This window comes from Pungitius pungitius, chromosome 4 (genome assembly GCF_949316345.1).
Source record: "Pungitius pungitius chromosome 4, fPunPun2.1, whole genome shotgun sequence".
Lineage (NCBI taxonomy): Eukaryota > Metazoa > Chordata > Actinopteri > Perciformes > Gasterosteidae > Pungitius > Pungitius pungitius.
In genome coordinates this window covers 8,610,051-8,726,603 of record NC_084903.1, presented here as the reverse complement: position 1 = coordinate 8,726,603, position 116,553 = coordinate 8,610,051, and the positions used below count along the sequence as shown (strand labels likewise).

At 43.6% G+C, this 116,553-nt stretch overlaps 7 protein-coding genes across 14 annotated transcripts; 3 read left to right on the top strand and 4 right to left on the bottom strand.

Moving 5' to 3' along the window:
* Positions 1–2,484: 2,484 nt before the first annotated feature.
* Positions 2,485–9,828, top strand: marchf7 (membrane-associated ring finger (C3HC4) 7). Of its 3 annotated transcripts, none has more exons than XM_037484826.2 (11): positions 2,485–2,561; positions 4,225–4,441; positions 5,389–5,535; positions 5,663–5,834; positions 6,233–6,403; positions 6,500–7,655; positions 8,039–8,208; positions 8,289–8,392; positions 8,575–8,679; positions 9,153–9,201; positions 9,339–9,828. In XM_037484826.2, exons 2-11 carry the CDS (start codon positions 4,235–4,237, stop codon positions 9,428–9,430), a joined length of 2,373 nt encoding a protein of 790 aa, XP_037340723.2. In that variant the 5' UTR covers positions 2,485–2,561; positions 4,225–4,234; the 3' UTR covers positions 9,431–9,828. The 3 variants fall into 3 exon arrangements, with proteins under 3 accessions (XP_037340723.2, XP_062417699.1, XP_037340732.2); XM_037484835.2 differs by lacking the exon at positions 2,485–2,561 and adding an exon at positions 2,628–3,484; XM_062561715.1 differs by lacking the exons at positions 2,485–2,561; positions 9,153–9,201 and adding an exon at positions 2,612–3,484.
* Positions 9,829–10,497: 669 nt separating this feature from the next.
* Positions 10,498–29,499, bottom strand: ly75 (lymphocyte antigen 75). The gene is made up of 35 exons (XM_037484813.2): positions 29,157–29,499; positions 28,103–28,471; positions 27,145–27,318; positions 26,763–26,924; positions 25,991–26,110; positions 24,733–24,870; positions 24,149–24,352; positions 23,887–24,047; positions 23,590–23,697; positions 21,771–21,859; positions 21,513–21,682; positions 20,994–21,187; positions 20,643–20,785; positions 20,424–20,502; positions 20,032–20,103; positions 19,699–19,822; positions 19,433–19,468; positions 19,177–19,346; positions 18,200–18,267; positions 18,047–18,123; positions 17,401–17,537; positions 16,933–17,041; positions 16,613–16,773; positions 16,169–16,298; positions 15,826–16,046; positions 15,569–15,731; positions 14,921–15,085; positions 14,687–14,809; positions 13,792–13,977; positions 13,473–13,696; positions 13,176–13,383; positions 12,822–12,983; positions 12,605–12,721; positions 11,977–12,159; positions 10,498–11,744 (listed from the first exon to the last, which is right to left on the bottom strand). The coding sequence occupies exons 1-35, from the start codon at positions 29,251–29,253 to the stop codon at positions 11,569–11,571; spliced, it is 5,220 nt and encodes a 1,739-aa protein (XP_037340710.2). The 5' UTR covers positions 29,254–29,499; the 3' UTR covers positions 10,498–11,568.
* A 156-nt stretch (positions 29,500–29,655) lies between these two features.
* On the bottom strand, positions 29,656–49,319 carry pla2r1 (phospholipase A2 receptor 1). 2 transcript variants are annotated; one of them, XM_062561714.1, is made up of 30 exons: positions 48,720–49,319; positions 47,300–47,680; positions 46,990–47,163; positions 46,470–46,634; positions 46,106–46,219; positions 45,239–45,382; positions 44,762–44,956; positions 44,484–44,647; positions 44,128–44,238; positions 42,834–42,946; positions 42,574–42,743; positions 42,279–42,487; positions 41,850–41,995; positions 40,915–40,999; positions 40,696–40,831; positions 40,564–40,599; positions 40,248–40,408; positions 39,206–39,270; positions 38,737–38,843; positions 38,508–38,644; positions 37,169–37,286; positions 36,851–36,990; positions 36,636–36,777; positions 35,488–35,723; positions 33,976–34,150; positions 33,701–33,835; positions 33,388–33,510; positions 33,125–33,301; positions 32,710–32,745; positions 29,656–31,835 (listed from the first exon to the last, which is right to left on the bottom strand). In XM_062561714.1, exons 1-30 carry the CDS (start codon positions 48,862–48,864, stop codon positions 31,618–31,620), a joined length of 4,458 nt encoding a protein of 1,485 aa, XP_062417698.1. In that variant the 5' UTR covers positions 48,865–49,319; the 3' UTR covers positions 29,656–31,617. The 2 variants fall into 2 exon arrangements, with proteins under 2 accessions (XP_062417698.1, XP_037345542.2); XM_037489645.2 differs by having other exon boundaries at positions 29,658–31,835; positions 38,737–38,840.
* Positions 49,320–49,913: 594 nt separating this feature from the next.
* itgb6 (integrin, beta 6) lies at positions 49,914–61,169 on the bottom strand. 2 transcript variants are annotated; one of them, XM_037489657.2, is made up of 16 exons: positions 60,972–61,169; positions 59,158–59,227; positions 58,447–58,526; positions 58,074–58,272; positions 57,732–57,978; positions 57,477–57,642; positions 57,169–57,330; positions 56,952–57,047; positions 56,605–56,694; positions 55,363–55,497; positions 53,695–54,112; positions 53,375–53,597; positions 52,880–52,968; positions 51,384–51,500; positions 51,129–51,295; positions 49,914–50,627 (listed from the first exon to the last, which is right to left on the bottom strand). In XM_037489657.2, exons 2-16 carry the CDS (start codon positions 59,210–59,212, stop codon positions 50,529–50,531), a joined length of 2,343 nt encoding a protein of 780 aa, XP_037345554.2. In that variant the 5' UTR covers positions 59,213–59,227; positions 60,972–61,169; the 3' UTR covers positions 49,914–50,528. The 2 variants fall into 2 exon arrangements, 1 of the variants encoding a protein (XP_037345554.2); XR_005121605.2 differs by lacking the exons at positions 49,914–50,627; positions 60,972–61,169 and having other exon boundaries at positions 51,263–51,295; positions 51,384–51,578; positions 59,158–59,336.
* Positions 61,170–65,649: 4,480 nt separating this feature from the next.
* Positions 65,650–80,216, bottom strand: rbms1a (RNA binding motif, single stranded interacting protein 1a). Of its 3 annotated transcripts, none has more exons than XM_037449353.2 (14): positions 79,532–80,216; positions 76,192–76,352; positions 74,594–74,652; positions 73,679–73,770; positions 72,446–72,603; positions 71,751–71,830; positions 71,540–71,640; positions 71,172–71,221; positions 70,995–71,085; positions 69,413–69,463; positions 68,531–68,632; positions 68,183–68,251; positions 67,865–67,939; positions 65,650–67,695 (listed from the first exon to the last, which is right to left on the bottom strand). In XM_037449353.2, exons 1-13 carry the CDS (start codon positions 79,580–79,582, stop codon positions 67,871–67,873), a joined length of 1,134 nt encoding a protein of 377 aa, XP_037305250.2. In that variant the 5' UTR covers positions 79,583–80,216; the 3' UTR covers positions 65,650–67,695; positions 67,865–67,870. The 3 variants fall into 3 exon arrangements, with proteins under 3 accessions (XP_037305250.2, XP_037305242.2, XP_037305257.2); XM_037449345.2 differs by having other exon boundaries at positions 65,650–67,702; positions 79,532–80,214; XM_037449360.2 differs by having other exon boundaries at positions 65,650–67,702; positions 76,192–76,334; positions 79,532–80,212.
* Positions 80,217–83,923: 3,707 nt separating this feature from the next.
* psmd14 (proteasome 26S subunit, non-ATPase 14) lies at positions 83,924–88,633 on the top strand. The gene is made up of 11 exons (XM_037455512.2): positions 83,924–84,061; positions 84,930–84,985; positions 85,169–85,240; positions 85,343–85,462; positions 86,174–86,244; positions 86,427–86,577; positions 86,665–86,772; positions 86,904–86,978; positions 87,060–87,185; positions 88,215–88,277; positions 88,461–88,633. Exons 2-11 carry the CDS (start codon positions 84,938–84,940, stop codon positions 88,557–88,559), a joined length of 933 nt encoding a protein of 310 aa, XP_037311409.1. The 5' UTR covers positions 83,924–84,061; positions 84,930–84,937; the 3' UTR covers positions 88,560–88,633.
* Positions 88,634–101,760: 13,127 nt separating this feature from the next.
* On the top strand, positions 101,761–116,477 carry LOC119197765 (fibronectin). 2 transcript variants are annotated; one of them, XM_062561711.1, is made up of 39 exons: positions 101,761–102,058; positions 102,209–102,337; positions 102,548–102,685; positions 102,886–103,017; positions 103,237–103,374; positions 103,457–103,603; positions 103,709–103,891; positions 104,052–104,234; positions 104,540–104,716; positions 104,816–104,971; positions 105,074–105,202; positions 105,311–105,454; positions 106,711–106,832; positions 107,644–107,812; positions 107,893–108,069; positions 108,308–108,436; positions 108,517–108,606; positions 108,689–108,883; positions 109,522–109,800; positions 109,912–110,175; positions 110,270–110,364; positions 110,457–110,625; positions 110,775–110,861; positions 111,049–111,240; positions 111,838–112,116; positions 112,319–112,510; positions 112,618–112,707; positions 113,115–113,381; positions 113,523–113,639; positions 113,731–113,892; positions 113,990–114,145; positions 114,243–114,359; positions 114,571–114,840; positions 114,930–115,117; positions 115,202–115,289; positions 115,385–115,564; positions 115,654–115,743; positions 115,923–116,111; positions 116,278–116,477. In XM_062561711.1, the coding sequence occupies exons 1-39, from the start codon at positions 101,917–101,919 to the stop codon at positions 116,460–116,462; spliced, it is 6,336 nt and encodes a 2,111-aa protein (XP_062417695.1). In that variant the 5' UTR covers positions 101,761–101,916; the 3' UTR covers positions 116,463–116,477. The 2 variants fall into 2 exon arrangements, with proteins under 2 accessions (XP_062417695.1, XP_062417696.1); XM_062561712.1 differs by lacking the exon at positions 111,838–112,116 and having other exon boundaries at positions 101,762–102,058.
* The last annotated feature ends 76 nt before the right edge of the window (positions 116,478–116,553 follow it).

Below are 116,553 nucleotides of genomic sequence, written 5' to 3'. Positions count from 1 at the left end.
ATGCGAGTTAAAGTGTACACATGGAATAATCACGGATTTACTGTGATGACGGGATCTGACAGGCCTTTCCAAAACAATTATTCAAATCAATCTAATTAAACCTGTTGAAATTCGCTTTAATTGCATCCCCGACAAAACAAGCACCAAGTTCTGGCATGAAAATAACAGTGCAGCTCAATCGCCTCCTCCGATGAAGTGACCGGGTGAGGGGGGAGCGTGAGCTGCAGCGCCGCTCCGTGGTTCACGCTTCTCTCTGCTTTTCTGATGACGTCAGCCCTAGATTGCACCGTGCTTGAATTGCACTCTTAGGGCGCGCGTGTGTGTGCGTGCGTCGGTGTGCTACCTTTTATTTATTTTTTGCTAAAGATGGCCCACGTTCTGATCATTTCGAAGTCAAGGGGCATCTTCGTCAACAGTAAATATACAAACAAACCTTGTCCTGGTTTGGAATGTCAGGCATATCCTTACCTCTATCCATCCATCAGACATCTATATCTAACAGTTCAAGAATGGCAGAAATGGCTTTAAAAAAAACGTATATAAAAAACAGTTAACACATGCAGGATACAAATAAATGATTAAAATTCACAACTTGTATTAAAGAATGGGCTGTGCATCTTATTGAATCGAGTTTAAATGCAGTATGTGAGATTATTGATGCAATTTGCTGTTTTTGCTGCCTGAATTATTGAAGCATATGTTCACACTTATCCTCTTATAAGAATGGAGACAATAGGGTTTTTATATATTCTTATTTAGCCTGCATTTAATCTGCCTCCACCCCGATAATGAAGCTGAGCTCTGATGATGTTATCACTCTGCTATCCTTTGTCTTCAGAAGGAGATGCCTAATTATTAGGAGTGTTTTCTGTATTCATGCCACTCAGAAAAAAACATTTATTTGACATTTGCTCAGCAGCGCTGAAAAACATGTAAGTAGCTGTAAGGCACATTTTTCACTTATTAATTTTGACTTGAATTTCCAGCGTCCCCCTTAGGGCAGTCATTTTCAAAATGTCACAATGCCATGATGCACATCAGATGCATCACATGCCCCAGTTTAGTCCACATCATGAGTGCTGTGTCGAAGATATTATATGCAGAAGAAAGAAAATGACTTCAATCATATTAAACTTTCAAGCAAACAACTGCTATTTCAAACTGCTCCAATTTAGATGTAATGGAGTTACTCAACATTTTAACAAATAAAATAATGGCAGATAAAAGAAACAATGCAACCTCTCTTCTCATAACACAATACTATATTCCTTTTGAATCCCTTTCTCAAAATGTTTGTCTTTGCTACTCATCACATAAGGAAGTTAACAAGTTTGAGGTTTATTTAGCAAATGGGCTGTAATCATATACATCATGTGAAACTATTATGTGAGTAAGTCATACCAGGAAGTACAATGACTTTCCTTAAGCAAACATTCATAAAGCAAAAACATCCCTTTCAGAATTTTCTTATTTTATTACATTTGAGTTGTATTACTGTCGCAGATATTTAAGCAGGATTGAATTAAGTTTTTTATTTGATAAACTGTTGTGAGGTTTAGCAAGCTTCCTATTTCATCAGACTATTTTTGTAATTAGTTACTAGATGCCAAATTAATTGTGTGGAGTCTAAAGTGCAATGTTTATCATTAAAGACATGCAAACAAAGTAGAGCTTCACCCTGTTTTGACAAATTACCAGTAACTGATTTATTTCTAATAATTTAAGATTAGGAATAAGCAACACGTATTTGCTTCTGAGTGCACAGTGGCTTCAACTTAAAGCCATTAAGTAGTGAGGCTTTTTTAGGATTGCACACAAAAAATCTTTGATAAGCATCTGGTCGGCCATTGTTTTCTTTTGAAAGCTTGCTTTGAACAAAGACAGAATAAATAACAATCGAAGCAAAAATGTATTAGCAGGGTAGTTGATGATGGCAACATTTCTAAGCAAGAATGTGATCTTATCCAAGCCTTACGGAGACGCTGTTTGTCTTGGATTGCCTGTGATTTTTATGAGGTGTCAAATTCAAAGCCTGAGGTTCAGTTTTTATCAATATAATGAATATGTCTATTTTTCTTGGAAAACATTAAAATATTTCCCTTCCATAAAAAAATGTATTAAAGACATTAGTGAATCACACGCACGGTGATAATGAACCATAAGCAGAAGTGGTGGCTGGTGGAAAATGTTCTTGGTAGGACATTCAAATCAATTTCAGCACAACATCCCAGATTAATTCCATGCAAAACAATCAAGGCATCAAAAAAACATTAATACTTTCCAGTCAAAGTATGTAACAATCTTGTCAATCTTGTTATATATATATATATATATATATAAATCAGTACATAACAAATATCTCTTTATACATTACATATTTGAGAAACACAGATATTGGATATTGGGACGACGCCCCATTGCCCTCTATTGGCCAGCCGCCACTAATAAGGTGCCTTATAAACCACTCCCTCCGGGTCAATGCGAGTCACATGACCGTCTGTGTCAGTCAACACAGAATCCACCGCTACTGTTGTGCTAAAGCGAGCAGGCTTGAGTCGAAGGTAAGGATGTTTACTCCGGCAGCGCGTTGTTTTGAGAATGTAAATACTTAAAATAACGTCACTTTGTGTTGGAAACAGTTTGTCCGAAACGAGCCTCTGCTGGCGTTTAATGTAACTACAGCGATCCCAATACGGTAAAACGTAAAATGTCAGGAATTGTTAACGCCAGCGCACAAATGACAAGCTAAGCAGCTAGCTGGAAGCTAGCCTTGGCTGAGATGTCGGCTGCTGTACTTCACAAACCGTTCTGCCGACAACCGTTTATGTAACAGTTGCATATGACGTGCAAGTCGGCCAATAAAGAACGCAAGTGTAATGCTAACGTTAATGGGCAATTGACAGGTATTCGAGTATTGATGTTCGTCTAACGTTAGCTGGTTAGCTAGCTTGCTAACATGCTAACGTTAGCACCGACCTTTTGTTTGTAGTTTGATTGAGACGGGATTCAGAGCAGCTAACAAATTTAACATTTTAAAGTGGAAGACATCCAACGTTGGGTAATTTTTTACTAGCATCAACGACTCAAGAAGTTACCGAGGTCTAATTTAAAGTCAATGACTAACGTTAACTAGACATTAAATGAACGTTACTTTTATGGTTTCTATCTGCTATGACTTCTAGGTTAGTCACAGGTCTCGTGATCCAGCATTTGTGGGTAATTTGAACGAACACCACAGCAATTAATCATTACAACGTAAATGTTCCCTTAATTGGACGTGTTGATTGAATGCTGGGGTTCCTGATGCTGTTGCATTGTTTTGCCCTCGTTAACCTGAATGCATTGGACAACATACGTGGAAGCACCTTTCTGTTTGAGCGAATCCAATCCAACCGCACCACAAACTACAGCCTCATCCTCCATCATCATCGTCGTCATCAGTAGAAAGCTGCACCAAAAACTCCGGAAACCGATACAACATAACGTAAACAGACTAATAACTTATAAAAGTTATATAATAAAAGTTCATCATCTGGCCTTATACTGTGGCCTGATAGGCTGCCGGTTTGCAGAGCTATCTTTGACCACAGGTGCTGTGACTAATGTCCATGGATCCATATCACTACCAGGAGGTAACTCATACTGTACCACCCCGCCCCATGTGAGACATTCTCAACCCCTCTTTTCAGGTCCTCTGGTGCCTGTATACTTTACTTACAGTATGGGTTGCTTTAAAAACATTAATAAAAAAATGACACTCTTCCTTACTGTGCATTAGGTGCTCTATTTAGTTATGCAGCTTAATTATAAATTATCTAGGTGGCGCATGGATTAGTGTGGTCCACTGGGAACCGGCTGCTCCATGTGCCATGTTGAAGTGTCCCTGAGCAAGACCCCTAATCGCTCCCCAGGCAAAATGTAATGCATGTCTTATGAATGCAATGTAAGTCGCTTTCGATAAAAGCGTCAGTTAAATGACATGTAATGTAAACGCGAGCTGTCGTGTTCATGTGACTGTTCATAGTCCCAAAGATGGGCACTGTGACTTTGATACCAAGTAATGACCACGTGCACTCAATGAATCCGACCTGCTCACACACACTGCCTGATCAAACCTTTTTTTATGCCATTTGGTGGTTTTCTGAGTTCCTAGCAGTCTTACAGGTTGCTGCAGGCTCATTTCCGCTATTGTGCAATCATATTTCTTCGATTTCTCATCTTCAGTTAATCCGTGATGGACTCCAGGTCTCGCAGGATTCCTTCCTGTCTGGCCAGCTCAAGGACGTCCTACACATCCAGCCCAACAGTCTCGTCGCCGTCACTGGGATCCAGCAGGTTGTACAGTAGGGACACCACGTTGAATAATGACCGCTTTCCAACGCTGAATAACGACCGCCTTCCAAGGGCGTCATCGGCTTACAAGTCAGAGCTGGACCCCCAGGTAAGCAGACTGTGCAGCATTCTGGCCGATTGTACAGAAAGGGCCTATGGGTATGATCCCAGTATAGCACTGTTTCAAACACACATTTCAGACCCCTTCTAAACATTTGCATGCAGTGCATTTAATTCAGATGGGCCACATCACTCTCTTGGTTTACTGTTGTAGCCTTGGAGTCCTGACTAAGGGGCTTCTAGTTTAACTTTAGATTCAAATTTCATGCATATCAGGAAGCATTTGTTTTTCTGGCGTTTATCTTTTATTGTAGATGAAAACCAGCTTAGCCTGGTATGCAAAGGTCATATGCTGACAGTGTTGGATAACACAGTCTTGCTCCACAATAACAACCAACACTTAAGTTCACATCATAACTGTGCTTGTTTTTATTCCACTTGAGGCTCTTTCTGGTATATTCCAGAGAGAGGGGCTGTTCAAGTAAATGTTACGGGTTCCCTTTCACACGTATAGTGTAGTTGCTAGCCACGCATATCAGTGGTGCCACAGCCGACACTTTAGAGGTCTTTTTATAGGGCAGCCTAGATTCCTTGGCGCATGCTGTGTGTATTTCAGTCCTGTTGCTCGTCCAATGCCCGCCTCTAAAGATCGTGTTGCCGCTGGCATGGACCCTGTCCACTTCCTGCTCGTACCAGAGGAGTCCAGGCTACGTTAACCGATCGTTTAGCGTGGTTTAATGGTTGTGTATTCTGCAGTAAGCACCAATTTATCATTCTCAACATGGTCGAGAGACAAATCTAAGTGTACGAAAGGCAAACGTGTGTGAACTTGGTGTTCTACCGTTCCAGGCTACCAACGGCATCCTGTGGCGGTTTTGCAATAAACAATTATGTTGTTTCTCCCCAAAACACACCAACTCAAGCTTGTGCAATCGTTTCACTACATATCTGCCCCAACTGATGCTCCTGGTTTTTACCCTCGCTCCCTTTTTGAAGAGCTATCGTCTCCTGAGCTCGTCCAGAGACTATGGCGGTTCCGGCTGTCGCTCTAGCAACTGGAAGTTGCCGTCCTCCCTGACGTCCTCCAGCAGAGCTTATGATCGCCCGTGGGCCGAGTCGTCTCTCAGCAGCAGGAGCAAACTGGTACTGGAGCTGAACAGTGTCACCTTTCTGTAGCAGGCAAAATGCAGCTGTGGTCAAATGTACCTTCAGATTAGAGAAATATTTTCAGAATGTCATTTGATTTCTGCCTCTTTCTCTATTTTCCCAGACTGATACAGAGGGGAGGTTGGGAATGCGCTCTGGTCTGTTGAACGTCAGTGATGATGGCGAGTCTAAAAGAGCCAAGCTGTCGTACAGCAACCGAGCACTGTACTCGAGAACCACAAGCTGCTCCTGTACAGGATCCGCCTATTCCACATCTGGGCTCAGGAGTGGCAGAGGTACTCAAAAGCACGATGGATGTTGATGTTGTTGACAAGGCTGTGGAAACGTGGGAGGCTAATTAGCACTGGCTTGCATTACACTAACAGTTTTAAACCAACATCTAAATAACAAAACCCATTGTAACAGTTCTTAATGGAACCTCTGAGCAGAAGTTAATAGCTGCCATTAATGGTCACTGTGCAGCAAGAATTTCATTTTGGTGTTAAAGAAAGTACCCACTTTTGAAGAAGTGGGCTTTTTAATATTATTTTTTTGGAAGGTCTGGAGCAGTCGCTTGAGTCCAGTTGTAGGTTGCACCAGCTACTTAGAAATCCATTAATTGTAAAACCCTTGTAGGATTATTGATAATTACAAGCAAACCTCTTAACCGCGTGGCTACACTTTTTCTTAACAGTTACGGGGGAAAAACAGAGCGACACTTGTTCCTGCCGTTTACTCTCGCGGCCGTCGTCTTCATCCTCAAATCCGCTTTCGGCGAGGAGAGAGCTGGAGACGAAGAACGAGTCCATTCTCTCAGGTTTGGGAGAAAGAAGGGTCAGGACTCCTGGATCTGCTTCCTCTTTGTGTAGGCCTCTTTTGTGACGTACGCTACCTACCCATGATGCATTGTTGCGTCTAAAGCCAATCTCTCACCAACTGCCTGTCTCTTCCCTCGTTTCAGATCAGAGCAACAGGGTGACTTCAACCTATGCACAGGGTGCTCGGCCTAAAGAGTCCACCTACTATCCCTCCTTTTCTTCCTCTTTGTCATCGTCCTCCGCCGCCAGAGAAAGCTCCCTGAATCGCCACCTCTCATCTCCCCCCTCCCACTGCCTTTCTCCCCCCGTGCGCGACTACAGCAACAGGAGCGCATCCCGCTTCCTGAGCGGTTCATCCACCACCCACCCATCTCTGGGACAGACGAGGAACGTCGCCGCCTCCTCCTCCTCCTCCTCCTCCTCAAGTATCGCTTCCTCTTACGGCTCGCACACCTCCAGGTACGCCGTGCCGCTGCCAAGACCGGAGACGGCTCTCCCGCCTAGACCGGCGCCCGAAGGCCGAGAGTTAGAGGGCCGCAGCTCCACTCGAAGCCTTTTGTCCCGCCTCTTCTCGCGGCGCTCCAGCCAAGACTCTTCCAGTGGGTCTTCCAGCGTGCGCTCCCTCGACGACGACAGCCCGTCAACCGGCGGCGAGTCCTTGGACGGCGACGACGGCCCCGGTGTGGAGTCCGGCACCGAGGCGACCTCGGGGGGCCGCGGGAGTCGAAGAGCGGACCTGGCGCCAATCAAGGAGAACAACGAGGGCTACCGCGGCGGCCTGACCGAGGAGAGCACGCCATCGTGGAGAGAGCCTGGCGTCGGCAGTAGTAGTAACGACGGCAGCAGAAGAGGAAGCGGCAGCTACTCCTGGCTGTCCTCCTCCCTCCGTTGCCACTGCCCTCCCCTCCTCTCTCGCCTCAGAAGACACACTCGGGACGACAGCGCGCAGCCCGCCGAAGGCTCAGAAGAAGGCCGCCCGCAGCGTTTCCTGAGAAGGTGGGATGACCTTGAGCATAAAGCTACGCAGGAAGATGATGATGATGATGAGGAGGAAGAAGATGAAGCCGAAGGAGCTGTTGGTCTTGAGGTCTTTGGCATGGGTCGTCCACGCAGAGAGGAGGATGAGACGTTGCCTGAACTCCAAGACACCTCAGCCGCATTTTCGCCACGCGGCAGAGCCGGCGTCTTGGGTCCACTGGGTCCACTGGGTCCACTGGGTGCACTGGGTGCTGCTGAGAGCCGGGCGGACAAACCCGTTTCCAGTACGGATCAGGAGAAGCTGCGCAAGCTCAAGGAGAGGTGATTGGCTCCCACATGAGATTTATTCTTGTCTTCATGAAAATGATAATGAACTCTTTTTACTGTTATTTTCTTGTTAGGCCTCTTTAATATAAATGTATTTGCACTTATTATTGAATTATATTGAAGTTGCAGGGAGATTTGGTCATAAAATACATTTCATCTTTTTTTTGTTGCCTTAATTATATCTTTACTAAATGGACGTTTGCTTCAGACTCCTTGCACTGAAAGTACATTACTACTGGACGCCCCAAAAAAGGACCTCATTATTTCAGTTTTTTGCTACGTAAAGTAATTTAGGTGCATGTTTTTTAATGCAACATGGAATAAGAGCAAGGTACTATTAAACTTGGCCGTAAACCCCATGCTTTTCCCCACTGAAGACTCCTGCTGGAGGATTCTGACGAGGAAGAAGGCGACCTGTGCCGAATCTGCCAGATGGGGCGGGAATCTGCTTCCAACCCCCTGATTCAGCCGTGCCGCTGCACGGGCAGCCTGCTGTACGTCCACCAGGACTGCATCAAGAGGTGGCTTCGCTCCAAAATCAGCTCTGGTAAATGCTGACCTTCACTCAGGCTGCAGCTGACACCAAAGCGAGTCCGCTTTGTGCTAACCCCCAACCTTTTCTGTCAGGCACAAACCTTGAGGCCATCACAACATGTGAACTCTGCAAGGAGAAACTGCGGTTGAACATAGACAACTTTGACATCCAGGAGTTATACAGGACCCACGTGCAAGTGAGTCCCCGCTTTACTTCCTATAGATATAGTAAGCGTAACGGCACGCAAGTCTCAAGTAATCAAAAGCAAAAAAATGAGACTTTTGTGAAAATCGGTTGAGAGACTATTACTTGGAAATAAATAGTGGGCCACGACCCAGAAAATCCATTCAACTAAAGCGTTTTCTTCTTTCTTCTCAGTCGGAATACAATGAGTTCATCAGCAGCGGCCTTTATCTGGTGGTGCTGCTGCATTTCTGTGAGCAGAGGTTCTCCGATGTACTGGGTGCAGTCGATGCTGCCGGGGTGAGTGTACACACACACACACACACACACCCCATGTTGCTAAATCAGCCGAACACATGATAGGCAGAAAAAGGCGTTTCTGAGTCGGTCTGTCAGGCTTCATTTGAGTGTTCAGTCAGTAGCGGCACCAGAGAATTTATTTTCATTTTCTACTTTAACAAGCCTGACGCACACAGATCAGTAGCACCCCCCATGCTAGTTACTATGTCATTTAGTATTAACACAACGCAACATGTTTTGCTGAGGGATGTTTATGTACAGGGTCACAAGCTTGTAAACACACGTCAGCATTAAGTTTCAAACAAACAGCAGAAACGCGCCTGTCGGCGTATATTCTATCACATCTTTCCTACACATTGAACCACTGACAATGAATTTTGAAATGATTGCCACAATTTGAAAACGTTTAAATAATGTACTGTGCACGCATACAAATCTTGAAAAGGGAAAAACTGCTTCCTCCTCTCACCCAGTTATTCAACCTGGTGAGCATTCTTCATGAACACATGGACGATCTTGAAAGTATGTTTCTCAACCCTATCTCTTCCATTCTTTTTGATCTGCTGCAAGCATGCTATAATTGTCATGTATAAAGCTGCAGCATATTCTTGTATTTCTCGCAAGGCCGCAGAGTTTGACTTACTATGTCTGGGTTGTAGTTCCCCACGAGGAAAGTGACGAGGAGATACAAGACAACAGACCATCCATTGACTTCTCCGACCTGGACGACGATCTCGAAGAAGACTACTAATTGTGGATGGAGGGTAAAGAAAAGTGGGTCACTCCATGCCATATGCTAGCTCCACCAGTGTTCACACATGCATCGCAACATAGTCATGTTCATCAAATGCAATGGCAGGGATGTGCAAACTCTGAAATGAACTGGAGCCTAAATATTTTGGTTGGTACTACTGTATTTGAGAGTGCACTTTATTCAATTATAACTAAATAAAAGATGCAAGTATTTTTAAACCACAAGTGCTTTAATGTTTAAATGGAAAGGCAAGAATTGAAATGCTGTAGGACAACAATCAATTTGTTCTTGACGGTGATGAATGGAAAGAACTTCACTCATTCATCTGTTTGAAATGCTTTGTTTGTACAAATCTAGTTTAATGTGTTTTTGAAATAAACTGATTGCAAACTGCCTATTCTGTCATGTCCTTTCTGCTATTTATCATTTGCATGTACTGTATGTGCACAGTTTAGTTAAGGAGGCTTTTCTAGCTTGGTTTGCTGCGAGAGTTTCTGTCAGGAAGTATTCAGCGGTGAAGCAACCCAATCTGATCAATCTGCCTCCAAACAAGGTGGGATACCCTGAAGTATCATACAGCCTTGTGCACATTGGTGAATTTAGATGCTGCTAATTGTAATTTATCAAGTGAGAGCCAGGGCCGTACTATGCAGTCTACGGTCACTTAAGCCTGACCAGTTGCATCTGCTATCAGTGAATGAAGAATATTCCTTGTGACGTGTGAGGGTTCTTAAGAACAGCCGTGCGGTTAACGTTTCAAACATAACTTGTGTAAAAAGAGGCGTTGAATGGCACATTCATATCTCCATAAGAGCTCTCTGTAGAATGCAGAGGAAAGCTGACCAACTTGTAAAAAGGACAACTAGACTAAACTCCAAGTTGGACGGCAACGTTATTGCTGAAGTAGAAAAGTCAAAAGGTGTTGATAAGAGTGCAAGTCATCACAATACTCATGCAGTTTGTTGCGTGGATTGCGAGAAGTCGTGGACAGACTCCCACGTACACACTGGACCAATTACGTTACCAAACTGGAGTACATGAGTGAAAAATAACAGCAGGGCTTTGAAGGCAGAACATTTTATTGGAAGGAAACTACCCGATTTGAGCCCATCTGCTTAGGAGTGGTGGTGAAATCAGTTTTTTTTTTTTTTAAACAAACATTTTGGTTTACATACTGATATGGATGAGTTAACAATCCGGGCTGAGGGCAGTCCGACAAAGTTAAAGGAAAGCTCAGTTCAAACAACTGAGCATCTTTGGTTCATTCTCAGTTATAAAACATATTTACAAAAGCATTTGCAGCAAACAGCCAGTGCAATTTGAACATCTAAAAAAAAACTCTCCAAACCTCATTGTGCTAAAATACAGTAGGAACAGTGGCCCTGTGACATATTAAAGTGCGTTCTTGCTCAGTAGTTAAGTGCATAGGAAAGTTGGATCTACATACACCGACACTTTATACAAACAAAAAAAGATGAGGCAAGGACAGTATCCAACACTTTGAAATCAAGCAGCAACTGCACTGAAAATAACCCACTGGTTTAAACTAGTTTGAAGTACAATTTAAAAAAAACTATTTTTCTGTCCTACTAAAATCGCAACATAACGCTATTAAATAGAGAGAGAGATCTTACTCTATTTTCAGGTGGACAAGTCTCAATTAATTGGAACAATTTGAGTAGAAAATAAAATAGTGGTGACACATACAGAAGAAACCAAGGAGTGCACCATCTGTTCCTGATAGTTTGGAGTCACTCATACATCAGTGCAACCTAAGCCGTTTTAAAGCAGAAAGGGAGGAAATCAACTTTTACAAAAAAATAAAAATAATTAAAAACTTTCCCAATGAGGCCAATGATCAATATTTCCCAGAGAGCATCAGTCCCAGTATTTACATTAGGTATAACACAGGAATCTTAATTAACTCAATCTAAAATAACCCAAATCATGATACTGAAATGGCCGATTTTCATAATTCAATATTTACACTTTGAACACAACTGAAGAAAGTCTGCAGGCTTAAGCGGCATAAATAAATAATTTAAGAACAGGAAAGGCTGCATCTGCTCCTGCCAAAAAGAACTAAAGATGCACTCAAGACTCCCCCAGTACCTCCTGAGGCTTTCTACTTCGGCTCAGTCAGCTCCTGTTACTATGCTGGTGGCGTCGGCATCATCGTAGGTCCTCTTGTAGCGAACGGTGGAGGAGAAGCGGCCTCCTCTCTTCTTATAGAGGATGAAAGCCACGGCTCCAACGAGAGCGATGACGACCACGATGAAGAGACCCAACGCCACGGGAGAGCCTCCAGACTCTGAGGACACAGGAGGGGAGGGACAGAGAGTTGAGTTGAATTATGTGCCGGACCTTTCCAGACCCGGGTGCAGCAACCTTCAGACAGAACCCAGCCTAGCACTGCCTCTCTCTAGCCTTTTAGGCTAAGCTACGCTAACCGACAATCTTCTCATCCAACTCTAGATAAGAAAGCAAATAAGCAGATTTCCCCAAATGTTCCCCCCCCAAAAAAATGCAGTTGTGATACTCACTTGCTTCAGTTTGGCAGACAACACGACTGTAGCTTGCCTTGCAGCTGACAAGCTTCCAGACTCCATCATCTCCTGCCATCATGACGGCACAGTGGGGAGCAGACTTGGTCCTTGTAACCAAGGCCTCATGCCCCCAGTTGGAGAAAACCAGAGCCGAGCCGTCCTGCCAGGATACAGGTTTACCTGAGGGGGAGAGCGAGAAGACGGTCAGAGGGGGAAAAGACTGCCCGGCAACAAGTGTCATAAATAATGGGTGGAGAATGAATACTAGATTTAGCAAACAGATTAATTAATTTGTTTTTCTAGAGTACCAGTCAAAGGTTTGGACAAAAATTATGACTTGTACTGTGTATATTTGTTGGTTTTCTTCAAATGTAAAAAAAAAAAAGGGGTCAACCTCCACAAATCAACCATAACTCCCAAATGCATTGATGGGTCTATTCTCAGAACATGGGGCTTAAACCTAGTTAATATTTAACTAGGTCATAACACATTTAATACAAACAGGTCTCTATTGTCAATCAAAACTGCCAACACATAAAATTCAGTAACATTCCTGAATGTAAATCAACAACATATTTTAACTTCCTAACCAATGTACTACTGGCCTGCTTCCGCTACAAATTACCTTCAGTATCGACCTCCATGTCAAGCCATACACGACTGGTGATGAGAGGGTGATCAAACATGTACTTTGACACAAAGTCGTTCTCCTCTTTGGTTTTTAAGGTCAGGACTTTTGCATCTGTCGGGCAGAAAGAAAAACCAAAAGGCAAAGGGTTGGACTACAGTTGTCTCCGGGGAGGGGGACACTAACTCTTCACACAGCGAGCTTTTGAACTCACCCATGCTCTGACAGAGGCTCCTGGCCTGCTCCATGCTGTGCACGCTGAAGTTGTAGAAGCTCATGTCGAAGGCGTAGCACTGGTCCTGATGCTGCACCCAGTGAGACACACCGTTGCTCCTGGGGCAGTGATTGGCCTCTGGGGCCTCCTGCATTTTGGCTTCTGATTCATAACAACACACACACACACACACACACACACACACACACACACACACACACACACACACACACACACACACACACACACACACACACACACACACACACACACACACACACACACACACTGTGGACGACGCACAACGCCAAAGGCTTTTTAAAAGACAATTTAAGGAGCACATCGACGTCTTACTCTGGGAAGTGGTGGTGATGGCGGTGGTGTAGCAGATGGCTCCGTCTAATAACTTATTGCAGCTGGCCCTCAGCCAGTCTCCAGCGGGGGTTACATACACACAGCTGGCCTCTTGTTCGTTTGAGCTGGAGCTTTCCCGTGAGTCAGTGATGGTGGCTTTGTAGTTAAATGTTGTTCCATCGGACCACTCAAAGACCGAGTCACTAACCTGCAAACAGAGAGAGAGACTTTTTGAGCAAAGGTAGAAACTCGGACGAGGTGCACTTGTCCATGAAACATTTTCTCTCCAATTCTCACATCCTGGTGCGACAGGCCGATCCAGAGGGGGAAGCCGTCCGTCCGGGCGATGAGCTTCACATGCGTGTTGTGCTGGATGTCATGGATGCTCGCCAGGTGGCCTCCACCCTGACCACACGCTTCCAGAGCCTGCTGCCAAGTCAGTTTTTGGGTCGCCACCTTGTAACTTATGTTACCGTAGAGTTGGATATCCGTGGTTGACATGTTGAACCCCTGTTTTGGTTCTTTGGAGAGGCAGAGTATTAAACATGAGGTCATTAATAAGAACTATCACCAGGATGTCACAGAAATGTGAATTTACAAAGTGCGATACACCCACCGTTGTCCAGTTTGCACGTCACGATGCTCCTTTGTTTGAACTGTGCAAATAGCTGCTGGTTCGAGATGATCATCCAGGTGCCCGAGGCGGTGAGACCAGCCATGAACATGCTGTTTACGTCTGGTCTGCCATTGGCCCAGTTGGAGTATTGGACATTTGTGCCATCGTACCACTTCATTAGGTTATCTAGAGCAGAACAGAATTATTATCAGGACGTTGCATACTTACCGGACTATAAGGCGCACTGGATTATAAGACGCACCTTCAATGAATCGCCTATTTTAGAACTATTTTCCTATATAGGGCGCACCGGATTATAAGGCGCATAGAATAGAAGATACTGCAGTAAAACGTTTGACTGGGGTTGCGTTATGCATCCACTAGATCGGGCTGTGCTAAATCAAACGTTATTAAGCGTTCACTCCCATGGTAACGTTGTTCAAACGTTAATGTGGATATTAACAATATCTCTGAACCTCCAACTTTCGTTCTTGATTAATTAAAACATTCTTGGCAAATGCTTTCGTGCATCTTACACCGAGAGACAGCGCTGTAACAGACGGTGGCGCCTCGTGGCGGACCGTCATCTCGATCCCGAGATCCAACTACGAGCTTTCTAACTACAGCAGCTTTAATATACGTTGTTGGAGCCGGAATTACCGCGGCTGCTGGCACCAGACTTTCCCTCCAATGGATCCTCCTTAACCAGTATGGATCAACCAATTGATCCATATATACAGCGCTCCGGATTATAAGGCGCACTGTCGTTTTATGAGAAGAAAAAATGATTTTAAAATGATTTTAAGTGCGGCTTATGGTCGCGAAAATACGGTACATATAGAACCAGTATCGGTGTCAGTCACCACCAGGGTTAAAAGTGGACATGAGTATGTACCGTTGTTATCTTTGAACAGCCCCAGCCACACAAATTGGACCAGGTTTTGAAACGGTTTGAGCTGCTGCTTAATAAACTCGTTCTCCTCTGCATTTCGGATGGTGAGGATGTCTGCATTTGCATCTGAAACACAAATGCATCATCATCATTAACAACTGAAGCAGCCGCAGTGTGCTGTAGAAGGAGAGCAAGCCTACGCAATACAACATGCGCCCTGGGTTGTGAAGCTCTTACGTAGTGTCTTGCAGGTATCCAGAATCTGCCCCTGGTCAAACGGATCCCACCTGGAGGAAACCAGCTGGAAGGAATAGCAGTTGTTCTTGAAGGGGATCCAGTTTGGACCATTAATCTTGTGGGGGCACTTGACCGCAACTTTCTCCGGTGTGGTGATGATCTCCTCTGTAATGCATACATTTACATTTTGCATATACACATTAAAAAACAAAAATCATGTACAAACACAGGGAAGAATTGATTGTGTTGTGGCTGCATTTGGGATGTCTGCAAGGATTTTCAATGGTTTCAATTTTGGCAAAAGACACATTTCAAAGATGAAATGAATAAAGAACAATGGCGACTACAAGTCAATTAGCAAGTCTGAACCGCTGTAATATTTCAATCAAACATAAAAATGAATAAATTCTTTAAAACCCGTTAAAAATCCACAACTTGTGCTTTGTTTTTTGAAAGCCAGGCCAAACAGGGAAGCCATCGCCCCATCTTCTATGTTTACAATATCCCTCTACAACAGTGTAGACTGTAGTTACTGCTGCCCGAGAGGAATTATCAGCAGTGATGTACATTACACACATCACTGTAAGCACTATAGGCCGTGGTGTGTGAGACCAGGGCCTGCAGACGAGGAGACACAGCCCTTCGTACCATGTGGTTTGTGGCAGATAGCACCTCCCAGCTCCTCTTCACACTCTGTGGTTTTCCAGAAGCCGTCGATGTCCAGGTAGACGCAGGAGCCACCGGTGACATCAAAAGACCAGCGGCTGAATACAGTGTGACTGTGGTCCGTCCAGCGGTAGTGGATCCCATCCTGTGCACACAACACCGAAAAAGGAAATATTTCAAGAAGTGTCTCGTAAAAGTAGCGGACTGGAGGAACGGCGGCCCGTCCTCGGCGCACTTACGTCTTCGCTGAAGAGGCCGATCCACATGGGCTTGCCTGCGTTGCTCACGCGCACAGTGAGGGTTGCTTGCAGGAAGGTGTCGGCCACGCTCGCCAGGTCCATGTTGTTGTTCCTGCACTGCTCCAAGGCCTCGAACCAGGTGAGATTTCTGTCCAGCAGCAGGATGGTGTGGTTGTTGACCATGAAGCTCTCCTTTGGGACGTGGGACTCCACAGGTTTATCTGAAATGAGTAAACCTTGTGTTTTAAGAACATCCTTTCATGAGAGAGGTATTGATCTGGGCACTTTTTGCCTTTTATTAGAGAGACTGCACTAGTGTTCAGTGCTGGAGGGGGTGATCTACCTGCATAGTGTTGGCAAAAGGCCACATTCTGATATTGTGTGCAGGAGGAATAGTCCCAGGTACCCAGCATGGCAGAATTTGGGTTATTGATCAGAAACACACACAAATCCATACTGTCCTCATCCCATGTCTGTCAGGCAAGAAAAAAGATACAGGAATTACTTGGTGAATTCAAATGTAGTTAAGCCTTAACCCCCCTCCCCCCATCTCTAGGAGCTACCACCAGCTAATGCTAACAGTAAAGAGCAGGCTGTAGAGATCTGGTAACCTCACTTTTTTGTAACTCCACACCCAAAGATATCATTGTAGAACTTCAGACCAAAATACATCACTCAATGAATTGATTAGATTTTGGAGCCCCAAAAAGTCTTATTATAACTTGTTTCACACACGCTGTATTTCTCTCAAAGACCTGCAAACAGATTAACGTGTCAGTGGACTTACGTTGACTTTAATGTCCCTGTGCATGCCCAGCACCAAGGGGTTAATATTGACGTAGTCAACTGGGGACTGGTCCACCCATTCCGGGTTGCCCTGGTTGATTTTCAGACCGATCCATATCCTGTCCATGTTTCTCATTTGCGGCAAAAGGGTGGTGAGGAAGTCTGAAACGGACGATTAAGGTGAGGCAAGGATTTGTGATCAGCTCATTTACAAACATTATCAAAGATAGAAAGAGCTATTTAGCAAAATAGTTCAGGGTCACATTGGGCTCGTTGACCGTGCTCGTCTTGTTTATCAAGCATAAAGCGAGAAGTATTCACCTTGCTCCGCCTGGTCGGATACAGTGACCAGGGTTCCTCTCACAGATTTGCAGAGACTATTGGCGTACTTGAATGACACAGACTTCTGGCTGTGCATCAATGTGTAGCACTAAAAAAAAGAAAAAAAACCACAATGTGGTCCACGTGAATAATACTCGACACTTGTGATAAGTCCAGTTTACCCTCGTCCTTGATGCATCTCAAGAAGTTAGATTAAGGTTTAAATAAACATACACAAAGAGATATAGAACGGGCAGAAGCCTCGCAATCAAGTACTAATCCATCTAGATAACAAATGGTCTGCATGTGCAACCAACCTATGAGAGGAGTGTTTGGTATTCAAGAACCTCAGTGAATTGTTATTACACCATTATTGCCAAAACTTGACAGAAATTCTGTCTGATGTGATTCCTTGGTTAAAAATGTCACGCAGTCTGTAAAAATGGAGCCGCTGTTGAGCAATCCGACCTTATTTCTGAAGGACAGAGCGTCGCTTCCACACGAGGATACTGCAGGCCGAGGCTCCAGAGGCTTTATCTCCACCGACGTGACGTTGTGTCTCTCGCACACAAAGGACAAAGGCAGACGGCAACTCTGCTCATGCTCTGCAAGTTAACACGAGGTGGGTGAGTGAAGGAGACCATAAGCATGACAGCAAATTAAATCAAGTGGAACGTCTTTTCTTGCTCACTGAAACGATTGAAGTCGGATCAGTTCTAGTGAATATCACCGTACTGTTGTACGCTGCTCTGGACATTTACAATAACATTTAAATATTTTAAACAGAGTGCTTCATAACTTTAAAGCCCTTGAAAACAGGGTTTAAACATCTGGAGAATTTATCTAGAAGGTTAAATATTCATCAGCATTGGGTTCTCACATAGAAGATAATTAAGAGCAAGGGTTTTCTGGGCTATTAGGCCTTTGATTTTGGCGATTCACCAGGTCAAGAAAAACAAATAAGACATCCGACTTTCTATATTTAAATAGGGAGGATCATTTCAAAGTTTTCTGATAAAACTAAATCGGTTATTAAACTGATTTGAGCTGAAGTTGTTTTTTTTAATCTACACAACACTAAAGAATGTAAAGAAACATTACGACGTTTGCCCACCGGGAAAGGAGTTTTCAGGGCTGATGGAGGTGCATCGGCCCAGGAGAATCGAATGGTAAAAGTACATCTGGTTGTACCTAGAACATGTATCATTTCAGTCAACATCCTACTGTACAACATGAACTGTGCATGTGTGGAAGTTCCCTGGCTTACGTCATGGGGAATATCCGGCCAGGCTCTCTCAGATCCACCCACCAGCTTTGCGAGGGAGATCCCGACATCTGTTCAAAACAAGCAAGCGAAAGTACCACGTATAAAAAGAGAATCCTATAAATCGACTTTATTAGAGTACATGAAATACTTTACAGAGAGGAAAATCAAAGAAAATGATCAAGCAAAAATCATTACAGACGTCAAGGAGGCTAAATTATGGAACTATTATAAGGAACAAATTGAATCCCTTTTATGTTAATACTCGAGTAGTTGTAGTGGATGCAGCTCTCCAGAGATTGCATACAGCACTTCCATAAAGTTGGAGGACTCAAGTACGCTGAAAATGTCATTAAGCTTATTATGAGTTAGTTTGGGGCCAGACCACGTTGCTACTTTATTTTGAATGCTTCCAGCTGTTTTATCCTCAAATATTGTCAGCGTCCCATGACCAGATAATAATGGAAACAATTCCCCAGTGAGATGCCCATGGGAAGAACAAAAAGGGGTAATCGCAAAATTAAAGAACAGGAAGAAACGTTTGCAAACTTTTTAACTGCATGTGTATTCAAGAAGTGCTTTCGTTGATTTTACTTTTACATTCACACGGATTCAACTAACCCACTGTCTTTGAGCATTGATTGTGTGAGAATAGCTAAGTAAATGTAACCAGGCATGGCAGGTCCATAGGATGGGGACCCACAAAAGACCGTCCCCTTGGCCTCGTGACCCCTTTTAAACTATTTAGTAAGTCATCAAAGAAACCTTCAAGTCTGATCTGACATGGATGGGTACATTGGGGGAGAACCTTCAAAATATGCTGAAATATTCTAGTCTCGGCAGGATTCTCAACCATTAGAAGACTTTTAGCACAGTTGATGTTTGTAAAACAGATGCCATAAAAACAGCAAATCATGTCGATAACATTCACTGCTCTGTATTTGAACAATTTGAACAAAATGTTTTTCTTTGTCTCTTACTTCTTTGAGGTGCTGGTGGATCTTTGTGACAGCGGTCGAGCTGATTGGTGTCGCCAGTCTGCTGCCATTCATGCTGCAAAAGAGCGTCGCCTCCTCAAAAGATAGCTTAGGTTCCTCGACAAACCAAAACTCTGCGTTGTCTATGAAGATAGAGCTTTCGTCGTGTCCATCTGCAAAGCACCAAATCATTCTAGTAAATGTTGAATCAAATGTTTCTTTTTTTGCAATTTCGAAACCAGAAAGATTTGTTCATTACCGGGATTGTACCATTCTGGCTTCTTTGGCGTCTTTCCTGTTGAAGCATGTGATGTTAACAAAGTGAGAGTGTAACCATCAAACAAAACAATCGACGCCTTCATATCGTCTTCAAACACATTTATGAATAAGCCCAAAACCTCACTCACATGCTGGGAAATCTTGTTATTATTTACCACTTTGTTATCATTAAACAGTACAAAATATATCTGGATAACAAAATAGCTTAACAATCCAAATCTGCAGCGCAGTCGATGGGGGTCTCACCGCGGGGCAGTTGGCAGACCCACTCCAGCCGGGCGTCACAGTGAAACGGCGTGGCGTAGAATGGTGTGGGAGGCAAGTCGTGCAGCAGAAACACAAACAGGTGTTTCAAGGTGCTCCTCGAAGTCTAAGAAGGACACAGATTGTTTGCAACAACGTCATTGTGAAGCAAATGTATGGGAACAGTCGTGTCATATAATATTCACATGTTAATCTGAGAAACAGTGTTCAGTATGGACTACGACATGCACATTTCAAAATGCATGGACATAGAAAAGGTACGAAAGAGAAGAGATTCTTCATTTGAAACATACAAGTTATGGAAATGGAGCTCACCTTGAATGCAGTGCAGTGCCTACCGTAGGCATCGTCCTCATGGAAATCTTGTTGTAAAATGTCCATAGAAACCTGAAATAAATTCAATCAAAAGACATTTACTAATGAATACAATACAGTGGAATAAGTATATTCAAGTCATACACATTGTCTTTAAAACTTTTATAAAAGTAATATAATCCAGCACTTCACATTTCACATTTTCATTCCATTATGATTTGTTCTGTGAATTTGTCAAAGTTCCTTTTCTTCACTTTCAAAATGTATGAATGGCAAAAGAATATATTTAGAAAAGTGCTGAATGACTTGCAGAGGATTACCTCATGAAAATAGGCCTCATGTGCTATGTCTTCCCACAAAGTGTCAGGGATTATGGTAAGGCTCATACTCACAGGCTGGCCGTTGCTCCACTGCCAGGAGCGATCAGCTGGGTTTCTTCTGTTCAGGCCAACCCAGAAGTACCGATTATCACTAGGAAAAGGGAACACCAGAGCGACCCAACCATCGGTTATGACACTTAATGAATCTTCTTTCAAAAAGGAACACATGGGAGAAGTGGCCATCTGCTGTTGGATACGACAGTCTAGAGCGCTGCGTTCATGTGCGTTTACCTAATGGTGTCTCTCAGGATGCTGTGCAGGGTCCTCATCTCATAATTGCTTGTGAAGCTGGGCAGGTTGGCTCCCAGAGCCAGACAGAACCTCTCAGCCTCCTCCCAGGAGCGCTTCCTGCTCAGCCTTTCCTCGTGAAACGCCTGGCCAGGCAAAACAACAATTTGCTACAGCTACTTAAAAATGTGATGGTGAAGCAATAGACTGAATTGAAAAAAGAAAGACAATTTCTGCATTTAGATGATGTCATTTAGAGTGAATGAAAAAGAACAGAAAAATCAGCAAATAGAAAGCCACGGTTTCTATTGGTACAATCATGCTAAACACACACACACACACACACACACACACCTTGTAGCAGTACACGCTGTTAACTCTGGACACCCATCCATCAGGACAGGTTGCGTTGGGGTTGGGCTCTGTCTCTGGAGGTGGAGGCGGGCCGAGGTCTGCTCTGCAAATGGTGCCGGCCTTAAAAGTGGTGCAGTTCCTCACCTCCCACTTGCCCGAGAGTTTGGAAATCACTGCACAGCTTCCATCTGGATCTGAAAAACACGTGTAAATGTAGCACGTAGAAGTTACTTCTGACGTGCAAAATGATTAGTACATTTATTAACTAGGTGAAAGACATGTGTTTTGTATCATTAATCATTTTCTGTCATTTAAAGCTTCAGCAGACATTCATATACAAACTGCTGTTGTCCTGCACAGCAAACAGTGAATGGAACATTTTATTTTATGCTGAGCCTACACACTGTGTAGAGAAGGCTTTTAGAGTGAAATGCAACAACACATCATGACACTGAACACGAGTCTATTGGGACATGGCTACTCCTTCCCCCGAGAGGAGCTGATGTCGTTTTTACTAACGTCGTTTGAACAAGCCCCAGTTGGTGTATGGAACGACACCGGAGGACCCGTCCTGGCTCACAAACTGGTACTCTCCCGTGTTATTGATGTCCTGCAGGCCCAGCCAGAAATACTGAGGTTCCGCATTGGTCTGCTCTCTAAGTAGACGACTGATGAAGGCCTGCTCGAACCTGTGAAGAGCAGTTAAATTTGAGAATACCGCAAAAGGATCCACGAGGGCAGGAACTGCTTTTTAAATCAAGCAGTTGTTCTACCTACCTGTTTTTTACGGTGATGTTGCATCGATCTTTGAAGAACACTTGATTGCTGTTCACTTGATAACAGGAGTTGCCGTGTCGCCTCCAACCCTGAGAGGTCGACAGTGAGGACACTTGATTTAAATTCAAATTACAAGCGGTCACACGTCACCTCCATGCTGAGCTTCCATACACTTCCAGTCCTTGCCAGTGGGACAGTGTTGGAGACACAAAGGTCAATATGAATTCAATATGAATATGAATATTTTTTTTTGCCGCTTTCACACATTTCTCCTTGCCTGGCCTTAACTGCTAATACAGCTACAGATCCGTGACTACTCTCGACTATTTCAAAATGTCACTGTCTATAGCAGACATACACTCACCGGCCACTTTATTAGGTACCCCATGCTAGTAACGGGTTGGACCCCCTTTTGCCTTCAGAACTGCCTCAATTCTTCGTGGCATAGATTCAACAAGGTGCTGGAAGCATTCCTCAGGGAGTTTGGTCCATATTGACATGATGGCATCACACAGTTGCCGCAGATTTGTCGGCTGCACATCCATGATGCGAATCTCCCGTTCCACCACATCCCAAAGATGCTCTATTGGATTGAGATCTGGTGATTGTGGAGGCCATTTGAGTACAGCAAACTCATTGTCATGTTCAAGAAACCAGTCTGAGATGATTCCAGCTTTATGACATGCCGCATTATCCTGCTGAAAGTAGCCATCAGAAGTTGGGTACATTGTGGTCATAAAGGGATGGACATGGTCAGCAACAATACTCAGGTAGGCTGTGGCGTTGCAACGATGCTCAATTGGTACCAAGGGGCCCAAAGAGTGCCAAGAAAATATTCCCCACACCATGACACCACCACCACCAGCCTGAACCGTTGATACAAGGCAGGATGGATCCATGCTTTCATGTTGTAGACGCCAAATTCTGACCCTACCATCCGAATGTCGCAGCAGAAATCGAGACTCATCAGACCAGGCAACGTTTTTCCAATCTTCTATTGTCCAATTTCCATGAGCTTGTGCAAATTGTAGCCTCAGTTTCCTGTTCTTAGCTGAAAGGAGTGGCACCCGGTGTGGTCTTCTGCTGCTGTAGCCCATCTGCCTCAAAGTTCGACGTACTGTGCGTTCAGAGATGCTCTTATGCCCACCTTGGTTGTAACGGGTGGTTATTTGAGTCACTGTTGCCCTTCTATCAGCTCCAACCAGTCTGGCCATTCTCCTCTGACCTCTGGCATCAACAAGGCATTTCCGCCCACAGAACTGCCGCTCACTGGATGTTTTTTCTTTTTCGGACCATTCTCTGTAAACCCTAGAGATGGTTGTGCGTGAAAATCCCAGTAGATTAGCAGTTTCTGAAATACTCAGACCAGCCCTTCTGGCACCAACAATCATGCCACGTTCAAAGTCACTCAAATCACCTTTCTTCCCCATACTGATGCTCGGTTTGAACTGCAGGAGATTGTCTTGACAATGTCTACATGCCTAAATGCACTGAGTTGCCGCCAGGTGATTGGCTGCTTAGAAATTAAGTGTTAACGAGCAGTTGGACAGGTGTACCTAATAAAGTGGCCAGTGAGTGTATGTGCACAGCTCAAGCACAAGAAATTCACATGTGGAAGGACCGATGTCACCTCCACGCAAACTGCATTATGACTGCATCCATGACTTATTGCATGTCAATAAAGAGGAGCAGCGTGTTTGTTTAAAAATGAACGTGCGGACAAAACGAACATTTACTGACCCGTAGTTTGCCAGACCTAAATTACATAAACCCGGCAGGCTTCAACACGGAAAATCTGGTCAAGTAGACAAATACTCACATCCTGAAAGCGGCATCCGGTCTGTGTTGCCGATTTGTTGGCCTCTCCTTTCGTCTGACACATGAAAGGTAGCTTCAGCGTGCAGTCGCCGACGCGCCAGCCGTGATGCTGCGGAGCACGGACACAGGTTTGTTTTTGTGGGCCTCGTGTAAACAAACTTGTGTAGCGGGTCGCGGGGGGACAAAAACGAAGCCATGGGAGGACACACCCGCCCCACACAAGTCTAAGACAAAAGAATGTGCTCCGTGGGGGTGGTTACAAAAAACACTGACACACACACACACACACCACACACACCTCTCCAGCGTAGAAGACACAGGTGCGGTTTACAGAGGGCTGGACGGGATGGTTTTGGTCCCAGTAGGTGAAGGTGACGGGGGCGTGGTCGATCCACTTGAAGACAGCGGGGTTCACGCCAAAACCCATCAGTCCGATCCACACGTCCAAAAAGTTGCTGTCTGATTGGCCATAATAAACCAAAGGACATCACTTTAGGGCACCGTTTGAATAAAATATATATATATTTTTTTTTTACTTTAAGGGCCTCTTTTTCATTTACCCGCATGGAAATGAGTACTGATCATCTCCATGGTGTCAACGGAGTGGAGGCTGGCCAGGGAGCCTGATGCTCCTCCCTCTAGGTTGCTACAGTACATATGGGCATTGTTGAAGTTTTTAGGGCTGTCATTCACCAACTTGTAGCACCAGCCGTTCCACGGGATCCAACCTTCTGCGCACACCGTTGTGTCATACACCAAAGATTCTGTGAAGAAGAACCGAGACAGGCAGCGGCCGGGAGGGGGAGTCAGCTCAGTTTCATCTTGAAATCCCACAAACACCAAAGAGAGAGAGGATGCAACTGTCTGAAGTGAAGTTATAAGCCGCTGCAAGCTTCTAGACCTGTAGTCTCGTTTTTAGCAAACAGCTACTACAAATTGTTGCCATGAAATTTGCTGCCAATATTCCACAGATTCTGATGGCCCTCCGACGCTCACGCCCAACTGGGAATAACTCTGCTGGTGACCACGTGGGCCCCGTGCACATCCTCACGAGATGCTGGCTTGGCTGTGGACTCTGAGTCTTATTCAAACTGAATCGAAGGGGAGAAGGCGGTGCAGACAGTGAGGGCAGCAGATAACCTACCAGTAGCTGCCTCGTGGGAGGCGTTAAAACTCTTCTTGCAGATGTACGCCAACTTTTGGTTGCAGTCCTCGGACTCATAGCTCTGTTTGGAGTTCAGGACTCCACAGTCCGACGCAAGAAGCCCGGCGTATGGCATTCCTGTCAAACACACATTTCCACACACATCAAATCCCACCCGGGCGGTGACAGCCATAGAAGAGGCGTGGCCATTCAGGTTACTTTCAAGCTTCCGCTTGAGTCACACAGTGCACTGAAATGAAATAGTTGTTGCAATAACGGCTCAATGCTGTGACACGTCGTAAATTATGGTCACCGCCAAGAGCTCATATCAGCAGAGGGCCAGATGGCTGCAGGATCCATGACATTCACGCTGCGGCTTAAGAACAACCTCTTCCCTTTTCAGAGGGGAAGAAAAAAAACAAACAAAAAAAAAACAGCTTTATAAAGCCTTCCATTCAGTACTATTAATGAGTTATTCAGCAACAGTGGCAACCCCAACGCCACACTGTGTCCAACAACCAGGCACAATGAGCTTCTATGCAACACTGGCCGCATTGTTTCTCTGACTGACACACAAGTGTCAGTTTATAGAAGGGCAGCGACCACCACAGCACTACGTACGTATCTGGTGCACTAAAGGAAGCGCGAGGGTTTCACACACAAATGTGTTGGTAGGACAGTTGAGTTCTGTCTCTTAAATTTGGTATAACCACTTTCAGATCAACATGTGTTTAAAGTACGAGAGGCTGTACTTTATCATCCAATAATGTTACAGTTTGAGGGTGTTGTTAGGCAACCCTTTAACTGTAACATAATTGACAATAAAGTACAGCTTTTTTATTATTTTTGGTTTTATAATACAGTTTCCAGCGACATAATAAATAGTAAGTAAATAGCTGCCTTTCAGCACAAAATAGTTGTAGCCACCAAACGTGAAACAAGAAAATAGTGTGGCTGTTGCTATGTAGGATGAAACATGTTTGATAACTGTCAAGCTTATAAAAGTTATTTTGAGTGCGCAGTGATATGGAACGCTGAGGGCAATGTAAACAGGTAGTTTACTACTACTACTGTACATGATCGCTCAATAATGCACATCCTGTGACTCACTCGCTGGATTTCATCTACCCGTGTTACAACGGTTGTTTACATTAATACTCTCAGAAATGGCACAAAGATTACAAGAAAAAAGAAGAAAGACAAGGGATGGAAAGAATTTGCATTGATTTAAAAATAAACAAAAAAACAATACAATAACCTGTTTCCCAGCGCAGGGTCATTAGCGGGGAACCATCTGACCACTGCCAGCCATGAGAAGCGTCCAACTGGTGAAGGCCAATCCACATCCTCTCAGGCATTCTGTCCAGGCCGTCCAACACTGCACGCAGCAACGCAAGAGCACAGGGGACAAGTCAGGTGTGCATTCAAAAAAAACAAGTCGTTAGAAGAAGTTACAAGTCGAAGATAACATCAGTAATAGAGATCATAAAAACAGCACGGATACACAATCAGTTGGCTTGGAAAGAGAGAGCGAGGACAGTAAAACCTAAACTGAAACAAAACACCACTTGAAGCCGTCATAACATGAAGCCGGTGCAACGCGGTTCTCTTGACTGTCTGACAGCACGAATTTCAGAGCGAAAGATGATTTGGATGCAAGCCATTCGAGGTTAGGAGATCATCAATGACCTAAAATACACAAATGTTTAAAAGAAAACCACTTTTATGGTGTTTATGACAAATACTCCAGCACCTCATGTAAAGAACAATAAGATCAAGCCAAAAAATGAACTGACAAACAAAAACATAACAACATCACAGGAAGTTTTCACTGTGCATACATCGAACGATTATTCTCTATATTATTATACTTTTCCTATTAAAACATTTAGATTTTAACCAATCATTTATGTTACGACTGTGTGCTTTGGGAAGCATTCATCTTATATCAAAGCATTTGACTTTAACAAGAAGGTGGAGTAGAAACGAGAACAGGGAAAGAAGGCGAAGGAGACGTCCATCGCTCTCACAGGTTTTGGAGTGGAGGTCTTCGGGCTTGGACACACTCAGCAGGTCGGCTCCTTGACTCCTACATGAATCCAGAGCTTCCTGCCAGGTCACCGCGACACTGGAGACAAACTCGTAGCAGGAGTCCCCTTCCGGCCCGGCAAAGAGAGTCTTGCAGCCCTCCTCTGCAAAGTCAAAGTGACGTAATGAGTGTGGATGTAATCTGACAGGATGTATTACAGAGACAAATATACATTAGAAGATATCCGGGCATGCCAGACCAATATAGATTCTCTCACTCCAACGGCAACATTTAAAAAAGGGCAGCACAACGTCTCCATTAGGAGTGGAGGAAAAGAGTAAAAATGATGTTTGTTTTTTAATGAAACAAATCAAAAAACATGCCAGGTGTTAGACAGTATCCGTCTTTCCTGTCTTGGTCGTAGTCCGACGTGGTGGCACACCACGACAGGGCAGTGAGGTCGGAATCCGGGAGGCACTCGTGATGCCAGCTGCCGTTGTATTTGAAGGGGAACTCGCAGGGAGAGCCGGCAGAGTTCCCACCGGTGGTGTGGACAACTGCACAGTGGAGAGAGGCCATCCAAAGAGATTTATTACAAGCTTGCAGTATTTGTGTCTTTTTAAAAAAAATTTAAAGAAACTTTTGACATGGGTGATCGTCGTTGTTTTTCTGCAAATGCAAAAAGGGAGGCAACCTTCCATCTAACAAAAGTCTACAGTGATACATTATTTCAATAGTCATCAGATTTCATATTTTATTTACTATTTCTGCAATAAAGATATAATTTGATGAAAAATCCCTGTCTGTTAATGCTTGTGTAATTCTTAAAGATAATAAGTTAAGACACCAGTTCTAATTATTGAAAAATCTGAAAATGGTTTTACACTGAAACTTTCCCTGTTTTCGTTCACGAATCATTTTGAAGGTAATACACAATAAATATATATGTATTAAAAACCAACAGCTCCAACGCATTTGTTAAGGTGCAGTTGTTTGATCACAACTGGTGAGCACCTACCAGAGAAACAAAAAGTAAAAGCAAGCTGTGGGCCCGTTCTAAGTTTGGACACATTTTCTCGTCAAATTGAAAGAGGAAGTGCATCCAAACGTTTGACAGGTGCTGCAAGGCCTTTACGGAGAACAAAGGAGTAAAGACCGGAATGAAGATAACTCTTGCGTCAGGTTCTGTTAAACAAAAACCTGTTTGACCACGTGACACAAAAGTCATAAGCAAAAGGCAACGCCTTTGTAAAAAAGTATTGCCAGTTTATCTTCCACCCAGAAAAATAACTGCACATTTCCGTTCAGTTCAGTTCAGTTAAGGCGGGAAAGCGCACTCACCGCGGTACGGCTGCTGGCAGATGTCGTCCCGGGAGGCTCCCCTCACCCACGTGTCGTGACCGTCCCGTTTGGTGGAAACCTTGCCCTCGCTGACCACCAGGCCCATCTGATAGACGGTGAACACGGTCCCGTCCATGCAGCGCCACCACAGCATGTTGGAGCCGCAGTCCTCCAGGGACAGGTTCTTGGAGCGGACGTTCAGCGCCAAGCAGAGGGACGTGTCCACGTGGAAGAGCCGGTGGCCCGAGCCCCACTTCCACAGCTGGGACCTGTGGCTGGGGTCGCAGTGGTCGAGGCTCAGGTTCGCCGGGGCTCCTGCGGTCAGACACATGCGCGTGCTCGAGTGCTGGATGGAGAACGCGTCCTCGTCTGTGGACAGGCGGAGAAAGCGGATTAAAACATGACTTCTAAACGGACAGCAACAGTGGCTAAGTTTTAGTTGGGTCATTTCCTCTTATTTATGGTCAAAACCCCGGATAAATATATGACACGAGCAATTTTAACGTTGAAATGAGGTCTGAACATAGACGTCATTTCAACGGCTACGAAGAGACGTTGAAAAGACTTTCGCCTTTAAACCATTTTACAACGTCTTTTCAACGTCGGCCATAGACGTCTATTCAACGCCATAATAAATAAATTGCTACAGGAAACCCCCCCAAAATAAAGCATATGAAGAAGAAAACAAACTTAATCAGGGGAAAAAAGTCGATGCATTTAAAAAGACTTTATGGACATAAAGGGAGACACAAACCAGCAACTGCATAATTACTAAGGAGGGGGGAGTGACATTTGCTCGAGCTGTCAGAATATGTTCAAGGCATCAGACTCCTTTGGGTGGGGTCCAAACTGCGACCTAACCCGCTTCACGCGAAGCTGTGTGTTTTTTTTGTGTGGGGGGTGTTTAAAGCCTGCTCGAGGCTATTGTCCTCCGAATCACGTCGCGCGCCCGTGTTATCGAGCCGAATCGAAACGAATCGAAACCGATTGCGTCGAAAAACTGGAGAGTGATTTGAGAAAAAAAGTGTCTGGTAACTTGATTCAGTTTACTTACCGAAACCCCCCGCGGCCGAGCAAGTTCCCAAGAAAACAGTTGTCCCCAAAACAGTCAACAAACAAAGGCAAAGTGTCGCTCCGGACGCGTTCAGCATGGTGACTGCAGAGTCCTTTTCGTTGGCTTCATAGAGGAAAAAGTCCCCCCGGAGTGTAGCAATGTGATTATAGGCCGATCGATAACTGAACTCCAGACCCGATGTGATCGGATAACTTACGTTACGATAACCCACTTCTCCCCAAACTGTCAGCTGTGTTATGCAGAGTCCCGCTCCGACCGCGCCGTCAAGCTGGCCGCAGACAACGCGGGAAGACTTCCGCTTGACCGGAGACGATAAAAGCGACGGACCTTTGTGATGCGTAGATGTGTCGTTATGTGTAACACACACGAGTGTCACGAGGGAAACCATGAAACACCATGTGTGAAAATTCATGATGGATGTGGATGAATCTGAATAAACATTTGTATCATGTTATCGCCTATTTTTGAATTAGCAAAAAAAAAAAAATTATATAATATAAATACTTTGATTTGCTAATTCAAAAATAGCCTATACGATATAAGGTCAAAATCAAGAGACTAAATGCAACTTTACTGAGTCAAATAACGGATGGGATTTTTGACATTGTGTCAGATGATTTTGACTTTGCATATGACCATTTGGTCTCATTATGTTGACTCGTTTTGTTCATGGCTAATCGCAGGCAACGCTTTTATTTTGAAGGCGGGATGTCTCGCTTTCCGCCTTTGTTTTTTCCCTCGGTGCCCTCCTCTGCACTCTCACATTTAAACGCGGATATTCTTTCCTATTATCGACCCGTCCACTCGCATTTGTGTGTGTGTTTTTGTGCTGCGGCTCCGGAGCAGTGATGACTCATATTGTACAGTAGCACTTGGTGTTTGTATCTGTCGTATCAGCTGGTAGGAATGAATAATCACGATGACTGTCAGATAGAACTAGAGACTCAATAGTCTTATGTTCTCCACTGAAGGGACACGCTGACATCTTCATTAAGACAAACGATTAAAGGGCCTTTTATTTGTACAATTACACATGCGGTCATAATAAAATTTTACTAAAAGGCCGACAAACTCAGTAATCGTTGACCATACTTGTGGTCTATCTGTGATTTCCTTTAAATCCCTGATGTTCATTCAGTGTAGAAAATACCACAAATAATATCCAAGGTGCAAAGAAAAAATACTTCATCGCTATATCAGTCCTGTCCGTCCTATGGCTCACAATGTCCACTATCCTAGTTAAAAACTAAACTAAAGAGCTATCCGGTTTCCACTCATGCTGGTGGTTCTTGTCATATAGATATCTTACTTGTCTTACTTACTTATCAAGCCATTGTGATGTTGATAAAGAATCCATTCTCTGACCTTTGATGTGCTCATTTGTAGTCACTACGATCATGCCTGTAGTATTCTGTTCATTAAAGACACAACATCACATACCCAAAACGAGTGGACTAAATCGTTACCAAGTGAACAAAACTTCTAGCCACCCGTATAGAGCTTGTGTGGCTAAAGATGCTGTATGGTAAGACAGAGTTACTTACTACTTGTTACTACTTGTAACTCTTACTACTTTGGCCCATTGCCACGCTGTGGAGACATGCTGCTGCTGTCCTTTACACTAACGAAAAGGGAAGCCATTGATGAAGTGAAAAGGGGAAGAGTTCCTTTTTTCATTGAGTGTAGTATTTCCTGCGGTCAGACTCATGATACTGGAATTCTTAGGCCTAACCACAATTTAATAAAACACAAAGAAAGTTGTGCAATCAGCAGACAAAGGGGAACAAGGGAATGAATTCAACACTGTCAGAAGTTTGAAACAAACAACTCTGCCCAAAATTTAGCTTGTGTACCTAAAAAAATAAAATACAAAATTCAAAACTAATACTGATAACAATGCTGCTGTGCAGCTCCAACAGCTCCTGAAATTCTGAATGAAATATACAAAATAACATCATATTACTATTTTGAGTTACTTTAGACCCCTGGAGCAGATCAAGACTTTTTTCACCTTTTTTAATATGGTGAAATAAAAAATTAACCAATTTACTTTTTCCAACTGTAATTGATTGAATACTAACATTTGGTTATAAAAACAGGCATCAAGTGCTTAGTTACTCTTTTAAACACATTTCAAATGATGTTGCACCCCCCCTTAAACAATCTCAGTGATGTGGACAATTCAAATGTGGGTTTTTCAGTGTCAACACAAAACATTATGTTTACAACCCTTTGTGGAGAGCATGAAAACTGTTGAGTGCAACCGGGAACTTCCAAGAACATTCTCAGATTACAAAAAGGGAAACGTCTGCCGTCATCGTCTCGCCGCTGTCCTGAGGAGTGGCAGCTTCACGCTGTCAGGCGGCGTTCATCCCCAGGGGCAAAGTGGCGAGAGGCGAATGGATAATGGGAGAATAATAGAGACCATAAAAGCTCAGAGCTACTCTCCCGAGTGAGCCTCCAGGTGTGTGATCAGCACATTGCCATCCGACTCCGTGGCCTGTGAGCTGGTCTGTCTGTAGTAAGCGCTGCCGAACGTAGGGAGCCGGCGGAAGCTTGAAGCGTTCCTCTTGTACACAAACCACATCGCTCCGGCCACCAGGGCGAAGATCAGCACGGCTACCAGCACCGCGGCGGGGATGACGCCGTGATGGAGACCTGAAATGCACAGCGTGATAGCTCAGCGGGTTGATCCTTGGAATTATACAGATAACTGTGAATGTATCCTTTACCCAAGTTCCAGTGGCAGTACCCCACTTCGAAAATATTCCACTACAAACGTAACAAATTCGACATCCATTTTAGAAGAGGAGTACAAAGTTGCATAAAATGGACACATTCAATTTATTTTTCACAGGTTGAAATAAAAAATGCTTATTTCTCCTGAAAGTTGTTCACAAATTTGTTAAATTCCGTGTAAGTGAGCACTACCTCTTTGCCAAGAAAGTCCATCCACCTATATCCACCATACCATAATGCAAATTAGACAGCATGGCTGTGCCGCAGAGACAAAAACAAAAGCCTCTCTGAAATGTGCATTCATGCTTCATCACCAACACAATGACACAGATGTCGCAAAAATCCAATGGAACCAGAAAATACCAATCTGTAGGACAATTTGTCTGGAATCCATAGTGCACACTAGAGTGTCCAATACATTTGTTTTTATGTATTTCTTCAAGGTAAAACTGTACATTTTAGAGTGGCCTTTTATTGAGACCGGGCCTGTGTGGTACTCTTACTGTTTAGGTAAGAGTCAGGTGGATGGATCTCCTCTATAAAAGAAGAGCTCCTGCTAACACAGATTTCTATTCATTCGTGCAGTAGATATTACTATTTAAGTGCATGGATAAAACTTTTCATATCAACCCTTTTAAAAAGTCAGTAAAAACCCCAAAAGTGTTGCGTTTACATATTCCTCTGTTTAGCGTATAGTTTTACATTACTGTAGAGTTTTTACGTGCATCACATTGTATTAGAATGATCACTGTATCTGTCCAAAGTGTAAATTATTTAAGCAAGTGCACTTTACCATTCAGGGGTTCCACTTCCACCTCAGCAACAACATCTGCAAAAGAACACATGCAGCTGAGATCAATATCAATGTTTTCACACAACGCTCCGTGAGCCAAGACGAGAACCCACACAGACATTCATTTTTAAAAGCTCGTCACTATGAAATGGAGGTTGTTTAACAATGCTGGAGGAAACCATCTCAAAATAATCTGCATGAACACCTCAATTTTAACATTTCATGTAAGTGATTGTTTCCATCTTCTTTTAGTCCACCTTTGTTTTCTGAAAGTACAAACTTGGTTTTAACGATTGATGACTGTTGGGATTTTCCAAACCCGCAATATCAGATTTATTGTTCACTTGGTGGCAGCAGAATCAAGCTCAATACAGGGAACCCAAGTTGTCGCCAGAAGGCCACCGGCTTAACTCACCTGAGGTGGTTTTGCAGACGAAGCCGAGCCGCTGGGCGCACTGCGACAGGTGCCACGCGCCGTCATTCACCCTGGTGGTCACACAAGAATCTGTGGTGAGCAGCCTGGGGTCCGGGGCGGGGTCGGGCCAGTTGATGTAGTCCATCGGTGAACCGTCCACCCAGGCCATGGAATCGGCTAAAAGCACAGGCAACCAGTTAACGGAGCGGGACGGCAGGGCGTCGTGATCCTCTGATGAGTACCGGCGAGGAGGAGGTTCTTACTGTCGGTGTTGAAGTACATCCCCAACCACACAGAGTGGTGAAGGAACCCCAACGACCACAGCTGCTCCAGAACAAAGCGATTCTCTGTCTCACTCTCAATGGTCAGCACATCCGAGGTGTTGACTAGGAAGGGACAGCAGCACAGCACAAACTCACAAATGGTGCCCATTTAAAGCAGTTGTCTGCCATTTTAGCCTGTAGGGGGAGTATGAATTCCATCCTGCCGCTTACACTGACTTATTTAAATTTTCCAAAAACAACAAATGAATTACTTGGTAATGAATACCCAAGAATGCATCTCATGAGTTCCTACCTTTCTGCCTACAGTGTTCTCTTGACTCTTCGAATGTAAGTTTTTGCACCACCGGCTCAAAGTTGTAACAGCCGTGGCTGAATTTCACCCACGTGGAGGGACACGCCACCTCGCTTGAGATGAACGGTTTATTGCCTGCGAGAGATAAAGAGATAAGAGGAAGCAAGACAAAGGGCAGAAGGCGCTTTGGCACGTCATGCGTGACAGAAACTCAGCAGCTAAAGAAGGCGAAATGTCGAGCGGGGACTTCCGAATCCCAGTGAAGTAGCACTGACTTGGTGGGGGAACATGACACAGGGCTCCTGGAAGCAGAGTTTCACAGTCAGCTCTCCGCCAGCCTCCGGTCACGTCCATGTACACACACTCTCCACCCACAAAGTCGTCATCGGCCGCGTCCCAGTGTGTGTAGACTGTGTCACTGCCATCTGACCACTGATAATTGATGCCACTCTGTGGGGAAGTCAACAGAGTGTTAGTGGAGAAGTTGCACTTGTGGAGGCTCCATGCCAAGGACAGTCAATGCTTTTTTACTGCTAGAATTGCAGATTCTGGTTCTTAAATGCATTTAGTGAAGGACTATTTCATGGGTTTCTTTTAATCTAGAAGCGTTGCAAAATGCAAAAACTCAAATGGAGAAATGATTCCTAAAACTCATTTTACTAAACTATGACAGAAATAATTCAGTTAAGTGTTAGTATTGGACAGGAATGGTTATGGAAATAATGAGTGCAAAAAAGGTTAAAATAACAAAAAGATTCATGAGACAGAAATAAACAGAAACAACATCAGGGTGGATGAAAAAATAAAACTGAGGTGGAGAGAGAGTCGTCTCTGTCACTTCCTCTGTTCATTTCTCTCTGTGACTAAGACTTTCCATGTGGGCTCAGTGATGCTTGAATCCAAATGTTAGGGCTGTGCTGGGAAAGCTTATGCCTGCGGATGGACTACCTCCATATGGGCAAAAAGGTCAGGAGAAGGAACTTAAGGCCCTTGAGGCATATAAAAAAATAATAATTTAAAGAATGTTTGAGCACCTTTTGTTGTACTTTCTTTTCACAACTCCTGGCATCATACAATATTAAGATTTAGCGCCAAGCTATGTTGCTTCTATTATAAGCTTTGTGTTTATCAATAACCACAACAAAAATGTAGATGCTTTGCATTTTTTCTATTTTAAAACAGGCAATTAAGTCGGGTCAGGTGGTGCATCATATGAAAGCAACATAAAACATACAAATTTGGATAAAAACGAGGGGCAAATACTCTTAGTTGCTTTTCTTGCTGGTTCCCTTGACAAAGACCCAATGTGACTATTCCATCAGAATATAAGCTCAAGTCTATGATATTTACAATGTGAAATAAACACCCCTTCTATAACTGAGTGCATTGCCAGGGGTAAAACTAGTGTTGGGAATAGACAAACTGCACCAAGTATGCAAGTCTAGTCTGCGTGGTGACGTTGGTCACCTACATCCACCTTTTCTGAGAATAAAACATTCACAAATAGAATATTTACTGATTCATTTTATAATGTCAAAATAAACTTTAACTTTGTTTTTTGTAAGGATAAAAAAAGGTAGCCAGCCTAGTTGTTTCGCAGTGTGTCAAGTAGCCTTATATTTCCCATACAGACACGAGAATGCCGTATCCATCACTATTACCACTAAAAAAAGCGACTAAGCAAAAGAGAAGCAGACAAACACACACACACTACCATCCCTCCAACTCTAATACAGACAGACACAGCGCAGAGATATAGAGTACATGTTGCGAGAGGGGATACATACGTCTTGACTATACAGTCCAATCCAGTGGGAGACTGCCAATCTATTGACAAGGACAGTAAGGAAAGCCTGGTGGTATGCATCGGTAACGCTCGCTAGGTCAGAATCATTCTCTATGCACATATGCATCGCCTCGTACCAGCTCATGTTGCCAGACACAACCTTGTAGCTACGGCTCCTGTACTCAATATTGTCAGGGAGAGGGTGGTGATAGGAGTGAGTGGGGGGTTTGGATATATCTGTAAACAAAAGAAAGAGAAGAAAGAAGAAGAAACTCTTTGTTAACAGTTTCCATTCCTGATGCTAATGCCACATTTCCTGGCTCCAGCATAATTGTTACGGACCGATATAAAAATGGGATCAATGATCTTATTTCAATTTTTGCAAGAAAGCGAATGAGCGCATTAGTACAATAAAAGCTATCAATTATCATGGAACAATGTAGAGTTACATGAAGGAAGATCCGGGTGTGCTCATTTAAATGTGACCTGGCACCATCAACGCTGTTATTATGTGGTTATAGTTTCAACGTGGCATATTCCCCATACATGTGGTCAGTGTGACCTCATGGGTCAGGATAACTTGCCATTGAAATGAAGCGCACAGTGTTTTGATTCCCCGAGCTTCCATGTGCTTTGTTGACACAGCCGGTCTGCTGGTTAGCTAATTGCCGCCGCTCTGCAGTGTGCTCATGAGGCGGTGATAGCTGATAGCAGAGTACCAACAACATGCCGTCCTTGGGAAAACGTACTGGCCGTTCCACTGTCCCCTCCCGACAACGCACCGTTAACATCTGTTAGCTTCTAGCCGTCTGCTCCAGAGATATATAGGTCTTTAAATATATCCATGGTCTGCTCTGCCTTCGCCATGTTGAGAGCCATGTGCAGGCAACCATAGGTTGGCCCTGCATTCCCTACAGGGCTCCTTATGTACATTTGTATTTACTTGTATTGTTAACGTGTTTTATCAGCAACATTTTCAGTTTTGTTAACGTTTCTGTCATCTGCGGCCCAATAAAACAGTCTGCGGTGAAGGTTTCTTTGACTCGCAGATAGAATAGGTCATGAGATGATAAAATGAAAAAAAACACATAACTAATGTCAGACAGGAAGTGACAGAATGAAAAGATAAAGAAACTGAAGGAATCTTACCTTGAGGTTTCTGACAAACAAAGCCATAACCACTCTCGCTGCACTTCTCATCGTACCACTTCCCTGTCAGGTGGAAGTTGTGGTTGTTGGATAGAACTGTGCACAACGGCTCATCGGTCAATTCACTGACCAAATCATCATCCTGGGGTTCATAAAGCACACATTAATACACTCGAACCCTTTCACAAATACCAAACCTTTTCACATACTCTTACAGTGAAGTAGCTCTTTGGTCCAATTGGAGACCAGTTGGTGTAGCTGACGGATTTCCCATTGGTCCATCTCATGGTGTCCTCATCCCGCAGACCAATCCACACACCTACAGAGCTGCCCTGGAGCAGCATTGTGATGTAGGCTGCAGGAATGTTGGCAGAAGAATGGGACAATTAGGAAGATATATGATTAGGCTCTAAATCCCTGAATATATATGTATAGAACACACCACGTGGCCCTTCTGTCTTACCTACCATCAGACGAGCATGTGTGGGGGTGTTAACGTATGAAATGAACCCTTTGTGGGTATTTGCCTCTACCTTGTTCAATCTCGTCCTCTACGGCAACCAGCGAGCCTGCGAAGGAGGAGCAGATGGACTGGGCATCGTTCCAACTCTTTCCCTCCAGTGGGCCAGCAGGTATGTGAAGCAGGAGACACTGCAAAAACACACAAACGTCCCACACAAAACGGGAATATCGCATTGTGAAATGAAAATCATGACTCCCCCATGACCAACAGGACGCTTGTTTGTTAGAATTCAAAGTAAGAAACGGAAATTCAAGAATGAATGTTGTGTGGAGTGTTCTTTCACAAACAAAGGAGTGTCCCTTAATATGATGAACATATTTATTTTCATCATGTTTGTAGAAATTGTATTACTGTTTACACTGCACTGTACAAATTGTATTACTTTGGTAACATTTGTATTCCTTCTGCGTATTTTTATGTATAATGTTTTTTACTGTTGTGTTACTGTTGGTGCCGTTCGGTAGTGCTGGTTGGCTACCAAACTAAATTTAATTATATCGCCACAATGACAAAAAAAACTCTTTATCTCTTTAAGTTGGTTTCAATCTGCAACCTCAACACTGAATGCCACCAAACCCTACACATTGCACCGTCCTCTGTAAAGCGTATGTATGTATATTTAGTTCCATATTTTTAGAGAGAAAAGGACAGACATTGCTACAAGGCTTTTTATTCTGCTCAATATGCAGAACAATGAGTGCATCTATTCCGGGTCACTGAGTCTCATCTGGTGATAAACAGTAATGAATGTCTGGTTACGATCATGTTACCAGCTGTATAACATATTGTTTTGATTGAAAAATTGTTTGGACGTTGAGAAGATTTCACATCTTTTATCTTAAAATATTGCATTTTATTCTTCTTAAACCACCTAGTCGTCCATCTAAAATAAACTTATATTATAAGTCAGGATGATTTCAAAGAATCAGCTGGTTGTATTCTTTGTGCCTGTTGACTTAGCATCACCAGCGGGGGGGTTGTTCTTTACTCAAGGAACAGCGAAAGGAAACACAAACATCCTGCTTTTACCCCAGAGGCAGCTGGGAATTTGGAGAAGTGAACTGATTTGTTGAAGAAAAGGGGATATAATTACTGTGTGTTACTGCAGTATATTGCCATTCGTTGTCCGTTCAAACACCAGCCTCCACTTTTGATACTTCTTCCCAATACAATAACAAATGCTTTTGCCATTGTGTAGTATTTCTGATCTGTGTTTGTCTCAAATGTTGATTACATACATCTATGATAGTTGTCCCTGTAAGACCCAGATGAGCTCCCCCTTGATGTGTGTGTGTGTGTGTGTGTGTGTGTGTGTGTGTGTGTGTGCGTATATCCAAGTGAGTCTGAACCTTGTGTCCAAAGTAGAGCCATTGCTCCGGACATCCTCCGATGTAGTGCGGCTCCCTGGGAGACTCCACCACAGACACCGTCTTTCTCTTGCATATGTAGCTGTGGTGATCGCTGCATTTACTCGCTGACCACTTCCCTGCAACACACCAGCAGACCTCTACACATTCTAGTAGTTCCAATAAACGTGCATCAGTGAGCGTGTGTGTGTGTGATTGCACATGTGTTTACCTGATGGAGAGGACATGGTGACACACACCTTTTCTCCTCTGAGGCCATTAGCAACACTCTTCTCTGCCCAGTTCTGAAAGTCTATTTCCGTCTTGTCGCTCCAACTGCTAACAAACACACATATGCGTCTTATGAAAGGACTTCACTGATGTCTTGATTAACTTGCCACACAAGCCTCTTTGTGCTTTGTTCTCCCTGAAACTTAGCAGAGACTGTGTTGTATGTTGGTAAAACAGTCCATTTTTGTTATACTCTTTTCATTCGGTAACACATGCGTGCTACAAAATATGGCACACTTTGTAATTTTTCACTGATCGTAACTGCAAACTGTGCGTGAGCGGCCCCTGGGTTGTCACCACGTGGACATTTCTTTACTCAAGCAAAGTTTCAACTGCTCTAATAGAATCAGTGGCAGCAACAGGAAATTATGAACAAACTCCAAAACACACACACACACACACACACACACCTGGCATCGTATTCAGTCCGCCCCATGGACAGGCCAATCCACCAGTCTGTCGGGCCCTCGGACAGCTGAGGAGACACAGTGAAAGGAACAGTGATGAATGAGCTAACTTCACTTTTGCCTGTCTGCTCCTTCGCCACCCAGTCCTCGCTGGGCCAGATTCTCGGCTTTGTCAGAGCCTCTTGGACATGAGCTTCTATTTAGCCGGCCTCCTTGACCCGTGGTTGGTCTTTTTCACCCCTTGTTTTGTTCCCTTCATCCCCTCACAACCCGTGACACCAAAAGAGACTTCTACGGTGTAGAAAGGAACAGCCTTTCTCTCGCTCCCTGTGTGTGGGGGCACTCAATCATGAAAGCACGAGGGGCGTTTAAACTTGGCGTATGTGCGTATGCAAACACTTGAGTTTGTGTGAGAGTGTGTCAATTGTGTGCAGCGTTGTTTATTCATTTGTTTGTTTTTCACTTTGAGTGTTTGAGCTGTTGGGCCATTCAAGATAGAGGAGATCAGGGATTTGGTACATTGCTTTGGCTGTATACTACTGCTGCTCACTGAAAAGAAACTAAAGGCCACTGGCTTTACTTTTGTCCTAGCATTTAGATGGTGAAACTTTGTGTGAAGTGAATAAGTAAACGGCTTAGTGAAATGGGGAGAGGTAGGAATGATTTAATAACAAAAAACTGCTGTGCCTGCACAGAGATAATACTGTTCATTTGGAACAAAGTCAAAATTGTTATATTTCCCTTGTTATTATTTTCTTGCATAAAGTAATTATTAGAATGACAATAAAAATTGTGTAGATGTTTGAAAAGGACACATGGATCTGAAAAAGATTGTGCTGAATGCCAAAGGGCGTGCCGTTCTAGATAATTCACTCTCATGTTTGGAATGAAATGCGGACGGAGAAATGAACGCTGTTGCGACAGTGCCGTATGATTCCACTTGATTATAGTGATTATTAAAAAGATGCAAACTCACAAAGACATCACAACCAATGGACGTTGACATTTTGTTAATAAAGGTTTATGAGCGGAGGCGACAACAAACCCGCTGCATGCGCTCCCTGACAAAGTGCAGCTCCTCTCTGGAGTGAATGGACAGCAGGTAAGCCCCCATCATCTGACAGGCCAGCGAGACGGCGTCCCAGTCAAAGGGCTGCTTCGCCAGCAGGTACTCGGCTCCGCGGTAAAAAACCCAGGGCTCGCTCTCTGTAGGACATCCCAACGGACATTTATATATATACAGTATATATATATATATAAATATCTTGCTTTCCATTATTTAGCTGCATAGTCCAAAATAATTTCACAGTGTCTATAAATCATGTCTTTCAATGTCTAAAGAAGTTGGTGAAAATACTTACGCTCCGTGTACCAGTAGGGTTTTTTCAGTTGGTCACCTGCAAACGAAACAGCCGGATGAGTAATGCAGCACTGGTGTGACAATGAGATGAGAAGTACGTATGTGTAGAGGGTGGTGAGATAAGGGCCGTCACCTCTGGACAGCTTGCAGATCCACTCGTGTTGTGTGTCACAGGGCCGCGGCATCATGGCGTTGGTCAGGTCGCTGTACACAGCACAGTCCCTCCGGTCATCCTCCTCGTTCTTATCCTCTACGAAGGACGTCACCACCTGCGCCAACGCACGAGGCAAGACCCTATTGGTTACAGCCGCTCAATGGCCTTTGGACACTTTGAGAACCTCCATGTACTTACGGGAGAACCATCAGACCACTCCCAGGCTCCGGGGTTTTCAGGATCTCTTTTATTTAAACCCACCCAGAACCAGCGGCCCTCTGTTCTGAAAAAGAGAAAAGAAAAACCCAATGCAACACAGGTGTTTTTTGTTTACATTTCAACATTTGAGATGTTACATGTGTGCTTCACGAGCCCAGTTTAGAAGCAGTATTTAAAGTTGTGTTAGTAAATCAAATGTTTATAATATGTTGTATTGTTAAATTCAGTTGTAGACTTGAACCACAAATTAGGCCATAATACCTTGTCTGTTTATGTGTTTTTACCACATCATTGTGTTCGGGATCATGCCTTGAAACTCACTGTAGATGGGTAACGTTATGTAAATCTGTACCCCTGTACTTGTGTATTATAAAATTGTGTAGATTTTCTTCACATTTGGCTGGAAATTATAGCAGAGGCACAGGTGTTCCCCAGGGTTTCATTCTCGGACCTGAGGACTTCTTATTTTCTTGTGTCCATCGAAGTCATATCTTATGTAATTGTTTTATTCGAGCCTTGATTATAAATATCATATCATAACCCTAAGCTTGTTGAAGGGGTTTATTATATAAAATACATTCAATATTTTTTAATCTATAAATCCAATGAAAAATGTACGAAAAGAGAAAATCTCTAATGTTTGAAACATTTATAGTCAAACAACCCAAACCTTACTTACTTATTTGATTCCACAAAATAATCTAATCATGCAGCATTTTGATATTCTTCTTTAATTGTGCCACGACTCATTAAGTTTCACTGGAGGCATTCAAAACAAATCCCAAACCCAATTGATGAACAAAAGCCAATGCATAAATCCTTTACCCGCTGCTCCATGCACATCACATTAACCTGATGCATTATCAGTTCCCATAACAACCCTGCACTGACGAGGCCCAGAGGGCTGTACCAACCCTTCAAACATGGTACTGAGGAGCTGCTTAACAAACACCTGCTCCTCATAGTGGTGGAAGCTGGCCAGCTGAGCCCCGAGGGCCTGGCAGAAGAAGTCTGCTTCCACCCAGGACCGCTTCATCAGGACTTTCTCATTGTGGAACACCTAGAAGAGCACCACAGTTATTTGTGTCTTATTCTGGCTTTCTTTTCCAATCATTTCGAAATATTATTGTCTGAAATAATAATAATAATGTATATATTCAGTATAAATGATTATGTATACATGGGACTGACAATGAACAGAAAAACGATTACCCTGCAGTAAATTCATTTTGGGTGAAGCTCATAGTGTTAATTTCCTTTAAAAAGATTTATTTTGAGATACATATTTGCAAACATAAGATAAGGGGGGGGGGGGCATCGAGAAAACAAGGGGATGATCCCACCTTAAAACAGTAGAGCATCCCAGAATGTGATTCCCACCCTGGAGGACAGGGGGCGGAGCTATCAATGTGGTGCTCTGGTGACTGGACATGGTTGTAGCTGCTGACGCTCTGCTTACACACTGACAAGGCCCTGTGCGACTTGCAGTCTTTCACTTCCCAGCGACCCAACGCACTGCGGCCGGACATGGCAACACAGCCACCTGAGCTGACTAAGCAGAGGAAAAGATTGAGCCGCTATTAGCTGACATCGGAGCAAAGCGCAATATACTTGTTATATAAGGATTTTCCATTTCACCTGGCTGGTGTTTGTTCCAGTTTGTGAAGGTAAGGGACTGTGAGGAGCTATTGGGAAGGAGCCAGATGTACTCTCCCCTCTTCTCCACGTCCATGAGGCCGATCCAGTAATACCTGCTGCTGTTGGTGCAGCTCTCACTCAGCAAACTGTTGACGAACGCCTGCTCAAACCTGCCCGCATGAGGAAGACCAGAGGTTGAAGAGCGAGGCTCCACTGTTGCCACAGATAAAACACAGACAACCATTAGCTGCCTAAAGCACCTGTTTTCCACTGTAAGGAGAGGAGCAGTGCAGTAATATCCCTTCCGAGCATCTTCATAACTCTGTTCATGGCTAGTCACAGTGTAGCAGGAGTGGCCATGTCGCTTCCAGCCCTGCAACAACAACACAACAAAAGTCAACTCATTACACAGCATGTCATCATGTTCTACTTCAAGCTGCAGCTTATTTTTACATTGCACAAGAAAAAAACATCATCAAATACTAACTTTGCAGAGGACCAGAAATAAGTAATGAGCATAAAAAGAAGAAATGCAAAAGAATGTTGAATGTTGCGGTCTGATTAAAATGCGTCGATTTTGATTGCACTCTAAAATGGTAATTTACTTTAAGTTAGCATTGAATTTAGTCAGCACTTCAACTTAAGTCTTTGAAAGCGGCACATTCCTAATCTGGAGTAAATGTTCTGTGCATATAGATGTGCATCTATATGCACATATATATGTGTCTGTGGGTGTATACTCGTCTGTGCGTTAGTCGTGTGGTGGGGGTGTTTTGACAAGTGGTGTCAATTAGCCTCCCCTCCGTAACCCCATCCCCCCCCCATCCTCAAAATTACCCAAACCTTTCTTTAAAACTAAAAAGTGTCTGAAGGATTTTTAACAATAAAATGTCAGTAAACATTTACAGCACAGACAATGAAGAGACTTAAGTAGAACGTGTTGTTTTGTTGCAGAGGCTGCTCCAACGTTTCCACTGATATTGTGCCTTCAAGGCCATTTTAGGCATTGTGTTGCAGGGCATGAAGTAGCTCGATGACTCAGGAGTCTGATATTCTTGTAAACAGAGTCAAGGAGCAACATGAATGCCAGACAATACGTCAGCAGTGGAGTGAATCAGCTCATTGTGCTTTCTGAAGGGTCAACTAGCGGAGAAGTTGAACTGCAGCAGGCGTGCAGCTCGGCCTGGTGGATGTCCTGATCTGTGTGGGGCTATTGTAATCCTAATCTGCTTGACAAAGTCAAAAATAAGTCACTTTAGACTTTCCTTTTCCTTCAGCAGAATGAAGTCAAACCGATAAAATGAAGATTTAGAGAGGCAACAAATCAATTTTTGTTATGGACTGGACTAAGGCAGTGCTTTTTGTTATTTAAGAAATAAACTGACATCCGGATGTAGAACAGCCTTAAACTACAATGGCTTCCTTCTTATCACAGGTAAATAAAAAACAGGAATGTTACGTAATCAAAAGGATGTGTTGTTTCCATGTTGCGCACCAGGTGTTGAGCACAAGCTCACCTCGATGAACGCATTGTATGTGTGCTCCTGTTCGTACCTCAGGACATTCCTCATCCACGGCTGCGGGCTGATGAGCCTGTTTCTGGCTCTCTCTCCTACACACAGCGGGCAGTCGCTCATCACACGGCGCAAAAAGCCAGTTACCTTCCTGTGGAAGAGGTCAAAGCCATAGTTTACACAAGACGGAACCCAAAACTTGTATACAAATACAAGCTGACTAGAGTAGATGAGTCATTCATTAATCTGCATTTATTTTGCTCATTGACTGATACATTTTCACCTGAGTCACATGAGAAATAGGTTTGCTTTGGCTTGTCGTCATTATAGTGAATTGAATATTTCTTAGTGTTGAACGCAAAAAAATAATTCTTCTTTGAAAGAACCACCTCCCACCTTCTTGTCAGCTTTAACACAGTGTGTTGCATCCGTCAGGTTGTGAGGAGGGTGATACTGGTGCCAGAAAGTGAGAGTTACTGGTGATCCATCCAACCACTCTACGGTCGGTGACAACGGCTGCTTCCAGAGACCGATCCACACCTCCCGACTCTCTCCAGACACTACAAAAACAAGAAGGCACAGACAGAAAAACATCACTTTGCATCCTCCCGTTTGTATCCCCAAAGTGTTAACATCAAAACGGTCCTATATCTGTGTTGCACGACACTTCTTACAGTTAGTCAGCAGCTTGAGCAGCATCTCCACCTCGGACAGAGAGTGGACGCTGGTGAGGTTTGCCCCCTGAGAGCGACAGGCAAAGGCAGCCTCCCCCCAGGTTCCCGCCGCCGTCTCTGACAGCAGCCGATAGCAGACACCATTATGTGGCCACCAGCCGTCAGCACACTCTGTGTGGACATACTGCCAGCTCTCTGTGGGAGGACGAGGAATTGGTAGAGGAGGAATCCCACCAGGACAGACAAGAAAAAATGAAACAGATTCAAAGAGGACACTGTTTTTGTCTAGTCGCCAACAGTGCAACAGAGAGAGGTCAAAAGTTGACTCCCCGGGGGGCAGTGCAGCTGTTGAGGCCAAAAGCTACAAGAGCTAACAAAGCCTGTTGCACGTTTTACATTTGGCCTCACAAGTCATCACTGCTTGAAGACATATAGACAAGACGTCAGCATGTCAGGCGAGTTGGCATATGCTCTCACCTAGTGGCTCTGCTCTCCGGGTGTCATTAGGCGTCTTCTTACAAATGTAGGGCCGAGCCGACTCACAGGACATACTCTGCCATATCCCCTCGTAGTTGTACACTCCACACTGTCTGTTGTCCTGCAGGGGGCTCGCAGGCAGAGCTGATGGGAACAAAGTGATGGGAGTCAAAGATGAGGGTGTTTTTTCCCCTCATCTTTACTTCCTCTTTGTCATTGATGATGTTAAAATGCTGCACGTCCAAAGGCAACCAACCCTTACATTGGCTGTGACAAAAAACAGAAATATGAAACTGTTGAACAACCTTTTAATAGTGTATACTTATACTTTATAAGTGTGTAAACCTCCTTTCAATGTTAAAACAACATCGGACAACCTTTGTTGCTTCACAAATACAAGCAATTAATCGCATAATGATTGAGATATATTTTGCATTACGCTATAAAGGGTGTACTGAAGTGCCAGCAGGGTACCATGCATTATAGCTACTATATGTGCAATCACAATGCTATGTATCACTGACTGCTAATAAGGATCTTCTGTTAAACACATTCAGAGCTAAAGGACTGAGGAATCTTAAAGGAGACATTTCTTATGGATTTAATAGTTAATCAGTTGCTCTTCGTTCTACAGCGTCACACGTCACAGAAGGAGCTGATGCGGTATCTCTGGTACGTTCATTCATGTCATGCACGCGTTTTACAATCCGTTTCGTTCAACTCCAGAGCAACCACTTTGTATGCAAACTGTGGAGTGCACCCAATTGTATGATCTCCACACAAAATAATGTTTTTTTCTCTATTCATTCATTAAAATCGCATTTTACAGACACCGTCTTCCTAGGGACTAATAATAATAATCAGTACCTGTGAGCAGGGCGACCAGTGAGAGAGGTGCTCCATCAGACCACTGCCACCCCCGTCCATCCTTCAGGTGGTTCAGCCCGATCCACACCATCGCACCAACACTTGAAAGACGATCTACCACAAGATGTTGTCCGAATTTTTAACAAAAGGTATCTGATGTCCATACAAACAAATAGCCGGTTAACCATGGGCTGGTCTCCACTGTGGGATGTCAAAGTAACCAACACAGCAGACAGAAGAGTTATGGAAGGATCTGTATTTTGTGTAGTTCCAGCGTAGCGGCTGTGGATGTAATTGAGTACTCGATGCATGTTTCATTCAACGACCTTTTGGTCCGTGCAGGTGTTTGCTACCAGATACCTACCTTTGATATACCTCTGCTCAGCCAGGCTGGTGACGCTGAGCAGATTCCCCCCTTGCGCCTGGCAGCTTAACAGCGCCTGACCCCAGGTCAAAATGGTGTTTAGGTTGAACTGGTAACACGCACGCAGCTCCTGGTTGGACTCCCAGAAATGGTCGCAACTGGAATCTACAAATAAAGTCACAAATTAAAAAAGACAGCAGGAGGCTGAAAAGGACACGAGAAACAGGTGTGGCATCATGAGTCAATGTGAGCAAAGAGCAAGAATGGCCTGATCGAATGATAGAATTGAAAAGACTCTGTGCAGATCAGTCAGGTCCTAATCTCACAGAACCATTTAATGACTTTGAGCATTGAGTTGTCGAAAGCGCTTAAAACAGCACCTACTTATAGAAATTTGTAGTTTGGCTTCCTTTGAGAAAAAGTACTTTGATTCTTGATGTTCTGGGGTAAATGTAATGAAAAAAACATATATAATGTATCCACCCAAGTTCATTTCTTACTGTGTGGCACTGTTCTTTACCTTGTACCGGACAGAAGCCCCATCTCTCGGCCTCGTCGTAGCGCGTGGTGGTGGCACACCACGGGAGGTGGTCCTCGCGCCCCTCAGTCGTGCACTCAGAGTACCATTTGTTGTTGTATTTAAAGGGCAAAGAGCAGGGCATGCCTTGTGCATTTCCCAACAACGTGTGTATATCTGCAAATACAACAAGCCTGGTGTGATTTCTGTGCAACGGATGTCTCTTGCAGCCAGGTCGCTAAGACGTCTTCTGTGTCAAATGTCATCAATCAGAAGATGACATGAAGACATGCACGGTCATTTGGGCGCTTACCTTCATAAGGATAAGAGCACGGCCCCTCTCTGGGTGTGTTGTACCTCTTCCACTCGTGGTAGGAGTTTTTCTTCACCACCACCAAACGTCCGGCCACGGACACCTTCCACTGGGACGCCCCGTACAGTCCGTTTCCGCTGCAGCGCCACCACAGAACAGGGAGGGCCGTGTCGCACTCGAACGTGCCGAGAGGCTGCGTAGTGTCAGAGATGTTGAGGCCCAGGCACGTACTGGTGCCCACATTGAAGAGGCGATGTCGGGAGACCCACTTCCACAGCATGCGGCGCGTGGGCCGCTCACAGTCCTCCAGTACCAGGTTAGAGCGGTCCACGGTGATGCAGCGCCTCAGCGGCTCGCTCTCCAGGATGAACATACCTTTCCCTGAGGGGAGAGGGAATGAGCGACGAGGAGGGTGGTGAGAAAGTGAGGAATGGATGTGAATGTGTGTTACACAAGAGAGAGGAGGATAAAGAATAGGTTAGTATGCTGTATGATGGCGTTAACTGCGCTTACAGAAAGTCAGAAGTGAGAATACTCTGACTCATTTATTTTCTCCACTTAAAAGGAGCTTGATTTGGGCTAAATGGAGGCCTGAGGTAACCTATGATCAGAGGATAGAAGTCCCTGTGTAACTGAATACTCTAACACAACACCAGGATGTAGACTGAATGTCAACACATGGTAGTAATGAAAGCAGCTCCCCCCCCCCCCCAAGACCAGTATGATGATAGTAGTAAGATACAGTTTGAAAACCAAGACTTCAAGTATCAATCACTGAAATCTTTGATCATTATTTTAATGAATCGTCTAAATGTTGTGTGTTAAAATATTAGACGCTCGTTGTTCAAATAGCATGTTATGCGCAACAATCAGTTCAAAAGTAGTAGATTTAAGACTGTAACAAGGTTCCAGATGTTGATCCATTAATGACAGATGAGTGTCCTCGACTCTAATTTGACATGCAACAAATCCTCAAATATGAGGAGCTAGAATCAGTGTTTAATGTTATTCCTTCATAAAATTAAAATAAATAAAATATTCCACCGACCATCAAGTCCACAAATCATTGCAACCGTATTACAAAAAAGAAGAAACGTGGTAAACCATCTGTATGTTTTCCTTTTCACATTTTACTTGGGGAGAACAGTCATCTTTGGGACAAAACACGGACACGTTTCGCTTCTACTTTATTTTTAACCACTGTTTACTGTTGTAATGGGAGCCAGGCGGCAGCAGTGGGGCTTCAAACTCTGGTCCAAAGGCAAACTTCGGTACCGGGCTGCAGTTACACAAATGTCTACTATTGACACGCGCACAGGACACGAATATCTACCGTGCGAGGGGGAAGGGGGGGGGGTCGTTAACGTCTAAAATGAAAAAGAGCACCGAGCAGCAGCTGCAGCCAGATGCGTCGACTCACCGTAGAACTCCGCGAGCTCTTTCTTCTCCAGGACCTCATCGTCCTCCTCGCCCACGCACACGCAGCTTCTCGCCAGCAACGCCGCCGCACAGACGGTCGCCACGAGAGCCACGGAGTCGACGAAACGGAACAACTGGACGAACATTTCGACGGCGGGATGCGGTGCCGAGGCGACAATGTCCGCACATTCCCAGGTTCCTCGGTCCGAGAGAGGCGAGTTTTTCTGGGTTCACTGGCTTTTTTTTCTTTTTCTTTTTTTTCTTCCTCTTCTGCTCAGAGAAACTTTGTTGCGAGTGAAGTTTTTCAGCGGGGGGACCAGCGACGTCACGTCTGACGGAGGGCCGCGAGCCGCATTCCTGCTGCTCTTATGCTCACGCGCACGCGGACCTACATCTTTATTTCATCCATCGACCGTCCGTAGGGAGACGGCCAGATTAGACGGACGCGCATTCTAAATGCATTTGACAAATCTTGGTTGCCGGGCAGATTTGTATTCACGTGAATGATTGGTTGAAACGAGAGAGAAAAAAACGTTACCAGCTGCAGCAAAACGGGATAAAAACATTCACGCGTCTGTAGTTATAATATATATACCCATAATAATATAATAATATATTGCAATATACCCATTATTATGAAGTGGGACATTCTCTGTAAATGGTAGTTCAGCTACTTTACGTTTATTTTGATGATAACATTATGCGCTTTTACTGAAGGGACTTTTAAATTATGAACTCCTTGATATTGTACACTATTATTAATGACTTATTTAGAAGTACATGACATACAACAATAGCTCAACCTTGACCAACTAGTCAAACAAGACATGGGTATTAAAAAACAGTAAGAATTTTATAAACAGTTCATATGTTGCTCACCATACATCTCAAGTACCAATGAAAGGTTTGTACTTCATTACAATACTTGATACAGCAAAGCAAATCATGAGTCCCTCACCCTCACAGTCCCAGTCTGTGATGATCCTTCTTTTCACAGGTGTTGGCCCCCAGACATGAAAGCTTGGCAATGTGTTGCACAAACCACCAGCAACCAACCGGTGCTTCTACATCAGCAAACTATTTCACCCCGGGTGTTCGTTCTGATGGAGCACAACTTTATTTATGAAAATCAAAACACATGCCTATAACACAAATCCCTTCTATAGGGACACCAGAGAGTGTAAACAGGCAGGACCCAGCTAATAAAAGTACTTTAATGGTGCAAATATGGAAATAATCAAATAACCCAAAACAACTGTAAAACTGCCCCAACTGTAAACACATTAGAGTTCCTTGGTGCGACATCTAGTTTAATATCTGTCTATCTGCATGTTGTAACAAGTGTCATTTCACAAAAATGTATTATTTACCTTCATGTGCCATGCCACTAAAAAACTGAAAGGCTCAGCCTTTCAATTATAAAAAGCAAACACAATATCAAGAAAAACATTATAATCCACCTGTATATTTACATTCATTAGAATATACAAAGATTATTTTCAGTAGTAGACCAGTCGTAGTGTAGACTCCTTTCCATGCTGCATGTTACAGTATCCAAACATTTAAGTTTGTAGGACCATGCATCAGGGAAGTGCATTTTTTAGCAGTACATCAATAGTGCACGTTTACAGCAGCAAATTCATCATGTAGTGTTTGTCTCTTCACAGTGTTTTCTACTGTGTTATAACATCTCTGAATCAACAGAGATTTGTACAAAAAATGTTTTTTCTCTCTGTCACACACACACACACAGACACATACACACGCACACACACACAAGTGCATTGAGATGTTGATTTGCCTCCAGTCATCAGAAGCTATTTAGTGTAATCATCTTTTCATCCTCTCTGCTCTTATAAGTTACATTTTTGAATGTAGACGTGGAGCTTTTGAACAGAGGGTTGGTTCCCTGAAGAGAGACAAATAAAAAACACCAATTAACATTCAGAGTCACTTTTGTTATTTTATTACCAGAAAATGAAGACTGTCCATGGCATGCAGTCCCAAAGCCATTTGTTCCCAGTGAAAAAGTAAACCTTAAAAGGAGGTCAGAGGTACACTTTTATTCAACAGTGTAATTCCTTCATTGCATCATTTTTGCATCCTCCAGACATTAGATTCAGTGTGTTTTGCACTGTCGTGGATATCATGATCTTTTTATTTTTACCTTATTTGGGGTTCAATTTTAATATTTGGCTTAGAAATGAGTCCTTTCAGCTCAGCACGTTGTGAACTATTCTTTATTAAAGTAATCCAGTGACCGTTGTTTCTACATCAATGGGTATATAGCAAACAAAAACTGCTAAAAGCTTATTCTGAACGCTTGTATTGCAGTATTATGTATTTAGAGTAGATGGGGTATTTGTTGACAATATAAGAAATAAAAAGAATATCACCAGACATATCTTACCGTCTGCCATTTTGCCTTTGACCTCTCCGCCTCAAACTTGGCCACCTCTTTACGGTCGTGGACCGACACCAGCATCTTCCACGCGGCCAGCAGGATGAGACCGATGCACACGATGGAGAGGGAGACGCCCAGAATAATCATGGGGATGTTTGGAGGCTCGGGGCAACCTGATACAAGGCGGAGAGGAAAACATGAGCCTTACACCGGGACTCCCCTGTGTCTGTCATCTGTTTCCTACATTAATATCAAGCTTACCTAACATCTGGAGATTGTAGGCGGTGGTCCCCGTCTCCCCCTCTTCCACGTCGAACGAGATCCAGCACTCGTTTTCCATCATCAGCGTGCATTGCATTGAAGGGCTCCTGTCGTGATCTGAGGGGAGTGGTGAGCGTAGACGTCCATGAGGAAGCCATGAATCCATCGTATATCACCTTCCCATTCCACATTGTGCTGAGAATGTAAAAGGATACACTTGCCTCTGTTGTGCTGTCAGTATTCTTTCCATATCAAAGACTACAATCTGGTGTGTGCGTGGACCGCATCATTGTATTTCACCTCTGAAGCCTGAAAATCCTCTGTGATCATCAGATATACCTCTCAGCTTGCACAAGTATTTGGCTTTAAAATAATCTCTTCTATGAAGGAAGACGGGGTCCTTCGGCCATTCACATGCACTACAATAGCTCTGCCTGTACAACAAGGTAAATAATATGTTCCCCATTGTCCGGTGCTGCCTGAAGGGACATGGATGGTGTTGTGTTGGGGTTGGGGGGGGGGCGGTACTTTACAGGCTTCAGAGAGACACCTGAGTCGATGTAGGTCAGCATTCCTCTAAGTTGCTGACCCATGGGGGAACTTAGCATGGCCCTATGTTGATACCACTATCGAAAAATCAAAACTCCAGCAACAACAAGCGTTAACAGCACAGTCAAGTGATCGAGCCGAAAAAGGCCGACAGTACATTTATACAGCGGTAATGTTGATGCATATCCTGTAAACCATGTGGTTCTTTATTTTAAAAAGAACTAGGCTTCTAATTTGGTCTTTATTTCATATTTTTATGAATATAGTTAGCAGAGAATCTTCTGTGACGTTGTTGTCATAGTGTTATATCATCTTCAGGGATTGTTTAGAGAATTCCTACTTGTTAATCTCTTCCATGAAATCTCTCACTAATAAGTTTGGCTGCCAAAAGAGCAAAACAATTCATAGATACAAAACAAAATAACAAACAGTCAACACCCAAAATTTGAATTATGTTTGAGATGTTAAACAGATATTCCCTGTGATACATGATTTTTCTGTAGCAAGTTTCGAATATCATAGCCGGTTGATCTTCACATTGTTCTGACATAACTGGCTTGGTATCAAGTTAATCTAATCTCTCCAATTGAGATTCCTAAACTGACCGTTTTTAAATTTACTCCACAAGAGCTGGGAGACAATTCAAACATCTATTTATCACATATCATGATCATTTGACCCTATCATGTCATTTTACAAAATTTGGGATTTACGTTTGACGGGTGCAGATCTTTCTGGTGCAATGCATAACAATGCATTTCAAGTACATTAACACCCTGTGGTATAAACATATCAATCTTTGGAAATATCACTATTAAGTTGTGAAAAAATAAGGTAACATTGCTAAGTGCAGAAAAGTGCAGAAAAAACACTGAATAATTTCTAACGTTCTGGATTTCTTTGGTGGATCTCAGGGAGAGACCTGATGGGATTGTGGAAACCTTTACCTGCTGTTGTGTTGACGAAAATGTTTGGGACGCTGCACTTTTGATCACACAACTCGTCCTCATCCTGCAGATGGCACTCTACACAAGTCCTAGTGTCAAAACAAAGGGGGGAAACCAAATGTCAAGTTTTTCCTGGAGATAATTCAGACTTTACTAAGGCCTCAGCACAGAGAAAAGAAATCCCAGCCTTGGTCACTTATCACAGCTTTCCCAAGGCTTCGCTGGCTCTCTATCACCCTTGTCCTCTGCAACAGTAGTTTCAAATGGCACTAGACCTGACAGCTGCTTCACAATGGACCAAGGAAGTGGTGTTGTTTGGGGGGGGGGGGGGGTCTTTTGATGACACATGTGAACAAGGGGACCAGAACCTGATAGCCCTGTACTCCACAGAACAGACGGATCGTGTGGCCCAAGGAATCAACAACGGAAATCTTCCAGGTAAAGAAACGACAATCACAGCGGAACCAGCCGGCGGCATCAACGGGTTCTTCTCACCTTGCGGAGCTGCAGTCGTCTCCGCATGTCGGGCACTTCTCGCACCTTTCCCCGGATGCTCCGGGCACGGAGCAGACGCAGTGGCCGCACTCGCATGTCCCGCGCCCGCTGCACAGAGCGCCATCCTCCGACGCGCAGGCCTCCGCGCCGGTGCTGCAGTTACAATACTCGCCCGTCCAGCCTCTCGCGCAGTGACACTCCCCGCAGTCACAAACCCCGTGGCCTACACACACAAACACACACACACACAACTAATGTCAGTGAATCAACAAGCTCGATGCCAAACACACACGTGCAGTGCCTCACGCGCAATTGCTCACCTGCGCAGAGCTTCCCGCGGAAGCGAACACAGGAGAAATCGTCGCACTCGCAGTGAGGTCCGTAGACGCGCCCAAAGCTGGACGGGTGGCACGCGCATTGTCCGCAGAAGCAGTCCCCCTGACCGCTGCATGTCTCCGTCTCGTTGTCGGCAACGCAGTTGCTCAGCAAAGCGCTTTCCTCGTTGCATTCGCACTCCGCTCCCACGAAGCCCGGCTGGCACACGCACGCGCCACACCGGAAAGCCCCCTGGCCCTCTGCGCACTGGCTGCCGTTTGCTTCGGGAGGCCGCGGGCAGTCACACGAGCAAAGAGACGACAGTTCCACCTCCAGGCTGTCCTGCAAACCCACCGGTTTCAGGGTGAAGTGCAGAGGTTCCGACAGGCAACCCGGGAGCTCCACGGACACGTTGAACACCACCTGAGGAGCAAAGCGGAAGTCCAGGAAAAGAGGAAGGTCAACAATGAATGCTTCTTACCAAATTGTGCGTGTGTAACCAAATTTAGAGGAACCAGCTTTCTCTACATGTGAAACTCGAAAAATTAGAATATGTCGGCCGGCTGTTGGTCTACTGTGCTTTATTAAGTCCAGAGTCAACGCAGCCGTCTACCAGGACATTTTACTTCTTTTTACTTCATGTTTCCTTCAGCAGACAAGCTTTATGGAGATGCTGACTTCATTTTCCAGCAGGACTTGGCACCTGTCCACACTGCTAAAAGTACCAAAACCTGGTTCAATGACCATGGTATTACTGTGCTTGATTGGCCAGCAAACTGACCTGACCTGAACACCATAGAGAATCTATGGGGAATCTATGCTGCCAAGAGAAAGATGAGAGACATGAGACCAAACAATGCAGAAGAGCTGGAGGCCGCTATTGAAGCATCTTGGTCTTCCATAACACCTCAGCAGTGCCACAGGCTGATAGCATCCATGCCACGCCGCATTGAGGCAGTATTTAATGCAAAAGGGGCCCAAACCAAGTACTGAGTACATATGCATGATTATACTTTTCAGAGGGCTGATATTTCTGTATTTAAAATCCTTTTTTTTATTGATTTCATGTAATATTCTAATTTTCTGAGATTTTGAATTTGGGGTTTTCATAAGCTGTATGCCATAATCATGCAAAATTATATCAAATAAAGGCTTGAAATATCTTACTTTATTTGTAATAAATAGAATATATCAGTTTCACCTTTTAAGTTGAATTACTGAAATAAACGATTTGCACGATTTTCAAATTTTTCGAGTTTCACCTCTATATGGCTCCACAGTTGTCTACAATCTATTAAAAGTCATTAATAAAGTTATTATGAAGAACATGGGCACTGTAGTTAAATCAATCTCGTTTTATTTTTCAAATAAAGATATTACCAGCTTTATTATTTAAAAAAAAAATCCAAAGTTTTTTCTATTTTCTGAATAAATCAAATAATCCTTTTATCTTATTAGCCTTTGAGCCTGGCTTTTGCTTGGGCTGCTCTATGATTATCTTTTTATATATTCAATTTAACTATCATCATTTGTTATCACAGGCTGTTTTAAGGCGGTGTCCAGGTATTTTCCTAGGTATCAGCTTGTCAGTCACCTGTAAAGCACTTTGAACTGCACAACCTGAAAGGTGCTACACAAATAAGAAAGAGCAGATTGGAGCACAAACAACTGACCGTCTCTCCAGTTTTTATGTTGGAGCAGCGTTTTTGATCACCGAGAACATTCCCATTTGGGCAAATGGCTGTAAAAGACATCTGGAGCCCCTCCGTGTCTCCAAGGACCTCCAGTTCAATCTCTGAACGCAGCTCCTGAAGACCAAGTGCACATGTTTATCTCAGTATACCTCTGAATGGAAACACTACTGGCAGAGGTGTCTCAAAATGTTGTTGTCCCCCCAAAATAGCAAAACCACAATCAATATACTGTCTAACATTATCATGAAGTGGGCTTTGAGAGAAATTACATTTTTAACCCGCGCTGACTTGTAGTTTGCTGAAACAATTGGAAAACCCACTTGTCTGGCTCTCTCATTGGGTGCGTCATCCTGCAGGTGTGCTCGGCCGCTACACAAAAGCACCCGAGGAAAAGGAGTCGGCTAACCTCAGCCCGGAGGAAGGACTGCGTTTGACTGACTAATGGACTCTGTGACGGACTGTCTGGGTGTAAACCCATCGTAAATTGTATGTTTCCTGTGGGCCTTTAATTCTGCTTTGCCCTCAGTGTAGCTAAGAAAGAGAAAACACTGGGAGCGTTTATGGGATACACACAATTGAGGATGGATTAAAGTAAAGACTTTACTATTGTTCAGTAAATATGTTGCAGGGTACTGAAATGGCTATCCACTGCGCTGCAAACGATGATCCAAAATTGCAGCCAAGTGTAAATATGAATCATCTATCATTAAATGTCCCTCAGTTTTGTTTAGAACCACAACTATTTTCAATCAGTGCGAAGAAAAAGGCCTCCGCCCCTCAGAGACAAGAGTGTGATCAACATAAGTGATGAATTAATTGCAGGACGCGCCTGCAGAAAGAGAGAGAGTCAGAAGGAAGGGACAGGAGATCAGATGGGACAAGCAGAGACTTGCTGTCAGGCAGGCTGAAGCAAAGCACCGGGCGGTGAAGGGAAAAAGACAAAACCTTAAAGAATGAATGACTGAAGAGGAAAAACAAGAGAATGAGAGCTAAATGAGAGGAAAAGATACAAACTAGCGCTGGGAAATAAGAACTACGGTGTACGGAGGATTTAATAATGCTTGTTTTATGCTCATTCATGTATGTGTTTGGCTAGAAACATTCACATGCCAAATGACTGGGTTTTAATATAATGCAATTCTTCTGGTTAATATGGCATTTGTTTTTCTGTCTAAACCCAGGATCTATCGGCACATTCAGATTACCAAGAACGTTATTTACTTTGTACGCCGTTACAATCAGCTCCATGATGTTTCGCGAATCTGTTGCCAGGACTCCGACTGTGGCACCAGGTATGATATTTGCATAATTCTGTGGCAGAAAAAAACAACCAATACAACCAATGAACATTAATGTTACTGTGAGAAATGTGGGCCGACCTTGGCTCGGGGTACTGAAAGCAAAGCACAGAAAAGAGCCTGGAGAGAAGAGAGGGCTCGTTTGGACAGGTTGAATGAGAATGCAGCTCCGTGAATTAATATTCTTCCCTCAGTAAACATTGTGCTCGCACACACACTCATTTGCCCTTTTCAGTTCTCCAATTCACATTCATGAAAAGAAGCTGTCACCTTATAGTTTTGTGTTTGTTCTTCGGTCACAGCAAATATCAGCAAGATGTTGTTCTCCACCACCTTATCAATCAGCTGACCGAGGGTTGGATACTCCTGGAAGAAGGGATGAAAAGGGAATGTGCTTTAAGGTAGCGTAGATGAATCACAGATTACATTAAAATTGATTATCACATAACTCAAAATAAAGACAAACTTCTGTAACCTGTGGACTTACCTGCACCGTGGACATGGAGTACTCGTTGTTGCTGTCCAGGTGACACTGCCCATCGTTGGGAATCACGATGCCGGCCATCTTGCTGTCCATCCCAAAGTGCGAGTCTGCGTCACTGGCAAACACCAGCAGCCGCATCGAATCATTCCTCCAGCCTATCTTGTCCTACCAAGGAGACACATTGTGTTGCTCATCCCGCTTTTCACATCATCAACCGACCAGTTTAAATAAAGACGCTGAAAAGTCAGAATCGCTAACTGCCCTCTCGGTTCAGATCTATTAGAAATGTATTTAAAATAAAGAAACCTTACCCCACAAACCGCTGCCTGCATGACGGCGTCAAAGCCGCATTCTGGCACGTCAACATTTGCCGATACACGCTGCTTTGCGATTATCTGGTTGAACTTGTCGGTGTTGCTCGTTAGGGACAATACGTGTCTGTAGCCAAATGTTGGCAGGCAGGTTGAGGCTACACTGCTGCAGGACGGCAGAAACCAAGAATTCTGTCAGAAACTAAATGACCAAAGTTTCGGAGAAGGGGTTTTATTTGAATACTGATTGTATACCTGCACGGGTTGGCCAGCTCTTCCTCTGTTATTTTGATAAAGGGCAGGATGGGTTTCTCCACGAAGGAGCCAAAGCCCATTCTGAATTTACTCGTGAGCTTGGCCATCTCTTTAGACAAAGACGATCCCAAGTCTTTGATCATGACCAGATCGTCGATCATGGATGCTGACAGGTCCATCAGGTAGTAGATGTCCACAGGATAGTCCTCCGTTTGTTGAATTTTGACCTGGAAAGTCACCTGACTGCCTGTGCAAAAACAAAAACAACACTTTAATTGCTCTTTCGAAAGCGAGGAAGCTCCTCATCGGCCACACTGTGGAATCAAAGGGGGGGTTGGGTACCAGGTCGCAGCTGGAGCGCCATTTTTTGCGGGGAGATCTGGGTGCTGTTGACGTTGCCCGTCTTCTTTCCCAGTGGACGATCCTGCAGGATTTGACCTTTGGAAACAGGGAACTCCAGCTGGTCCCGGGCACATCCCTTTTCTAGTAAGATATCCAGCATGTCACATCTTTCGCTGACTGTAAACCAGTCTGTGAAATTCTGAGAGGTGAAGGGAAAAGTAATTTTGTCGTTTGCATGGAGGACTGAGATTGTTTTATGGCCGTACATTTTCACTTGTTTTATCAGGAGCAAAATACTTGTAATAATTGCTCTCCTGTGCCCCGGGAAAAAAAATACATCATGATCATCTGCTTATGTTCTGTTGTCACTTACCTCTTGTGTGCACCAGGCACAGTGAGGATTAAGGTGCAGGCAATCATCACAGGTAACAGCGTTGCCAGCTGAACAAGCTCCTACGACACACACAACAGTCAGACTTTTTAGACAAAAAGAGTGATTAAAAAAAAGAGATAAAAGTTCAATTTACAATGATTAGCCCATTCAAAGATGTCTGACATAGCTATCTAAAAATGAAGCAAGAAAAAAACTACATGGAAAACAGTGTTTAGTGCATAGTAGCAGATATTGTGCCGCTGATGCAGATGTGCATGTGGTAAACTGAATGTTTTCATTTATTTATTTTATTTAAATAACAGCTTGACGGCCAAAGAGGTCAATTCTTCCAATATGAAAATATTTCCCTCGCTTAATAATCTATTTACAACATTTATTTCCTCAAAATAGGTTCTACATTCAACACTTGAAGTAGCTTTAGCTTGTAATACTTTGCTATCAAGGAGGTAGAAGTTCGAATGAATGTAAATTAGATTAATTAATTAATTAAAATTACAATGCTTAGCATACCTATACAAATATGTCTGATATATCTACCTAAAACTGTACCTATGAAGCAAGAAATAAAAGCACACCACAATGGAACCCTACTGTGATAAATAGCAACAGCGCATTTATGGGCTTCCTCTTGAGTGAGTGACTCTTTGTTTGCGCACTGTTAAGGTGCAGCCCCGCATGTTGTGCGCTTACCCTCCACGCTGTTGATCCAGTGCCGAAGAATCAGGCTCAGCAGTAGAAGCCCCATCAGTCCGTCCGGTTACTGGTTATGCAGAAACAGAAGAATACTTTAAGTAGTGTCATATTCAGAGGACAACATATCCAGTGTCGTGCCTCCCTGGAGCACAAAGTGGAGTGAGAGCGGAGCGCCGTCGCGCCGCCCTACCTGGATGGAGGAGGAGGCGGGTGTTTCACCTGCGTTGCCTTTTATGTACTTCCGTCCAGGTGAGAGAGCGAGGCGGGCGCGAGGAGAGGTTAAAGACCATATCCTTGCTGATAACCGTTTTTTAATCAATCCACAGGGCTACACAAAACATGTTGAAAGAAAATCGCGATGCTTTGTACTCCGTTCGGCCTATATTTAGATACCAGTAAAGGGAGCTTCCGAGAGACATGAAAACCAGTTGATCCCTTTTTAGGCCTGTGTCCCTCCTTATGATCAAGCAGTATAGTGTTTAGTGCACAGTAGCAGATATTGTCCCCCTCATTCCCTATTGTATATAAATAACAGCTTGACCGTCAAAGAGGTCACATCTTCCAAAATGAAAAAAAATATTTTCCCCCTCTTAGATGTCCCTCACATATTTCCAAAATGTATTTCCTCAAAATAAGTTCAACGTTCAACACTTGAAGTAACGTTTAATACTTTAAACATTTTGCTATCAAGAAATATAAGCTTGAATGAATGTAAAATAGGCCGAAGACAAATAATAAAGTACAGACATGCCACGCCATAAGCAGATATCGCCTGTAAACCCCCTATAACTCAGACACCATAACAGAAGATAAGTTAATCTTTAACAACATGAATCATTGTCGTTGGGTCACAAGAATGTGTTCAACTTGACGCTTGATTCAAGCAAACCAGCATGCAGGCCTATGGCAGGGTATGAAATATGAGCATGAGTGTGTGCATGTGTCCCCGGGGGGGGGGGGGGGGGAGCTACATAGGTGTTGAATCAAGACAGCTGCAAATATCGCTGCTTGTCCCAACTCAAAGGAATCTCACAATTCAGCACCACGCCCTTCTGGATCCGGTGGAGTTCCATCTGTCACCCCAACCCCCCCCCCCCCCCCCTCTCCTACCAATCCCCCTCACCCCTCCCCTCTCCTTTCTTCCTTCAGTGACACTTCTCTCCCCACAGCTCTCTGTATCGCGATCCACTGTAACCTCTAGCTATCTTGAAGTGTCCGTCTGTGAAATAGCCATTGTATGTTTACAGCATGATTACCCCATCCTCCTCCTCCTCCTACTCCTCCTCTTCCTCCCTTTTACCTCCCTTTCCTCTCCTGTTGTATCCTCTGCTCTCCTGTCCTCTCCTGTCCTCTCTTGTCATCTCATATCCTCCCCTCCCCTCTCCTCTCCTCTCCCTCTCCTTGCTGGTCATTATCTTCTGAATTTCTCAAGCATGATGCAATCCAACACCATTTTTTGTAACTTCGCTCCCTTTTTAAAGGTGATTCTCATGTGTGAAAGGATGATCAAGTGGGTTATGGGTGCTTTGTGTGTAATAAGGTGTCACAGTTACCCCATTCTGTTACTCAAATTTCAACCTGACTTTCATCCAAACTTAATACCTGTTGCCTTTCAGTTATGTTTCAGGGAAAAAAGAAATGTGACACTTGCATTTGAAGCACATCATGACATGAGTTTTAAAGAGTATCACTCTCATCAGAAATTCTGCAATCCATAAATTACTCTGCCACATTCCACTATTTCAGCACAACACTTATTTACTATGCATAGAAACAGAGATACACGTCAACACTTCAATGAGCCAACTCACCTTCAGGGGCGTCCTCTGATTTCATGCTGTCCGGCCTCAGTCTGTCTTGCCTGTCATCAAGTGAAAAAGGGAGAGAAACAGAGTAGCATCAGGCCAGTACATTCAGTTCCATTGTATCCCGGCAGTCGTCAGAGTAACAGTAAACCTATTGTAACGGCGCCCTTTATGAAGGGGTGACCCTGCTGCCCATGCTGCTTGGCTCATGTGCTCGTGTGTGTGTGTGTCTGTGTCTGTGTGCCTGCATACTGGGCTTATGTGTATGTGTATGCACAAGCTCCAACTTGCCACCTAGGAGTGTGTGTGTTCATGTGTGTGTGTGTGTGTGGGCGTAGGGGGAGGGACAGCAACAACTGGTGGCAGTTGGGGGTCTTTATTAAGAGGCGACTTGACTGATGGCGTGGTGTAGCGACCTGGAGCCTAAAGCTGAACTGTTGCACACTTCTGCTGACTCAAAGTCAGAGTTTTTGGGATTAGTTTGGATTGTGTGTGCTTGCGTACGTGCACACATGTTTTCTCAAGTTCAACTACCTCCTGTAGTGAGGAGGAGGAAGCCGAGAAAGGGAGTGCCAGTGCTGTGATACAGCCTCCTTCGTACAAAGGTATGGCTGGAATGCAGGTGCACGCATACATGCATATGAGAGTGGAACGAAATCATGGAGCATGAGTATAGTTGGTTCTTACATAAGCCTTAATTCACAACAACGTTGATGGAGGGCTTCAATAGCCCGTGCCACACGCACCACTCTCTAGCATCTGTCTCTCAACCGCAATCAATGGCATGCTGGAGTGCTGTGAGGGTGTGCTGTAGCAAAAACATGTGCACAATGACAACGCAAGTTGGTGTTCAGTCGGTATACTATTTACCATGTTCTTTACCTTCAATATTTTCTAATTAGCACTTCAAGTACAGCTGAGGCTGATGGGAATGTCACTTGCATTTGGTGATAATCAAGAAGTATTGATTGCGTGGGATGAATAGCTGTGAAGTCAGCCTCTGGTTACCATGATTGCGGTTACCCAATCATACAGCAATCAGCCTTGTTGTAGAAACATTAAGATTAGTAACTTCCAATCAGCCTTACACAGAAAGTGATTGGGATTTATCCTCTGAGGATCAATGTCTAAATAAAAAGTTATAGCATTCCTGCCAATGATTGCCTGACAGAGCTCTGCCAAAAATGTCCAAGTCTTATTGCTGACTTTAGTTTTTGTAGTTCTGTTAATAGCTCAACTAAGTCCGCTAATTTAAACAAAGGGAAACCCAGTGAAGAGCATCAGAGGAGGTATCTCTCTTTGTGGATAAATAGATTTCATAAAATAAAAAATAAAAACACCACAAGAATTTTTCTTAACCCATAAAACTCCATTAAATAATCAATTAAATGTATCTACAAATGGAAAATCACAACAATTGACTCTTATCGCAAGTACAGAATGTACTAAAGGAAGGTAGAATGAAAACAAAGAACAAAGAACTTCTTCTCAGGGTATCTTTACAATCACTGTAAAATTGCAATTCATCATTTTAACACAAACTACAGCAATGCACCAACACAGCACACTGAGTAAAGCAATCCACATGGCTCTTAAAGTTGTTAAAATGTTAAACAATGGGTTTCAAAGTTCAAGGTTATATTTATCAAAGGGTGTTCAGAATAGAACTTCTATTTATCAGATCAGCATTCAGATCCAGTCCTCCATTAATATGTTAATGTTACAGACATTTTAAGTTGTAATGTAGGTAGTAACCAGATCTGTCTGATAATTGTAGAATAGTCACCTTCGACCCAAGTGGGACACAGACACAGCTAATTGACCAAACAATGAACTGGAAAAGAAAAAGAAACCTCAGATAATTCAACAGCCAGAGCAGCAAGCGGCAGCAGCAGCAGCAGTTTGCACCTTCAGGAAGCATCCCATGTGTTGAATTGCTGATGTGTATCACACTCAGTGAACGACACTGGATACTGAAGCAGGCCTCCCTTCTTAGCGTCTGTGCCCCGGGTTTGACCTTGGCCCTTCTCAAGGGATCAGCACCATGTGTCCCTTCAGCTGTGGAGAATTAAAAGGGAGACGAGAGAGCGGACGAGAGGAAAGAGAGAGGGACTCTGAAAGGGCTGATGCCCTCACAAGAGGCACTTGATTGACGTTTGTGTGTGTGTGTGTGTGTGTGTGTGTGTGTGTGTGTGTGTGTGTGTGTGTGTGTGTGTGTGTGTGTGTGTGTGTGTGTGTGTGTGTGTGTGTGGTCATGTATGTAATGTGTGGTGTGTTGGGGGCTGACAGTGGGTGTGAGGGCTAATCTTGATCCCCTTTGACTGGTTAGAGATGGTGGCATGGTGCCTTCATGTCTCTGGGATCAGCTGCGCTAAGTCTGAGCTTAAGAAGGGAGATCCGGTAGAGGAGTGAGACTACAAAGGCTGTGTGCCTGAAACAGTGCACCAGCGGGCTGCACTATTTCCAGACACACATGTTGCACATTTTTTATCTGCCATGATCCATCATGAATTGCATCCATAAGATCAGTCACACAGTCAGTTATTGAAGCTTGAAAATCAGTTTCAAAAGTGTTTCAAAAATGCTGGAGAGCTTTGGCTCACAGCGTCCTCTAGTGCCAGAGAATCAGAACAGCCTTTTAGGTTTCTTCTTGATATTTATTGCATAATCAAAGAAATTTGAGGTTTTTGGGATCTGTACCTCATTTGGGTCAGTTTTTTTTTCTTCATTTAACTCAGCATATGCGGGCTTTGGTAGAAAATATTTGTGACATGGAGGGATCCACAGCACCCTGTAACACACAGCAGGGCAGTTTCTTTTACCACATAATCACATGCTTCACAAAATCCTAGATTACAAAAAGATATATAAGGTGAGAAAGATTGTTGGATCCAACACCAAAAAAAGCTTCTTTTTATGTCAAGATCTCTCTTCTTTGGCAGATTCCAAACATTTACTGAGGTGCAATGTAAAATTGCTGGATAACAACAGGATCAATCCTGATCTAAAACAAGGCAAATATTCAAACAATGCCAACAATACCAAAACTCCTCAAAAATATACAGTTGTGGTCAAAAGTTTACATACACTTACTCCTGAGTTTCCCGTTATGTCTACATGTCAGATTCTCTGATAGAGTGATTGGAACAGATACTTTGTCACAAAAAAACATTCATGAAGTTTCTTTTATGATTTTATGGGTCAACAGAAAATGATCAAATCAGCCGGGTCAAAAATATACATACAGTACTGCTAAAATTTTCACTTCAATTAGGTGCTTTTGGTAGCCATCCACAAGCTTCTCATTGAATCTTTGCCCACTCCTCTTGACAGAATTGGTGCAGTTCAGTTAAATTTGATGGCTTTCTGACATGAACTTGTTTCTTCAGCATTGTCCACATGTTTTCAATGGGATTTCAGTCAGGACTTTGGGAAGGCCATTCTAAAACCCTGATTCAGCCATTCTATTACCACTTTTGATGTGTGTTTGGGGTCATTGTCCTGTTGGAACACCCAACTGCGCCCAAGACCCAACCTTAGGGCTGATGATTTTAGGTTATCATGAAGAATTTGAAGGTAATCCTCCTTCTTCATGATCCCATTTACTTTGTAAAGCACTAGTTCCATTGGCAGCAAAACAGCCCCCAGCAAAATACTACCACCACCGTGATACACGGTAGGCATGGTGTTCTTCACCGTTTCTCCTCCAAACATATTGCTGGGCAGTTTTGTTTTGTCTGACCAATTCTTGGCAGATCTTCTTTTTGGTGGTTCTCTGTTGACTCTTTACCCTCCTGACCAATTTTCTCTCAGCAGCAGGCGATAGCTTGCGTGTTCTTCCTGGTGGTGGCAGTGACAAAACAGTGTCATGCACATTATACTTACAAACAATGGTTTGCATTGTTGCTCTTGGGACCTGCAGCTGCTTTGAAATGGCTCCAAGTAACTTGTTTAAGTCAATGATTCGCTTTTTCAGAACCATGCTGAGCTCCTTTGACTTTCCCATTGTAGCGTTTGTATCCAATGAGCCCTATTTAAATGGGCTCAGAGAAGTCACCAGCTGTAGTCCCTCGGAATCACTCACAAGAAATTAAGAGGCCATGCTATGAAGCTCATTTCATTGACACAACTTACTTAGTCACCAGAATTGCTCATTCACAATGCTGTATGTATATTTCTGGCCCATAATAAAGTCATATAAGAACCAAAAGTGTATGTAAACTTTTGACCACAACTATATTCCTACTAAAATACAACAAGCCTGAAATATTTATGTTGTCTATCCAAGAACTACATATGAATTAGTCACATAATTATGTTCAACGTGTACCTTAATTACAATGAACAAGGATCGTTAAATCCAGCTAAAAAACTCATTTATGAATGTCTTGTGGAAAAAAAGTCCCCAGAAATTCGGCTTTTGCTACATTTATGCATTTGTTAGTTAAATGAACCAGTCCGTTTGGACAGTTATTTTTCTACATAGAATAAAGAAACTAAGCCGATTAGAGGAATGGATGCTTGGTGGCCAATGCATGGAAATATGAAAGGATCATCAGTGCTTTGTTGCAATTGTGAAAAAAGAGAATGACAGCATTGTCCTTTACACCTCCAAACACACTCCATTACAAATGTGCAATAGCGACCCAAAGGACCAATGAAAGAAAGAGAGAGGAGTCATAGGTGAGAAAGAGAAGAGCCTTTTATTCAGCATTGTTCTTATTCCAATGTTTTGGAAGGAGAGAGCAAGGAGAAGGTTGTTTGAAAATCAGCTGAAGGTGAAGGGGGAAGCAATGAGGATAACATGTACAAGATTTTTTTTTTTTCCTTTTTACAGTTTTTTTTTTCCTGCAACAAATGTTCATAACGAGAAAGTACACACAGCAAAATCAGGTTACCGCTTGTACTTTCCAAAGGTGAGCATTTGTTGCTACAGGTCTATTGATCGGAGAACAGCACCGCGACCACGAAGCTTGAACTTTTTCTTCTTGTCTCATAGTAGTGTATAGAGGGTTTTTTTACATCAGAAATCACCAATTTAAAAGAAAAGAAATTGCAAAGCAAATAATAACACTCACTTATTTTTCACGTTTGGCCCTGAATTCATATAATATACAAATCTTATTCTTACAAGTGAAACCTTTGAAACACATGCTGTCAATCAACGGGATATTAACTTCCATCCTATTCTTATGAAATACTGCGGTTCTTTAAGTACTTCAGACATAATTGTTGGATTTCAGATGCAAATTGGTTGGCATGTGTACTATTAAGCTGGTGTAAAACAAAATGACCAAAATTTGGCTAAATGCTAGCCTTGTTTTTGGAAAGCTTTACAGTAACAGTTCAACCAAAGATTATGTTGCTTTCAGTCTTTTTCAAAGGAAAGCAAGAAAAAAAGGTAAGGGGACGTGGTGAGTCATCTAAGATCTGTCATGAATGGCAAAGGCAGAAGAATGGGCAAAATGCACTGAGCCTGCACTCATTTTATTCCAAGCACATTGTAAAACCAGCTGTTTCAAGGAGAAGCTAGCAGTTGTCTATCTCACAACCCGAACAACGCTCATCACGCCGGGAAAAAGAACCACCGGAACGGAAGCAATGACAAGTAAAGGTGAACCAAAGCACGACGTTCCTTTGCAGATCAGGAACAGAGAGACATGTGGCATGTGGGAGACGAGACGGGCAGAAGTCCCATTGAGCCAGCTCCCGAGCGTGGCTTTTGCTCTGCTTCGTCCGCTCTGGTGAACAAGGGGGGCTTTACCTGCAAACCCCACAACACCAGCCGACTCCGGCAGAACCATGAGGTAGATCACTGGTCGAACTGACCACAAGAGAAAAAAATAACCCTCCTTTAAAGATGTCCATTGGGTGTAAAACTTGTAATTTCATAAAAGTACGGCTCTTTTGTTTCATGTCACGACAATTTTCTAGAAAAGGAAAGTGGGGGAAATAAGGGATTACCTTGCTCTGAGACTGTGACCAATGTTTTTTTTCTCAGTATTGCCGTGGGACTCTCATTGTCTTTATTGCTACCAGAAGACTAGATAGCGAAGCATTTCACACACACACGTTTGATCAATCAGATAGAAATATGACACCTGATCAAGTTTTGATGGAAACAATGTTCGATGTGACGTAAGGAAGGCACCTTTTCCAATATTAGATTCATTAATTTCCTGATGAAATGGTCATCTGCATCAGCTGTCTAGTACAGTTGAACATGGATTGATTTTGTAAGCTATTATGTGGCAATGTTGAAAACCAAAATTTAAATATTCTAAAACGTCAAACTTCAAGTTTTGCAAGTTGTTTTTCATATATCACAAACGAAGGAACTTTAAAATCATAGATACCTTGGAGGGGGTGGGGGGGTAAACTATCTCAATCTCATGCGTTATAACATCACATCATACTGGGGGGGGGGGACTGGGGAGGGGAGGGTGAGGGTGATTGGAGGGGGGGGGGGGTCCTCTGGCATTTGTTTGATAATCCTTGAAAAAAAGAAAAAAGAAGAGCATGTTTTTTTTATCAAAATAAATCTTTTTTTTTTTTCTTCCTGTGATTAGCCAACTGCTTGAGTCCATTTACACTGTCCTCATTTTTTCACCACAAACGTCGGGGCTGTGCAAAAAAGTTCATGTGTCTGGTCCAATCAGAGAAGGCGGCAATTGTTACTACTATGATGTCATCGGCCTCTCTCCCGCCCTCTGGCTCACAAAGCGGGAATCTATAACCTTAAAATAAATAGACACAGAGCAGAAGCACAGGAATGAAAACTAATCAACTAATAGCAGATTGCAATTAACCTACATAGATAAAAAAAACTAATTTTTTACATGCTAGTATTCATATTAATGGTCTACAAGATCTATAAAGCCTTACTGGTAGATACACACCTGTGACTACTTGCTGAGTTGACTGTAAGGAGACGAGTTATTGGAAGAATCCACTTGTTGCGGCGTGCCATTTTCCTAAAAGCAACACAGCATCTCTCATTTAGAGTGTGACAATTACTATGCTCACTGTGTTTGGACTTGGATAATTGATGGTTTCAGAGGACGAACACTTCAAAAACAGTTCAAGGCCTTATGAGTATAGAAGCTGAATGGAGCAGCACGGCCTGTTTTAAATATCCTAAAACAATTATTGTGCAATTATTGTTTTAGGATATTATTATAGTTGAAGGAATGTAGCTGAAGACACAACGAACTTACAGGTGCTGCCTGCATTGGAGGGTACTGAGGCATGTAAGCTCCTTGGACACCAGGGTTAGCTGAAATATACTGTACGATAATACAAAAAAAGAAATTATTGGATGGTTATTACATGCTGTTGGACATGAAAATAAAAACCTGAACAATACACTTATCTGTTCTGAAAACATACTAATGGAATCGCTCATGAACAATAGTTAAAGATGACAAAGCCTCAGTAAATCAGCCATTTCAACAACTTGCATTAAATTAAACATGTTGTCCTTTTGTCTTTTATCCAATCATACTACTCAGGTTTAATTTATGTAATGCCAATGGTGGTTTAGGATATTCCCGAATTCCTCCTACCCCTCCAGTGTTTCCCAGTGACAGCTGGCCCATCTGCTGAGTGATCATGGCTGAGGGGTGCAGTGACATGGAGGGATCCACAGAGGGAGACATCACAGCACCCTGTAACACAAAGCAGGCCCGTTTTTTTTTTTTTACCACATAATCACATGATCAATCCACCTAATTCTCATAAACCATAAAATAGCACATGTGGGACGCAAGGACAGGGGCAGGTACTGTGTGTTGATGAAATAGAGCATTAGTTCAGTAGTTCGGTTTGTCAAAAACACACAAACAACATTCTCCCGGGTTATGTTACGTTACGCTATGAGAATATAGAAAAGGTGTGACGTTGCCTGCGCTAGACTGTTTTAAGATGTGGTATATTCCTTTTAAAACATGACGCCTTCAGAGAATGGGCCGTTTCCTAGTAAAAAATGGGGGAGGGGGCCGATCGGCAGAGACACTTGTTCCACTGGAAACCATCTGTTGGAAGAGTCAAAGAGTCACAAGACTGTCTCCGCTCCAGGCATTTCCTGCTGGATCCAGAGAGAGGCAGGGGGGGGGGCGGAGGGTGAGGGAGGGGCTGAATGACTTTTTAGTGGTTTCATTTCTCTTTCATACACACTCCGACACACACATATACAGCACTTACAATATGTAAATACACAGGGGCTATTTCCCAGAACTTCTGGGCTCCCCCCCGCCTAAGTTTGGGGTAAGCTTTTAACGTGCGCTTTATTGTGTCAGCAGAACGGGCCGATTAAAGTTCACACACGGTGAGCTCAGAGTTGTAGCGGCGCCACACACCCATTTCCTGTACACAGAATGGGAGGGGCTCTTTGTGGCTATGAATTAAAAAAAGGAAAAAAAAGGAAGCAAATGGCGTTGTTCCCTTACCGGGTGTTGCATGATATATGGTTGATGTGCCACCCAAGAATGACTCTGTACCTAGTGGAGGGTCAGACAGGAAGGGAGAGGCAGATGGAAAGATAGTTATTGATGTGTATTTAATTCAACTTTCATGTTACAAACTAGAAAAGGATAACAAGCATCGCTTATATACATGGATAGAATTTGTCTAAATGTTCAATTTGGACAACATATGCAACAGCAAACGCTGTATCCTGTCTTCCGTTTCGAAGCAACTCTTTCTGCCCGGGAGCCTTAAATCAACCATGACAGTCCCAAAAAAATTCCAAGAATCTTGGATTTTTGGGGCCCTCTTTTCCCCTTGTGTTGGCCAAGGAGCTTTTAAACTCAGCCATTAGGATGGTCTGTAAACTCCTCGGATCTGGCAATATGTTGGATTAGGACTTAAATAAACATCTTCTTTAACCTCCAAACAAAATCTCCGGTTTAGTCGGTGCTCCCACCCCCCTCCGAGGGGGGCAATTGATCTCCAGAAGTTCTTTGAAGCGTGCAGGATGTCATCCCAGTAGCTCTTTGCTTTCCAAGCATGCCCCGTAACCTGCTTTTCTACAAGTAGCTTTAATATATATATATAAAAACCTCCATGGCTAAGTCCATCGTCTGTACCAATAAGCATTTAAATGTTTTTTTCATTTTTTTCTATATCCTTACAGCTTCCCTCACTGCTGGTGTCCACCAGAGGGCTCTTGGGCTGCCAACCTTTGAACTTCATACCTTTGGAGCAACCTTTGAAGCAGAAGGTAGGTGCCAATTCCAGTGCACATTCAGCCAAAGGCAGGACAATGGAAGATGCAGGTGTTTGTTTAAACGTTTAATGAAGGGGCTGAACTCCCTCCACTAAATGAAGGTTACCAACTCTCATACAGCATGGCCTCTAAAACCGAGCTACACCATAATAACAATTGAGACGTGGTGAAACTCTCCCTTTCTCCCAGTAGATGAGAATCTGGCCCTTGTCTGATTCATGATTTGTGACAGGTGCTTGTGAAAAATCCTTATGAACCAATCTCTACGTAAGGTTGTGATGTCCAGGAGTGTCTAGTGCAGGGCTCTATTCAAAAACAAGACTCAACCTTCATGTGAAGATTATTCAAGAATAATTCAAAAGTCAAATATCGGTTACTGATGCACAGAAAGTCATTATCCACAACTCATTGGTGAAATATTACAAAACACTGAGCAGCCACCTATTTCAGAGAACAGAGGAGATGCATCTGCTGAAAAGAGCTTTCTTTTTTTTAAGCTTACTGTTGTATTGAATTCAGGATGACCAAGCTCTTCAAAGGAAAACAACAAAAATCAAACCATCATCCGGCGCCACAGGGAGCTGCCAGAGTGAGCGGCGGCCCTGGGCAGCTTTTCTAACACCTGTTCTTGCATCTATAGCACCTGTACAACCCACACACACAAGCAAAAATACACCCTAACTGCTGATACACAAAGCATTGCCTCAAATGCAACAGATAAGAGAGACACAGACAAAGATGGAGAGGATTTCAATTCAGTCCTGGTGGTTGAGCATGTTTGTATTCAGGATCTCCTGCAGTACCTGGTAAGCATTGACTGGAGACATGTAGGGAGACATCGCAGGCTGCACTGTCATTATCCTGTTGCTCACTGGATACGGAGATGGGTAGTACCTGGGAAAGGGCCAGTATTTTATAATCTGGAGATTATAAAGTATAGTTAGAAGTAAAATGGTTGCATGACCTCTAGTGTAACTCACCCATTCTGTATGGCTGCTGAAGAGGGGTCATAGGTGAGAGTCATTGCACCCTGAGGAGAGGAACTAATGTGGTTACAGATTCGCATTGGGCATCAAAGCCACTGAAACTCATGTGAAGTAACAATCATTGCATTTGATTGCATATTTTAATGTTTTATGTATAAAGATAATAAACATTAATGTTCGTTTACCACAAAACGGCTCGACAAATGATACTGTACGGTTCAAAAATGTTTTAAGGAAGGAGTTTTTTCTCTTTTCCAGAAAAGGGCATAGTTTTAACACATAATTAACTGCAATACATTCATTCTCCTCACAAAGAAGGGGCTAAAGGTTGAAATGCATGTAGGATGGTAGCAGATACGTACTAGTCTGAGATCCCCTGTCTGTCCATTGGGAACAAATCCACTATGAGCATGTTTCTTCCTTTGACTGTCTGCAAACTTACACAGCAAGGGCTGAGAGGGAGCTGTGGGCGAAGCAAAACGACGGCATATCAACACTAAGCGATCAATCATCAGCGCCTCCGCAGTTTTCATCTGAGGGAACATGAACAGAAAAGGTGCAATTTGTTCCTACCCAGAGTTCCAGTAGCGATTTTGATAAACTTCCCATTGAAGTGGGAGATGACGGCGTTACACTGCTCTGTTGTGTCCATCCTGACAGGGGAGAAAATGAACAAAAATGAATCAAGTCAAAATCAATGCAGTATTTAAAGTGTAGAGCCCCCTTCATGCAAGAGTTGAGCAGAATTGTCCCTTCCACATTTAAATGGTAGTTCACATTCCAATATAAAAATACCTACACAAATACACTTGGCTGTGGGTATGAATGGGGGCTTGTCTTCATTTGGCTTCCAAACAATTGCATGTTTGTCAATTGAATTCAAATAGAAGCTTGTCAAGTTATTTTGACGTCAACGAAAAACGTCAACACAAAACACTTCCAGGTTTCTTGCGATTTGTTTGTTACACACGTTACATCCTGTAAATAGGTTTCTTTAAAGAGAACTGGACCTGAATGACTGACCAGATAAAAACTTTGACTGTGAAACTCATGGATGCAAGTGCGAATGTACCTTTGGTTGCACTATATTGCAATGAAACTAAACTGCCAGTGATTTATTGTGTTATATTATGTGAAAAACAAAACTGCCATAGTAACGAATATGCCATAGTATTCGGCCCTTATTTACCATCCAAGCCTCGTGATCAAAGCTGAAAGTTAATTCTACAGCTATTTTAAAGAGGGAAATACTGACTACTGCAACCGACCTGGCGAAGCCCACGCCTCGGCTGTTGCCGCTGTAGTCCCGCAGGATCCGCGTGGAGACCACCTGGCCGAAGGGCTGCAGCATGTTCTCCAACTCTTTCTCATCCACACAGAGAGGCAAGTTGGAAATGTACAGATTTGTGGGGTCCTGTTCCTGTTGCTGTTCACACAATGGAAGACAGAAGAGAAGAAGGGCATTGGATGTCGTGTCTGTTTTGCATGGGACCTGAGAGAGAATAATAATTTCTCTTAACCACGGATAAAGTGCTGTGCTTTGGTGCACTATTTCTTCACAGACAAAATAGATTATTCTCTTTAACTATACTTGTCGTTGTGGATTAGGGTTTTTGACTTAAGTATGGTTACGGGTTAGAGGAGGACATTGAAAAAAAAAAAAAAACATGAATAAGCTCTCCTCCCCACACCCACAGAAACACCCTCCATCTGAACTGTGCGGCAGCTTGGCGCCTCCACGGTCTTCCCTAGAAACAGCAGGAGAGCGGCGTAGCCTAGCTACCGCGCTCTGCCGTGTTTGTTCCAAACAGAGCAGCTACATGCAGGTCTCCTGAGAGCAGCCCCTCATCAATGAACGTCTCTCCATTGGGAATTTGAGCACAGCGACACAGACCCGGGAAAAGGACTGAAAGACATTAAATGACCCAGGCCATTTCTGCTGCTCAAGTCACAGATGTGATGCACTAAAAGCCGGTTCGTCATCCAAAAATACTTTTGAGAAAATGGAAAACTGGTTACTTTGAATTAGTCAGAGGATCAAGAATGGCTCAAAGCAGCTTCTACAGCACATCGCTGCAGAAATGCAGACATCAATATGCATGAATCATAATTGTTAACAACCAATGACAAAGTAATACTACTGGTAAAAAAAGAATCTGTTCCATCTACACGGTAGAACCTCACCAGGGTGGTGCGTTAGTGTGTGGGCCGGTGGTCCTGTGTGTGTGTGTGTGTGTAATGTGCCGCACTGACAGGCGGTTATTTGGCAGGGAGGGACGTGACATCTGGTTTCTACAGTGAAAGTAAATGGGGTCACAGGAAGAACAGCTTGTCAGCCGAGGTCATGTGACCAGTCTAATGTCATTCTCCAGCTCACACCGGACACGTGCACACATTAGACAAGCACAACCCCACAGAGATGTTCACAAGCAATATATCCCTGCGCGCTCAAACACCCACACACACACACACACACACACACATGACTGCACCAAACTCACCTTCGCCATCTGGGCCTGTATGCCGCTTGTTTTTAGAGCATGTACTGCCTTTAAAGCAGCCGTCGGGTTGTCAAAGTCCACAAAGCCGTAACCTGTAGTTGATAGAACCATATTTACGTGAACACTCGCTAAAAAAATAACAAAAAACATCTATTGTACATTTTGTACTATCACTTTTACTGGGAGACGGGTTGGATTTATTGACTTACATTCTTTAATAATGGGAACATATCAAGGTATATTATACATTATCATTACCAAATCACAATTTAGTTTTCAAAATGTTATACGATTTCATTTCTGAGACCAGCAGCTGATTAGCTTAGCTTAGCATGAAGACAGGGAACAGGGAGAAACAGCTAGCTCCGTTTAAAGGTATACCAGAACCTGACGCTCATTGTATCTTGTGTCTAATAATTGTAAATGTGTTCTACCATCGCCAGGTCACTCACTGGACTCCATTCATAATGTGTGAAAATCTCTGTGTGAGACTCTAAATCTACTTGAGCCAGGTAATCCATCATAATCTGCTTTTGTTTAAGTCAAACTTCAGTTTTCATTGCATTTCATTCCGGCGGCGACTTTGCGAATCAAGCTGCGCTTTCAGCTGCAATGTCCTTTAACATCACAACAGGGAAACAATAGCAGACACATTTTTGCCTGTTTGTAATTACCAGGTCGCTGCAAATTGATTTTCATACTCTTTGGCAATGAAAATAACGGTATGTGTTTCCATATGAGTAAAGAGCATAAAACGTAGTGCAGAATGCAACAAAAAAAAGTCTCCATTCGGAAACATGCATTGGAGATACGTTCCAGCAGGAAAAATGGCCTTATAGTTCTAAATGAATAACAAAACGTTCTTATCCTGCAGCTCTGACAAGTAATGGCTGTTAAGCTGATAACCTTACTGACCTTTACATTTGTTGGTAGTCTTGTCCAGGATTGCCTTCGCCGACTGAATCTTCCCGTACCTGTGCACACATCAACATTCACATGGCTTACAAATAAAAAATGATTTTAAAAAGTGACAAAGGTTGTAGTATTTTATGTACCCTGGATTTCTCATTATGTAGATTTAATGTTAACACAAGCAACAGAGAGCAATCAATGAAAATAATGAGGGAATCTCTCATATGTTACCAAACAATAAGACATTAAGAATCCAGTGTCTTTGCGCCGTGTTTAAACTCAGGCGGAGCTCTGGCTAGAAGTGCCTATGACTAATCAATGAAGATGACAAAAATTGATGACCAAATTATCTACCAACAAAATAAACCACACATTAGCCGACGATGTCATCGTGCTACCTAATAAGAAGCCGTCGAGTTTTCACACGAGTCGCTGCCCAAAAAGCATTTCATTGGTCTCAAACAGTCGACATCTTATTTCGACCATTAAAATAGTCGTTAGTGAATACCACAACTGTGGCACACGCCGTGAGCGGCAATGTTAGGGCACAACATACAGACTGAATACCTAGCTTACATCACCATTCAGAGCGTGTTGCCATGAAAAGCGCTTTCATTTCTGCTTTGTGCTGGCAAACACCATTGGGAACATCATGAACAAAACACAAGCAAACAGGACACAAACAGCTGCTGCTGCTGCTTACACGGGTGAATGCCTCTCTCCGTGTGCTTGTGATTCGGAGGGAAAGAGGGGAGACCAAAACGCCGCTAATCGTGGCATCCGGCATGCTGACCACCCGGAGTGACGCCTGCAGTATCAAGTATCGATCATGTTCACCGCTCTGGTTTAAAGTGCGTTTCACACACGGCACTGTTGCACCGAGACTCTTTGTTGTGTGTGTGCGTGTGTGTGTGTGTTGTGTTGTGTTTCTGTTGGAGCTACAGTTGAAGCATTTGAAGCCAGAGCACATTACGGTTTAACTAGTGTGCGCCCTTTGAATGCGAAGATCGATGATCTGGTCCTACAACTGCACAGGGTCTTCTTTGTTCTATTTAATTTCATTATCTACAGACATTTACATGCTAAATATTTTCTTTCATTCAGTACATTTTCCCAAAAGCCTCTACTTAGAAACAACTCCGTAACTTTTGTGAGTCAATACATTGTATTGAAACCATGAATAACTAAAAGGTTATTCTCAAAGAATTCAAACTTCTTGCCAAGAGTTAGATTTCAATTTGAAACCACTCTGATTTCTGTGCAGTAAATGTGAGGATTTCTCATCCAACTCTTGGCAAAAAAAAGCCAAAAAGCGTATTTCCCTTCGTGCCAAGGTAATCCTTAGAATTAAGGCTCTTAACAGTTTCATTAACTTCGATGTGCAACTAAAATGTCCCAGAAATGTTTTCACATCCTGTACGGTTGAAGGGTTTGTAGTGAGGGAGGACCTTCGACAAATCACTGCACTGTCGTTGGTTTGCGATATCTTACGCCTCCTTTTATGCAAACAAGCATTGCAATGCACACACACACACACACACACACACACACACATTAGCATAGATGTTATGCTCAAAGTGTACGTGTGTGCGTTTACTCACTGGTGACAGAGTTTGACCAGGTCCAGGTCTGTGGTCGCAGGCGGCAGGCCGCGGATGTACAGGTTGGTTTTGCTGAGCTGCTCCAGGCCTGTGCTGCTGCTGCTGTTGCTGCTGCTGGGACTGGACGGAGTCATGGGGTAGGACTGCACACAGGACACCCACTGTTAGGAAGGGTATGGGAGCTACATAATCTAATTCAAACCCAGGTCAACAGTGATCACAAGAGCAATTTTATTACTATCTGTGCCAAACCAAAATATATGAACAGTGGGCCGGATTTGACTTCATTAGTGTACATCCTGCAATAAAAGGTCAATATGGCAGCCAACACAGCTTCTTCTACATGGGGGAGGGGGGTATTTTTCTGCCACTTTTTAGAGGGAAACATTATAGTTTTTAATCCTGTGATGAGCTCATGAATGATGATGCAATGAATTACGAATAATGTACTATATAGAGTACCTAGAATAAGCTTCATATTGAAAATAATAAAATAAAATAAAATCCATCCAAAATATAACACTCTGAAGGGAGCAATTCTGCATTTTGAATCCAATTACGTTTCATACTCTATGTGAATAATATTTAGTGATAAACATTTGAAAAGATCTACCACCAGCACTGTCAGGGTCTGAGTGGCAGAGAGGTTTAATCTTTCAGCTTCCGGTCTGTCCACCACCACAGAGCACAGAGATATACACTCACCGGCCACTTTATTAGGTACACCTGTCCAACTGCTCGTTAACACTTAATTTCTAAGCAGCCAATCACATGGCGGCAACTCAGTGCATTTAGGCATGTAGACATTGTCAAGACAATCTCCTGCAGTTCAAACCGAGCATCAGTATGGGGAAGAAAGGTGATTTGAGTGACTTTGAACGTGGCATGATTGTTGGTGCCAGAAGGGCTGGTCTGAGTATTTCAGAAACTGCTAATCTACTGGGATTTTCACGCACAACCATCTCTAGGGTTTACAGAGAATGGTCCGAAAAAGAAAAAACATCCAGTGAGCGGCAGTTCTGTGGGCGGAAATGCCTTGTTGATGCCAGAGGTCAGAGGAGAATGGCCAGACTGGTTCGAGCTGATAGAAGGGCAACTGTGACTCAAATAACCACCCGTTACAACCAAGGTGGGCATAAGAGCATCTCTGAACGCACAGTACGTCGAACTTTGAGGCAGATGGGCTACAGCAGCAGAAGACCACACCGGGTGCCACTCCTTTCAGCTAAGAACAGGAAACTGAGGCTACAATTTGCACAAGCTCATCGAAATTGGACAATAGAAGATTGGAAAAACGTTGCCTGGTCTGATGAGTCTCGATTTCTGCTGCGACATTCGGATGGTAGGGTCAGAATTTGGCGTCTACAACATGAAAGCATGGATCCATCCTGCCTTGTATCAGCGGTTCAGGCTGGTGGTGGTGGTGTCATGGTGTGGGGAATATTTTCTTGGCACTCTTTGGGCCCCTTGGTACCAATTGAGCATCGTTGCAACGCCACAGCCTACCTGAGTATTGTTGCTGACCATGTCCATCCCTTTATGACCACAATGTACCCAACTTCTGATGGCTACTTTCAGCAGAATAATGCGCCATGTCATAAAGCTGGAATCATCTCAGACTGGTTTCTTGAACATGACAATGAGTTCGCTGTACTCAAATGGCCTCCACAATCACCAGATCTCAATTCAATAGAGCATCTTTGGGATGTGGTGGAACGGGAGATTCGCATCATGGATGTGCAGCCGACAAATCTGCGGCAACTGTGTGATGCCATCATGTCAATATGGACCAAACTCCCTGAGGAATGCTTCCAGCACCTTGTTGAATCTATGCCACGAAGAATTGAGGCAGTTCTGAAGGCAAAAGGGGGTCCAACCCGTTACTAGCATGGGGTACCTAATAAAGTGGCCGGTGAGTGTATATCTAAATATCTACACTTGTATGTGGACCTTTATGAGTGCTAAATGTGATAAAATCCGTGCTCACGTCTCACATCACGCCGTAGTGTGAATCGGAAACCTGCAGTTTTTTTTATTTCATTTTTGTGAGCGAAACCATGCGACACTGCCCTGCAAAGCATTTCCTTCCCCTTACTCATTCATTAAAATAGCTCGCAGCCACTCCAAACCCTCTCCAGATCAGATCAAAGACAAAGCATAGCAGAATCGCACCATCTGTCCATAACCAAAGGACAATCCACTCAGAGAGCCAAAGCCGTGGATTCAACCACAGCCAACAAGACTCACAGAGATATTCCTCTCCGGTTATCGTTCTCTGCTCATTTAGGCCGCTTTGTCCTCAAGCAGCGGCATTTTATTTCTGTTGGTATAAAATTACCAAGCTAACTTTATTTGAGAGCGTTAAAAGGTTCACATCACGCCTCCGAGACAAAACGCATAGTCCATTAAGAGGTAAGCCACCGTGGTCCATTTCACAGAGGCATCAACGCACCGTATAGCAGACTAAACCTTTACACTGGAAACACATTCAGCAGTGACTCATGTGAGGCTGGTTTCCGATTGCCCTCCTCAAAGTCACACATATTGCCCTCCGATGGATACATATTACAGATTAATCTCAAAGGTGGACATATGAGCCCTTACAGGATGCAGGCTCAATCCACTTTATATCACACATGGGTCACATTTCCATCACCAGAGGTTAGAATAGCAGCTTACTCTCACATCTACGCCTGCTTTCTATTCCCATCTTCCATCTAAATGGAAAGGTGTGATGGAAAAGCAAAGGGACACTGCCTTCAATTACCTTTTCCCTTCATCCGGGAGGTCACAGGCACAGAATCAGGCAGCACAGTTCACTCCAGCAGACTGACATATACTACATTATATTACACTACTCTGTCCATCTCTCTCTCTCTGGAATCACCCAGGAGGCATTAATCCATAAAATGGACTACAATAACCGTCATCCACATTGACCGGAGGGGGCGAGTGGCTGGGCAAACAAGGTTATACGGACACAATAATTAAAATATCGGTTGTAGAGCAATAGATCGGGTCAGCAGCCGGTTTATCTCTGCATGTTCAGCCTATCGGAGGATCAGCTTCCCGTTTGACAAGTCGGCAGAGAGAAGTGGACCTATTAAGAATTCAATTCATTGTGCTGTTAAAAGGCTGAGGTATAGACGCATGTGTGCCACATCAAAGCCTCTCCAATGTCATTGGAGGCTGCTATTACACAGCCCGTGTAGTCAAATGCTGTGGGGGCCGAGGGTGAAGGGGGGGTAACGAGACGAGTAGGCAGAAATAAAATTAATAATAACAATATAATAAAACGTGCGAGTGTGTGTGTGTGTGTGTGTGTGTGTGTTTGGCCTACCTGTTTGCGATTGGCTGTCTTCAGCGGGTTGCCTGTGTTTGCAAAGATCATCCTGGAGGTTTTTATATATATTTTATATATATATATATAGAGAGAGAGATGTAAATATATATTTATATTCTCCCACCCCTCCAAAAAAAATAAGAAGAAAACCGCAAGGAGAAGCCACTAGAGACGTGAATCCGGGCGGTGGACAGGAGCCTGTGAAATAGCCAGTCGGTTTAAAGCATCAGCACACCGAGCGGGCTGCTCGACAGTAAAAAGAAAAAAACAGAAGACGAGCCTGGCTCCTGCATAGGTAAGCTGACACATCCACACCGTCAGATGCGCGCCAGGCGATGGAGCAACCCTTCGGTCCGCTTCGCTGATCTACGACGTCCTGCTGCAGACCGCGGTCCCACCTACTACCGACCAAACCATCTCCGCCTCCGCGGGGTGTTTGACATCAAATAAACTGCGTGGCCGCCTCGCACCAATTCGCCTGGGCGCTTGTTTTCGGGGGACAAAGGCGCGTCGAGGCGTCTGGCGTCTGCGGGTCGGTTTATAAGCGGACACAAAGTGCTTTTGGGATGGATTTGTAAGCGCACAATCAGTTACGCGGAACACTCGTCGCCTTTCATGTTGTTGTCGTCCGCACATACCAAGCATTCTTCACCCCCACCGCCTCCAAACCACACACACACACGCGCGCGCGCGCACGCACACACCCTCTTCCTCTTCCTACCCTTCCCCCCATCCAACACACTACATGGAAGAGAACCAGGATGCAATGAAATATAAGCAGGGTCTGGCCTGGGCTGGAGGTCACTCACTCTCCCTGTGTTAAAGCCAACTATTCAAAGACAAGAATGTAGAACAGATATTTGGAAATAATATATTTTGCATCCAACACGCTCCTTAAAGCAGCTTGTACAGTATGTTGATCATGTGACCTAAAAGTGAAGTAGATGCATAATATTGACTCTTTCATGAACTTATAAATCAGAACCACTAATAGTTGCTATTTTCCTCTTTGAGTGCATTCACAAGATTGATCTGCTTGTCTGCAGTTTTCGAAAATGTATACCAAGCATTTTTCACGCGCACAAATAACTCTGATGGGGCAACAAAAAAACAGGAACTATGTCTTCATAGCTTGTGGTTAAATGTTTCTAGCGCATTTCAGGATTGGTTTCGAAATGCACTGGTTTGCTGTTGGTGCTTCAGAATAAGCTGTTCATCTGATCTCCTGCGTTTGACCTGTGGGACCCTTTGGGTTCATCGGACACAACCTTAAAGCTTTTAGTTGTTGCACTCTGATGGAGGAACAGCCCCACTCATTAGAGCCAGTCCACCCCTTCAATAGAACCATTTCAACCATCCTCTTCTCTTTATCCGCTGCCTTTGCACACACCGGTGTCCTCAGGTCTTTTGCTTGGTAATTGTTATCATATGCTGAGCCTGGGCTACCGCTGAGGTCATGTCTTCTGCATTTTTTCTGGGAATTGAGTAAGAGAGAACCAGAAGGGAATTTCAATTTTTTGCCAAGGCTTGATATACTTCAATTTAAAGACAAAACTAAAATAAAATAAAACAAAATAAATGTTGGCAATACAACATAAATATTCTGTGATCTTGAAGCTTTTATGAGATGGGTTGATGTTTAATTCTGTAATAAATCACAAATGATCGGAACAAAGATTTGACGCCAACCAAAAAGTTGATACTTGACTTGACAGCTTTTGATGCTGCAGACACATTGTTAGTATACAGGAATGTATTGATGTTCGGACCAGGTATGTATTCATCAACATAATATTGAAAAATAGTATTCAGAATTTAGCAAACTATGGACAGATTGGGATAAAATGCTCAGAATGGAATGTTTTAAATTACTTGATGCAGCTACACAACATCAAACAACCACGAGGTACATTCTTGCAGAGATTACAACATATATTGCCCGATTTTTGGTGGAAATCTGTCAAAATATACACATATCATGATTTTTTTTTTTTGAATAAAAATGACAATGTGTCCATGTGATACCATCAAACAATATGGAATAAGATGCTTTCCCCAGTCCTCAAAAGACCATTCCTACTGTAATAAAACGCATGAATTAAGATTTTATATATGAATTTTATATTTTTATTTTTATATATCTTTGCCACAAAAGTTTTTATCCTCATCAAAGGCAGAGAACAAAGGGAGAATTATGTGCAACAATGGCAATCTGCCAGAATCAAACTACTGACTTTGCATGTTTGTGTAAACCAATATAAATGCATTTTTTGAAAAGGGAAACCAATTGGTAGAGATGCAGCAGAGCAACTTAAATCGTACAGTTGCATTGGCCCAGAGATAACTGTCTATAGGTGCTCATTTCCCCTCACTATATTATAATTAAAGTCATTTTATATTCACACGTGGACACTTAAGTGCACAAAGCCGTGCTATCCACTAGCAGTGATCCTGGTGGGGGTGTATTAAGCAAAGCTGAATCCACATCCCATCAGGGTGAAAGGAAGCTTCTAGAGCATCAAATTTCTCTCCCTTATTGCTTCTGTGAGTCGGATTAAGATGTCGTGCTGGTGTCGTGTTACAAGCTTCTTCTGATGGTCTTTGAAATGTTCACTCCAATCTGAATAATCAGCCCCATTACTTTTAGTAGATATGATTCTGTGTGATTTTTGTTTTTTTTCTAATTATTGATTGATGGTTAGCACATTAACTCCAATGTGTTGTCAGCTGCCATTTTGTTTATAGGGGGAATTACGTACATGGATTGTACTCATAACTCACTTTGTTTCAAATGAATCAATTATCCAAAGAATCTGTAGCCTTTGGCTATTTCATCCTTTCATTCGTTGTTTCTCTGGTTAACATTTCAGGAAGGAGTCTACCTGTCTGAAGCAACAAAATGAGTAACTTTCTAGATGAACCAATGAAAAGCTGCTAACCAATCACAAGCAGAGCTGAATTCAATGAGATAACACTGTCAGCAAAACGAATGCAGAAAACAATAAAGCCGGCCCACTTGGGAAGAAAAAATAATGAGAATGAGTTTGTCTCCAGAATTGTCTTCTCTCAGACCAAGTCGTCGATTACATCAGCTCCTTTATTGGTTGACGAAGCTACCTAATGGGCATAATGGGGGAGTGATTCAAACCCTATCAGCAACAATACCACAGACATTAGATCCAAACTGGCAACAAGATTTACGGACCATATATCAATATATACCGTTTAGGTTGACACAGTCTGGATCTAAAAAAACTAGAGTAAAGCCCATCACAAGGAAGCACATCCTGGTTACGACCACTGAGTGTAGGGAATTGTGTCGAGGTAGCAAGAGGTCCTGTGGGTGTGGTGGTGCAGGGGCTGAGGAATGTGGATGATTATCTCCCCCTTCCTCATTCTCTAAGGAATTAAGGAATTCAAAAAATCCTGTTGATGACCTGTCTGGGAAGTCAAGTAACCAACAACACTTTCGGGGGGAAATGTACAAGTTCTCCTGCTGGAATACAAGCAAGCCCCACAGAGGAGTTTTTTCACAAGCCGAGTGGTGTTGTGGTTCAGCTCAGAGCAGGGCTCCTCAGGGAATAATGAAATGCTTGCGTGTTGAAATACGAGAAACCACCCAACTTCACAGCCATTTTCATTCTTTTTAGCATGGCCATATAGATGCTGCATATTTAGTCCATGCTGTATTTCTTTTCTATGTTGAGTAAGTCCTAGAAAACAAGGTCTCGGTGCATATTTAGGTTCAATTGAATTTTAAAATGTTTTATCATTATTATTATGTCAAATTAGAGACTTAACTGGTCTCCTGTCCTAGAAATACATTGATGGACCTCATTTTAAAATGCAAGATTTTTATAAGGAGCAGATATATTCTGTATATGTGAAAATCTGTCATTATTGATTCAGGCATACTCTTAATATCAGTAGTAGGAGTAGTAAATACGCAGCCATAGACCCAAACAAAGAAAACATCCGCAAGGGATTTGATCTTTTCTAGCATTTTATCTTATAAACAATCCCCATTTGAAATATTCCCGATGTCAATATTGTGAATGTCTCACAATTTTACTTAAAAGTACACGTTTTAAATTAAAAAATCCTTTTTGCACATCAATGGAAAACACGGAAATAGTAACACAAGATAAAACGCTGGAAAAAAACAGTACAAAGATATAGAGTAAATTTTCAATGAGTAAAAGGTGTATACGCAGTAATTAGCTGTGCTTGAGGTGTACATAGACACCGCTATAGCTGTATCCATATAACATATTTACTATTGAAGTAATGGTAACATTTCTCAGGGGCAGCCAAACTATGAAATGTATTGATTATAGTGCGCCCTTGTGTCTCGATCGTGGAGGTGCAAGTCTGGCGACAATAATATACGTCACAGATGCGACGGAAGTAGATTCTCTGACAAAAAAAGAGAAGACAATTCTGGCTGATTCATTGTAGGCAATTACACTGACTCGACTGATCACAGAAACACAGCTTTTTCAAAACACTCAAAATATTTGACAACAGGTAAGTGAACTTACAGCGTAACCATAGTCAGTAGCTTTCATAAAACACGGTGAAATCGAATAAGTGTTAAGACTTTGTTGCTGTTCTTATGTGAGATGCCAGAGGCTAAGCGTGAGGAAGCTAACAGTGAGCTAACAGCGAGCTAACCCCTCCTAACGTTGAATGTGGCTGTCAATGAGCCGGGCGATTTAATGACACTTGTATTATAAACGTCTGTTTGTTTTTTACCTAAATATGATTAAATATATTTTTATTTAAAAAAGAAATGGGTGGTTCTCAGCACTCCTTTGCTATGTTTGCATGATTAGCTGACTGAAGCTAACTAGCGAGTTATCGGCTAATTTCTACTTTATTTGGAATTTCTTCGGAAAGGATATATCGTTACAGGTGTATTACATTATTTGAGTAAATAAACATTATTTAAGTAAATGTTTCACCTGTAACGTTATATCCTAGTGTATTTCATGACCGAAAGAGAAGACAAGAAACATAACGCAAATAATGGATGTAATATGGATGATGTAAATCCCAATATAACGATACAAAATCAAAGTTCGAACAACGATTTAAGTTATTCCGCTTCTTGTGTTAGTTAACGTTGATTCAATTCCATCTAAATATGACTTCATGTTCACCAGATAAGTTTATACCCGACTAAATGCATCCTCTAACTATCTGATGTATGGTCCATGTAAATATTAGTCCACTACTGCGATATGTATTTTTTGTTTGTTAATGAACTTGTCCAAATCTTTTTGGATTAGTTCTAAATAAACGTTATAAAGGACTCAAAATGAAATGTTTATCTCCCAATATTATAGATGTGTACTTTGAAGGAAAGTTAATGTATTTATTGTTTGCTTTTCAGATCTCGATATGGATCGCCTGCTGAGGCTCGGAAGTGGAATGCCAGGACTTGGCCAGGTAACAATGTTTGTGAATGAACAACATAAATGGATGTTTCTTATGGTTCTTAACGAAACTATACAGAAGATTTTTCTTAAACCAAACCATTTTCAACCTGAAACCATACACAATTATATAATTTATATAAATGTTATTAGGAACTTTAAACTAGAAAGCATAAACTCTGCTGTGACTCCTTAGGGCCCCCCAACAGATGCACCTGCTGTGGACACAGCAGAGCAAGTGTACATCTCCTCTCTGGCCCTGCTCAAGGTAATCAAACATTGAACGCACTGAACAATATATAGTGGTTATAATTGTATTTGTGTTTGAAATGATCTGTTTGTAACTTCTCATGTATCTGCTCTTCCATAGATGTTGAAGCACGGGCGTGCTGGAGTACCAATGGAGGTCATGGGCTTGATGTTGGGAGAATTTGTTGATGACTACACAGTACGAGTGATTGATGTGTTTGCCATGCCACAGTCTGGAACGGTATGTATTTACCCTAATGTCAAGATTATACGCCTTATAACGTAATTATTAAAGTGAACATGTCCTTGTTTTTATGTTTAGTAAATGCATGGAATACAATGTCTTGTACAGGTATTCACTCCCCCCACCCCATGACTTTTATTCATTTTTTTATGGTATAACAAAGATTCAAATTCATTTTATTGGGATATTATGTAATGGACTAACCCCAAATAGTCCATCATTTGAAAGTCTGGAGGACAGTTGCATTTTAAAATTATTTACATAAACAAAAATCATGGGTGCATATGTACTGTAAAACCCCTAACAAAGATATGATGCAATCAATTGTCTTCCCAAGTCACATTTGCACATCACATAATCAATAAATCGTGTCTGCTATTCAATCTCAATCTCAATATCTGTTCTGGGACGGTCTCAGAGTTTGTTAGAGAGCATTACGGAACAAAGGAGCTCACCAAACAACTCGGGGATAAAGTTTTTAGCGCAGTATGACGTAGGGTTGGGTTCTAAAAAAATATCCCATTTTTTGAACATTTCACGGAGCACCATATTTTTGCGTGAAAGGTGGATGAACCAAATACAGGGCAATACTGGGGAGTCCAAGGAGAGTGAATACTTATGCAGGGCATTGTATTTGCAGATTTTGACAATTTTACAGTATAGTATATATTTCTTCCGTAATTATTAACAACACATTCTACCTCACAGGGTGTGAGCGTTGAAGCCGTGGACCCCGTGTTCCAGGCCAAGATGTTGGACATGCTGAAGCAGACTGGAAGGTAAAACTTGCAGGTTTAATATTTAGGAAAGTACTTGGTCACTGTTGTAGTATAAACCGAGGAATGAGAAAGTCAATTAAAGCCTAACTTTGCTATTGAGAAAACTTTTGCGAGGTTTAATATCCATTCCCTTTGGCTACTCTCTAAGCGTGTGTGCTGTCTTTCACCCGTGTTGCTTCTAGACCAGAGATGGTGGTGGGGTGGTACCACAGTCACCCTGGTTTTGGCTGTTGGTTGTCTGGCGTGGACATCAACACACAGCAGAGCTTCGAAGCCCTGTCGGAGCGAGCCGTCGCTGTGGTGGTCGATCCCATTCAGAGCGTCAAAGGAAAGGTAAAAATGGATGCCCGTTATTCAGGAACTTGCATTTTAGATGTGTTACACACCAACGTGCCGTTTTATATGCGTGGTCTCCTCCAGGTTGTTATTGATGCCTTCCGATTGATCAATGCCAACATGATGGTGTTAGGTCATGAACCAAGACAAACCACATCCAACCTGGGGCATCTCAACAAGCCCTCAATCCAGGTACGTAGCGCCTCTCAAAGATCCAAAATGTATCCCATTGCATTAAAGCACGATAATGTTGGGGAACTTTCTCTCAGCCACTGGTAATGCATGTGATGACATCATATGTTAAATGTTTCTCATGTTTTCAGGCTCTGATTCATGGACTTAACAGACACTACTACTCCATCACCATCAATTACCGGAAAAACGAGCTGGAGCAAAAGGTTTGAAGATCAGATTATCCCAGATTTCTTTACATTGGTTTTATTAATAGAACATAAAAATAACGCGCATTGTTTTGTTAGATGCTGTTGAACCTTCACAAGAAGAGCTGGATGGAGGGGTTGACCCTGCAGGACTACAGTGAGCACTGCAAACTCAATGAGACCATCGTCAAGGAAATGCTGGAGCTGGCTAAGAACTACAACAAGGTAAACCTTTATAAGGAGAGCCCATTTTATTCACTTTAATAGAAATGAACTAAACAGAAGGGGCAACTATTCCAGTTTTTTTCCTCTTTATAGTACATTTGGTTTCAAATGTTTACATACATTTTATAACCTTTTTTTTAGTATTGCTAGTATTCGCCGGTGTTAATAAACATTTATTTTTAAAGTAGCTTGCTACGTTACATCAATACTGCTGTAGTTAAAAAGTAACTGTTACTGCTACTATTGTAATTACTGAGAAGATGAGTCATTGTACTCCTGCTGACCCCTTTGTGATTCATTGCACATGTTGGTTATAATTCTTAATGAGCCTGTGGCCTTCTCTTCATCCACTCATTGACGATCTTGACTGTAATCTGTTACTGTGCAGTCAGAAATGTCAATATTTCCTCTTTACAGCTCTATTCACTATGTAGCTGGGATATAGTAACCCTGTCAGGCAGTGTTTCCTCCATGTGATGCGTGATAAGGGTTTTAATATTAGTAACATCTCCTTCACTACTTAACCACCTACGAGTTCGTTGATTTCATCCGAAAGCTGTTGCGGTGGCACCAGCATCGCTCTCCTCCCCGACGCGCCCCACCTCCCACCAGCGTGATGGAGCCGCGCTGCGTTCAAAAGTTCTTCCGTTAAATGACGCTTGACTTTATCCTCCACACACAATTTGCATTTCACTGTGATTTTTGAACTAAATAACTGATAACTGACTATTTATGGATTACTCATGAAATAGACTAAAATATAATCAGTCTCTAAATATTCATGCTCAAATTTGATTCAGAGGTTGAGTGATTTTGTTGGTAGAAAGAGTCCTTTTCAATGTCTAAATTACCTTAAACTGTTTACTGGTGTCTGTGTGGTGTCTGATCAGTGAGGCTCACCCTCCTGCTGGGGCTAACAAACCATGTTTCTGCAGAACAATAACGGCTAAAAGTATTACAAATATGCACACTTTGCATACTACCGGTGTGCTCCTCCGCAATATTAACACTGTTGTGTTTGGACCTCAGGCAGTTGAAGAGGAGGACAAAATGACCCCGGAGCAGCTGGCAATCAAGAACGTTGGAAAACAGGTAAAAAAATATGATTTTTTTTGGTAATATGACAAAAATTGAGGTCTGTGTTTGTTAATTGTGGGTAAATTTGTCATTTAAGTTTCCTCAAGACTGTTTAAACAAACGTGTGGAATGAAAACCCCTCTTCATCACAAATCATATCTCATTGTGGATGTTTGTGCCAATATTCTATCCTTGCAGGATCCTAAGAGGCACTTGGAGGAGCACGTAGACGTTTTAATGACATCCAACATCGTTCAGTGCCTAGCTGCCATGTTGGACACTGTAGTTTTCCAGTGATTGGACTGTGCATAACTGTTAATATCGCAACTTTTTTTTCCTTTTATATAAAATAAATGTATGTATGAAATGAAGACGTGGGCATTTATTTTACTATCCATCCAGTATGTGGCATGATCGTCAGAACCTTTTCTGCTTGACTACACCATTAACCGATGAGTTATGTATGTAGTTATGTAGTGGTTTTTTTCGAGCTGCGTCCGCACCACCACATATTGATAAAGGGCTGTGATTCCGATCTGAAACACCAGATGGTGGAAGAAGCTAGAGGTTGTCATCGGGTTACATCAGAGCTCCAAGAAGTCACTTGAAGTTTCTACACAGCGTTTCAGTCAGGAGGCAAAGCCCCATAAACAACACACTTCTGGGAATTATTTAAGTTTTGTGGTCAGTCAGTTTACAAAATTCTTCAGGGAGAAAACGTGCTTAACAAGAGTTGAGCAAGTGTTTTGTTCTTGCGGGAGTCTCGTTCTTTTAGTGGGAACTGGGCCCAGCAGCCGACATCGCTCTTAGCTCACACACTTTGAAACCAAAATGAGATCATAAGATGTGAGCCAGGAATGAAGCCCACTGCACTGACTCCAACGGCAGCAGAGAACATGGAGCATATGGTCCACCTCCACCAGGCCCACTGTATACTAGCTAGACAGAGATGTGGTCCACTGCCATTAAACAGACCTGAAGGGATTCAGATCACATCATCTATTAAAATCTGTAAAGCCCACAAAGGGGAAATTTACTTTTTCTTGAGTTCCTTCTGAAAAATGTAAAGCTGTGAAATGACACAGCTTTCCTGTGGGAACGGCAGAGTGGGCCCCTCGTAGTCCATAATGCAGATTTATATATTATATAAAGTTCAGATGTACAATGTATGCTAGCTGAATAGGTTGTATAGTCATGGATGTGTATTCAACAGCTGGTTTTGATCTCAACCAGGAAGAAAAAAAAACCATGAACGGAAATGATAAATAACAATTACCTTTACAGTACATGCTGTTTTTAAGAGGACATTTAGAAAATAAAAAAACATGTTTTTTTTTCTTTCTCTTCTTTTGACAAAAACAATCCCTGGGTAAAGAATCTTCCAGGTCCGTCCAACCCTTCCTGTCACCAAGAAATCCTTTTACCTCAACGGTATCCCACAGAATGAAGATATCTCCTAATCCTCTGAAATGAGTATCAAAGTGTGTAACCTGTGTGCAGCTAATAGAAAAGTTCATCTGGCATTCAAATGTGTCTGTCGGGGTCTTTGTGTAAGTTACAGTGCAGACGTCTTTGAAGAAGAGGATGATGAAAATCCTTCATCGCCGAGTTTGTCCCCTCAGCAATTTAGAACTTCCAACAACCAGGAAGCTCCGAAATGGCCCCCGTAAAGCCTCTCTGCACCGGACACGCGGTGGTTTGGGCCCTCTTGTGCCACCTCGTCAAAAGTATTTGCATCGTGGCCGCTGTTCCAGACACGGTGTGTCCTGTTGGAAGTGTCCACGCCGATGTCTCCCTGAGATTACAGGCTGGAAGGAGACCGGCTCGCGTCCTGCATTGGAGCCGCAGCGCACTGCACCAACAACACAATGTCATTGTTCCGATTACAGACTTCCCCTTTGGTGTCTGAACCAGCTTTCATGAAAGCAGGATGAGATAAGCCTCACCTCAGCTTTCTTCTTTTCCTATTGTTTTAATGGTTTGACGTGAAACCCTTTGAATTGCCTTGTTGTTTAAATGTGCTGTAGAAGGTTACATACTCATACTCATTGTGTCCAAATGTCCAAAGGACAACAACTTCTCCTCATGCTCCCCCCGCAGCACTCCTTTTCTCCTTCCAAGCAGATGAGTTAAGGGTTTTAATGGACGCTAATGCTGTTGGGTGTGGTTTGAGAAGACGGATCGCTCCCATGAGGCCACGACTGAGGACACAGCACCGCGCCTCGCCTCAGTGGGCGGGAGCCAGAGGATGAGTTGAGAGGTTTTTGTTTTAGTTTTTTTGAGCCGTCAACAATCACAGCACTGGACGTGCAAATAAGGCAATACTAGAAAGTTGGGATATTTCTACATTGTGAGGAAGAGGCACAACCCATCCAACCCTAACTCTCCCTTCATGGTCCCTTTATTAGCTGTTTTGGAGAGTTTTAGATCATATCGCAGGATCTTCAGGTTCTAGTGGATTGTAACATGAGGTGGTTTTTGGTGTCAAATGTATCAGCAACCAATAAGTAGATTCCTTACTAACAAACTAAAAGCTCCATAACAGCTCACACACACTTAATGCTTCTCTCCCTCCCTCCCTACACTCATTTGTGTGAAGGGACTCTGCATGCTGGGCTGTATATGGGAGTATTTCTGCTAGGTCGTCATTGCACATACTATGTGCTATGGTGAACTCTGCACACCTGGAGGAGCATCTCTGAGCCGGGGGAGATTGACACTCAATCCAGATGTGCTTTCTCGCAGTGGGCACGGAGCCCTTTCTCCATCCCAACTGTACTTCCCCTTTCCTCAGTGCAAAGTTAACGTGGACTGTTTGGGCATTTCAGTGTAACGCAATCTGCCGGACAGCTGCGTTGTATCTCCTCAGAGTTGCACTCCCCTCTTGAGTACTCCTTCCCATTAGTCACAGTGCCCTTAACTTGCAGGATCTTCACTCTCCTAACACATCTGTTCAGCCGAAGCATAAACAGACATGCACTCTGTGCTGTAGTTCAGCACGGGGCTGGAGGGCGGTTCATACCCGCAGTGCATTCTGGATAATACCAATGTGGACAGCATGGTAAACATGGTGCCTGCTACTGTAAGATGGAACATGACATCTGACATGTGTGGAATGTGGACGGTTCCAACTCTGAACCAGACAACAGACTTCGTTGGGGTGAATGACGGCGTGTGGATGGAACAGAGCTCTGTTACCAGGCAGAGTTCATTATAATGTTGTTGTGGCACCAAGTGTGGAACCCAGGGAAAAGGAAGGAGAGTTAAATACGCATTCCCAAGAAAACATGAATGAACATGAGAATGATGCGTCGGGGTGGGAGCCTTTCCTCTGTGTTTAGTAAAGCAGTCCACAGTGACATAAGACCATTCCCATGACCAGAGAGAGAATCACCTACTGCACAGACATTATCCAAAAACTGTACTCTGGATTCAAAAGGATGCTCTTCTATCAAAGCACACAAAAAAAGACAAAGCCAGGGCATAAATGTTTTGTTTATTCCGATGCACTCCAGCCAGATAACCCGGCTCAGCATCTTTAATAATTCATACATTTGGTGTCTCTGGAGAGAATGATATTCATTTGAGGTATATTGACACATTGAAAGGATAAACGCGGATGAAATTGTAAATGATTATTATATAAATAACCTTTTGTTACATTTTGCTATTACTTTAGCGTTTTCTTCCACTCTTCATCTGCATGCGGCGTGTTTTTTTGCCAGCCTGCGTATCTCGAAAGATGAATAAAGTTAGTAGAAGCGATATGGGGAGGGGGGGGGGGCGGGATTTATGCTCTACAGACATTGCTGTGCATCCACAGCAGCATAAATGGGGAACTTGTTGTCCTGTGGATTGTGTCAAACTCTGTTAGACTGCTGATTCCTGGGAAAAGGAAACACTGACTAACACTCCATTTGTTTTCAGCCATGTGCTAAGGAGCTCTGGCTCTGCAGGGACGGCCAGCGGCCAAAACTCAAAGCTGAGGCCCGAAGGGGAGTCTACCGACTTCCCATTTCTTAATATTATGTGAAGTCATCGCTCATATGCGTCCATCTTATGCAACAAAGCCATATGCTTCCAATCCGGAGGAGAAAGTCGAGAGCTGATAATCAAAAGAATCATGGAGAAGCTCTAATCTTCCTCTGCCTGGATAAACATTTCAGGGAATAGTCTGCCCCACCCCTGAATGTTTGTTTAAAGGTGACTTGAGATATTGGAGAGACAAATGATGTGATGGTAACGAGTAAACAAGCGCTGCCTGTTGCAGTCCATATCATTCGAGCATTGGTGGGGATTTATTTCCTAATGTTTTCATCATTAGGCAAGATGATTTTAAGAGAAGATTACATGAGCTCACTTTGTTTTCGCTCTGTGGCCTTGACTCTGGGCCCCCCACGCGGCGCCGCCCCGCGACGCTGGGCAGTAATGACAGTAACACGGGGCCGTGGGGTTTTTTGTGATGATACGCGTTGCCCGGGGCTACATATCCACTCTTCCCCGTAGTGTCACCCAGTTGTCCGGGCATGATGATGTCACTGTCCACAGAGTTTCCACCACCGCGGAGGGCAAGTCAGTGACGTGCAGCCAGACCGAAAGAGGTCTGTGTCAAACACAGCCACCAAAGGAAGGTGCTGTTTTATTGGCTAGTCTTATAGGGACTCACCGTCTGGGTCAATAAATCCTGCTCCTGTATGTACATGCACACAGACACACACACACACACACACCACACACAGACGCACTCTCACACTAGACAGTAAGCAGCAGTAAGCAGTAAGCAGCATTCCCCTTTATATGTACACTTCCTTCTGAATGTGTGGTTAAATAAACAAAACAACAAATACAAAATGGTTAAATAACTCTACAAATATAAAGTCTAATATTAACTATTTTAGCTGGAACATTTGAACCACGGGGAAGCCTTTTGGAAACAGAATGGTGGGAAAGTCAAACAGCTTGTCGGCCGTGTCTTTTCTTTCCTGTGATGCAGACAATTGGAAAAGTGAATATAAATGTCAGAACTTTATTAGCCAATAAAGGCCAATATTTCTGCAGAATAGGAATGTTGCAGAGTCTGATTCATACATTGGATGATTTAAATTGACATTTGGAGGGAAAACACCTCAATGAAAAGAGAGAAACACAGGTGAGAAAAAGCTAAAGAATTTGAACCACTTGCTTTTAAAACTATCTGGACTATGAAGCATGCACATGAAAACAGACCTTTTTTGCACATCACGCCATTATTCTTCTGTGTGTTGTTAGAGGGCAATATTAATAAATAAATAAAATATCCTGTGATGAAATAATGTCTCATTCCTAAACACTATTAACCAACCTGCTACACGGCAGTACAACATACATTGTTACATCCACCATTTTGCCGGATCTAGACACATTTTACCCATTTGTTTTATACCAACTGTTTATTAAGATAGAATTTTTGGTGTAAGAAAATAATTTTTTGAATGTTTTATGTCATTTCTCACATAGTTATTAGGCAACTTGCCCTCTCCTCAGTGACCCCACCCTTGACACTTTGGCTGGATGACTGTAACCCCTAACCGGATCATTTCATAATGTCCATGTCCACATAACTGTTGCATTGTCAGCAGAAGTTAAGTTGAGTGTACTGCATATGATTCACATACTTCTGCATCTAGAGGTCCACTGCAATGTTTAGTTCAACTATAGTTCACACTGATAAACGTATTCACACAGTTTTCCATATAGGTCAGCACCGAAAGGTGGTAAATCACTGATATGTCACTTTCCCGATACCTGTGTGTGCACGTGTGATGCGTCACAGTCTCCAGTGAATCCGGTGAACAGCTGCTCACATAATCCGCTTCAACGTGTAAATATGTGATCATGTTCCCGATTTTCACCTTGGGGGTCTCTGATGTCATCCCTTTCACCAGAGGATGTAGTTAAAGAGGTAAAAAAACACACAAGACACATGCACACACATGCACACACAGAGATGCACTGCAGAGGTGCTGCTACATTATCTTTGTCCATGAAACGTGGTTTCAAAGTTGAGAGATTGAATCTGTTTTTAAAAATAGTTGCGGAGGTTACCACAAGCCACGAGCCTCCTTTGATTTAACTAGGAAACTTGAGTTCATTTTTTATGTTTTCTCCTTGCTGAACAGTGTGCTGCTGGGAAATGATGCAATAAGGTCTGTCAGTGTTCCCATCAACAGACTGGGAGACATTCCTCACAGCTCAGTTATGGTGCTGCATTGCCAAGCACTTGGGTCTCGACCAACCTCAACTATTGTTATATTAGTATTCCAATAAATCTGCTTTATTTGCCCCGTCCGTGGGAGACGTCAAAGCTGCTCTCCAGCAAGCCGTTAGCAGCCACATCCCAGTAGCAGTGGTTACAGCGTTTGGCTGCTTGTGGCACAGTCTGTAAAGCATTTCCCTTGCAAAGCAGCACTGTGGCAAATGGCGTGATGAGGACTGCTGACTGAGACCAAAAGAAGGCAGCGCAGAGGGGAGAGGATGATACAGTCCCAGGTGGTGTGACATCCTCACCCACGTGAAATGATTCTTTGATGATGATGCTGTTATGTAAAAGTCCTCCACCACACCGTTGTCTGTGCTTTGTGTGTTGTGTTTGTTTTAAACCATTTACCTACAAATCACAATTATTCTTTTTTTGCTGACTTTTAATAAATCACTACATGGGATTTTCCATTATCTTTCCAGAATCCAGGTAGACAAACAGCACAGTTTGTTTTTTGAAACAAAAATGTCTGTAAAGACAAGACTTAGTGTGAATCTCAAGATGTAAACAGCCCATAAAGGTTCAAATGTCAAACCTGCCGTCAATAGCAATTAATTCCACTCAATCGACCATGATTGAAACCTCAAGAAAGTCGTTCTGTATGAAGGGTGTAGCGCAGACAATTCATTTAGTAATGTAATGGTTATGTACATATGTATCTATATATATGTACATGCTGGTGTTTGAGTGGGTTTGGGGGTTTGTTTTGAAGGATTAGTTAATAATGAATAAGTGCTTTATTGCTGTGTTGTGAATCTGTAAGCATTTCTTCTTTAGGTTGAGGTTTTTGTTTGGACATACTGTAGGTATATACAGTGAGAGTCTGTTTGCCATTTGAGTTGCTTTATTTTGGATTGTTTGTAGTCCAGCAGTTTGTTTGTTTGTTTGTAGTCCAGCTTCTCCTGCACCTGTAGAACAATAGTTACAATATCGTAACCATTGTTCTACCGTGGCCTGATTTTCATGGTTATTAAATATTTTGTTCTCCTGTTGAAAACTTAAACCAAGTGTGTCATATATATATATTGCATGATTGTAAAATGTTACAAACTTACATCTTTTCCACTTTTTATGTTGTTCTTTTGTATTCCAATCTTTCATATTTTCTTGTTGTATGTGGAGACCAAAGTATAACAACTGAGTGAGATTCCATGTATGCGTATGCGTACTCGTCCTTTACAGTCCCGACGTCCTCACCAGACAGCAGCGCTGAACAGAAAGGCCTTCATGGCCCTCCTGTTATCCACCAGGAGCATCGTGGTCTGGGTGTGAACTGTGACCCGCGGCTTGCTCATCATCCACAGCTCCCCCCCCCCCCCCCCCCCCCTTTAAATCGAACCTGCCCAGCCCTGCTGTTCTCACGTTGGCAAGCCTGGTAGGGAGTACAATGTCTAGTGGTGGTGTCAAAACAGAATGCTAACACAAGTGTGTCTGCAAAACCTGAGACAGGGATGAAAGATTTGGCAGTAAGAGGGATTAAACGGAAGTGCTTTTTCAACTTTCCTTTCATTTGGCAGATCCGGACCACGTGCAGCGCACAAATGTGCAGACTGTGTTTGCTGAGGTGTCTGTATTTCTGTGGACGTGCATGTTTGTGGAGGTGTCTGACTTTGTGTGTGCGTTGAGGGGAGTGAGGTGGTCTTTGCACGAGTGCTTTTCCTTACACACTCACACAGTCAGTACAAGCTAAACAGACCTTCACCAGTTCAGGAACGGGCCGCTCTGTGGTTCCTGCCCTCTCGTCTCAAACGACAAAGGTTGTTCTCTTTCTGTTGGTAATTCATTCCAGCCAAGCCCCACCACGGGATGTTGATAGAGGCAGTGGAGCTTGTCATAGACTTCCCAAAACAGGTTGACTTCACCTGGAGTGAGACAGGTGAGCCTCCTCCTCCGTGGAGCCCCAGGTTAGCTGGCATGTCGATGTCGTCTAGACGGGAATGAGTGAGTCAGGGGATGCTTAAAGCAAGTCACTCAGTTAATGATGTTTCCTCTCACTGCTTAGGAAAGTGTGTTTCAATCATCAGGGCTCAGTTGCAGGAACTATTTAGTAATAATTGCATGTTTGTGTGTGTTATGGAGGAAAAAGTCGGTGAGTTTTGACAAAAGATTGCGGAAATTTGGATGGGAAATAGTTTTTCCTCTGGGTTTAACAGTAAAAACGGGCAGAGTTGGAGGACTGTGGCAACAATGAGAAAAACGACACTGCAGCGAGACTGCAAATATTATTTTCTGACCCGACAGGGTCTCGTTAAGCATAGTTACCGCGGTGGAGTCGTCAGGCAGGACAGCTGGAACACAACCAGCTCTGACCTGCTCCCTGCCGCATGTCAGCCCATCATAATCAAGAGAAAACAACCCATTGTCTAATAAAGCACATAGTGAAACACAACATAATGGAAACTGCTTACTCATGTAAGCTAAATGCTTTAAAAATACCACAAGTTAAACAACTAGCACATGGATCCACATTGGCTCAGCACAAGGGGCTCTACTGCAGATGGGAATTAATATATGTTTTCACCACAACAACATCCTTTTGTTCTCCTGCATACGTTTTGCTCGACTGTCGGCTGACATATTCGCCATTCGCCCTGTGTAACGTCTCCGGAAGGCCAACAACAGTTGGGCCCGCTCAAGTCTCCCCTCTGTCTGCTTTCTGAAGGAGCTTTAGAGGGCAATCTGCTCAGTGAGAGAGGACGCGGCAGGTTATTGCGAGGGTTGTAGTGCACCAACGCAGGTCGCAGACAAACACCAGCAGTGTAAGTAACACCGCTGTTCGAGGTCACTCAGGGTGACTCTACTGTGTCAGTCCTTTGGAAATGTGCCCCGTCTGTGTGAATATCATCACCTCTCCTCCCGCGGCCTCATCATGAATTCATTAATGTGATTCCTTTTCATGAGATCAATCTTCGTTGGCTTGACAACAGGAAAAGCACAGACATTTTCACATGGCTGCCGAATTTCGGTGCAAGTCTAACAAACTTGCTATTTTTTCATTCCAGTGGGTAAACAACATGCAGACTTGTTTCCTCCACGTTTCCCCTCTGGCCCCAATAAAACCCAATGGGACAGTCTGGGAAATGGCCACAACCGAGGTTTCCACTGCCCTGATTGATGCAGAGGTGTCAAGAAAGGCTGCTGTCTTGGAAATGGCACTGGTCTTTTAAGTGGGTGGGGGGGAGGGGGGTGTATGAACTGTGACTAAACTGTGCACACTGCAGAGGTGCAGGGTGCAGGGTTGGAGCTTTTCAGCGTTAGGGTTAACCCTGTTCTTGTATCAGGGTGCCCCCATGGTCACAGCGATACAAGAGGTGGGAGACTTTCATACCACATTGCACGCATTCCAGTAATGAACCAAATATCTGTTCAAGTTGTAAACTTGTTTTTTCAGAACCCAGAGCGACTCACACGAGGCTACAGCTCCCCTCAGCCCTTCAGATGATCTTAGCATCCTTTTGTTAAACTGCCAGAGTAATTGTTCAACTTTACTGTGCCCAATGTAACCTTTCTGTTCCACGCTCGGTTCCCTTAAGAACAGTATTTGTTTTTAGCTGCAACCCGGAGCTTTATTCAACAAAGAAGCTTTAAAGACCAACTACCCTACCACCTCTGAGTTGGAGAAAGGAGTTGATGTTGGTGAGACTAAAACAGCATTTAGTTTTGAGTGCAGGATAAAAAAACAGCTCTGGAATGTGTAGAAATGATGTAATTGGTCACTTTGAAATGCAGTTTGCTTTGAAAAGCTCGACAAATCACTGTACATTAAAAGGAGGATTAATGTGTCTGCTTGGGTGTTTCACCACATGATTCAGCCAATGAGGCGCCGCCATCAGCACTCGTCGCTCGTCTGGTCAAAGTCGTTCACACTAAGCGGCCCCACCCCATCTGGTTTCCACAGTAACCCTGGACATTGGCACAGTGTTGTGAAATGTTGGGAGGTGCTTCGTCGAGCCGTCCGCTCTCTGCAACCTTTGGCCTTTGTCGTCTGCAGGTCGGCAGCTGCTCCTCACATCCTGACTCATTGAGACGTCAGTGATGACGAGCTGCAGCGACGGGACGCTGACAACCCCGAATGAGTTGGCTCAACCGTTCGAAATATTGCAATTTCTGCATCACGGCGCAGATTCAGGCCACCAAACATGTGACTTTCTTCTACTCCAGGCAGGGAGTTGGAGGAGAACAGGAGAAGATGGATGTGGCATGATCACATGGCTGCTCTCCACTTTCTTTCTCCCTATCTACCGCTTCACAACACCCTCTGATTAGCTCATCCAGCTGTGGCCATCTGGCTATCACTCTCGGAACAACTGGCCCACAGTTTGGTGAAGCGACACACTAAAGACAAGCGCTCCCTGGGCGACAAGCTCGGCACACACACACACACACACACACACAAAGGCTTTTTTCGATTTTTTAGACTCCACACAGGCCAGCTGGTTGAAGTATTGTTAAAGAAATGCCAAATTGAGGAACAATTGTTTTACTTGGTGAGCATTACATCCTGAGTTTTTTACCTTTGGACAGAGTCAACCCAACTGTTCCCCCTGTTTCCTGTTTTTGTGCTGAGTGAACTAAATGCACGATTGGTGCACAAACCATGCAGACGTTTAGATCAATTTGAGTAAATCTACGTTTCATTTGGGCAAAGATACATTGCTGCTGCTTGGTGATGCCCTGCAGATCATCCAAATGAACCTAGTTTACCACTTTATTCCTGTGCAACTACTAAGTCTTTGACATCCGAGGTGTTACGTCATGCTGTAGAAAAAGCTCTCCAGTAAAGCCTTTTTACTGGAGATGGGTTTCTACTTCCAAATACCAACCTGAGTGGAGATAAGTATCTGCTGAAATATGGATGCTGGGGGTTGATGTAGGGAAGGCCGTGAAGTGAATCACTTTGATACAAGCCAGGCAGCTTTCTTGGGACTTTGACTTCGACAGCTCATGAATCTCATTGTGAGACCAAACAGCCCAGGAAATTAAGTCATTCCCCAAACACACCATTCACACATCCATTTATAAGTTATTTTACACCAATGCCTCCTTGATACTGCATGAGTGCACGAATGAGGGAACATGCTGTATTACATCATTGAGTATGGATAATAGAAATAACCTTTTTGAAGGTGAGCTTTTGCAGCTTTAAGCTGTACTGTGTTTTGATCCTCCACCGCTTGGCGCTGATTCACAAGTGGAAAGTATGAGCAGGCTTTTTCCACATGGCAGATTGGTGACTCAGTTGCACTTTTTGAACACAAGGACAGTGTTCTTGCTTTTTTCTCTCTCTGCTTCCCCAAAATCATCGGTTTCATTTTTCAGCCCTCATTTACGCCTTGTTCCACAAGCGATAGGAATCATGACATCCTCACTCACAGTAGCTGCTCTCCAGACCAGAACTCTGAGCTCGATGACTGGAACCAGCAGCTCCGGCACACACTCCAGGCTGCATGATGTGGTCTATTTTTTTTTCTAATTTCCCGCTTTTTGCACATTTCAGTTCTTGGCAAAAGATTGTTTCCAGCTTCCCGCATATGAACCCCACAGTGTTAAGATCCCTGGGGTCTAGGATACAGTTTTTCATTGTGATCACTGTGTGTTGTGTTATGCCACAGGTTTCCCCCCAGTTTGTTTATTGTGTCATGTGTTTGTCATTGTCCGTAGACTCCGCCCTCTGCTCCATCCCGGCCTTGTCACTCATCTCTCCCTGATTGTTTGCGTGATTTGTTTCCCCTGTGTCTTGTTAGTTTCCCCTCCTCTAAATATACGCATGTCTTTCTGTTGTCTCCTGACAGATTGATATTCAGTGTGTGAGGATATGCCTGAAAGAAAGATTTGTCTGAATTTTGATTCCCTTGGTTTTTGCCCTTTTTGAAGGCTGTTTTTGCCATCTTTTGGAGTCCTGGTTTGGAGAAAATAAATTTGTTTGTGTTTTTTGCAACTTGGTCTCCGATTGAGTTCTCATGGTGAGAAAGCCTAACACACAGACCTTTGATGGGTACATAACAAAGAGCAAGCCAATATCACACATGTTGTATGATGACAGTTAAGCCACAGAATGTTGTTTTCACTCATAAGACGTAAACCATGTTAAAACATGAACAAAAAACATGCTGCTGGTTAATTGAAAGGTAATTAGCATATCATGTGATATCACAGATATCTGGAATTATCCGTAAATAGGTGAATTATACTTTTCTCCTTGTTACTGTCTTTAATAGATACACACAATTACACACAAACTTACACACAGGAGTGCACGCATTCATTTAGGTGCCGGATGGTCTTGGTTTTGACACTGCATATTCACTACGTTGTAGTTTTTCAAAACACAATTGTCTTCAAAGCATAAAGGTTAACTTGCAACAAAATCAGTTTCTAATTTGTTTCAGAATGGTAAAGACACTTTCCAACATGAAAACTGAACACTATGGTTTTGCTTGGAAAAGTAATGCAAACAAGCTTAAAAAGCACTAAGCCAGATGACAAATGAAGAGAGGAAACACTGATGGATGTAGAGCAGGGTTTAGAGAGCCGTATGTAGGAGGTAAATATCATTAAGGTAAGACTGGCTGAGGCACAGCACCTTCAGTAAAGGTGGTATCCGATATTGTTTATTTTTTATAGAGCAAATGAATGAAAAACTGTTGTCAGTTACTAACAGGAAAATGATGAATGTTCTTTTCCAAACTGTGAAAGCATGCAGTCCGGAGTTTCCCCATGAACAAATCCCAGAGTTGATCACCATTTGGGGGGGTTTAAATCAGAGCACTGGGATTCGCCAGATATTTGGTATTGAGAGATTTTTTTCAAAATTGGCAATGATAAAAATAGATCTTTGTGTCTTTTTTGCATTTTCAAATGATTTTATGGCAATTGTCACATGGCCAATTGAGTTATTTTGAAAAGAAATTCCAAAGAATCCCAGAAAAGATGTGGTATTCTCTGATACAGTGTCATGGTAACATCTATAATTCTCACTCGGGTATGACGCATCATGTTCGCATCTCACCTGAACTGATCCGTGTGAACTCAGATCCCCATTCAGTTTCATAAACTCCTGTTTATTCTTGTCATGTGACTCTCCATCTTGAAAGTGAGGTGTCGAGTGTCACACTTGCTCTCACTCGCACGAGTCATCCCAAGCTGCAGTCCAAGCCCTCCCCCTCACTGGGCTGCAGGGTGCGTGCGCGTATAAAGCCAGCGCGCTCCCCTCTGCCCGGCCTGATGCTCCAGCTGCTCGGTGGCAGCGGGGATTCGAGAGCAAGGGACAGCAATTAGACCCATCCAGGCAAAACTTTAGTTCTCTTCTAAAACTTTTTTTTGCACTCTACCTTGAAACCCGAATTTTCCCGCAAAATGCCTGGTGGCGCACTGACGGGGTTACTGGTCGCGCTGTGCGTAAGCAGCGCCGTCCACGGCTTACCAAAGAAGAGCCGCAGACAAAGCGGCCAGCATCAGGTGTTCCCTCAGCTCAATGACGCCGAGGACGTGTCTCCAGGTCGGTAACTTCCAAAGACTGTATTGTTATGCTTTAGAAAGCCATTTGAGATTAGATGAGATGTAATTAGCATTCATTTGATTAATTGTTGTTAGTGGTCATTTTACGCCCCACGTGTTTAACAGTGTGTATGTGACGTGTGACTTCCAGCTGGCTGTGAGGAAAACGGTCGCTCATACAGACCGAACGAGCGGTGGGAGAAACCCTACCTAAGTGGCACACTGCAGTGCACTTGCAATGGAGCAACAGCCATGATCACATGTAAAAGTAGACCCGAAGGTCAGTGAAAAGTAGAAATGTCACTTCCAACAGATACAAATTCAGCACCGATTGTTTCAGAAATGTTGTGTCAATACCAACAAGTAAATCGTAACTGAGGCACCAGCCCTGGGTTCCTTGAGGACTTGTCATCGGTGCGTCTTTACGCAGCAGTACAAATATCTACTGAACAACTCTTTACCGTTAATGTCTTGTGTGTTGTTCTCTCAGTGGAGGAGTCCTGTTACGACAGGCACAATGACCGCTCATACCAGATCGGTGAAACCTACGAGAGGTCAAAGGACGGGATGATGTGGGACTGCACCTGTATTGGTTCCGGTCGGAGCAAGATCAGCTGCACCATTGCAAGTGAGTTGGGTAAAAAGCCATAAATCGATGTTGGGCTGTTCAGGTTGGACATTTGACAAAACTGTATGCTACTGATTAAATATACTATCTGAATGATGGAGTTGAATTAATTTGTCATAATGTAAACATGTAAAAGTATAACATCTTTTCAAACCAATGCAACAATCCTTTTATCCTCTTTTTCACTTTTTCCTCCACAGATCGTTGCCATGAAGGTTTGAGGTCTTATAAAATCGGGGACACTTGGCAGAGGCCTCATGACACGGCTGACTACATGCTGGAGTGTGTGTGTCTTGGAAATGGCAAAGGAGAGTGGACCTGCAAACCAGTGTGTGAGTACCTCGTTTAAACACTTTCCATTCGGCCCTGGAATGCGGAAACATGTGGAATATTGCAATTGAAACAGCCTGTATTTCTCCTCCTTGCATCTTATGCCACAGCTGTTGATTTTCCCTCGGTTTAATATCCTGACGCCGTGATTTAATGTTGGATATTTTGCTATCTCGTGACATACTGGAGATGCCATTTATCCCCCTGTCTTAACTTTGCAGCGGAGAGTTGCTATGACAACAACGCTGCATCATCGTACGTTGTGGGGGAGACCTGGGAGAAACCGTACCAAGGCTGGATGATGTTGGACTGCACCTGTCTGGGAGAGGGAAACGGACGCATCACTTGCACCTCTAGGAGTAAGAGAAGTAGAAAAACGCACAAACACACCCTTCGGCCTTCCTCAATAGCGGCTGCTGACCACTGTTGTTCCCCAACCAGACCGCTGCAACGACCAGGACACCAGGAAGTCCCACCGTATTGGGGACACATGGACGAAGACGGACAAAAGTGGACACGTTGTGCAGTGTCAGTGCTTAGGAAATGGCCGTGGAGAGTGGAAGTGTGAGAGACACAACGCAGGCCGAAGTGAGATATAAAAGCGCTCGCTCAAGTTCAATTCTACCAACAACAACCAAAAAACATGCTTCTCTGACACTCAAACTCCTTTCGATCTGTTTTGGTGGCATGCAGCCACAAGTGCGGTCTTGTTGGGCCCCACCCAGATTGAGCAGCTGCCGGAGCCCCCCATCGAGGGGACGTGCCGCACGGACTCTGGATCCACCTACTACGATGGACAGCGCTGGTTCCGAAGCCAGGGCAGCAAGCAGATGCTCTGCACCTGTCTTGGCAACGGAGTCAGCTGCCAGGAGTGGGGTGAGTAAAAAGCAACGAGGAGGAATAAAGACGATGAGCTCTGTCGTGTGTTGTGTTTCTGATTGGGCTTCATCGCCAAAAAAGACCATCATTAGATGCATATTGCTTTGTGCGACTAATATAACCCTGTTCTTGTTTTCCCCTTTTCCTGTCCGCGCAGAGTCCAGGACGCTCACGTATGGGGGCAACTCTGACGGCCAGCCGTGCACTTTCCCGTTCGTCTTCATGGGAAAGACTTACTACTCCTGCACCTCGGACGGGCGCACGGACGGGCAGCTCTGGTGCGCTACAGGTTCAGACTATGAGAGGGACCAGCAGTACTCTTTCTGTACCGAGAAGAACGGTGAGACAAAATCAGGGCTTCATTTCATCGGTTTCTAGATCAATCTGGCTGATGCTCTGCTTTTATTACATAGCTTTTGCCTGTCACTGTCATCTCTCTCCAAATCTCACCTTGAAAAAGTCTTTACAACCTGCAATGTTATTGTATTTAATACCAATTGATTTTCTGGTTCCTTCATGTTTTGACGTTAATTAATATTGCCCTTAATGTATCAGATTTCTGGGTATTTCTACATTTTAAATAAAAAAATGTAATACGTGCGAATGTCGTCCATCCCATCCAACATTCCTCCATCTCTATTTCAGCCATTGTGGCAACACGAGGTGGCAACTCCAACGGCGGCCTGTGTCACTTCCCCTTCCTCTACAGTGGCCGCAACTACACCGACTGCACTTCTGATGGGCGCCGTGACAGCATGAGGTGGTGTGGCACCACCCATGACTACGACACGGAGCAGCGCTTTGGCTTTTGCCCCATGGCCGGTGAGTGCCCGTGTGTGTGTGTGTGTGTGTTGCTTTGCTGTTGTTTCTCCTCGTGCAGCCACAGTACCGTTTTATTCATTCCCATCTTTCTTTGCGTAGCCCACGAGGAGTCTTGCACCACCAACGATGGAGTGATGCACCGTGTGGGCGATAAGTGGGACAAACGCCATGATGTCATGGGTCACCCGATGGAGTGCACGTGCATCGGCAACGGCCGCGGGGAGTGGAGCTGCGTCGCTCACTCACAGCTGCTAGGTCAGAGAGCTCACTCCATGTGGACGTGAGCATAAACGGTTTGATTTGTCTTGAAGCATAAAGGTGTGTTAACTTCACTCCCTGTTTTTTACCCATGTCCAGATCAGTGTATTGTTGATGGCTTGTCCTATGAAGTAAACCAGGAATTCAACAAGCGCCACGACGAGGGCTACATGATGAACTGCACCTGCTATGGACAGGGACGCGGACGCTGGAAGTGTGACGCAATCGGTACGTTCGCGGCACATTATCTCACCTGCTGAATTGAAATTCTTTTTTCGTCTGGACAATACAACCCTGTCTTTTTCCCATCTAATATCTGTTGTGTTTAACTAATAGATCAGTGTCAGGAACCACAAACCAGGGCTTTCTATCAGATTGGAGAGACATGGGATAAAGTCCTCCATGGCATCAAATACCGCTGTTATTGCTACGGCAACGGGATAGGAGAGATGAGGTGTGAACCTCAGCAGACCTACCCAGGTAAGGCGGGCCTTCCAAACACCGTCAGTTTAACGCCACATGCTCCATATTTAAAAGGCTGGTTTAAGGGTTTTAATGAGTCACACACGAACAAATATAATAGAGACCCAATTATCCAGTTTGGGTCAAAGATCAGACTTCTTACCATCCAAGACACAACTCACAGATGTGATACACATGTGTTTACATTTAGCAGGGCTTTCACCTTCTTTCCCAGACGGCCCTTACCAATGACGGTAGCATAAGTACACAAACCATCATAGAACTACTTGACACTTCTTCTTCAGATATTCAGATAAAATGGATTTAGAAGTTTCCCTTAAAGATTATCAGAATCAAAGTAATTCTGTGATAGCAGCATACAATTTCAACCAAATGGGAATAGCAAAGAACTTTTTTAGCATAACCTTTTATTGTGTGAATTTACTGAAATAAAAATATATAGGAATATATAGTGTTCTTTGCAAGCGATTTGAACCCTAACCCCTGCAAACTACAAGACGACATGCATTTTATCAGATAGGATTATTCATTTCTATTATTTAAGCATTTAATTAAGAAGGTGTTAATTCCTCCTGCACCTCTAAATCTTTTCTTGCAGCTTTTCCACAGTCACAGCTATTGAAGCTTAATTTGAGTTTGGTGTACTTTTTTAACCCTCCCTTCTCTCACCTTCCCTCTTTCATCCCATCATTATTGACTTTAAGTCTGCCAATCACCACATTCCTCCCCTTGGTCTTTGTAGTAAGTTCAGCGCTGACCTGCTGACGGGAAAAAGAAGCCCAGATTGGGGAGGGGCCGTTCTTTATCCTTCCTGCATCCAGTGTTGGGTAAAATTTGCTTAATGTAGTACTTTGTACTGCAACCCAATGTGTGTGTCCTAAATCAAACGTTACTGTTGCATCACTTATCTCCCCATGATAGTGGTGTGTGCAGAGCAGGGGCTGAAAAGCTATATGCAGGCTAGATGAACTGTGATGAATATAGTGCCCCGGTGTTAGGTTGGATGGTAAAATGTCAGTGGGTGTTTGAGCTGGTTTAGCACCGTCTGGTGGTTTAATCCTGACCCAAAACAATCAAACGATCTGACAGAACCTCACCAAAAAGTAGCCAACTTCCACCCACACTCTCTCAGGTAACACGGTTACATTAGATGTCTCTGGTAACGTGTCATAATGTGTCTTTTCTCATCTCTAGTAGGAGCTTTGTCATCTGTGTCTCTCTCTCTCTCTCTCTTCCATATACCTGCTGCTCAGACGGCCACCGTCCTGTCCAGGTGATCATCACAGAGGCAGGAAAACAGCCAGACTCCCACCCCATTCAGTGGAACCCCCCCTCATCGGTTCAAATCACCCAGTACATCCTCAAATGGAGAATTGTAAGTCACTCTTTCGGTTCAGGTTAGAAACGTTATTGAGCCACTTTTGTTCCTAAAAAATGGTTTCTTTTAAAATGTTCTGACTGGCGTCAGTAAACGTGCACAGACAGTGACGTGCTTCTGGTAATGTTGACTGAAGCTTGAACATGGACAAACATGGTGATTAGAGGGAACATGAAGTGCCCTTTTCAGTCTACATACACAAACACACACTCCAAGGAACAAGTTGGCCTCTCTGTGATTTTTTTTCTGATACATCTATTTTTAGATGTATTTTAAATGTTTAAAAGACTTAATTGTATCAAACAGACTTCTCTAAATGGGCGTTGTGTATTTTGGACAGAAGAGTCATGCAAAGAACTAATTTCCTACAGAGAGGTTTTGTAGTTTAACGACAGAGCGCATAGCCAGTGCAAATACTCATAAAACAGTCCAAAATATACATATTTAAAGTCTTAATTTTCTGAATTCTCATATTTTCCTTAAACTTTATTGTCTGTCCTGTCCAAATGGTTTGTTATAATAAAGATTCATGTTTACCGTCAACGATTTAGAAGAAAGGTTAGAAAATCCTATCACTATGAGGTTATTAGAAGCTATTCAGGAGCTTTAAATCATGTAACGTACCCTTCATGATTTGTGAAGTCAATTTTGCTTTTCAAACTTTGCTGAACACTTAATCCATGGTTCAGTCCACCCTTAAGCTTTGAAGCAGCAGCAAAAAAAACGTCATCTTTGTTTCAATGTATGCTTTATGTTATAAAAAAAACGTGAACACATTAACTTCTTATCTTCTTACCCTTTCTGGTAGAAAAATACTCGCGCACCCTGGAAGGAGGTCAACGTTCCCGGCAACCTCAACCTCTACACCATCACTGGGCTGCGTCCAGGCATCACTTACGAGGGTCAGCTGATCAGCATCCTTCGCTACGGACGCCGTGAGATCACACGTTTTGATTTCACCACTTACCATGGTTCCTGTGAGTCAACCCGAGTAAATGCAATCTTTTGATGACACAAATCTAAAGGTGTTTTTCACAGCAACATGTTGTGCTTTTAGTGGAAACATCGGAGGGAGAGACAACCTCGCCGGTTGCGGTGACGGACACTTCTGAGTCCGTGACAGAAATCACCTCAAACAGCTTCGTTGTGTCATGGACGTCGGCCTCCTCTACCATCTCTGGCTTCAGGGTGGAGTACGAGCTCAGTGAAGACGGGGCCAAGCAGAAAGTCCTGGGTGAGATCCTTTGACCATCACCGGAACTGCCAAATACCTCCATAATGTCACATTAAAATGACTAAATGGGGCGATTTATTGGGTGCTTTTTCCGTTTATTGTGATCACCACTGATTCCATTATGAGTTTGCAATATGGGTAGAATCCCCTACTTGGGTATATGTAATTCTAAATCAAGGTATTGATTGACTCATTAGATATAATGGTACTTGTATTAACTTCTTTTCCCCTTCTCTAGATGTTCCTCGCACAGCCACCGCCGTCACCATCGCTGACCTCCTGCCAGGACGCAGATACAACGTCAACGTCTACGAGATCCCAGTTCAAGGACAACCAAACCTCATTTTGACAACCTCCCAGACTACAGGTAGGAACCCCCCACCCCTCACCTTTCATAAGACGAGATGAGAACAAGAATATGCGACCTGACTGATGTCCTTTCTTCAGCTCCTGACGCACCTGCTCAGCACGCTATCGATGAGGTGGGAGAGTCCTCTATCAGAATCAGCTGGTCCAGGCCTCAGGCTCCTATCACTGGTAGGAAACATGTTTACACATAACGCAGCTGTTCAATGTGGAAATCAATGTGGTTTGTGACTGTTCGGATTGCGTGTGCCAGGTTACCGGGTGGTGTACACGCCGTCAGCGGAGGGCAGCAGCACAGAGCTCAACCTGCCAGACTCAGAAACATCAGTGACGCTTGTCGACCTTCTTCCCGGCCATCTTTACAACATCAGCATCTACGCTGTGGAGGAGGAGCAGGAGAGCGAGCCTGTTTTTGTACAGGTCAACACCGCCGGATCCCCTGTACCAGGTGCATATTTCTTTAAGTTTACGCTCTCAGATAAAATTCCCTATAAGGCCAGGAAGCTTCAAGGGCTTTCCAGTGTTTGGGAAAGACTGAGCTTGTCAAAACAGTGCTTTGTCAAAATATACTCGGTTACGGTTGTAACCATGCCATGATAATATCTTCTTATCTTCTTCTCAGTGTTCCAGTGGGTTTTTTTGTTAGTCTGTGGCCCCTGAATGAACTGTCTTCAATTCATGGTGGGCTCAGGAAAAAGCACCTGTTAAGACAAAAGCGCACGAACACACATAAATCCTCAGTTGGGCTTAAATTGTACTTCAAGGCCTGAATCTCTCCTTGTGCCTGGCATGGCAAAACATATTGTTTGATAGGGAAAAAATCAGATTTGTGTCTTGTGTTTTCTCACACATGTTTTTGTTATAGCTCACTGGGTATTGTTAAGATCTGTAAATTGTTAAACCCCATTAATGGTCTTTTACCAAGACGATTGCAACATTGACATAATGATGGTTATAGATTATATTGCAGTTGGAGTTTTTTGTAAAACTAGGACCGACTCACAAAAACAGAAAACTGGTATCTGTAAAATGGAATCTCAAGACTGACTGTCCCTTGTTAATCAATCTATCACTTCCTGTCCCCAGAGGAGGTCCCAGCCCCCACAGACCTGCAGTTCTTTCAGGTTACTGATATGAAGATGACCATCACCTGGACTGGTCCACCCAACGAGGTGACCACCTACAGGGTGCACTTCACCCCCGTTGGTCCTGACGGCACTGAGACGAGGCTCCTGCAGCTGCCGTTATCACACAACGCATACGCTGAGATCACACACTTGCAGCCGGGCACACAGTACCGCTTCTACATCTACGCCATCAACGGTGCAGTGGAGAGCAAGCCGCTAGTGGGAGAAAAGTCTACAAGTAAGGATTGCCAAACGAGACAAGCGAGCCGGCAGTAGACTCACATCACATTAATGATTAAAACAGTGAAAGGCTCCCTACTAACGTATACTGTTGTTCTTCTTCCGCCAGAACCCGATTCGCCCACCGATGTGCGTTTCACCGACATTGGCCCCGACAGTGGCATGGTCATCTGGGAGGCTCCCCGTGCCGTCGTCAGTGGCTACCGTCTCTTCCTGAGCATCGAGGGCTCCAACCCCATCGAGAAGAGAATCCCCGGCAGGGTCACACAGTACCCTTTGAGGAATTTACGCCCAGACACGCAGTACACGGCCGTCCTGCACTCAGACCTCGACAATGAGCTCAGCGAAGGCGTCACCAGATATTTTACTACCTGTCAGTACTAAGATACACGAGGCGTCTGCAGAGAGGATTGTAAATAGTTGCAATGACATTTATTTGACTTTTATTCACTCTGTACTCGTCCCAGCTCCCCAGATGGGAAATGCTCCTCCTATCACCACTGAGGTCACTGATAGCTCTATCATCATCACTTGGATACCTGTTCGCAGGTTCAGCTACAAGGTAGATAACTAAATCTGTTAAATTCAATGCCTTGTCTTGAAGTATATTTGAGGTGTGTTTGCAGGATGCTGAGCTCTGCTTCCTTCTCCCAGCTGTCTGTGCTCCCCAGCCAAGAAGGAGAGTCTCCCAGAGAAGATACTTCTGACTCTGGACATATTCTTATTCCTGGTCTCATTCCTGGGACTCAGTACACCTACAGCGTTCAGCCGATCTTCAACGGACGCAACCGTGGAAACCCTATCACACGCAACGTTGTCACTTGTGCGTATCCAATTCGCTTTCGCTACAAAATAAGTATACCACCAGATTGATTTAATACTGCTGCACTGCTCTTGAGAGTTCAAGAAGTCACTGCACCTAAATCAAGTTTCTCAAGCTTGTGTCATGATTCTTCTTTCCTTTCCTTGCAGCCCTCCCTCCTCCCACTGACCTCAGAGTAGAGTCCAACACTATCACAGGAGTGCTCACTGTCCACTGGGCGGCTTCCAAAACACCAGGTAAATATTGACTGTGCTCCCCATGGACTCACAACTCATTGGATCTTGCCTAAAAGTTAAACCTTGGCCTTTGAAGCATATTTTTTTTCCACCAGGACAAATGTGTCTTCTCGGAATTTTGTTTTCACTCATCAATTGCAAGAACCTTTAACCTCCTTTATTTGTCATGTTCACCCACCCTCTGCAGGCATCACGGGCTACAGAGTGACAAGCACGCCGACCAACGGCCAGCGAGGAAACACCCTGGAGGAGTTTATCGAAGCAGATCAAACATCTTGTGTGCTAGAGAACCTGAACCTGGGGGCCGAGTACAACATCAGTGTCTTTACCAACAAGGGCCATTTGGAAAGTGTGCCTGTGTCCACTACTATCACACCAGGTAAGACGTCCAACTGGATCCCACTCCAATATTTCACTCACTGTCATTGAAGGAATGTTCCCACATTGTATTCCTCATCACCTTTGCCCTCCATATACATCAAAACAAAACGAGTTGGAATACATTCATGAAGCTGCATTAATAGATTTCTGGTCACTACGAAGCAGAATAATAACAATCTGCAACCTGACAGACAGACAGTCATCTCTGACCTTTCGTGAAAATAGACCATGGAACTGTCGTCGGGGTCTATTCTGCGGGTTTGTTCCGATGAGCGACCCCTTTTGTAAAAATACATTGTTTATTGACCGTAACCTATTACTAACATGATGATTGGTACCATGCATGGAGGACACGTTTATCAATTGGGAATGGAATACAATTATTTGAGCATGCACTGAACAGTTTAATTAAATAATGCTATATAACATAAAGTGTGAATGTCCACTGATTTCAGTCATTTGTAATTGTTTCTATCTAGCATGGCTATTGTTCAACTCTGGATGTCTGACTGCTTAATTGCAAATTAACTTGCTATTGGGTTTTTCTGTCTCTCTAATTTTGCTTGCACTTTTCCAACTGACCTAACCCTTTCAGACATCCCCACGCCACGTCACATTGACTTTGTCGACATTACTGACACCACCATTGGCCTGCGCTGGATCCCTCCGACCTATGCTACCATTACTGGTTACCGGATAACGGTAGTAACGTCGGGGGAGAGCTTGCCAATTTTTCAAGATATGGTGCAACCGTCTGCTGGTTATTACACGATACGTGGTTTGGAGCCGGGTGTGGACTATGACATCGGTATCTCCTCAGTTACAAGGGAGGGGGAAAGCCAGCCGACCACACACACAAAGCAAACACAAGCTGGTGATTTTACTCTTTCACTCCATTTGTGGGGAGGGATTTGGGTTTTGATCTGAGAGAATGAATGAAAGTCACATCAACTGCCCCTTTATCAACAGACATAATAAACTCCAACACGACAGTATATTTACAATTGTTAAATCTGTTTCATTTACTTAACTTCTTACCTGTGTCAGCTATAACTGTTGACTACTCATTCTTACAGCTATTCCAGCTCCCACCAACCTGCAGTTTAGAGGGGTGGGTCCGGACCACATTAGGGTGACATGGGCGGTTCCTCATGTTGCCACGGCAAGTGACATCTCTCGGTTTGTCATCCGTTACCACCCTGTTGCCACGGACGACGACATCAAAGAGGTTAATGTCGGTGGATCCACCAACACCTTCGTGCTGGAGAGTAAGATGATATGTTTAAACGTTCTGAAAGAAAGTTAGAATGAAGTAAAAAATGAGTTGTTTTATACTAACCGAACACGTATCTCCCTCTTTCCTCTTTCCCAACAGACCTGCTGCCCAACACCGAGTACCGTATAAGTGTCGTTTGTGTGTACGGTGAACGAGCAAGTGAGCCGGCCACTGGGACACAGAGGACAAGTGAGTATAACAGATATCCATTTTCTACTCTCGCCAACCATTTCACTTTTGAAACATATCGAGTTCGATGACCAAAACAACGCGCATTACCACTGCATTAAGAATCCTTTACATGCAATAATGCAAAAACCAACAGAAGGAAATAATGTGTTTAACAATACAAAGAAATTTAAAAGTAGGTTACACATTAGACTACATATTTAATGTTTAGAAATTGTATTTGATAGACATTTCATACTATAGTCTAATGTTGGTTGAGTTGTTTGCCCATTGAACGCATATTATAATATATATCCACGGTGTTAGCTCTGGTGATTCAGCTCCAAATCACCAATCCCTTGGATGGTGTAATTGTCATTATCACTGCAGGCCATTTAAAGTGTCTCTTCTACTACCTCGACCCGCAGCTCTGGACTCCCCCACTGGCTTGGACTTTTCCGAAATTCGCACCAACTCCTTCATCATTCACTGGTTGGCTCCGACCGCCGCCATCACCGGCTACCGCATCAACTTCCAGAAGACGAGCGGCGGCCTGGCAAGAGACGTGAGGCTGCCCCCAACCAGGAACCACTACACTCTGACCGGACTGACACCAGAGACAGAGTATCTGGTGTACGTGTATGCTGTCAACAACAATCAGGAGAGTCAGCCTTTGACTGGCACACAGGCCACAAGTGAGTTTCCATACTGGTTTCCACTACAACCTCTCCTTGTCTTCTCTTAGTGACACTAATTAGATTGATCTTGATTATTGGTTTAAACTCAACCTTATAAAAGTAGTGTTTTTATTCCTTTGTTTTTCTAATCCTCTCCAGTCTCTGATGCTCCAACTGACTTGGAAGTAACATCATCCACCCCGTCCAGCATCACCATTCGCTGGGACGCCCCCTCTGTCACAGTGAAGAACTACAGGATCACCTATGGAGGCACAAGTATGTACATGTTTCTTGAGTCACAGCAGTAATAGCCTCCTCTTAACCTCAACAATATGTTAGACTCGGCTCTTCTTCACTCTCCTCCTAGGTGGGGAGGCTCCTCAGGAGTTCACCATCCCAGGCACTCAGACCTACGCCACAATCACCGGTCTTAATCCCGGTACCGACTACACCATCACCGTCTATGCTGTTACCGGAAGAGGGGACAGCCCTGCTTCCAACACCCCTGTCTACGTCACACATAAGACTGGTACAGCAAGGCGAAAAAAACTTCTTCCTGGTTAAAAAATATATATTGAGGGGTTAAACCAAATCTAAATCCCATTACGTGTCCGTCTGTCTATTAGATACCGAGCCCCCCACTGGCATGAAACTGACTGATGTGAGTGACAACACCATCACTGTTCGCTGGTCTCCTGCTCAGGGACCAATCAGAGGCTACAGAATCACAGGTGTCCCCAAAAATGGCCAGGGACCCTCCTACTCTGAAGTGGTGGCCCCTGGTAAGTCAAGCCAACAAATGTTGCCATCTTAATTTCACAAAGGTCATCTAATACATTTTTTGGATTAATCCGCCCGTTTTGTGCTCCTCTGTTACAGATCAGACTCAGATAACATTCACTGGTCTGATGCCCACTGTTGAGTACGTTGTGAGTGTCTACGCCCTGGGCAACGATGGACAACCCTCCTCCCCCGTGGTGGAGAATGCTTTCACTGGTTAGTTTGACTCGGTTCAGAAACCTGTCTTCATAATCAGGATGGAGTGCTGGGGAAACGTTCCCCAGCTGGATCACTTCTGGAGGCTTGAGTCTCCTCTGAAACGTCCATCTCGCTTTAAGACGTTTTTAAATACCATGCAAGTGTACATTCTTTAAGACAACAGCTCAGAGCTGACAGGAAATCCCCCTTTCCTCCCCCCACTCTGCAGCTATGGACCGTCCCAAGGACCTGACCTTCACTGACATCGACTCAAACTCCATGCGCATCACTTGGGACAGTCCTGACGGCACAGTGACATCATACCGCGTCACATACTCCAGCTCAGAGGAGAGTGAGAGGGAGCTACATCCAGCACCCAGAGGGGACCAGGACACCGTGGTCCTCAGAAACCTCCTCCCTGGGACAGAGTACACTGTCAAAGTCATCGCTCTCCACGGCAGCAGACCCAGCACACCTTTGGTGGGAACCCAGGCCACAGGTAGAGATACATAGAAAAGGTTCAACACGTTCACGAGCCAAATGATACGTCCCCCGACTTTGATTCTAAATGTGTATTTTCCGTCTCAGTGATCCCTGCTCCAACCGGCCTGGTGATCTCCGATGTCGGTCCTTCCACCTTCACCGTGTCATGGCGAGGCTCCAGTGCCCGCCTGTCGGGCTACCGCGTGGTCGTCAACCCTAAGAACACCAACGGTCCCACCAAAGAGATGAACGTTGCTCCGGACACCACACGTGTTGTCGTGCCAGGGCTCATGGTAGCAAGAATTCCTTCCTCAGTATTTAAAGGGATTTGTTGTCAGCCGGTGATTGACTATCAACTGTCTGTCTGAATGTTGCAGGTGGCTACTGCTTATGAGATACATGTCTATGCTCTGAAGAACTCTGTCACCAGCAGACCGCTGGAGGGAGAGACAACCACGCTGGAGGGTAACTGGCACACACATATTTCCAGTCATCACCAGTTATTATGCACTGCTCTGTCTGATGTCCGTTTACCTTCCTTTATCTACCTCTCGATGCAGAGGTTAGTCCTCCTCGGCGTGTTCGCATCATTGAATTGAAGGATACTTCTTTCACGCTGACCTGGCGCTCCAAGATAGACGACATCACTGGTTACCTCATCGATGCCACTCCCGTCAGTGGCTCGCAACCAACCCTGAGCAGGACCATCCCAAGAGATACAACCACCTACACCTTCACAGGTACCGTAGACTGACCTGCTCAAGAGACCTTAAAAAACATGGAAACAGGTTTACAGGTTTAGCATCTGAGATGTGATTTGTTTTCTAAGGTCTGCAGCCCGGGACAGCGTACTCTGTTAACCTGTATACTCTGAAGGGCAACACTAGGAGTGAATCATTTCCCATCAGCTTTACAACAGGTGAGTGCATCCACCTCTGTCGGATCCACTTGCTTCAAACTACCTTCCTCACTTTATAATGGAAACTTACATCACAAGAAATGCGGCCGTAGTATTTAACATAAATACTGTAACCCTTCGATGCACGCCCCAAACCAACAAGCAATCAGATGATCAAATAAGGATGTTTTTCTTCATAGCTAAACCAGTGCTCCAGGCTCCCACCAACCTCCAGTTCTCATCTTTGACCCCCACCTCCATCTCCTTCACCTGGCAGCCACCTGCCACACACATCACAGGATACTACGTCACCTACGAGGAGTCAGGAGGGGAGCCACAGGAGCTCAACCCCCGACCCCATGCCGGCCAAAACTATGCCACTATAACTGGTAGGCCCCTGTCTACTACCCCTAAAAACGATTTTGCCACTAGAGATTTTTTTAAAGGACTTGAAATTGAATTGGCTGCAGCACATTTTATTTTAACTTTCTTTTGCACTTATTCATGAGTCAGCTGCAACCAACTCACTGGACTGCATATTCTGTCTCTCCTCAGGCCTGAGCCCAGCCACCATGTACATCATCAAGATCATCGCCATCCAGAACACACAGAGGAGCACACCTCTGGTGGGCAGAATAAGGACTCGTGAGTATTTTCAGACTTCTCCTCTGTACACTGCCAAATGTGATGGTCTAGGTGATGCATTTGAAACTAGTTATGGCTTGAAATGGAAGCTTTAATCTGCTCATCTTAATCAAAATGCCTTGCTGCAACAGCCCAGAGGTTTTATAAAATGATCTGCCTTAGTCCTCCTATAACAACAATGAAGCC

Bases quoted from the DNA above. Each gene is read 5' to 3' on its own strand.
- marchf7 (XM_037484826.2), top strand. From the start codon at position 4,235: ATGGACTCCAGGTCTCGCAGGATTCCTTCCTGTCTGGCCAGCTCAAGG. The intron at 8,209-8,288 runs GTAAATGCTGAC...CTTTTCTGTCAG, and splicing joins TCGCTCCAAAATCAGCTCTG to GCACAAACCTTGAGGCCATC. The intron at 8,393-8,574 runs GTGAGTCCCCGC...CTTTCTTCTCAG, and splicing joins TATACAGGACCCACGTGCAA to TCGGAATACAATGAGTTCAT.
- ly75 (XM_037484813.2), bottom strand. From the start codon at position 29,253: ATGCTGAACGCGTCCGGAGCGACACTTTGCCTTTGTTTGTTGACTGTT. The intron at 17,538-18,046 runs GTGGGCAAACGT...GTTAACTTGCAG, and splicing joins CCCTGAAAACTCCTTTCCCG to AGCATGAGCAGAGTTGCCGT. The intron at 14,810-14,920 runs GTAAGAGCTTCA...TTTGTGTTTCAG, and splicing joins GGATACCTGCAAGACACTAC to ATGCAAATGCAGACATCCTC.
- pla2r1 (XM_062561714.1), bottom strand. From the start codon at position 48,864: ATGTTCGTCCAGTTGTTCCGTTTCGTCGACTCCGTGGCTCTCGTGGCG. The intron at 41,996-42,278 runs GTGGGATCATCC...GTGCTCTTCTAG, and splicing joins GGATGCTCTACTGTTTTAAG to GTGTTCCACAATGAGAAAGT. The intron at 41,000-41,849 runs GTTGGTACAGCC...TCTCTTTTTCAG, and splicing joins CTCAGTACCATGTTTGAAGG to AACAGAGGGCCGCTGGTTCT.
- itgb6 (XM_037489657.2), bottom strand. From the start codon at position 59,212: ATGGGGCTTCTACTGCTGAGCCTGATTCTTCGGCACTGGATCAACAGC. The intron at 56,695-56,951 runs GTGACAGCTTCT...TTTCTGCCACAG, and splicing joins AACAAACACAAAACTATAAG to AATTATGCAAATATCATACC. The intron at 52,969-53,374 runs GTGAGAAGAACC...TTTTGACACTAG, and splicing joins GACGACTGCAGCTCCGCAAG to GACTTGTGTAGAGTGCCATC.
- rbms1a (XM_037449353.2), bottom strand. From the start codon at position 79,582: ATGATCTTTGCAAACACAGGCAACCCGCTGAAGACAGCCAATCGCAAA. The intron at 73,771-74,593 runs GTCAGTAAGGTT...TATCAACTACAG, and splicing joins GACTACCAACAAATGTAAAG to GTTACGGCTTTGTGGACTTT. The intron at 68,633-69,412 runs GTAAGGGAACAA...TTTGTGTTACAG, and splicing joins CATATATCATGCAACACCCG to GGTGCTGTGATGTCTCCCTC.
- psmd14 (XM_037455512.2), top strand. From the start codon at position 84,938: ATGGATCGCCTGCTGAGGCTCGGAAGTGGAATGCCAGGACTTGGCCAG. The intron at 86,245-86,426 runs GTAAAACTTGCA...TGTTGCTTCTAG, and splicing joins ATGCTGAAGCAGACTGGAAG to ACCAGAGATGGTGGTGGGGT. The intron at 86,979-87,059 runs GTTTGAAGATCA...TTGTTTTGTTAG, and splicing joins AAAACGAGCTGGAGCAAAAG to ATGCTGTTGAACCTTCACAA.
- LOC119197765 (XM_062561711.1), top strand. From the start codon at position 101,917: ATGCCTGGTGGCGCACTGACGGGGTTACTGGTCGCGCTGTGCGTAAGC. The intron at 108,607-108,688 runs GTAGGAAACATG...TGCGTGTGCCAG, and splicing joins GCCTCAGGCTCCTATCACTG to GTTACCGGGTGGTGTACACG. The intron at 112,511-112,617 runs GTAAGATGATAT...CTTTCCCAACAG, and splicing joins CAACACCTTCGTGCTGGAGA to ACCTGCTGCCCAACACCGAG.